This window comes from Urocitellus parryii, chromosome 14, assembly GCF_045843805.1.
Source record: "Urocitellus parryii isolate mUroPar1 chromosome 14, mUroPar1.hap1, whole genome shotgun sequence".
Taxonomy (NCBI): domain Eukaryota; kingdom Metazoa; phylum Chordata; class Mammalia; order Rodentia; family Sciuridae; genus Urocitellus; species Urocitellus parryii.
This window is the reverse complement of record NC_135544.1, coordinates 56,323,795-56,433,013: the sequence shown is the minus strand read 5'-3', so window position 1 is coordinate 56,433,013 and position 109,219 is coordinate 56,323,795. Positions and strand designations below refer to the sequence as shown.

The following is a 109,219-nucleotide window of genomic DNA, read 5'->3' as shown; positions in this document are numbered from 1 at the left end:
AGGTCCCCCACTTCTGAGGAGTTTGAATCCTCGTGCAGAGTGCCAGCGATTAAGTAAACAAGATACTCACAGACAGGGCAGGCACAGATCCCGGGCAACCTTGGAGGGCAGTGATGTCACTGCCAAGCTATTGAGTGCATATTGTATGTTTGAGGCATACAACAGGCACTCAATAGCGTATGAGGATAGGACTCAGATGCAAAGTCAGAAAAGAGGCACAATCGGCCCACCAGAGTGCACAGCCTGGGGTTCTTGTGGGGGTCCCCAGCCGCAGTGCTTCTCTCCCTGGCCAAAGGGTGAGCGCGGTATCTACTTCATGGTCATGGGCCTCAGTGATTGGACCAGGTATGGGCACATGACCCAAACTGGGCCCATCTTCATCCCACCCACTGCACCCCCAGTCACAGCTGATTCTGGAATTTTCCTACTTAAAGTTTCCAGGATTCCCTTCTTTTTGGTTGTGAGGCCGCAAGGATTTCAGGAGGCAGAAGAGCCTGCCGTTGGGATTCTAGTCTAAGAAGGAAGACAGGCACAGAGAAGCCGAGGAGAGGAGAGATGGAGAGATTGCCTCCTTAATCCAGCCACCCTGGAGGCAACCGCACCCTGACATCAGAAGTTTGGTTATCTGAGCCAACCTGCACACACCCATTATTTGACTGAGGTCAGTGAGACAGGAAGGACAAGGAATGCTTCAACCATGACAGATAAAGAAACTGAGGCTCAGACAGGTGGAACTATTGCTCAAGAGCACTTGACTAATTCAGGGTGAAGTCAAGCAGAAGCAACCAAACCTCTGAACCACCTAGATGAGCGCTCTCGACCCATCCACTACCACAGAGAGCCTGGCTCCTGTCCCCAGGTGGGCCATGTCCCCCACAGCCACCCTTCGGTCTGGATTCTGAGGGAGACCATGGTGTCTACTCAGATGAGAACCACTCGGGGCCCAGGGGCAGAATCTCTCCTCTGGGAACTTGCACTCACAAAGTCCAGTGCGGGACTGAAGCAAAATGGAACGAAATTACGTGCCATCATCATTGCTCCTTCCTCTGAAAATGTCCACTCCATCTGCAGCGTCACCACCTCCCCGTCACTCAACGGCCATCTACCATCAAATGCATAAGTCCCGACTCGTGGACCACTAACACCTTACCCTTACAGTCACTCACACCATCACCTGTAAAATATCCTCCAGAGAACCCAGGCAGCTTCCTGTCCATCCTGTCAGATTCTGTAACCAAAAGGGTGAGGTGTGGAGGTGGTTGGCAGCACCCGCATTTTTGAAATGAGAAGCCAGGGAACCTTTGTGTGTGCGTTCTAAGGCCACTTCCTGCTCCCATATGCTAAGAGCATGGCTCACCGCCATGGTTCTCAGGCACCTGGGCCAGACCGAGAACTGGGACGTGGGTTTTCTAAGCCTGACCCAGGCCTCCAATATGATGAAACTATGTTATGCAGGCCCCATCATTCCGGAAGTGTCTCCCAGGAGGTTGTCCTTCCTGTGGGCTTCAGATTTCCAGCAAAATCTGGAAATGCCACTTCCACTGACCCTCAAAGCAGAAGAAGAGACACGGCTGAAGCTGCCCGGAGCCTCTGTGTATGCCACCCTTCCCATTTTCTTCTTCATATACCTCTGGGTTTATCTTGAAATAGGTTTAGGCTAGACAGGTCAACAAAGGCTTTGGAACTTTTGTAGCAAAAGGACAGAGCTGTCAGTGAAAGCCGGGCAGCACCACCCGAGATTCTGCACTAACATAGGCAGCAGCCACAGTCCCCAGGACAACAGGGGCCCCGGGCATCTGCAGAAGGAATGCAGCATTTATAGTTGGCAGGCTCATGGAGTAATCTCTGCACAGGGGCCTGGGCCTGCAAACGCCTGCTGTGTCCCTGTCATCCCACTGTGGGCCATTCCTCGTTCTCAGCCTCTCCCCTGATTCCAGTCAAGGCTACAGAAAACCATGCCACAAGATTCCAGTTCATGCCACACGTATGCAGGCACCTCATCTTAAGCCTGTGCCAAGTGTCCTGTTCTCTGATGTCACACAGTGGGTCTTCAGGACCCACACATGAACACAGAATGCTCTGTGTGTAACCCAGCTAATGGGAGATAGGAGCCGGTGGCCAACTACTTCTCCCATTTATGTCTGGGGGGGAACAATCCTGAGACAGAGCTCCATAGATCCTCTGCAGGACCCAGGTGATCAAGCGCTGGTCACCTACAATGGTGGACAACCTGGTCCCACACCTCAGAGTGGCTTTCCCTTTGGGTCTCGCTCCTGCTCTCTGGGGTCACCTCCGAAAGACACATAGCTCCATCTTTGTTTCCCCACATACTCACACAACAAACTGTCCTAAAATTGAGACATTTCAAACAACTATCCTATTGTGCAGTTGAGGCAGATCATCTAAAACCGAGGGTAGTCTGTCTCTGCTCTATGTAGCAGAGAGTGTCTGCTGACCAGGGCCTTGATTCTCCCCCAGGGGCCTCTGCAGGTGGCTGCTCGGGCTTCCTCACAGCATGGCAGCTGGGTTCCAGCAGGAGACGGAAGGGTCCCTTTACAGGCCTCACTTCAAGTGCTTTCCATTCACAAAGGCAGCGTCAGGCTGCCCCAGAACCAAGGGGGCAGGAGAGTAGGCGTGGCTCTCGGCACAGGAGTGACATCGAGTTTCAGTATCTTTAATCCATCATGATTAACTGAATGAATGAATCAATTAATGAATAGTCAGCTGTTAATTAATCCACAGGAGCCCTCTCCCCACTCAGCTGCTGCCACTAGGCCTGAACTCTGGGAATAAGATATGACTTGGATAATTTGTCTGAGACTAGAAGGTTTTTTGATCTCAGAGTCTTCAAATGTTCAAGCTGAAGGGACCTGAGAGGTGCAGTAATCCCTTTAGTCACCTCATAGTACAGCTGGAGACAAGGAAGGGCAGGAAGGGGCTGTGTCTGAGGGCACCATCCTGGCCGTTGGCAGGGTAGGCACCAGCCCGCGGCTCCCCTCCCGCCGCCCGCCTCCTCCACCCAGGGATGACGAAGGAGCGTGACCCATGGAGACCTGCCGGCCCAGAGCCTTTCCGTCTCCGCTCCTAGGAAGGCTGCTGTCCCGACTCTCAGGAGCTCAGGGGGACCCTGTGAGTGAGCCAAGGGTGTCGGTGAGGGAAGGTGCTCAGACCAGGGACTCACCAGCCCCCGCCATGCAGCCTGACCTGCTCTTCCATGATCCAAAGGTGACCCAGTTGCCACCCATGACCACCCAGCCCTGAGGGTCACGTGGTCCACCCCTACAATGACAGCAGGCTACCTCCACACTTCATGAACACTCAAGAAACCTCTAGAATGTGCAAGGCAGAGAGGGAAATATGAAATAATACGATAAGCCCCATCTCTAGCTAGTATTGAGTACCCACCAAGCCAGGCGCTTCAGAGCACATCCTCATTGTACTCAGTAAGAGGCTCCGGGAATTCAGCTCTGGTTCCCAAGCAAAGTGTCACCTGCTGGGACCAAACACGGGCCCATCATCCACTCCTCTCCCTAAAGCACGAAGGGACTGCCCCTCCAGGAGGGGAGGTCTAGAGGTGAGGCCACGGCACCTTCCATTCCGTCAGCAAGGAGCTAGTCCCAGACACCCAGAGGCTGAAGAGGCAGGACTCAGGGCCACAGCAGGGCACAGCAGGGCTGGCCTTGGCTCAGGAGGCCCAGGAGAGGCTGGGTGGGGAGGCCCCCTGAGGTGGCCGAGCCAGAGGCTGAGCCAGGGCTCCCGGGTGGAGACGTGGCTGGTCGTTGGTGCGTGGTCCTCTGGGGATGGCTGTGGGATCTAGTGGGGGCAGAATTGCTGTGTGGAAGGGCCTGGGGGCACTCCTGCACTCCAGGTTCCTAAAGGGGACCGAGGGGGTCTGTCTTGCTAGCCCTGAGTTTCCTGATGTGGCTGTTTCCCCAGGTGCCATGTGTCCTGCACCAAGCCTGTCCCTTGACCATCACATCCTGCCTAGTCACAGTGCTGCTGCACAGAGGGGACACACAGGACAGTTCCCCCAAAGACCCTGGGGCAGCATCTCTAGCCAGACACCAGGGTCTCTGCCCCTCCTGCTCAGGAAGAGAGACTTCCGCCTGAGCAAGACGGCGCACGTTGGGCCTGGCAGCCCCAGGCCCAGGCCGCTTCCCAGCACTGTGGGGCAGCCGGGCCAAGCTGCTGACTCACCCTGTAGCCCTCAGACGACTCACTTCCCTCCTGGCACCCGGCATGGAATTGAAAGTGGGCATCCCTGTGTCCCTGGCCACCGGATCTGGGGCTGGACTACCAGAAGGGCCTTTCCAAGCAGGGCTGACTGGCTGGTGGTGACAGAGGGGAGGGGGCTGGGGGAGCAGGGAACAAGTGATTTGGAAAATTATACTCAGTGAAAGAATGTTGCACTCAGAAAGTGGGAACCGCCTGCTTCACTTCACAGTCCACACCACTGACAGTCTCCAGGGGACAGAAAGTCACAGCAGTGTCCTGGGGTGGCTATGCCACTGGAGAGGGACACAGCTCAGGATCACAGTGGACCCCGGGCAGGACCACACGAATCACTGTGTGGTAGATGAAGGGTGTCCTCGTTTTGGACACCTGGGGTTTCTCCAGCAAACTGACATCTGGTGACATGGGAAGCTGAAAAGGGCCTGGCAGAAGGACCACAGTGGGAGGTCCAGCCACCACCACAAGGCACACGGTGACACAGAAGGACAGTCAAGCCACATGCTCACTCTTCTAAAACATAAGTTTATGAAACAATTTAATCCCAATATTCTAAAAGAAATTTAAAATGAATGCTGTAGATATCTATGTGTATCTATTTCCCCCAATACATATGTATCATGGAGAAAGTTCTAGAAGCCACACAATGCAACATTAATAGGAGGTGTCCTTGCAAGGATCTCCTCTCCCTCCCTTTCGCTTTCTTTCTCTTGCCGTGTCTCTGTAGGTCCAGGTTTTCCACATGGACTTATATAATACATTTAAAATAAACAATGAAAGAGTTTGTAATTGGGCCCGGAGGAGAACTCAGAACTTAGCACCCGATTGCCAACACCGTAGGGTGGTGGATCCTAACAGTGATCATTGGTGTCCCCCTAGGATCTGTTCCCAGGGTCAACAGACAGCAAGCTTCTGGGCCAAAGGAGGCCCACACTCTCTTCCTCACCGTGCTCTGGCGAGGACAGTGTTACAACTCATTCTCAGCATGGGGGACGGACATAGCCTGGGGAGTGGCAGGGATCCCAGGCAGAATTAAAGTTTTCCAGAATCATGGAGGGGCAACGATATTAGGAATTTATTCTCACCGCTGACCATCTCTCGAGCTATTCCTGCTGCTTCTGATTATGACCATAACCTGAACCCTCTGGCCTAGGGCAGAGGAGCAGCACTGGGCCCAGAGAAAGGAAGCCACTGGTCTAAGATTAGTCCTGAGCAGCAGCGTGCACAGAGTCCATGCTGGAGCCCAGAGCAGCCGGCCAGTCCTCCAGCAGGGTGATCAGACACCCACCATGGCCTGCCACAGGACAGGCCCCATGGAACCAAGATCAATAAGATGCCTTATTCAGATAAACACGTTCCCAGACTAGTGGGAGGAGAGAGACTTAAACCCAGAAAGATTACATCATCATACTAATAAATGCCTTGTGAGAATACTGTGGGACTACACAGAAAATGGGGTCCCAGTCAGACTGGGGCAGGGACTGTGAGAGGGTGAGCTTGAGGGGGGCATGTATGAGCTGGGTCCTGGGACATCATAGGAATCCACCCAGTGAGGATGTGCAAAGGCCCTGGGTCATGGGGAAATGCTCTATTTGCTGTGGAAACCGAGTCACATGAGGAGAGTTTGGCCAAGTTAGTTGGGATTGGATCTAAAGAGCCTCGACAGTGTCTCTGAGGAGTTTGAGTTTCATTTTGTTGACACTATGGGGTAAGCCAAAACTGCCTTTTCTGCTCTGTGGACCTGACTCTCTGGCTGGAGAGGCAGTGGAGAAGCCCGGGTGATGGGTAGCCGGGAGTGACTAGGTGAGGGCTGGGGGGCTGGGGGAGCTGGGGACGGAATCCAGGAACCCCGAGTGCCCGGAGGCCCTACCCACAGGACCCAGGCTCTGGCCACAGCAGGCCCTGCCTGGCAGGGAGTGCGCTCCTGGTGCCAGGGTCATGTGAGGATCCGCAGGCTGGGCTCAGATGACAGAGGCCTCTTGCTCCATCCTGCAGCCCGACTCCCGGGTGGGGAGGTGGATCAGGCGATGTGGGCAAGGTGGGGCAGAGCTCTGGAGGTGGGGCTGGGGCTGCTGACGCATGGGAATGGGGCCAGGCCAGGTGTCCGGGGGCCTCATGTGCAGCCTGGTGACAGAAGGTTGGGCGGCAGCCCAGGGCAGTGGGGGCAGGAGGGGTGCGACCAGGGGAGGTGCGCGGGCACGGAGGCAGCCGCAGCTCCAGCCCAGCCGTGCACGGCTCCTGAGCCTCACCTGGCCGTGGCTCTGCCCTGGTACCCCCAGACTCCACCTCCTAGAGACCACCCCCCTCGCTGAGGCAGAGAGGAGGGATCTCTCCACAACTCCTCGCTCCATTTCCAGGGCTCACTGAACCAGGATTCTGTCTCCTCATTTACCAAGGCCCAGCCGGGGGATGTGACTGGCCCCAGGTCACACAGGGTATCAGTGGCTGAGCCGGCTGGAAGAGCATTTGATGAGAAGGCCTGGCCCTGTTTTTCTTCCTTTGCTGGCTTCTCCGCACTCAGGGGCCCCAGGCAGCTGGGTGGCACTGTGCCACTAGCCCCATCTTGCTGTGGGAATTCCCCACCTTCCTCTCGCCGCCCACCAACTGCTGAGGGCTCAGCCCTGTCAGCAGAGGCTCCACCTCCACCCCCAGAGCAGCCTCGGGGGAGCGCTCCTCAGTGCAGGGCGAGGGCTGGTCGTGTGGTCTGCTGGGGTGTGTGGGTCTGGCCTCCCACCGACCGGCCCGGCCGTGAGGACCAGCAAGGCCGGCCTGTGGACTCTCGGGGATGCTGTCCCCCCAGCCAGTGCCGCGCCCTCTCCTGGCCTCCTACCCGCCACAGCGTCAGCCTGGCCCTGTGGAAGGCACAGCCACACCTGGGCCAGGGGGCCTGCTGGGCACCTGGAGCATCAGACATGGTGATGCTCTCACTGAGGACAGATGGAGTCCCTGAGGCTGGCCCCCGACATGTGCCCTCTGATACCTGCCGATGGGGAAGCCAAAGTGACCCAGCGGCCCGAGCGCATCAGTAAATGGCTCCTGGCAGACCTTTCATGACCCAGGCTGGCGCCCTGTGAGGGCGGGCGGGGGCAGCTCTGAGTGGGGGAGGAGTGGACCCCTGGGTTGGGGGCGCCACCCCAGCCAGCCGGCCCTGGAGAGGGTCCTGCGGGAGGGAACCAGCCGGAAGCCCCATGTCCTGGTGGTACTGGCCTGTGAACAGCCCCTGCCCTCCAGGGGCCTGTCCTTCTTAACAGGAGGGTGTCAGTGGCTCTGAGCAGCACGGCCCCCTCCCTCTGCAGCTGTGCACAGCCACCGTCCTGCCCTGCGGTTGGCCTGGACCCTGGGGGCAGGGGACAGCAGCAAGCCACAAAACCAAAGGAGAATTTTCCCCATGGGAAGCGGAGAGGGGGGCTGAGGGGGTCCGTCCAAGCCGACTCAGCTCCAGCCACTTGCAGGGAGGGAGCTGAGCCGCCCTGGGAACAGCCCCAGCCTGCTGCCCCCCGACAGCACCCAGGCCAGCTCCCTCCCAGAGGGAGGGAGGAGGAGCCCCCAGCTCCCACGTGAAGGAAGCTCAGAGAGGGGCAGCAGCTCCGCCCGCCACAGCTGTCAGAGGAGGTGAGGTGGGATGGGAGCCCGTGGGTGCCCGCCTGCCTCCAAAGCCCACGACCCCATCTCCCAGAATGTCCCTCTGAGAGGCCGGAGAGCACAGGGAGCGGGTGGGAAGAGGCAGATCCATGGACCGACTGGGCACAGGTGACCATTTCCCAGGCCGAATGGCAGCAGGGCTGTGACAAACACAAAGGGTGGCCACCATCGTTGAAGGTGGTGGACGGTGGCGGGGGCTGGCTTCTGCTCCCGGAGACTTGGAGGGCGGGGCCGAGCCAGGCGGGAGCCCCCGGCCTGGAGTGCTCTGGGACCTCTGGGCGTGCAGGCCGCGTTTCCTGTGGCTGCCGCGGGCGGGCGGGGAGGAAGGCGCAGCCTGGGCAGCTAATCTGGAGAAGTGATTTTCCTCCTCGGCCAGCCCTTCCCTGGGCAGGGCTCCGTGGCAGGCGCGAAGGTGGCCCACCAGGGCTCCGCAGGGAGGGGCCGGCTTATCAGGCAGGAAACACTGGGCTCCAGCCACTTCCTCCCGCTCCTGGTCACAGCAGCTCCCAGGGGCAGGAAAAGGCTCAGCAGCAGTCGGCTCCTGGCCCTCCCGGCCCCTCCTGCGCTGGCCCTGCGTTCCACCCTCCCCCGCTGTAGGGGCACCGGTCAGGGCCTGTGCCCCGCTCTGCCCTGCGCTCGGGGCCCTGGCTTCTGGGTGCCTTTCCCAATCCTGCATCCTGGTTACAGCCGGGGGGGGGGGGGCAGATGGATGGCAAAAATACAACCAGGGGTCACTGGTGCCAGGGCGTCAAGGTTGGGAGACACCACTGCTCCCCTGGCCTGCGTCCAAGGTGGACCTGAGGTACCCAACGAGACTCGGCTGCTTGGAGTGCTGCTCCCAACCTTGGTCCTGAGCCACCCACACAAGCTGGACTTCAGGAGGCTCAAGAAGACACTTCCTGGGAAGCACCTAAGACACTGGGGTCCCGTCTCCCTCCATCTGCACCTCCAGGCTCCTTCTTCCCACTCCCCTCCCCGTGCCTGAGCCCAACTCTGCCCACAGCCATCAGGCGAGTCCCCTGAGGCAGCTGAGCTTGCAAAGAGGGCATCCATGGGCACCTCTCTCCACAGCGCTGACCCCAGCCTCAGCCCTGAGGGGACCTGCCCCACACCCACCAACATCCCCACCCACAACCCTGCACAGTGACCCGCGGCTCGCTCTGAGCAGCAGAGCCTTTTGCCATTCTGAACTTCCATTTCCTCTTTCAACAAATCTGAAGGTTGGCAGGGTGATTCCTTCCACCTCCGCCAGTCAGGGCTTCTTTCTTTTCACAGTTATAGAGCTGGGAGGAGAATCACCTGGTTCCAAGCCACACATTCCATTCAATAAAAATGTGACCAGCACACACCATAATCCCAGCAGCTCAGGAGGCTGAGATAGGAGGATGGCGAGTTCAAAGCTAGCCTCAGCAAGTGAGGCCCTAAGCAGCTCAGTGAGACCCTGTCTCTCAATAAAATACAAAATAGGGCTGGGGATGTGGCTCAGTGGTTGAGTGCCCCTGAGTTCAATCCCTGGTACCAAAGACAGAGAGAGAGAGAGAGAGAGAGAGAGAGAGAGAGAGAGAGAGAGGGAGACCATAGCCTGCCCTCCTTCCCTGAGGATTCAACTAGTCACAGATGGATTTTCCACATTCGGTGGAAAAATGGTACAATGTTAGGCCCAGGCCCGGAGTCTGCACTGAACATGCATGGGCTTTGGTCTTGTCATGATTCTTCCAGTGACAGTTTAACAACTATTGACATAGCATTTGTGTTGTATTAGGCATTTTCAGTCATCTGGACACAATTTAAAATACATGGAGGATGTACATAGGTTCTGTGCAGATCCTGGGCCATTTTATAAAAGGGACTTCAGCATCCTGGGATCTGGAGCCACGGGGGTCCTGGAAGCAACCATCCCAGGATGTCACGAGGGGACGCCTCTGGCTGGACTGAGGAGGTGGCGGGCGAGCACCTCCCTCTTGCTGTCTCCTGAGTGTCTTGAGATGGGCACACATTCCCCAACCTGCCAGGCTCGGAGGTGTGGGGTTGGTAGGGAAAGGAAGAAAGGAAGAGAAAGTCCTCCGACTCCCTGGGGTTGGGACGAGGAACCTCAAGATGCTCTGGGCTTCTCCAGGGTGAAGAGACGCCGTCGGGAACCCTCAGACGCCTTGGCCACTTGCCCTCGGCACAGCCTTGAGCCTTGGATGTCCCAGTCTTATCACAGTCTCTTCATGGGCACCTCGAGGACCCAGTGGCCAGGCTCCCCGAGGCCTGGAGGCTGCCAAGACCACTCATGCTCAGGAAGCAGCTCCTTCTAGGAGCAATCTTTCCAGGTGTTAAGGTCCTCCATTTGTCTCAGCCCCGTTGCCGCAGTGCCCTGGGGACGGGTGGAGACGAGTTGACCTAGGGAAGGACAGTTAGCAGGGCTGAGGAAAGCTTAAATCTGACCCAGTATTGTGGACCAATGCCACTCTGGAATGGAAGAGCCCACCCTGGGGAAGCCCTGCCTTGTCCCCCGTGAATCCTTTCCCTCCCTCCTGCTCCCCGTATCCACACAGCGTCCTGAGTCTGGAGGAGACCCCTTCCAGCCCCCAACATGGTCCCCAAAGGGGGAGGAGGGGACCACCAGCTAGGACGGGGCACTTGGTTCTAAGTAGACTGAAAAGGGAAAGATTTAGATGAGGCAGAAGAAAGGAGTTTCTGATGATGGAAATTGTGAGAGCAGCTTGCAGACAGAAAGATCCCTCCTGGGGAATTCAGAAATTGAACAAAAACCCATCTGCCAAGAATGAAGAGGCTGTCCTTCATAGAGGAGGAGAATGGCCTAGAAAGCGACCCCAATGGTCTCTTCCAATCCCAGCTCAGTGCTGAAGAGGGAGAGTAGCACAGACCCTCCACCAAGTCCTTTCCCCTGCAGTCAGCCCCATCCTGAGCCACTGAACAATGCCTCCAGGGTCTCTGCTCTAGTGCAGCCCCAGGCCTAGCAGAACTTGAAGTGGCCTGAAGAAATCCACAATAGACAAGAGCCCTCCAGCAAGTGTGCATGAAGCTTTGCAGTTTTTGAAAGACCCATGAATCACCAACTACCTCCTCAGGGGAGAAATCAGAGGCAGGGATCTATCCAAGCCCCCACCAAACTCCAGTGATAGGTAAGGCCTGTCCCCTGATGTTGTCCCTTCCAGATGCTGTCCCCAAGACAGACAGAGAGCTCCTCGGGGCCTGCAGTGGCTGTCCTGCTGATCGACAGGGTGATCCCTCCCACACGGGGAGTTGGTACCAGGACTCCAGGTCAGAGTCACTTTCACAGGTGTCCTGCTGCAAGTGGCCCTCACAGGCCAGGCACCAAGGCAGGTGCATCCTCCTCGGTGGGATTTGGGAAAAGGTCACCCTGATGGCCCAGGGAAAGGCACACAGAGCAGTGAGTCCTGGAGCAGAAAAGGGCACTGAGAAGGGGAGGCTTTCAGCCCCGGTCCAGCTTAGTCAGAAGCAAATGGCCTTCAGCAACTCGAGTCCTTCCCAGCAAGAGCGAGGTAGTTCGCCCTGGGGACGGGTGGTCCTTTTGTGCCTTGGCCACCAGTTGAGACCCCCTGGGAAAGCTGAGTGCACTGGGAAAAGGCTGTCAACATGCTGATGTGCTTGGGCCCAGGGTTGCCCCATCTGGAACCCAGCCAGGGACACAAACCAGGAAAAGGCCACTGCACGGTGACTTATAATTGCAAGAAAAAAAAAAAAAAAAACATTCAGGTACCCAATGGCCAGAGAGTGGTCAAGTTGAATAAGCTACATCAATTCACCAAAGTACCCTGTGGTCACCACAAAGGGAAAATATAAATAGAGACATTGCCATGGTAAGCTTTCATCCTAGGACATGGAGTGGATCAAGTGTGGCATCAATGTCCACACTCCAGCTGCAGCGCTGTGATTGTGAGCGTGTGGATGTGGGACACGAGCCCAGCATTACAAAAATGAGTGGGTAATTTTTCTTTTTCAAAAAAAAATTCACATTGTTTTTTCAAGTAGAAAGAAAATAATTTTGCAGAAAAATAAAATTTAATGTCATAAATAAAATGTTAATTTATTATTAATGAATAAAAATATCTATCATAAAAGACTCATGCAAATGTATAGATAGTCCAAAAAATTAGATCAACAGACTAGGGGTGCAGCTCAGTGGTAGAGCATGTGCTGAGCATGCACACCGCCTGGTTCTGATCCCTAGCATCAAAAACAAACAAAAAGTCAAGTCAGGATGGGCACGGTGCCATATGCCTATAATCTAAGCGGCTCAGGAGGCTGAGGGAGGAGGATGGCGAGTTCAAAGCCAGCCCCAGCAAAAGCAAGGACCTAAGCAACTCAGTGAGACCCTGTCTCTAAATAAAATATGGCTCAGTGTTTGAGTGCCCCTGAGTTCAATCCCCAGTACCAAAAAGAAAAAAGAAAAAAAAAAAAAAAAGAACAGCAGTGTGTCCAAAATTACCAATAATATCTCTTAAGTTGTGGACAATAGATTACTTATTCTTTGTTTTATGTTATTTTTCCTAAACTTTCTCCAATGACTATGTCTATATTGAGAATTAAAATACAGATACATAGATACAGAGATGGGGGATGGATGGATGGATGGATGAATGGATGGATGGATGGATGTGGGGTACATGAGTGGATGGATGGATGGACAGATCCAGAAAGAAAAAGAGAGAAAAGGAGGGAGGAGGGAAAGAAAAGGAAGGAAAGAAGATGGTTGGACAGATGGATGGAAGGATGGTTGATAGATATGTCTCCTTCCCTCCCTCCCTCCCTTCCTTCCTCTCTCCCTCCCTCCCTTCCTTCCTTCCTTCCTTCCTTCCTTCCTTCCTTCCTTCCTTCCTTCCATCCCTCCCTTCTTCACTGGGATGAAACCAGGAGCACAGCTTCAGCCACCCCAGACCCTGCCCAGAGCCTGTGAAGGACGCAGACAAAGGCCCTGGGGTCTTGGTCTCCAGAGAGATGGGAGGTGAACTGGGGGCCCAGAAAGGTTCAGGTCTTCACCAGCAAGCGGAACCAGAACACCCATGGGACTCTCAGGGGCTCATTCATTGGTTCCTTCATTGACTTGTGGAGCAGCTGTTGGGGCTCCTTGGCTGGGAGGGTGCACACGCTGGACGATCCCAACACTGGACAATCACTGCAGTCACCAAGGAGCACCCAAGTCCTGTGGGAGCTCAGGGAAGAGAGTGGCCAGGCCACCGCCAGGCAGGGTGAGAGATGTCTGAGGCCCACTTGGGCAGTAGGCAGGGTGTCACCAGACAGAATGGGAATAAGGGTCACCGGGTCAGGAAGCAGCATTGGAGCAGATGCTAAAGTAAGGAAAAGAGGCGCATCTCCAGAGCCAGCAGGCTTCCTTGTGGTGAGATGCACTAGGGGGATCTATGCCAAACTTCTGGAAAGAAGAGGGTCAGCCATGGGAGCCAGTCATATGGGGACCAAACCAGGTATTACCATCCTGAAGCCTGTATAGGATTTAAAAGAAAAAACAACAACAAAAAAAAGTATCTTTCTTTTTGCAAAGTTTATAAAAACAAGTTGCACAGGTGAGTCCCCAGAGGGGAGCCTCTTCACCTTGAGGAGAGTCCACCTCTGCACCGTGTGCTGTGGGGAACCTGCAACGGCCGAGGGTCTTAAGGTAAGGAGTGACACGGCGCCATCTGCATTTTAGAAAAATAGCATCACTGTGCATTGCCATCAGATCTCATCAGCCAAAGCAAAACAGTGCTCTGGTCACCAGAGGCACACCCTCCTGGGGTATGCAGCAGGGGCAGCTGAAAGTCTCAGAGACCCTGGCTTCTGGGCACAGCTGTTTCACTGACAGCCGAGAACCCGCTTTCTGCCCACTTCCTGTCCTCTCAAGAGGCAGGGATGACGCCCACCCAACAGTGTGTCCTGGAATGCAATGTGTCATTTGGCAGTGCCAAGCCAGCACTCCAGGCAGCCAATCAACCCAAAGACTGCCACAGTCAGCCAGCTGCAGTGATGGGCCTTCAGTTTCATCTTAGCCCCCAATTTCCTCTTGGTTCTTCCTCTGGGCTGAGATAGGTAGAGACTGGATAGCATATCATCCCACGCCCTGGTGAAGTGCTCAAATAAAGGCACCAAGCCTTCAGCTTGAAGGCTTTTTGGTTAAAATGCTGCCAACTAACATATGCGACAGATGCTGAAAACCTGGGGAGCACAGGGAGCCTCACACCAGCTCCCACTCTGGGCCTCGGTGTCCCTGGCTGTGCCACGGGGTGGGTGGATGACAAGCCCCACCTGGGGCTGTGGATGAGAAATGGCCTATAAAACTTTCTGTAAAGCTCTGTACACCTATAAAGTGCTATTAAAGTAATGACTATAGCTTATGATCAAAACCGAAGGATGAACAGGGGCCCATTGGGCCCTCCCAAGACCCACTCCTTGGCCCAGGGGGCCTGGGAAAGCACAAGGCTACCCTTGACTCAAACAAGTCTCAACTGCTTTGCCATGGAGAGAGGCCAGGCAGAGGTGACCTGCACGGGCTGAGTAATCATCCGTGTTCCCAGGTACTTTTTGGCTGCAAGTGTAGCCCTAACCTCACCAAGTGCCACACCATGTACCTAACGAGCTCCCGGCCTCTCCACAGCGTGCCATGAGTCTCCAAGAGCCCAGGGCGAGTTGCTATGCAGCACCCACAAACACAGAGGCCAGGACAAGTGAGGTGTTCTTCAAGATTATTTCATAAAGAAGAAAATAGTGTGGGAGTCTCAAGTAAGCACATAATTGGAGAAAACTCACTTTCTATCTTCAGGTGGCCCAAAAAGTGCGGAAAGTCCTCACAAGGAGAAAACTCTCCTTCCTGTGGGCTGTGAATCGATATTTGCTGTCAATGTCACTGATAGAGCCACCGTTACCAGTGTGTGAATTAGGATTTCTCCCTCTGGTATGATTTATAAAATAAAATAAACCACTCTGACAAGATACCAATTTTAAAAATAAAACGGTGATGCAGAAAACATTTTGAGACCCAGGCCTCACTCAAAACCTTGATCTTTTTGCAAACCTGTATTTCAAATGACAGAAGGGTCACGGTACAAAAACGTTTATTTAAATTAAATATTTTCAACAAATCAATATTCCAACTGTTGCAAGCATGCATGGTTCTTATAAAAAGTGGAACAGTTGAGCTTCATGTCTGTGGTGCTATTTTACAAGATTATCAATACACATTCTCGACTGGACTCCAGTCAATCATATCACCAATGATTTACTATTTATTACCAAATGGCATATACAGTAACAATGTAAAGATTAACCTTGTTTTATAAGTGATTTTACAAGAAGACGTCTCAGGAGAAACATAGGTCAACAATACAAAATATAAGGTGAAATAATAGAAGAATATAGAAAACACACTTCACACAGGCAATATGCTGCTGTCAGAAGAGAGCACGTGTCTGTCAGCTGACTGTTGGGTTTGTTCCTTCAAAGGAGGTTTGGGGAGGGTGGGGATATTGGGGTGGCCAGGGCTCAGAAACACTTTCAGTCACAGTGAGTTTCTGGTTTGGGACGTGAACCTCAGGAAGGTGCATCAAGGAAGCTGCTCCAGAAATCAGCTGAGGAGGTCCTGACTGGCGAGTGAGGCAAACCAGTCCCTCGTGGCCAGAGGAATCACACCTGGGCTTTTAAGTCAGGGCTCTTTGAGTTAGGAACCAATTCAGGGTGCAGGAAGAAACAGGAAGAGAGAAGGAAAAGCCAGGAAAGAGAAAGAGGGAGCCGAGAGAGTGGGAAGTCATGTCCAGAGGGGAAAGTGTGCTGAAATCCTGCTCAAGAAATCAACACATCAGATGCACTGCATTGTTGCAACACTCTTTTAGGTCCCTGGCTCTCTGGGTCACTCAGAGCCAACAGTGGGCGGAAGTTGCCATTGCTGAGAATGTTGGATTGAGGCTGCACGTGTGTGTCTAGGAGCATGCATGGGTGAGCCTCTCAGACTGTACCCGATCTTGAAGTGTGTGTAATAAAAAAGAAGAATTTATCTAAAACATATATTTTTTAAAAAGTTTGAATTCAGTCTCATTTCCAGTGATGCAGTTAACCATCCTGGTTAATTTCCCAAGTCAGGATGAGTGTCTGTCAAATTGGAAGACCCTTTGGGAATTCTAGGGCGAGGGAGGAAGGGAGCACAGAAAGCAGAAGGCCTGTGTCCTTAGGCTGGGCGCACGAAGCGCTCCCCAGGCTGCGCGTTAATGGGCTCATCAATGAGAAGCTCCCTGCTTTCCTCTTGTAAGCCTGGAGAAAGCCCTGACTCAGAGGGACTCAGCTACTGTGTCCATCCTTCACTCTGCAGGGGGCAGAGCAGAGGGAAGAGAAGCGGGGCAGGCTTGGGTTTCACTTTGCAGCAGATCCAAGACAGGACCTTAGGGCCAGGGTCCAGACCCAGGGCTCTTCTCACCCTCATTTGGAGCATCCAGAGATCAGGCTGTGTCAAAACAGAAGAGGGTCTGATGCCGCCTGAATTCCCATCACTGGTTGTAAAGGTGGGGACAGGAAGAGAGGGCAGGGAAAATCCTACTGGGAGACAGTCTTGGCAACTGGAGGCCATGCTCCTGGGATGTAGCCAAGGACGCTCATTTGAAGGAACAGAAGAGGCACTGGACCAGCAGAGCCTGCCTCCTGGCAGCCGAAGGTCCAGGAGGAAAGCCAGCGGCACTGCGTAGTCTCTGCTCCACTCAGCGCACAGGAAGGACAGGGTGGCCAGGGCTGGCCCAGACTCCTTGCCTCTGACTCTAGGACACACTGTAGCTGTTGTAGTAAGTGGCAGTCGCATCAGCCAGGACGGAGATGAGGCTGGTCTCTGTGGGGCCCGATGGGGTCACCTGGGAGAGTGGGCCATGGCCACTGAGGGCGCCAGGCCCAGCAGCAGAGTCTGGGTGACCAGGAGTGTTCAAATACTGGTCGAACTCATTGCGATCCATGTCCCCTAGAAGTTCCACCTGGCTCAGTTGATCCAGAGCATCGAAGCCAGGGGGCTCGGGAGGTGGGGAGAGCTGGCCCAGGTGGGCCTGGAGGTTGGAGTGGAGAGGGTGGTAGGTGGCAGGAGAGTAATAGGCAGGAGATGGCGGGCAGCCAGATACAGTGGACATCATAGAGACCCCCGGGGTCTGGCCAAGGGTCAGAGATCCCAGGGGGTGGCTGCAGTGGAGGGGGCTGGGAGCCAACTCCGGGGAGTAAGGGGGCCCCGGCAGGTGGGGCAGGTGGTGGGGGTGGGCGTGCTCCTCCTGGCAGGGGGAGGAGAAGAAGGTCTGCTCCGGCTCCAGCACGTCCAGGGGAGACATCTCCGGGGGCGTGGGCAGCCCATACGGATACGTGTCCACGCTGCCAGCGGCGCCGCCACCAGCTGGGCCCTCGTGGTAGCAGCCCCGGAGGCCGGGCAGGGCAGCGCCCGGGGAGTACTCACCCCTGCCCTCCTTCTCCCCCAGCGCCCCGCGGCCGCCGCTCTTCTCCGGCAGCGCGTTCTGGTCTCGCGAGAGCGAGCTCAGGAGGAAGCCGGGGTCCACGCGCTTGCAGAGGCGCTTGGCCTGCTTCTTCCTGCGGGGCCGGTACTTGTAGTTGGGGTAGTCCTGCATGTGCTGCAGCCGCAGCCGCTCCGCCTCGTCCACGTAGGGCCTCTTCTGCGACAGCGTCAGGGCCTTCCACGACTTTCCTGCTCGCACAAGCCAGAGAGGGCCACGCTCAGCGACTGCGCTACTGGCCTGCGGGTGCACCTGCTGCGCCCGCGCCTTCTCGCCCCGCACACGCACCCCGCTCACTCACGCCCTCCTCCCTCACGACACCGCCTTCTCTCGGCCTCACAGCCTCTTCCTAGCCCAGATCCCGCTTAGAGAAGCCCAACGAAGCCCTCCTGCCTGAACCCTGCACAGCCACGTCACGCGAACGAACGCGCACAAAGACCATGCCTCTCCTCCAAGACCAAACAGATGACCTGACAACTAGAAACTGGGATCAGATGTCCGCGACAGGGGGAAAAAACGATCTAACAACCACTATGACATTTATTGGGGGGTATTTTTCCTCCTTAAGAGTCGATTCTAATATTTTTTGCATTTTGATGAAAATTCCGGGTCTCTTATGACATAAATGTCACAGCCGATATGTGAGGGAACCCAGGCTCAGTCAATAGTTTCACAGATGCAGATAAAGTCCAAGGTCTCACTTAGGTGAACACATGGCACTTCTTTACCTCTGAAGGTCCAACAGGACTCTGCTGTATGAAGACCTGAGCATGGCCAGAATGCTAGCATCTGTAGGCAACCCCAGAACACAGAAGACAGCCTCCCAGCCACCCCTAACTCCCCTAGGGCTCTCACTACAGTAAAAATACTATGTGTACCCAACTTAAAACTGTGGTACCCAAGCACTCTGCACTGCCCAACACAGAGCTCTCTCTTTAAGAAACATCCCCCTCACATAACCCACTTATGCTAAAATGCTGCCTGAACTTGTTCCATTTGTTGTTCCTTGTCTGTTGTTTTGCAAGTCACTTTGTGTCTCTTCTCCATTTCTCAATGTACGTTGTACACCCCTCTGCTCCAACCTTTTCTGAGGGTCTCTTCTAGACCCCTTGGATCCATTCCTCTAAGGGTTAGGTCAGAATTCTACAACTTTAACATGTTCCCCCACGACTCTAATGTATTCTAAAGTTTGAGACCCATTAGCTGAGAGGTCAAGGCCTCTGGCTAAGCCCTGTAAGGAAAGGGACCTCATCTTTCACCAGGCACAGTCAGCACAGGGTCAACTGCAGAGTCATGTGCATGGTAATCACCAGTGCCCAGACTGGCTGGCTCTATGGGCCAGGCCCTCAAAGATTTTAGGCTGGGGGCTAAGGGTTCAAGGAGGGCAATTATTAAAGGGGTTCTCCCCCTTGGGTGAAAGTTTATAACTGTTACAGGGAATTGTTAATTGCCATAATTAGCTATCACTTTAAAAAGTGACTTGAAGAGTGTTATGAATTCAAGATTCAGATCTACACATTGGTTTCCAGCCTGCAGCTAAGACCACAAAGCTCTTGCAAGAGGCCCATTGGTCCAGACACAATGTACACTGTATGATCTGAATATAAAATATGACTCTAGTATCTAAATGTACTTGGATGTTGTGATATTAACAAAATACAGATTTGTTTTTAAATGCTACCAAGTATCTAATTGTCTTGATGCACTTTCTCATTCATAATACACTGAAAATACTAGTGTAACCAGGTGATATTTTGAAGTTTGGAAGGCCTATATTGGAAATAGTTGAAACTCACATTCAGGTCAGAAAAGGAAGGGCTGAGAAAGACCATAGTGTGGAAATAGCTCATCCTGCTGCCCCTGGTTAACAGGTGCACAAAGTCCCTATTTTAGAAAGCAACACTGTGTGGGTTTCCCTCACCCAGTTACACAGGCTGTGACGCTAAACAGGAAGGAATTAGTGTCTTTCCTGCAAAATGAACTGTAACCTCTTGGAGTCTAGGTGCCAATCTAGACAGAGATCAGCTCACAGGAGGACTTCACCTCCTGAGTCCCTTTGCTTGACCCTTCCAGGGAGCAGGCTGTCTCAATTTGTAGGGCAGGTCTCCCTAGCCTTTCTTCTCCTTCCATCTCTGCCTGCACCTGCAACAGAAACCTGGGTACAACTAGAGGCTCCTGTTGTGCTTGGTCAATAGGACCCACAGGAGGAAAAAAAAATTTTTTTATTTAAATATTTTTTTATTTAAAAATATTTTAAAATCTGAAGAAAATATAAACTTTTAGGTGGAAGAAAAAAATTATTGTATATAATAGCATATTTTTTATTTATGCTAACAGTACAAAATATACATTTTGCTATCTTGTACAGAGGAAAGTGCACAGGAAGGCACCAGCCCACCAACACAATGTGGGCACATCTATACCACAAGACCAGCGGGTGGGCGAGGGGCTCCTGGAACCCAGCATTCCCCCAGCTGCTTCTCTGGGTCTCTAACTTGCGGAGTGCTGAGTTTTGCTGGCCTGCAGCTTGAGCCAGCATAAATCGGGGAGTCAGTCTTCATCCATGGTTCTGCCAAAGGAAGGAGCCCTGTGCTCATACGGAAAAAGGAAGGGCTGCATTCCCGGTGGGTGGGGTCGGGTGACCACTCATGTCCCTTCTCACAGGGCCTGGCGCACACTGTGAGCACAATGTACTTTGAAACACTTTCATTGGTTAAAATGAATAAAAACCAAGTCAAAGGGCAAAGAGGTCTGAGTAAGGCAGAGTTGGAAAGTGTTCAGCTTTAGGCATAGGAGAGAACATGAACCCCAGCGCCAACTCGGGTTTGTTCTGAAATGCTCACTCCCTCTTGATACCCTCACGTCCTGATATCCCCACTCTCTGCCTCAGGCTTGGCCCGTCCCAGGCCCCAGCCTCTGCCGTGGCAGCATCGCAGCAAGAAAATGTAGGGCTCCAGAACAGACCCTTACTAGCCGCCCTAACCATCTGCATCAAGTTGCCTACACTCCTAAGCCAGAAAGAGTAATGAATCAAGTCTATTTAGGTAGACTATTTTCCCTGCTGTTTAATAATTAAGTTAACTCAAAGATTCGTCCCGCAAGGCCTTCCTTTATATATATTCGTTTTAGCTTTATCTGTGACGATCTCCCTCTGATTGTCCCAGTCGTATAGTGCAGGGAATGATGGATCTTCCCGCTTCAGTCTTCCCATCAAAGGCCAGTTCCACCCAGCCTCGATGTTTCCGTTCTGGCTCTCTCTGTCTATGTGCGCGGGTCCCTGTCGTCAGACTGCCCGGGCTTGGCCACTGCTGTGTCGCTCCCGCCCAATGGGGCCCCTCTCTAGGCTCCAGTCCCGAGGAGGGGCTTCCCCGGAAACCTGGGCTGGTCGCACGGTTTAGCTTTGGACCTCGCTGGCCAAGATGTCCAGGCTTTGATTCCCGGCACTGCACGCACCCACGCTCGCACAGATGCCCAACCTCGCCCTCACAGCTAGCGCTGAGTCCCCACCCGTCGGGTGGTACCCACCCTCCACGAGCCCGCACCGGCTAGACTCAGGTCCGCCGCGCGCCTGGCCCGCTGACCTCCGGGTGCGCCTAGCCCGCCGCGGGGCCGCAGGATCACTCACCCAGCATCTTGCTGAGCTCGGCGTTGTGCAGGTCCGGGTTCTGCACCGCCAGCCGTTTCCTTTCGTCCTTGGCCCACACCATGAAGGCGTTCATGGGCCGCCGGATACGGCTTTCCGAGCCCTTGTCCCCCGGGGGGCGGGGGGCTGCTGGCGGCGACAGACCATCAGACAGCTCAGCTTCCAGGGCGGGACACTCGAGCCCCTCGGGCCACGGGTAGGCTCCCAGCAGAGAGGCCATGGCCGCACGGGGGTTGCTGGACTTCGCCTTGCCGGGCCTGCGCTGACCTGGCCCTCGATCGGGTCGGGGCGTCCAACTTGGCCGGCAGCCTCGGACCGGCCCCTTATTTATCAGCTTCGGTCGGCCGGGTCCTCCAATGACTCTCGAAGGCGGCGTGGCCCCTCCCTCGGTCGCAGCGTAGCCCCCTCCCTGCGTCCCCGGCGGCCGCGGAGTCCCGGCCCCGACCTGCCGCGAGGGGTGTGGAGGAGGGAGGACCTCTCCCGCGCCCGCCCCCGGCCCGCCCCTCGGCTCCTAGGCCCGTCTGGGGATCCTCGCCCCTCCCGCTCCAGGCCGCAGGTGCCGCAGAGCGGCCAGGCGGGCGCAGCAGGCGGTCACCGCGGCTGGGCTCCCGAGAGGTCTGGTCCAGCCCCCAATCCCAACGGACCGCGGCCTCAGAGGGCCGAACTCCACCAACTCCGCCCGCAACGGAAAACCGAACCCAAGCCGCTTTCACTAGGATCGTCCAGGCGCGGGAGACGCTGACCATGAAGCCCCCCGACCCCCAGATCAGCCAGTGAGCGGTTCTTAAGCTTTTCTAAAATGACCGGGCTTTCAGCCACCTCCCCCAGTGAGCTTGGGCCGCCTCAGACGCTGGCCTGGGCTGGGCTGGTGGGTGCACCGGGTCTCGCACTTTGTGCAGTGACCTCGGAAGCCTCCCCACGCTGCCCATGCCCGCTAGCTCTCGGGCGGGCATATCTGTAGCCGGTTCTCTGCCATCTGATTTTTTTCTCTTCTTGTGCCCCACCTCAAACCCCAACCTGGTCTCGGGGTGCGAGTCTCCAGCCCCCTCGCCTCTTCCTTCGCGGAATCCCGTTCTTGTATTTTTTCCGATTGAGTGGAGTTGGTCCCGCATGATGCGTCCCCTACCCTTCGGTGTAACCCGTGAGCTCCCCTGTTCCCCACATCCCTTCCTTCCAGGGTACAAGGGTTGCGCATTGGAGCCCATGGCGGTCTCTCTCTGGCAAGGGCCACTAATCTCATGTCACCCTGCTGGATTTGATAGGGCCATTCCCACACTCTTACACCAGCGCTGGCACACAGTAGGCATTCAAGAACTGCTGGATAGGCGAATGAATAAATGAGTGAGCAAATATGGCTTAGACACACCTTACTGCATAAAAAATCAGGGCAGGCTGAACTAGATCCTGGAATTCAACCCACAAATGTTTACGGAGCACCACCCCTGTGCTGAATCTGCAGAGGTGACCCTGGAACCAGGCAGCATTATGGTGGGAGGGTCGTGGAGTCCGGAGTCAGAACCTGCCTTGGTGTGTGGGTTACTGAATGCCTGACTCCGAGCCAGTGAGGCATCTCCGAGGCCTCCTTTCCTAATATTGAAATGGGCATGATAAGACTGACCTCATGGGACTAGTGATGAGGATTCGCTGAGATAAATATAGTGAAAGCTCACACTCCCTGCATGAGAAGTGATGTCAACACAACTCTGGACTGAAGTCCTTAAGTCCCAGCGTACAGTGACCGAATTCACAGACGCCTTGCATGCAACATGAAACGGTCCCGGATCTAAGACCGCTCAAGGAGGTGGGGCGTTTTTCCGTCCTAATTTTAACCTCTAGAGCACCAGGTCATTCTGATCCTGGAACGCATTTAATAAAATAAAATTAAAAAGATTCCTGGGGCTGCCCCTATCCTGAGCCAGGATCCAGTGGCAGCGCCATAGGCTCTCATGCCCCACCCTCTGCCTGGGCAGCCTAGATAAGGACTTGGGGCCAGGCGCGGCACCGGGCACCGTGTCGCATTGGCCTGGAAAGGGCTGTCCCCAACAGGGAGAGCATCTTAAAGCCTGAATCCCTGCAGCGTGTCAGCCGGCTCCAAGCGGGAAGGCTGTTTGCAGGGGTATCTGCCATGTAAGCCGACTTCCCTATCCCAGGAAGCCTAGGCCTTATCAGCGATGGACCCCCAGGCTGCAAATTCTTCCAAGAAAACAACTTTAGGCCTGAATGCTTCTGGCCAGGGTCGTGGGCTGCGCCCTGCCAAGCAAGTTAGTACTTTGAGAAGCGGGACTACGTGTCCCACAGGAGAACCGGAGCACCTCTCTCTGGCTCTACTGCCATGCTAGGATGCTATCCTGCAGAGTCAGAGAACTCGAGGGAACAGCGCTGCCTTTCCAGCCGCCGGCATCCTCACTCAGGCCCTGGTCCCTGCCGCCCTCCCGGAGCAGCCCCGGAGCGCACGCCCAGGGGTGCGCCCCGACGCCAGGTTAGGAAGACGCGCGCCCAGGGAGCGCAGACATTCAAGCTGGACTCCAGAGACTAATGGCAAAGATAAAGAAAACAACCGGCGAGGAAAAATCCCCACGTGTTGTGAATGTAGTTTCCGGTAGTTTAAGGTTTTGCATTGAGTCTGGAGAGTGCTCCTGAGCCCGGGCTGTCCAGGAGCTGAGCTTTTGCTGCTCCCTCCCTCGTGCACACCCGAACCCCGTTGGTTCGCTCGCTCCATTCCTTCATCTTTTGCATCAATGCATTTATTCATCTGAGCAACTGTGTCCAAGCGCGCCTGGCTGCGGGCGGCGCAGAGGGACTCAGGGTCGCGGTAACCCCGCCGCCTCTCAATCAGCCTTTACAGAGCCTCGCAAAGCCAGGGCTCGGAGGGCAGAGTTAGAGCACCCGAGCTCCTCGCGCCTGCCAAGTCATCCCGATGCCTGTTCTCCTCGTCGGCGCTGGCCCAGGACGTCAGACTCTCCAGTCTGTTCACGCCCGTGGTTCCCCAGTCGAGGTTGTGCTGGAATCTCCAAGAGCGGATCAGGGGAACCAGACGCAGAAAAGTCAAGGCGCAGGGACTGCAGCGCCGGGTCCTGCGGGGTCGGAGAGCGGCGAGATGGGATGAGATGGGATGAGACCCACTGGGCCCAGTGTCCCACCGCGCAGCGATCCTACAATCCTACGAGTAAACTAACCTGATGGCACTTGTCTCTTAAATGGCTTTCTTTTCTTTCCCTTCCCTTCATCCTTGTCCCTCTCTCCCTTGCTTATTCACTCTCCCCTCACTCCCTCTTCTTTTTCTTCCTCCCTCCTTCCTCCACCCTTCTTTGTTTCTTTTTAGCTCCTGGTTCTCTGAACTCTGGTTTACAGGAATGCAGGACCTGAAATCAGAAACTCCCAGGTCCAAGTTGGTTGCAACTTGCAGTGTAAGAATTCAGCCTCTCTTGGTTCACCTCTAAAATGAGCATAATACGGGGTCACCGATAAGCCATCTGTGAAAACTCCTCACAAATGTTAATAAACGGTGGAATATAAAAATTAAGAGTGGGTGAATTTTAAAAGTTAAAAGGGTCAGGCCTCCAAAGCTTGCCCCTCCAGGAGCTTCCCTTATTCTGTTCCAGTCTTTTAGTGAAGCGGGCAAGAAGAAAGGGAGGGGGAGGGGGAATCTGTGGTACACTCCTTGCACTGCCCGATAACCCTGGCATCCACTCCAGATGGCTACAGACTTGACGCTTTCAGCTTGCTTACAGTGTGGCCCTGGTGTGGCTGGGGCACCCCTGGCCAGGCCAAGGGTAGGGCCACAGTGTCTGCTTTGGAGGACTGCCACAGCCCCCACGATGGGCTGGAGCAAGTTGTTTCTTGCCCCTCGACCCAGGCTGGCGGTAGAAATCATGCTCATCACCATCTTTGTTCACACTGATTTGTCTGGACTGGATTGACAGTCTTCACAAAGCAAGTTCCTGCCTCCACACAACCATCTGTGAAGCGGGTGAAGCAGAGACCTCAACTCATATCTCTGACCCTCCAGCCTTTGGAACTGGTTCCTGTGTGCCCAAGGGAAGGGAAGGGACACTCACCAGTCACTGCATTCCTTTGCCCTTTGCCCTGTCCAGTCTGACCTCTGGAAATTCTAGCAGACCTTTTCTCATCCTCATAACTCAAGTTAGAGGCATGTCCTGGACAAAGTAAGTGAAAAGCAAGTATTAACCCAGTTGACCACAGGTGCGGTGCAGCTGGAGAACTGGAGACCTGGCCTCTCTCTTGTCTCCTCCGTGGCTAGTCTAGAATCAGCAGCCCTAATTTCCTTAAGTCACTGCACTTGGAGTTCCTTATTTTAACCTACAGACATCTCTTAAGTCATTTAGGAGAATCCGTCAAAGCTCCTAATTTAGAATGACTTCTGGGGTGAAAATACAGAGCAGGGATTTGATGTGCGCCTGAGGCTTAACTGAACCTACAGAAGCAGGTAGAACCAGGACAGAGTTTCTCAGGCTCTTGGGGTCAATAGCTCTTCCATATGGACCTAGCGGGGAAAGGGGAAAGGAAGAGAGCTTCCATACTAGATTGCTTCTGCACATGGGTAGTGTAGACTCCTTATGACATCAAAATCCTTTTGTAAGAGTTGATTAATAGTAGCAAAATACCAAGTACAGAAACCCATGTTTTCTTGGGGTTCTCCAAATCAAGACATCTGTGTTCCAATAGCACCCCCACCCCACAGGCCTGTCAGTTCTGCCAGACAAATCACGCCTCCCAGGGAGTGTCTGGAGACTCCTTGGTGGGAAGAACCCTGACTGGGAGCTAGAATCCAAGACTGCAGGTTGACCTGCCACTACTGGTGCAAACGCTAGTAAGTCACTTACCTGGTTAATTCCCAGGACCGGAGCCTCACCGAGGCCCTGTGAGGTGAGTGGCCAGTTCTGTGCACTCTCCAGGACAGACAAGCCGATAATGCTTGTTGTATGGCTAGTGTTTGCTTCTCCCTAGCACTGAGGGGCAGGAGAGTTCCAAGTGAGGAACAAATTTTTTCTACCCTAATTTTCTTCCATTGCACCTAGAATGATGATCAGGTTTCCTCGAAGGGGGCATGTGCCCAGATACTGCACACCTATGATCTTTATTTAATTGGCCTGAAGCTAAACTTTCAAATTCAGTGGCAACATCAACAAATGACAAGAAGACACAAAGGCTGGTTCAAAGGAAAATTTTCTTTTTCTTGACCCTACTGCTTCCTTCACAGTGCCTAGAGGAAAAAGAGCAAGCGAGCAGGAAGCACCTATAATAAACCGAGTGGAAAAGAAGGCTTTGCCTCCGCAGTCTGCAGCCATCCAACCTGTGGGTGAGGAGTGTCAGGTGGGTGACAGGCCAGGAGACACCCTGCTGGAGTTTCATCTCCAGAATCCTGTCTCCACTCAACAATTCTCCTGTGAAAGGCGAGGGCACTTCCTGTTTGTGTAGCTCATGAGATTGCTTTGATGTGTAGTACTAGAACACTGGCGTCATGGTAAGGCCTACGGATCGGAAGCCAATGGCCACTGAAAAGACAGTTAGTCCCTCGATGGGAAGGAGGCATGCTCTAGCAAGGGGTCAGGGGGAGGCACTGGGTTCAGGCAGGAGGCCACAGGAGAAGGCCAGTGGTGGGCAGGGGCCTTTGCAGTGAAGGAATGGTCAGGTTCTGTAGAATGACTTTAGCAGGCCCTGGGGCACAGGGGTTGTTCTTGGTGGTCTGACACCTGGCCCTGAGATGGTCAGGACAGGGGCACAGTGACCTGGAGTGGGAGAGCCCAATATAGAAGGTGGCCGAGGTTGGACTTGGGATCAGCTGGTTTGCATAAAAAAGGCATGCTCATAGGTGAGTTCTTTCTTATTTTAGGAGTTGGCCAACTCTGGAGGGACAGTCTCCCAGGGTCTGCAAGTTCCCAGGGGTCAAAGCACCAGGACGAAGAAAATAGCAAAATACGCATTCATCTTTTACCTAAGATAATGAGGAGCACATCAAGGGCACTCTGAGAAAGGGGAAAGAAGGAAGCTACGTGGGTGGCCAGTTGGGCAACAGGAGGGTGGCCTTGGATAGCCTCACTTCCCACATGTGCTGTGGTGAGGTGCCTAGGGCCAATTAAGGAGTCAGAGAAATGGCTTCTTTTGCTTTTGCAGTGCTGTGGGTCACACCTAGGGCCTCCTGCATGCTAGGTAAGTGCTCTACGATGGAGTTGCTATGACCCCAGCCCAGATAAATGGCCTATTGCAGCCCCACTTGCTAGTGTGAAGAGACTGCTCACAGCTCCAGGATTAGGGAAGTTAGCCGTCTCTGCTGTCTTTGATGGATGGAGTTTCATCCAGACTCCACACTGAGAAACATGCCTCTCATGCCCACATCCACCTAGACCACCTACCTAACTTGGTCCTTGAGCTGTGTGCTTCAAAGTCCTTCTGCACCTGACAGTGCTTTGGGAACAGGAATGTCCCAGTTACCTACCGCTGGGCACCCCAGTGCTGCAATCAGCTATTATGTCCACTGGCTCCATGGGTCAGGAATTTGCATAGTGCACATTGAGGGTGCCTCGTGGCTGCTTCCTGACATCAGAGTCTCAGCTGGAAAGACATGAATGACTAGAATCATCTGGAGGCGTCTTCACCTACACATCTTGCACCAGGGCTGGGTGACTCCAAGGCTGAGCTGAGCTGAACTGAACTGCACGCTGCAGTGTCCACCGCCTACACAGTAACCTTCCCCATGGGGTTTGGCTTGTCTTTTAGCATTATGGCTTCAGAGTACCTGGACTTCTTACATGTCACCTTGGGGCTCCAAGAATGTCCCCAAAGACAAGGCAAAAGTTGCATGGCCTTTCATGAGGGCTCAGAAGGTGCATAACAGCACCTAGGGCCAGCATTTCATGGGCCAAAGCAGCCCTAGATGGCTGGATTTAGGGGAGAGAACACAGACCCCAACTCTAAGACAGGGAGTGTCCAGGAGCTGTGGACATGTTTTAAACCCCCCTGTGTTGTGTGTGTGTTGTGTGTGTGTTGTGTGTGTGTGTGTGTGTCAGATGGTGGAAGTGAGAAAACCAGGGGTATTTGCTGCAAAGCATCTCAGGAACCCAAAGTGCTCTTTCCCACCCAAGACCTGTTTGAGACAAAGACGAATGTTGCCCTTCTTTGCCCTCCTTCCACGCACACTGAAAAGAAATGTCCTTTAAAAGGGTTCTCAAAGTTCTTCTAAAACAAAAACCAAACACACAATGGAAAGAGGATACAGTGAGTTCATTTTAAGATGGAGGATGTAAGGCACAAGATGTCTTCAGAGCCAAAAAGCAACTTAAATAACAGGCTGGGTCTGAACACTGTGCTGGGAGAAACACTGAATGAGTTAAGGGTCTAGGCTGAGTGCTGGAATTTATGAGCTTTTTGGAGAGGATGTCGAGGGCATTTTAGAGACAATTTAAGTGCAGGTAGAGGAACTGTTCCTAAGCCTTCCTCAGCTGGCTTCCCAATAGGAGTCACCCAGAAGTACCCAGGGAGCCACGCTAGGCACATGATCACCAAATGTGCCTGAAAAGAAACCGGGAGAAGGAAACATCGAACACAAAGGAACAGAGATGAGAGTCATAGTAGAGCTTGCGCTTGAAACAATGTAATTCAGAAGCCAGTGGAATAAGATTTTTTAAGTCCTGAAAAGGAAAACAAAAAAACCTCTTAACATAGAATTACACCTGCAGTATCTCTGTCTCCTGGACACAGGCATTTCTTCACAGAAGAAATATACACTGACATTTCATCTCACTCCAGTCAGAATGGTGAGGATGTAGGGGGAAAGGCACTCATACATTGCTGGTGGGACTGCAAATTGGTACAACCACTATGGAAAGCAATGTGGAGATTCCTAGAAAACCTGGAATGGAAGCACCATTTGACCCACGTATCCCACTCCTCAGTATACACCCAAAGGACTTAATCAGCTTACTACAGTGACGCATTCACACCAATGTTCATAGCAGCTCAATTCACAATAGCTAAGCTATGAAACCAACCTAGGTGCCCTCCAACAGATGAATGGATAAAGAAAATCTGGTTCATATACCCAACAGAATATTATCATATATACCAACGGAATATAGCCATAAAGAAGAAAGAAATTATGGCATTTGCTGGTAAATGGATGGAACTGAAGACTAGCACACTAAGTGAAATAGGCTAATCCCAAAGAACCAAAGTCTGAATGTTCCCACTGATACATGGATGCTGACTCACAATAAGGGGCATAGGGAAGAACAGAAGTACTTTAGACAAAAGGGAATGAAGGGAAGGGAACAGGAATGGGAACAGGAAAGACAGTAGAATGAATTGGACATCACTTTCCTATGTTCATTATGAATACACAACCAATGTAATTCCACATCATGTACAAGCAGAAGAATGGGAAGCTGTACTGAATGTATGCATAATATGTCAACATACACTCTACTGTCATGTATAACTAAAAAAAGAAAAAAGAAAAGAGGTCTATTTTGGCTCATAGTTTTGAAGGATGATGAGTCCGAGTTCCGGTAGCTACCTCTGGGAGGACCCCATGCTGTGTCCTAACATGGCACATAGCATCACACAGCAGGGGTGTGTGTGAGAGTCATGAGCAGCAGGTACAGAAGATGCCAAGCGCCTGGCACCTAAATCTACACCAGTTAATTCTTGCATGCACTGACCCATTCCCACCGAGGAGCGTGGGTGCCACGATCTGATCACCTCCTGAACGTCCCACCCCCTCTCAATACCTTCACCTGGGGACTGAGCTGCCCGCACATGAACCTTTGGGGACAAACCCTATCTGAACCATAGTACCAGCAAAATGACCCTTTAAAATGGAGCTCAGAGACACGAGAGGGACAGAGGAGGGAGAGGCAGACAGACTTTGAAACCTCGAAGCTGAGTGCATGGGCATATCAGCATTATGTGAAATGCCGAAGGGAGTGTTTCAGAGAAGGCACTGTGATCTGTGGAAGTAGACTTGAAGTAGTTGTGAAACGTATATCACGATCTCTAGGGAAAGCACTCGGTAAAAAAGAAGGAATCCATATGCTAAGAAAGAAGAAAAAACAAAAGTGTTCAACTAAACCCACAGGAGGTAGAAAAAGTGTGGAAGATAGAAACAAAAAAGAAAAAGGCAACAATTAGGAAGTGATGAACATGGTGGAGATAAACCCACCGTGAGGATACCCACCTGCCCACACACACACACACACACACACACACACACACACACACACACACACACGGGGCTGCCCCCGGGCACTGTGAACAGCGCTGCTGCAGACACGGCCTGCGGAACCTGTTCAAGTCGCTGCACTCACGGTTCTCCTCCCCCTTTACACTTAGGAGTGGAACTGGCAGGTCATATGGTAATTCCATGTAATTTATTAGGGAATTTTCTCACAGTTTCACAGTCGCTCTGCCACATTACTGTCCCACCAAAATACACCAGGGAAACAATTTTTTTAAAAAAGCAATAGCCAACCTACTGAGTATGAGATGGTACTTCTTGGCGTGGATTGCATTTCTCCAGTAAGTACTGATTTGAACATATTTCATGTGCTTACTGGCCATCTGTTTAGACTCTTTGGAGAAATGTCTCTTTAGCATTTGTCTATTTTTCAGTTTTCAGTGGTTGTTGTTTAAAAGTTCTTTATATTCTAGATATCATTCCTTTATCAGTAGATGATTTATAAATACTTTCTCCTATTCCATGGTTATTTTTTCAATTTAGTGATCACGCTCTTTGATGCACAAAGGTGCTTTAATTTTGATGAGTCCAATTTATTTTTTCCTTTGTTATCTGTGCTTTTGGTGTCTTATCCAAGAAATCAGTCCCAAGTCCAATGTCAAGAATCTTCCTGTTTTTATCTAAGAACCATATAGTTTTAGAGGTTACATTTAGATATTTCAACCATTTTAATTTTTAATATGGTTTAAGGCCAAAGTCAGACTTTTCTTCCCATGTGGATATCCAGTTTCCCCAGCACTATTAGTCCAGAAGACTGTCCTTTTCTCGTAGTGTGGTATCGGCACCTTGTTGAACTTCACTTGACCACAGGTGTGAAGGTTTTTATTTGTGGACCCTGTCTGATTCCACTGGTCAAGATATCTGTATCTCTTTAAGCGGGCAGCACATTATTTTGATTACCATAGCTTTGCAGTAAGTTTTGAAAAGAGGTATTGTGAGACCTCAAACCTTGTTCTTCTTTTAAGATTGTTTTGGCTATTCAAGGACCCTTGAAATTCCATACAAATTTTAGGGTGGATTTTTCTATTTCTGAAAAAAAAAAAAGTATTGCCATTGGGATTTTTTGGGAGGAGGTACTGTTGGATTGAACTTAGGGGCACTCAACACTGAGCACATCCCCAGTCCTTTGTTTGTATTGTATTTTATTTAGAGACAGGGTCTTGCTGAGTGGCTTAGGGCCTCGCTAAGTTACTGAGGCTGGCTTTGAATTCGCAATCCTCCTGCCTCAGCCTCTCCAGTTGCTGGGATCACAGATGTGCACCACTGCATTTGGCTGTCACTGGGATTTTAATAGGGCTTATACTGCATCTATAGATCACTTTGGATAGTATGGCCATGCTAAAAATATTGTCTTCCAATTCATGAACATGTCTATTTATTTGCCTTTAATTTTTTTTTAGGAATGCTTTGTAGTTTTCAGGATATAATTCCTTCATCTTCTTGGTTAAATCTATCCCTATGTATCTTTTTCTTTTGATGCTACTATAAATGGAATTATTTTCTTAATTTCCTTCTAGGATTGTTCATTGTTAGTGAACAGAAACACAACTGATTTTTGTGTGACTTTGTATCCTGAAACTTTGCTAATTGTGGTTTTCCTATTGTATGTATAAAATTTTTATAGTCTTACATAAGATTATTCACCTGTGACAGAGATAGCTTTTCTTCTTCCTTTCCTATGTGGATGCCTTTTCTTTTTCTGACTTAATTGCTTTGGCTGCAAACTTGCAGTAGTAGTATAGTGACTCGATAGCCTTGTCTTATTTCTCATCTTAGAGGGAAACCTTTCATTCTTTTGCCATTTAATATGATGCTGGCTGTGGGGTTTTCACATATAGCCTATAGTAGTATGCCTACAGAAGGCAGTCTCCTTCTGTTACTATTTACCAAGTGCTTTATCATAACAGGATATTAAATTTTATCAAATGCTTTTCTTTTTTTATTTAGTTTTTAGCTGTAGTTGGACACAATACCTTCATTTATTTTTTTTTAACGTGGTGCTGAGGATCGAACGTGCTAGGTGAGTGCTCTACCACTGAGCCACAACCCCAGTTTAAATGCTTTTCTGTATCAATTCAGATGATGTTTTCCTCCCTTCATTGTGTTTATGTATTACATTGATTTTTACATGCTGATCTTTCCTTGCATTTCAGGAATAAGTTCCATGTGGTCTTGGCATTTAATCCTTTTAACAGTCAATTAAATTCAGTTTTAAATTCAGTAGTTGAGGATTCTGGCATCAGTATTCATGAGAGATACTAGTCTGTGGTTTCCTTTGTCTGCTTTGGTATTGGGGTAGTGTCAAACTCACAGGATGAGTTGGAAATTTCTCTTCCATTTTTTTGATTTTATATATATATATATATATTTTAGTTATAGATGGACACAATATCTTTTACTGATTTATTGATTATTTTTTTGGTGCTGGGGATCGAACCCAGGGCCTGTGCATACAAAACAAGCACTCTACCAACTGAGCTATATCCCAGCCCATATTTATTTTTAGGTGGTGCTGAGGATCGAACCCAGCACTTCACTTGTACTAGGCAAGTGCTCTACCACTGAGCCACAACTCCAGCCTTCTCTTTTCAATTTTTAGAAGAGTTTGAGGAGGGGTGATGTTAATTCTTTAAATGTTTGGTAATTCAATTTTCTTACTAGTAATGGCTTCATTCAGATTTTCTATTTCTTCATGATTAAGTCCTGGTAGGGCATGTGTTTCTAGGAATTTCTTCAGTTCATCTAGGTTATCCAATTTTTTGGTATACAATTATTCACAGTATTGTCTTATATTCTTTTATTTCTGTAAAGTTGGCAGTGATATCCCCTCTTTCATTTCTAATCATCTGAGCTTTTCTTCCTAGTCAATCTAGCTAAAAGGCATATTAATGTTGTTGATCTTTTCTAAGAACCAATAATTAGTTTTTATTTTTCTACTGTTTTCCCTTATTTGTGTTCTGAGGCTTTTATTTCCTTCCCTCTGCTTTCTTTGGGTTCAGTTTGTTCTTTTTCTAAGTTCCTAAGATATAGAATTAGATTACTGATTTGAGATTTTTCTTTTTTTAATGTAACTGTTCACAGCTATTAATTTTCATTTTAAAGCTGTTTTTACTACACCAGATAAGCTTCAGCATGTTTTCATTTTCATTTGTCTCAGGATCTTATAATTTCCCTTGTGATTTCTTCTTTCATCTACCAATTGTTTAAGAAAGTGCTAATTTTCATATATATCTGAATTTTCTAGTCTTCCTTTTGTTGATTCATTCTATGATAATAAAAAGTTTGGCATTTTTTATAAATCATTTATTTATTCAATTTTGTTATAAATGATGGCAGAATGCAATTCATTTCATATTATACATATAGAATTTTTTTCCAAGTCTCTGGTTGTACACAAAGTATTTTCACACTATTTGTGTCTTATACATGTACTTAGGGTAATGATGTCTAACTCATCCCACCATCTTTCCTACCTGCAAGCCCCTTCCCTTCCACTCCCTCCCTCTGCCCTATCTAAAGTTCCTCCATACCTCCCATGGTCCCCCCTCCCCCAGCATTGCCATTATGAGTCAGCATCCTCATATTAAAGAAAACATTTGGCCTTTGGGTTTTTGGAATTGGCTTAGTTCACTTAGCATTATATTCTCCAACTCCGTCCATTTACCTACAAATGCCATGAGTTTATTCTCTTTTAATGCTGAGTAATATTTCATTGAGTATATTTACCAAAGTTGCCCTATCCATTCATCTACTGAAGGGCATCTGGGTTGGTTCCACAATTTAGCTATTGTGAATTGTGCTGCTATAAACAGTGATGTGGCTGTGTCTCTGTAGTATGCTGTTTTTAAGTCCTTTGGGTATAAACCAAGAAGTGGGATAGCTGGGTCAGATGGTGGTTTTATTCCAAGTTTTCCAAGGAATCTCCATAATGCTTTCCAGATTGGCTGCACCAATTTGCAGTCCCACCAGCAATGTATGAGTGTGCCTTTTCCCCCACTTCCTTGCCAACACTTCGTATTCTTTTTTTTTTTTTAAATATATTTTAGTTGTAGATGAACACAATACCTTTATTTCATTTGTTTATTTTTATGTGGTGCCAGGAACCCAGTGCCTCATGCATGCTAGGCAAGCACTCTACCACTGAGCCACAACCCTGGCCCAACTCTTCGTATTCTTGACAGCTGCAATTCTGACTGGAATGTGATGAAATCTTAGAGTATTTTGATTTGCATTTCTCTAACTGCTCAAGATGTTGAACATTTTTTCATATATTTGTTGATTGATTGTATATCCTCTTCTGAAAAGTGTCTGTTCAGTTTCTTGGTCCATTTATTGACTGGATTATTTGGTTTTTTGATGTTAAGGTTTTTGAGTGCTTTATATATCCTAGAGATTAGTCCTCTATCTGGTGCTTATGGGGGAAGGGAGAACTGGGGGGGCTTAGCTGAGATGTTTATGAGGTAGGATGTGAGAATATGGAGACATTAGATTATATGACTAGTGAGAGGGTGATCATAAGAAGCTGGCTGTTAGTAGGAGAAACAAGGCCACCCCACGCAAGACTCCCTGTCACCTCAGCAACAGGGCAACTGTTAGCACCCCTAGTAGAGACACCTCTGGGGCAGCCAGGCCACAGGGACCTCGGTGACATTTACCAGGTCCTTATTATTGTCCCTTGATAGAAGCGCAATATCCCAGTTTCATGGCGGCAGCCTGCATGTACCCTGATGTTGGTCTGTGGAGCCAGGCTTTGGTGAATAAGGAACCCCTACGTGGGCTGCCTCTCCATGTGGGCAGGGGCTGAGCCTCTCTCCAGGTTACCAGGCCACTGGGGTGGGCCTCTCTCTGGGTCGAGGGGAGCTCTTGCCATGATTTTAATTATTTAAGATTTATTAATAATTATCATGTGACCTGAAACGTGGTCTTTCTTGGAGAATGTTCCATGCGAATCTGAGAACAATGCTCACTCTGCTATTGTTGGTTGAATGATCTGTACATGTCTGTTAGGAGCACTTTGTCTAGACTGTTGTTCAAGTTGTTTCCTTATCAATCTTCTGATCTAGTTGTTTCATCCATTATTAAAACTGAGGCACAGAAATCTACTGTCTACAGAGCTGTCTGCTTCTTCCTAATATTCAGTGTTTGGGGGCTCTGACATTTGGTACATATATTATTGTTGTGTCTTCTTGGTGAACCGACCTTTTGTTATTCTATACCGTCCTTCTCTGTCTCCTGTAAGTTTTTCACATAGGTCTATTCCACTGGATATTATTATCACCCCCTACTCTTTTTCTACTATCTGCATCATGGGATATCTTTTTCTAGCCCTCGACTTTCAACTTGTGTGCCCAGATCTAAACCCTGTCTCTTGCGGATAGCATAGAACTGGACTTTTTCTTTTAAAAATCCATTTTGCCATTTTGTCTTTGAATTTACTCCATTTATAAGCATTACTGATAAAGAACACTTACTTCTGCCATTTTATCATTTGTTTTCTGTATGCCCCTCGTTTTTTCATTACTGGTTTCTTTTGTGTGTAGTTGACTTTTTGTAGGGACATGTACTGATTATCTTCCCACTTCCTTTTGTGTATCCTACGGATATTTTCTTTGTAGTTATCCAAGGGAGATTAAATATAACATCCTAAAGCCAAGAAAATCAATCTTAAATTGTCACCTACTGGACTTTAATCATACAAAACAATTCCTTCAGCCCACATTGTTTTTGGTGTCATAACTCACATCTGTATGTACAGCATATCCATAAACATAGATTTATATTTATTTTAATGAATTTCTCTTTTAAATTCTGCTGAAAATTAAAAGCGGAGTTACAAACCAAAATTAAAACAACACTCCTTTACACTGTCCATGAACTTACCTTTAAAAGAGAACTTTATGGGCTGGGGATGTGGCTCAAGCGGTAGCGCGCTCGCTTGGCATGCGTGTTGCCTGGGTTCAATCCTCAGCACCACATACAAACAAAGATGTTGTGTCTGCCAAAAACTTTTAAAATAAATATTAAAAAATTCTCTTTCTCTCTCTCTCTCAAAAAAAGAAAAAAAAAGAGAACTTTATATTACCGGACTGAGGTGACCGCACCTCAAGGTGGATTTGAGGGATCTGGGCTCTTCCAGCTCTCTCCTGGCTCTATTGACATCATTTCTTCAGCTCAGAGGGGCAGTGCTCTGCCTCAGCACAGCAGGGTTTTGCAATCTCTCCAGGCTAAATTGCAACAACTTGCTTGACTTGGGGCTGCCCAGGAGTCCCAGGCAAGGGCAGGATCCTGAAGCCTGTCACCTGAGAAGTCTGAGTCAAAGTAAGCAAGCCCCAGCCCTGCCCCAGGGCCTGCTCACAGGTTACCACCTCCCGTGGCCAGCCCTAAACCTTCCTGGGACTCTGCTGCCTTCAGGATGACCTGGCCACACCTTCCTGTGGCTCATCCTGTGCTTGTCTGTCCTGAGAGTCATTGGCACATGGAAGGCTTGGGAGCCCTGGCAATGGCTCTGCAGCACCCAGGATGGCACTCCAGGCCATCCTTACCTGAGAGGACGATGGAGGCCTCCTGTGTTTGGTTTCTCAGCTTCATGTCAGGACTTTTTTTTTTTTTTTTGCTTTCTTATAAAGACCTCTCTTGGAGAAGTTTTTGTACAGCAAAAACTAGGAAGGCACAGAAATTCACCACATACTGCCTGCACCCACAATACCTGTCTGGATGAAGGTAGAAGGTGCTCACAAAAGCGCCCTGCTGTAGAGCATCCAGATAGCTCACAACTCACTTCTCCAAGATCTGGTGGCTGGAGTGGGCCTTTTAACAAATGTTTTAATACCTGTTTTTGTCCCACCTAGATTCCAGGGGGAATCCCTGGCAGGGGGTGGAGTAAGGCCACTTCCCCACTGCTTCCACGCCCGACCCCTTGTCAGATGCTAGGCAGGAGGCCTGGGAGGAACACTCGCTCAGACTGATTCCCACTCGGGCAAAAGCCACTCCTCTTGCAGTATGTGTGGTGGAAGGCACACGGCACATTCTGCCCATTCGTACCAGTCAGGGATGCTGCTGATATGGGGGATTTTAGTGGAAAGTGCTTCTCAGGTTGAAGTCAAATCAAGAGTTAGCAAAGAATTTCTCCCAGCTCACAGCACAGACTGATGCCAAGGGAGAGGAGGGAGGTCCTGGGTAAGTCATGCTGAGGCTATTTCGGGTGGTTCGTTCTAAATGACGTGAATTATAGGACTTGGATATGGTTAAATTCTGCAAAGGGTGAATCACTCTACCTTGGATTAGCCTATAACCCAAAGTTGACGCTCAATTTTTTTTTTTTTTAGAAGAAACAACCAGTTTCAGTATGCATGTAGCTTTCTCAAAGGAAATCTAATATAGGAAATACAGAAAACTTCAGATTTAATTACAAGATCCTTCCCTCAGCTAAAGAATTCAGTTCAGTCTTCCTGAAAGTTCATTACTAATGCCTACACAAAAATTCAACTGAGGGAGGAAACGGCTGCCAGCCCTCTGCACTGGCCGACACCACTGCAGTGGCCTAGAATCTTTGTCCCCACCCACCCACCTACAAATGCTGTACCTCTCTCTCTCTGGCTTTCCCCACTCTCACTGGTTCCATGAGGCTTTGTGTGCATTCTTTGAGTTTATTAGGTATTTCCTAAACAGAATGTGTATGTTTATGCAAGGGGTTTAGTCACCCTCTTCATTACAACTTGGTACTAATTTGCTCATTAATAATTGAGCACCATAAAATCACACACCAGAGCACCCGATCTGACCTCCGGTCCACACGCCAGCACAACAGGCTCCAAATTGCAGTGGCTGCAGAAGCCATGAGATAACAGGGTGGCGGGTAGTGAGGAGGTTCTTACTCAAATCTAAATACAGCCGCTACATTCTGATCCAAGGGCTGAGATCACTCAGAGACTGTGCTGTAACTCTTCTGTGATGCTGTTTCTTTAGAAAAAAACAGGTCTCAGCCTGCTTCTGCCACTCAGGGAGCAGAGGAGGAGGGGAGAAATAGGGGAATGTCCTGTGCTAGGAAACAAATGCTCACTTGGGTCTTATCTTCCCAGGGCATCAATACTTCCTACAAACCAGAATAGGTTCTTTCTTTCACAGACTAGCAAACAGGTTTTAAGAAGCTGACTTGCCTGATTTCCCGCCAACCACCTGACCACCTTAGAAGGAGAATCCATTGAGAATTTCTAATGTATACAGCATCCAAAAACATTTTCCACCACATATGAATAATACCTGTAACACACATGAAGGACACAGCAACAGGAAAACTTGCCCAGGCGGGAGCAACTGACACGGCAAGAGCAAGACCAAGAGCACAGAGGTGGGGGCTGTGACTGCAAGCAGAGGGGACAGGGTCAGGGTCTAGGGTCTAAGGATAAGCACAAATCTAGTTACAGAAATTGCAAGAGGTGCTTCTGTAAAGGGGATGAAAATAATGATCGCCCACGGGGTTGTCTGGATTAAATGAGTTGATTTACTCAAGTGTCTGGAGTAGGGCCAGGCACGGACGACCTCATCTAATAATTATAATCTATTAAAACAAATAGCAAAGGAAAGAAGTTTGCTGCAAGACAACATGGAAGAACCTTTTTTCCTGGGAACCTACTTTTCCTCTTAAGAGTGAAGGATGACAAGGAAAGCATTGAAGAATATAAAAATAGGTGAAATTTTTACCTAGAGAGATGTTTCAAGGTAAAAAACAGGGTTTATATGCTGACAATTTTTAAAAAGTACTGGGGCTAAGAAATGCAATTCTTTATTTCATTGGTCTAATTCCCACTTAGATCCAGAAAACTAAGTGGCTTGAAAGACACATGGAAAAAACAAAGCTGGGGATTTCTAGGGAACACAGTCTCTGTCTCTGCACATCAAATGGTCACACTGTCCACTCTTTGCTAAGCATGGGCTCATCCTCAGGACACCATCGACTGTTAAGTCATCCAGGAGTACTTTCTGCACCTGTTAAGGTAATAACAACCTGCTTACATCCCCTCTGCAGAGCCACATTTGAGGAAGTAACCTTGACTATATGGACTTCCTGACCCCAAAAAACAGGGCCTGCGCTCCAGCTCCTCCCAGCCCCTGCTGACAGGTGGACCAAGTGCCCCCCACCTGCCTCCTACACACTCCCACACACGATTCCCAGGTTGTATTCTCATTTGTACTGATGAAATTAACACAAGGCAAAATAAATCATTCCTGTGTATTTGTCAGAACAGTGCCTTTGGGTCCCCAATACCTCCACTCCCTCCTGGATCTACAGTTTCATGTACAAGACGGGACAAAGGACAAGCAATTTGTAACTTGTGAAGGAAAGTGGGACTTGGCTGGCCTGGGAGACTCGATCAAACACATGAGTCCTCATGCTGAGTCCTTAGGAATCTGCTCCATGTGGTGGGGCGGGGGTGTCTTTTTAACGGTAGGCGCTGTAAGGTGTTCTTAGAGACCACACCCAAACACTCTCCATGCATTTTGTCGATTTCAGGGACATGCTTCCTATGTAACATTTGACCTTGAGAGTTAAAGTCAAGGGCAAAAGGTCAGAAGAGCATGAGTGTTGGTTCTGCCACCAGCAGTGATCTATAGATCAAGTGGAGAAGAAAGTGAGCCCAGAACTCCCTGCCACACCCCATCAGAAGCAGGGCCAGTAGCACAAGACTGCCCCAGCAGGACAGGAAGCAGGGCATGGGAAGGGACCAGGATGACCAGAACCAAAAACAAGAGAGCAAGAAACAAGAGCTCACGAGGATGAGGAGGAAGAGATGAGTGAGAGTAGCAGGGGAGGACCCGGCTGGGGGGACAGGGCTACCCTACACAGCCCACACCTGTGTTTGTTCTGCAAGCCTGCATAGGCAGGGATGGGCCAGGCACAGGAGGGCAGGCCAGCCCGTGGCAGGAGGAGGTGCAGACATGGCGGGACATCACCACCTGGTTTGAGCAGGGCTGACAGTGTCTGATTACGTACATAATGTTTACACTTTGAAGAACTTCCATTTGGCGGCCCCAGCCTGGAGATGCTGAAGGGACGTCAATTTCATGGTCCTCGCTTCTCAGTTCTCTGAATCTTATGAGGACCTCCTGATCACTACACACGGAGCAGAGCCTACCATGGGTGATTTGTGCTCAAGGACACTGAGACAGACTCATGTCTGACTCTGTAGGAACTGCCAGAGGCCTCTAATGAAAGCTGAAAATCAACTGTCTCCAGAGTCGGTCTGTGGGTGAAAGACCGCAGCACACACGGCTGCCACTGCTCACAAGAGAGGAACCAAAGCACAACACAACAAAAGCCCTCTCGCTCGGGAATGCAGTCATGTAATTCTTCCTTGGCAGGAATGTATGGCTGGCTACAGAACAGAAGGAGCTATCTGACTCTAAACCTCTGCTCTTAATCCCTTAATTAGACCAGGTCCTTCAGAAGGAGCACTGTCGTGGTTGCTGGAGGAAATCAGAGCAAATGCAGACAGGACATCGATGTGCACACACATGCACTCATACACAACTGTGTGTGTGCATATGAATACACACAAACACTCATGTCAAGGGCTCAGAGTTTAAAAAGACATTTATTTGTTTATATAAAGAGCCATGATCTGGAATGCTAAAACTGCTCTCCCGGGACAATGACTTGGGGAAATGTGGCGAGAGGGCGAGACTCGGCAATCCACGGGCACGTTGAAGGATATGCCCGAGCTGCGTGGGGCTCACAGCTCTGACTCCAGGCCAAAGAGTTTGCCCGGCAGCACAACAGCGGAGTGGTCGGAAGGCCCGGGCTGGCGGGAGCTCACCTGGAAGCTGCCGCCGCCTCCTCCTCCTCCTCCTTCTTTTTCTTCTTCTTCTTTTTCCTTTTTTTCACCATGGGACCTTCGTTATCCAGTGTGGCATCTGCAGCCACCTCTGCTGGCCTCTGTGGCTTGTCCTTTGCTCTCCTCTTTTTGGGCTTTAGGGTACAATCCTGGCCACCAGGAGGTTGCACACAGCCCTCAGCAGGGACCTCTGAGTGCTCATCCCCACGGGGCCCTCTGGGCTGCCACTCAGCTGGCCCTCTCTTCTTGGCCACACAACCCTGGCTCTCGTCCTTTTTAGACCGCTTGGCCTTGGGCTGGGAGTAATTTTCGTCATGGTTGTCTGCCGCCTCTTTGTGTTTTTTCTTTCTGCTTTTCCGTTCCACCTGGGTCTCCGAGAGGCCAGGCTGGGGAGCTGGGAGCCGTGGCTTGCTCTGGAGCTGGGCCATCCGGAGGGCAAAGTACTCCTGGATGGTGAAGGCGCTGGTGGTCGTCGTGGAGGGCTCGCTCCCGTCTGCAGTGGAGGGGCTGGGACCGTCCTGCTGGGGAAGAGTTAAGAGGTGGTTAAGCTCAGCTGTTCACTCTGCGCAGCAGCCAGAACCCCGCATGGAGCCAGCACACCTGCACCTGGGGGTGAGGCTGAGCAGGCTGCCGTCCCCATGCTGCCTGGCTGGACAGTGGAGCACAGTGCACGGTGGCCACACTAAGGGCAGGAGTTAGAACAGACACCCGAACATAGGAAGCCAGCTGCACGCTGCTTGGGAGAATCTGTGAGCACACACTTCCCCAGCAACCATGCCATAAATGGTGACTCAGTCCCCAGTCTCCCATAAACTAGGGAAACTGCAATGCTGGAGCTCTGGGTCTTTGTTTGGAGTGGATTTTGGCTCCATCCTGGAATACACAGATCCATGCATGCTGATGCAGCGATCTAGCTGTGCCATGTGCAGATTAACCCCCCTGTGAGGACAGGAGCCAATCTCAACCTGGACCTGGCTTGTTGGGAACACCTTTTTTCTCCAGCCAAATAGAGCATGGCCATGTGGCAGCTGCTCCCGGGGAGACAGCACAGTGTTGACGCTCTTGTGTCATCCTCCTCCCTGAACGAGCAGGTCAGTCTTGGTGGGGATGGGGAGAAGGGAGGCGCCCCGTCCCTCTCTGCCACTCATGGCTGTGGTCACCTTGCTTTTAAACTCAAGGAACTAATCACTTGTAAGTAGCAGCTGAGATGAGGTGAGGTTTGTCTTTTAATTTTAAACAAATCCATTTAGCAGGAAAGCTTGAGAAAGGAGTCAAAATGCCTAGCACAAGAATTTGGGATAAACAATGAACTCCACACCATGTGGCTTGTGGCTGGCTGGCTGCTGGTGGTGGACATGAATGTGTGAAAAAGGTCACTTTCTTCAAGTTGAAGACTTCAAGGAATATGCTTTAAGAAAAGCCAACGTCTAGAAAAATTCTGCCCACAGACACAATTTAAAAAATCAAGTCACTAAACTATGACCTTAAAGTCAGGCTCTCCCACTGACCTGGCCCCTTCCTTCGTACTCATTTAGTCTTAGCAAAAGAGGCTGCTGAGCTACCTTTGCGTGCTGGGGCCTGGGGAGGAATTTCTGAATAAAGGAAGTAACTTCTAAGTCAGGACTCTACTGACTATTCTGACTGGCTGGCAATGCTCTGCTTGTGCAGCTGACTTAATTCTAAACCAACGCACACAAACAGACCCTGTATTTTCTTGTCATAGTGGCTCTCAAAAATCAGCTCAGGGGAATCAAAAGTAATTGTCCTGTTTGACACTCCAGCAGAATCAATATCAAATCAAGGGAAACTGGGGCTCAAGTGGCCGCTGCCCCAAAATGTCCTTACCAAGGGGTACCTTTATTCTCATCACTACTTATCAAATCAACAGTAACCTCATTTGTATTGCCTCTGAGCTAAAAAATTAAAATCATGTATTCAGTTTTAAAATTTCAAAAAAAATGTAGAACAATGGGATAAATATCAAAATTTTGGGAAGAAGTGTCAATGATCTAATCAGCATTCACACTAAGTAATTTTGAGAATAAAAAAATAGCTGCTCCGGGAGACAAAATGAGGTCACCTGGCCTTTTCCATCCCTGCAGTGCTGACTAGGTGCTGAAGTTCCTCGTGGTGACATGGGCACCTTCTCCAGGCTCTCGGTGCTGCCCCATCATGCTGATGGACAAGAAGGACCTCGCTGCCCATGTGAGTGCACCCTTCATGACCATCCGGAGCATGGGTGCTGGCAGGGCTGTCCACCCAGGCAGCAGAGGTCTCAGGATGGTTGCTCTGCCACATCAGACCCTCGTCTCCTCCTCCTGCCTAGCCATCACTGCCTCCTTAATCCCTGCTTTTAATAGTTTAGTTGGGGGAGCTAACTGTTGGTAGCAATCACACCAAGAACATTCTTGAGTCAATTGCTGAATTCAGAGGCTCTTTGTAATCCCAGAAGATAGGTTTGTCCCTAACCAACTCTTTTGGTGACAGAGCTCAGGAACCCCAGGCCACTCACATCAAGCTCAGCAGGTCACAAGACAAGCTACCGAGGTGCCAGCACACAAGTCTTACTTGTCCCCATGTGTAGACAAACAATCTGCCGGGGAGTGCTGGTCAGTGATGGGCCGCACCTGCTCCTCCTGCAGGAGCAGTGCCCAGGACTCACACTACTCACCTGGAGCGGGAAACCCAATTTCACTAGACTTTATACACTACAGTGAACGGGGACTAAGAAAAGCATCAGTCACTTTTTGAGTATTCTGAATTAGACAATTGGCAGCTTCACAAATGTCCAGTAAACACACAACACATCCTCAAAAAACAGTCTACTATTTTAACATGACTTTCACAATTTTGTCAAAGAATGTTCCAGTTTGCTAACGGTGTTCTAAAAACTAGTAAAATACACTTACAAAACTTGAAAACCTCTGGTTCCATATAAAATACCACCAAGGGAGATGCATCTCACCAATCACCTTGCCAAACATTTGACTTCAGCTGAGGGATCCAGGAAATATCTTTTTAAAAATCCCAATTCCTGCTGTCAATTAATGAAAGTCCTTAGACAAATCCCATAACCTCTTTGGGCCTCAAATCCTTCAAGAGGGGTTCAAAATAAGGTTAAATTCGTGACTTCTGCGGTCCCTTGGGTGATCTTGTGGAGCACGGCAGGGAAGGCCTGGAGAGGCAGCACAGGCAGGCAGCAGAGACCCCACCTGGGCCTCAGGCCACGAAGAGGAGCAGGAGCAACTGATGGCTGCACTGACACCTGAACAAATGTGTTCACCACCAGAAAGGGAGTGCTGGTCCACACACCACACCCAGCACTAGTGTTCCCGAGAGCTCAGAGAGCCAGATGCTGCTCAGTACCAAATCCCATGTAAGAATGCATTTGAAAGAACTGACGCGAAGTAGAAGCTTCACTTAAAATATGAATTTATTTTAAACCTAAGTCCCAAGTCACAGACCCCTGACCATTTAAAGCCAGAAGACCCTCATGGGACTTCAAGCTGAGTCATGTGTGGAAACTGCACTGAAGTGACCATCCCCAGGAGCACTGAAGAAGGCAGCCAGGCACTCAGTCATGTGGCTCTTGAACAGCTCACAGCCACCCGGGAGCGGCACTCTCTCCACCTTACAGGGGAGGAAGCAGGATTCAAGGCACATCATTTGCAGGTCTCACGGCCAGGGAGTGACAGGAGGGGGACTAGCCACCAGGCTGCCATGTGCAGTGTGCCTGCTCCTTCCCCACCCTACCCTGACTTCTAGCCCACATTGTCACCTTTCCTCCCTTCAGAAGCCATCCCAACACTGAAACACATGACCCAGGGACCAGAGTCCATGCCCAGATGAGAGGGACAGAAGCTAAGAAAAAAGTCAACAGAGACACCACTTTTGAAGGAGACCAAAAAAAAAAAACAAAAAAACAAAAAACAAAAAAACACCACCTCTGTTTGTAATTCATAAAAATAAAAAATATCCTCAAGTCAAGGTTAAGAGTGTCATAATTTGCTGGGCACAGTGGCGCACGCCTGTAGTTACAGCAGCTTGGGAGTCTAAAGCAGGAGGACAGAGTTCAAAGCCAGTATCTGACAAAGTCTGTTTTAAATCAGGAAGTAAAACCCAAGTCCCGCCTTCTACCTGCAGCAAGAATTTCTCTTGAGCAGACGCTGAGCAACTGCCATTTGGGAACTCCCAATGTAGGGGGCTGGCTATTATGGTCCATTCCAATACTAGCTCTCTCTGACTCAGTATCCTCATTGGAAATAGGCAGATTCAAGTGGTTCATGGGTATACAGTGTGAGCCATGTTGAGAGCAGAAGAATCAGAATGCCTGAGCCCGTCTCTGGCAACCTGGGATTGACAACGACAAAATGAAAGTGAGTGGATGGAAGCAAGGGAAAGATGCCCTGCAGAGTGGGACCACTGAGAGTGAACGTCACACCCTCTCAGGTCCATGGAGGATATGGGAACCATGGATGCCAACTTTTCTCCAACATCTACAGAATTATGAGTTTCTTCTTTGCTTCTTTTAAGTGCCCTATATGGAGGCATGGAAGCTAGAAGCGTTGTCCATAAAGGCTCCTCTGGGCATTGGAGAACTCTGCTCTTGTGACATTCAGACAGGTATGCTGAGATGGATCACCAATAAATGTCCAAATGAAGGGGATTCTTCTTATTCTCAGAAAAATGCTGTCAGTCTCTTCTGGGGCAGGGAAAGGAACCAATTTGCAGTGAGGTGTTTGGAGCAGATGCACCACATGTGTAAAGTCAGACTGTTCACGACAGACACACCTGTCCAGGGACAGGATTTTAGAGGCAAAGCCTTTCAACGCACGGGCCTTCCTCGGATGTTACTACTGATCTGAAGTGGCACGATGATTCAAGCTTTCTGATTTGCACATTGAGACCCAGAGGTCACTGCACAGTCATCCTTTCAATGAACTTTTCTCATTGAAAGAAAAGAGTAGACACCCAGAGCTCAAGGGTACTGGGTTTAGCAACTGGGTCATTAGCTCTGCTGGCTATTGCCTGTGATGAGCACACGCCTGCTCCCACTGCAGCCTGTCATCACCATGTGCTGGATTAGTCTGTGAAAAGTTAAGAAAGCTCGGCAAGGGAGTAATCTGAAAAAATGTTCCGTACATCTTCCAGCAGAACAGTTCTGACAAATTACATCTGGAAGGCAGAAATGGCACCCATCCATTTCAGGCAGATAAATCCAAATCCAGGCATGAGGTGACCTTGTGGCTCACCAGGATGAAGGTAATGCTGAGACCACTGAGCACCCAGTGTGTGCTCTACACTCTCTCTAATTGATGGGGCAGCTGTACTGACTTAACCACTCACTGTGCTGGCCTAAATGTTCTTTTAGGTTCCTCATTTGAACTTCTTGAAGTTAAGTGTAAGACCATTTCCTTCAACAAGTCAGAGCCCTTGTGGAACCATCTCTCATTACTTCCTATGACTGGCAGTTAGTTGCTTCCATCTTCTGTTTTCACATAATTTGCTTTGCAAGCATCTTCCAAAGGAAATAAGTTTCAAGAGCAGGGACCATTTCTATTTCATTTGTATTCTATTTCACTCTCTATGGTGAGATTTAAGGAAAGCACCAAACATCAAACCTGACTGGATCAGGGCTGGAAGAGCTCCTGCCACCACCCACTGAACCATATGCTTTGTATTTGTCATCAGGGATCTGTCTGCACGTTAGGCAGGGCCAATGTCAGGAAGGGGTGGGGAGGGTAGGAAGCAAAGAGGAATCAGCAATTTGTAGTACCGTCTTCTTCTGAATCAGAGAAAACCATTTACTTCTAATTGGATGCAAAATGCTTCTCTCACTTTGCAAGGAATGCACGGGTTCTAGTTGGTATGTCTGCGGCTTACTCCCTGTGGCCCTTAGCCACACACAGGAACTGGGCCAAATATCCCTGTCTCCCTCTGGTCTATTACTCCACAAGATACCATGGTCACCCTCCTGGGAACAAGTTAACCGGGAAACAGTAAGGGGGTACGGGAACTGTCACCCTCCTGTGGGGCGGGCTGAGTACAGCCATTCTTGCCAGACTGGAGAGCAAGAGAGCTCTCGAGTAGATGGCGCAGAAGGTGGCAGCGCCCGTGGAGACGGCCAACAGTGGGGAGGAAGCTCCACGGAAGCCCAGACAGCAATCTGCGAAGGGCACCTACTTTGTGTCTTGGTCTGACAACATGAGCTCCGGCTGTGGGGAGTCATCACAGAAGGTCGGCCGCCGAAAGGCAGGCAGGCAACAGGTCAAAGCTGTTGGTGGAAAGCAGGGACTGTGCCCTGCATGACCACTTCTTTTCCTGCTCTCCGTGTCACCTTCCTGGTTTCATGTATTTCCTTCCTGGTTTCTAAATCAGTGAAAACCGTGTTTTACTGAAAGAGAGCTCCTTTTGTACTCCAGGTGTGAAAGCATGAACTCTTATCAAGACACTCATCACTCACATTTGGAATTAGGTTAAAAATACCAAGTCTTGGTAATAACTACCTCAGGGAATCTGCCTGGGAGACATAATCACTTTTAGCATTAGCAAGCGCACAGAGCCTAAACAAATAAATAAACCCCCAACACTGAAGAGCAGTTTTGACTTAAAGCCATATTAAAATCAAACTCTAACAACAGAATGAGAACTATGCCCCATCTGAACTGGGAAATGCAGGGAGGACTGTGTGTGCCCCACGTGTGCACAGGTACAGGACCACAGCACAGGCCGAAGACCACTCCACAGGAGGTCAGGAAGGCTCTCCCTAGAACATGGACTGACAAACCATGGCTATGGGCTTTTCTCTGTATACCCCAAGAGCTAAGAATCAGAATTATTTTTACATTTCTAAATAGTTTGGGGAGGGATCAAAAGAATATTTCATGACATGTGAAAATAATATAAATTTCAAGTTACCAGGGTCCACAAAATTCTGAATTTCATCAGTAAAAAAATTTGTGAAAATATGTTTTCTAATACAAGTACACATAACAGGTACTAAGTAAATATTTGCTAAATAAATACATGTATTATAAAATGGAACAAATTTGTTCTACAACCAGTTGGCTGAATAGCCACCACACTGAAAAAAAATTCCAAATCATTTTAAAACACAGTCATTTATACACAACCAAAAGGATGTGTATAAAAGAACCGGCTCCCTAATATGCTGAATCCATTTTTTCATAATCAAGTTAATGATATTTCTGTGACTACTTGTATATAATGGGAAATAGGCAAGTTTATTATAAAATATGATCTGCTTTTGTGAGAATTGTTCAGCTGGCTTTGAATAGTGATGCTGGCAATTCAGATATGTCAAAAAGAAGCTGTAAAGTGCTTCCTTTAAGTGAAAAGGTAAAGGTTCTTAACTTAATAAGGAAGGAAAACAAATTAGATGCTGAGGTTACAAAGATCTATAGTAAAAATAAATCTTGTATTGATGAATTGTGCAGAAGGAAAAAGAAATTCATGCTAGTTTAACTACAGCACCTGAAACCGCACAGACACAGTATTCGATAAGTACTTAGGTTAGGAAAGGGTTCAGGCATCCCCTGGGGGTCCTGAGACATTCATGCCCCTGATGAGGGGGCTACAGAGCCACAGGGAACAGAAGGGCTTCAGGCCTGGACCAAATCCTCCATCTGCGCCTCCGGCAGTGATAGAACGCCTCCTTGCTGAATTACGCCTCTCGACAGCAGAGAGGCTGCTGACTGTGCGGGTTTTCAAGAAGCAAGGGACAGGAGTCAAGGAAAGTGTCACACATGAAGTGATCTGACCCCAATCAATGATCTCCTTTTAATAACTGGAATCAGAACTCTGCGAGGAATTCAGACTCCAAGAAAGAAACTGGACATATCTCAGGGAAGAGAATGGGGAACTAGGAAGCTTCTCGCTGGCCCTTGGGAGAGAAATCAACAATGCCAATTCCTCACAGGAATGCCAGTGTTAACAAAGCTGATCATTTATTTCTTCTTTTTCTTTCCCTATTTGCTAGTCAGCTGCTCCAATGACCACTCATGAAGAGAAGCCAACACAGACGTGTTTCACAGGGACGGCTCTGCACGGCAACCCCCTCTCAAGGCGCTGGCCTCAGAACACTGCCTCCCCGAGATCCCTGGATGACATCTCACCAGGCCCTGGCCACCAGAAGACAAATGAGGTCCTCCAGAGCTAGAGAAGATCAATGTCACACAGGCACAACCTCGAGGATGCAGTCTAAAAATACTCCAAATCGACTGCATTTTGTGATTCTAGGTCAGCTGGTTCTCTCTACCAGCTCTCCAGAGGCGGACAACAGCTGCAGGAGGGCCCTCCTCCACCTCACCACCTCACCACAGAAGGCTCAGCAGCTTAAAAGATCCTGGATTCTCTAGAGAGCAAGATCATTTAGATGACAGGAAAAAAATGTATGTTTACGGAATAATTTGTCAAAATTATTTTTAAGAAAAAGGCAAATTAATTTAGACTAATATAGTTGGCAAGAAAAACAGGTCCCCTCTCTTTTTAAAAAATTTTCCTTTTTTCCCCCTCTCTCAGTTCTTACATATTACATGAGGCTATTATTTCTACAGACTCTATAACTTACAAGAAATCAATGTAACAAGTAAAAGTATTTAAAAAATAGTTTTAGAAGTTTTGGTAGAGGAGTTTATTCTTAAAAGGCATTAAAGTTAGAAAGAGTAAATTAATTCTGAATTCAGTGAGTTGAGTTCAATGAGTCATGTTTAAATAGTACAAAAATAATATACCATTTCATGTTAAATGTCCTCATCACAACCAAAAATACACTGGAACAATTCATTTTAGAATAAACAAACAACAACAAAACCAACTATAAAACACTTCTATTAAAGAAAAACCCTAATCCATTAAATCAAGATCACAGTTCAAAGGAGATCAAGAAAAACAAAGTTACTGCTATTAAATATACAATCCCGGAATTACTGCTTCTCTTGATTTTACACAGCTATGATTTTTAAAATTGTATAAGCAGGGAAGACATTAAAACTTGAAAAAGAACAGGAAATACTATCCCCCCACCTGCTCAGAATCCAAAAGGATTCCTTAAAGCCATGAGTGGTCTCTTGGATGTGCGTCTGCCTTCCCTAACGGGCCAGCCCTTGTGGAGTACAGTGTCCTAACCAGAGTCTCTCAAACCGTGGGGGGTGCAGGGCTAATAGATTGTTTTTTTTAAACCTGCCTTTTTCATCTCCAATCCACCATAGGCCAAGACTTTTGTAAAATACAAGGGGAAAAGAATCAGAACAATTGGGAAAATAAACCTTTCCAAACACAAAACACAAATTCCAATTTATAAAAACGCCTATCAGACACCTCACTCTTAACTTCTGCCCTCACCCTGTCCTGGACTGGTCTACACACCTGCTCTGAGTGGGTGCTGCTCCTCACTAGGAAGGCAAGCAGGTGCGCATGTCCACCTGGCCGTCAAAAGACCCAACCCCGGCTAACAGAACGTGTCACCGTGGACAGGTCCCTGGTCTCCCTGGGCCTCAGAAAGAACCACTAGCCACAGCCATGGATGCACAGCTACTCAGACTGTGTCAAAGGCAGATTGAGTGCCATGAGCCCTTCTTCAGAAGAAATCTTACACAGAAGTCCACCTGCACAACGCACTGGGAGCTCTGCTGTGGCCAGGCTGGTGGGATCCAGAGCTCATGTCCTAGCACGCAGACTTCCCTGAGTCCCCTCATGAAGGCGCCTGAGGGGCCTGGAACTGCATGGAACACAATACAGCTGTACTTTTTTTTCATTTGATTTTGGCGGGGCTGGGGATTGGACGTAGGGGCAACTCGACACTCAGCTACATCTCAGTGAAATCTTTTGAGACAGGATCTTGCTACGACACTAAGGCTGGCCTTGAACTTGTGGTCCTCCTACCGCAGCCTCCCAATTGCTGGGATTCCAGAAGCCCACCACCACACCTGGCACAACAGCTATACTTTTTAAGTGGCAAGAGACTAAGAGCCTTTTGAGTAAACTGGGCCTTTAATATTATAAAATACATGTGGTTCTTAAACTTGTCATTAACTTTTGGACTTTGGACAATTTTCTGTCAGAATTCTCCAGTCTATGAATTTCTTCCCAAACTGACAACAAACATCAGCCCTAGGCTCCCCAATACTGTAAGTCTGAAGTTGCAAACCAGGACCTCCTGAGGTGCCCAGTGACCAACAAGGGAGAATCCCAATGCAGGTCTGTGGTGGGGGACAGCGGTGCCCAGACGCTTCACCTGAGCCCCCCCACGCTCCTTCTGATGCAGGCAAAAAGCAAGACTCCTTCACCAGCCCTGCCCACTCTCCACACTCTCCAAGGAAGGTTCCTTTCACCCCATTTTCATGACATCATGGGCTGAAAATCTGGGAGAGAATGTTATTTCCACTTTCCTGGCAGAAGGGAAGGACAGAAGGAAATGAGCTAGTATTTCACTCTTCTGCATGAGGCCATCTGGGTGTCCATTCCTTATTATCACAAAAGCTCTTAAAACCAGTTGCCTGATCTGTCAACAAACAAAAAGCCAAATCTAATCCTTTCAGGCCAAACCTGTGTCTTGGCAAAACTCTAAGCAAACACAGCAGCCTGCCCTGCGCAGCCTGGATGGCCGGCAGCCCTCCCTCGGCCCCGACCCCTGCCGCCTGTCCTCTCCTCTCCTCTCCCTCACCAGGGCCTCCTTGCGAAGCTCATCTAGAGGACGACGTGCACTTTCAGTGGTGCTGCCCAACTTTCCAAACACCAGCGACCCACTTTCTCCTGTTCTGGCTCCTCTGGAAAGTGAGGCGGGCCCAGCCCTGTCTCAAGTCCCTGCTGCCAGGAGGTGGCTCGTTTATGTCTCTGGTCCTGGACAGGAAAAGGATGCACTCTCGGCACTGTGTGCTGGGGAGAGATAAGACCTGAGATTTCTGTCCTCAGCCCCTTATCAGCTCTTCCTGCAACCTTCCAGAGCAGACAGCGCCATGACTGCAATAAACTCAGCCAGCTGGGGGGTGGTGGTGCTGGGAGTGGGAGGGTATAGGATGGGAAGAGAGAGCGTTTTTGCACATCTTAAAATGGTGTGGCCCAGCGAGAACTGCTATTTTCTTTTTCTAAGCACGGAGTGTTCATCTGTTGTTAAAGCTGCTGCAACAGGGATGGAGGTTCTGTGTCTTCTGTCCTGGCTGGAATGAGCTACCACGTTGCTTGCTCTGAACCCTGCCCCAAAGCCCTGCGCTACCCGCTCCTGGGCACACAGCGCAGGTGGTCTGCAGCTCGGTCCTCCAGCAGGTGTCTATAAAGCCCAGCATTGCAGGGCAAACCTTCTACCGGGATGGGGCCTCCATTCAGAGAACCTGTGTTTTCTGGGGCCAGGACACGCTTGCTTGCAGGGACAACTCCAGCCCCATACTGCAAAGGAACAAGTGAGGCTAAGTGCCACTCCTGCAAACACCGACCTGCTGCAGGGCACAGCAGGTCACTCCCTTGGCACCAAGCATCATCCTCTAGAAACCCCGCCTCTCTGGGGGAGGGAGGAGAGGCCGACACAGCTGCTGTAGAAGGATCTACACTAAGCAGGAAATCTGGGTAAACTGAGTAGTTCTCGAGGTCAAACCGAGACACTAAATCTTAGATTTATTCTGGTCTAAGAGGGTAGGCTTTTGCACATCGATGTATCATACATTTTATATAAAAATGGCAGAAGTGGAGTGGGGAAGGACTGGGTGAGCAGCCCACTATCAACAGCTGCTAGGGACTCGGGAGAGGCCACACTTCCCGGGTGTCTCATTATTAAAACGGGAATATCTGTTCCCAGGCTGATATTCTATTCAGGAATTGAAGGTGGCAGAGAAACAGCACGCCAAGTCCGAAGGCCCCCCACAACCTAAGCGATCTTTAGGACCAGTGCAAGCAGCAGGGCTGCTCTGTCTCAGCAGGAAGATGACTACTGTGAAGATGGAAAATCTGGGAGTTGGGTTCCACTTGAAGTCGGCCTCAAGTTCAAGCTAAAGAGCAGCAAATAAATAACAAATATAATCAAGAGGATTAAAATGGAGAACACAATCAGGAGTCAACAGGTATATGATAAAATCAAGTTTTTAAAAAAGCAATTCCTAAAAATAAAATGAAAATGAAACTAACTTGTTTCTATAACCAATTGGTTGAAGAGTCACAAAGGAATCACAGTTTTAAAACAGTTATTTCTACATACCCAAAAGGATATGCCTTAAAAACAAAAACAGCTGTACCCCAATCTTCTCAACCCATTTTCTTTCTTTTGTGTATAATCAATTTATTGGCATTATTTCTGAGACTAGTGTATATATAATGGGAAATACACAAATGAATAATGTGATTATCACAAAATTTGTTATTTTTAGATATACATAGTAGTAGAATGTATTTTGACATGTTATACATACATAGGGTATGACTTGTTCTAATTAGGATCCCACTGCTGTGGTTGTGCATGATGTGGAGTTTCATTCGAAGTGTATTCATATATGAACATAGGAAAGCTGTGTCCAAACATTCTGTTATTCCTATTCCCATCTCCCTCACTTCCCTTCATTCATTCCCCTTTGTCTAATCCACTTAACTTCTATTCTTCATTCCATTCTATTGTGTTAGCATCCCCATATCAGGGAGAACATTTGGACTTTGTTTTTTTGGGATCAGTTTATTTCACTTAGCATGATAGTCTCCAGATCCATCCATCTACTTGCAAGTCAGAAAGCCATTCTTTTTTATGGCTGAGTAATATTCCATTGTGTATATATACCACATTTTCTTTATCCATTCATCTGTTGAAGGGCACCTAGGTTAATTTTATAGCTTGGATATTGGGAATTGAGCTGCTATAAACATTGATGTGGCTGCATCACTACAGTATGCCGATTTTAAGTGCTTTGGGTATATACCAAGGAGTGAGATAACTGGGTCAAAATGGTGGTTCCATTCCAAGTTTTCTGAGGAATCTCCACACTGCTTTCCATAGTGGTTTTACCAATTTGCAGTCTCACCAGCCATATAAGTGTACCTTTCCCCCCACATCCTTGACAACATTGTTACCTTGTATTCTTGATAACTGCTATTCTGACTGGAGTGAGATGAAATCTCAGTGTAGTTTTAATTTGCATTTCTCTGTTAGAGATGTAAACATTTTTCATATATTTGTTGACCATTTGTATTTCTTCTGTGAAGTACCTATTCAGTTCCTTTGAACATTAATTGATTGGGTTATCTATCTATCTATCTATCTATCTATCTATCTATCTATCTATTTTTGAGCTCTTTATATAACCTGGAGGTTAATGCTCTGAGGTGCAGGTGGCAAAGATTTTCTCCCATCCTGTAGGCTCTCCATGTTCTTGGTTTCCTTTGCTGTGAAGAAGCTTTTCAGTTTGATATCATCCCATTTATTGATTCTTGATTTCACTTCCTATGCTTCAGGAGTCTTGCTGAGGACGTCGGTTCATAGGCTGACACGATGAAGATCTGGGTCTACATTTTCTTCTATTAGGCACAGGGTCTCTGGTCTAATGCCCCATTCACTGACCCACTGTGACTCTGAGTTTTGTGCAGGGTGGTATCTCATTCTTAGTGTGGGAAAAGATAAAAGATGAATAAGGTGAAGGCCGTGTGGTTCTGAATTTGAACTGGCATTGTAAGTATAACCCCCCCCCCCCAGTTTCATCTATATAACGAGGTGTTGGAACAAGGATAACTAGAAACAAATGAACAATCCTAATGCCTATATTGTGGTCTCCAAATATAATTCACCACAAAAGAGGAATCAGGGAGAAATGGGTAACTCTAGGTCTGGGCAGCGAATATATGGAGCAGGTCTGGAAACAGACCAGACTGAAAGGAAGTGACCAAATACCACTTGGGGTCATGCCAACAGGATTCGGGTTGTTATTTTCATATAGAAACACCACCAAGTTTTGTATATTGATTTTGTAGCCTGGAATGTTATTGAATTTACTTATAAATCTAACCTCTTTTTTTTTTTTTTTTTTGGTAAAATCTTTGTAGTTTTCTACATATGGGACTATGTCATCTTCTAAAAGAAATAATTTTACTTCTCCTTTCCAATTTGGAGGCCTTCTCTTTCTTTACTGGTCTGAAGGCTCTTGGTAGAACTTTCAGTACTATGTGGAACAGAAGTGGCAAAAGAGGGCATCCTGGCCTTGAACCAGGTCTCAGAAGAAAGCCTCCCAGCCTCTCTCTCCAGCTGTTTGGTTAGCTGTGGGGTTTTCTACAAATGTTTTTATTCTGTGTGCTCACTGTGTGCAATGTGAGAGACAGTGAGGTGATTAACCACAGTGAAACAGATGAGCATCTCTGTTGCCTCCCTTGGCAACGCATTCTCCCCATGGCAGGAGAGCTGTATTGTCATTTAGCAAAAACCCTGAATATGATGCGCTACCCCCAGGTTGCACATTAGATCTTTAAACTTGTTCACCACACTTTGTGTCTTTTGACCTACCTCTCCCAACCTTGCCCTGGGTAACTAGTACTTTACTAGTATTTACTAGTATCACTCCTTTTTATGTTGAGGAACTTGGCTTGATACCTACACCCTATCGAGAGAATGTTAAACTGTTGAATGCCTCTTCTGCACCCACTGAGATAGTCGTGCGGCTTAGTTTCCACTAGGTCCACGTGACACATGGATCATCTGGTTGATGTATATATGCTCAATCAAAGGAGCTGGTAAACTGGACTTCTGCATGCAAAATAATAAAACTAAACCCTTATTTTACTCCATATACAAAAACTAACTCATAATGGAAGACCTGAAACCATAAAATTCTTAGAAGAAAACACAGGGAGAAAGCTCCTTGATTTTGGCTTTGGCAATGATTTCTTGGATATCACACCAAAAGCTAAGACTACAAAAGCAGAAGTAAGTAAATGCAATTATATCAAACTGAAGGCTTCTGCACAGAAAAGGACACAATGAAGAAAATAAAACAGCAACATGTGGATTGGGAGATAATACCTGCAAACCATACATCTTATAAATTAATATTAAAAATGCATAAAGAATGCATACAATAAGAAGAAAACATAACCTGATTAAAAATGGGCAAAGGATGTGAACAGAGATCTCTTAAAAGAAGACACAAATAGTCAACACTTGCATAAAGATGGTTAACATCACTAATCATGAGGGAAATGCAAATCAAAGATCACTTTTTGTAACAGCTATCAGAGATCAGCTCTCACCAGTTAGGAGAGCTAGTACAAAAAGATAACAACGGCTAGCAAAGGTGTAGAAAAATCTGTATCCCCAATGATGAGAGCACAGACTGGCACAGCCAGTATGGAAAACAATATGAAGATTTCCAACAAAATTTAAAATAATTACCATGTGACCCAGCAACCCTCCTTGGGGTACAGAGCAAAGGAGATGAAATCACCACCACATAAAGACATCTGCTTGCTCTTCTTCACGCAGCAGTGTTTACGACAGCCAGGATATAGAAGCAGCCTGAGTGTCCACTGACAGATAAATGGAGAAAGAAACACACACACACACACACACACACACACACACACACACACACACGAATATTATTCATCCAAGAAGAGAACCCGTTATTTGGCACATGGATGAACTTGGAAGAAATTATTCTAAATGAAATAAGACACAGAAAGAAAACCATTGTATCATCTCACTTATTTGTGAATTTTTTTAAAAAAGCCAATAGAGGTAGCAGAATACAACAGTTACTATTATGGCATTATGTAAAAATGTGGATGTGTAACCGATGTGATTCTGCAATCTTTGTAATGTTTTGAATAACCAACAAAAAATAAAAATAAAATAAAATAAAGCCAATAGACAGTAAAATACTGGCTACCAAGGGCAAGGTGGGGAGAGGACGTGGGGAGAGGTAGGTCAAAAGACACAAAGTGGGGGCTGGGGATGTGGCTCAAGCGGTAGCGTGCTCGCCTGGCATGCGTGCGGCCCGGGTTCGATCCTCAGCATCACATACAAATAAAGATGTTGTGTCTGCTGAAAACTAAAAAATAAATATTAAAATTCTCTAAAAAAAAAAAAAAAAGACACAAAGTGTGGTGAACAACCTGGGGGTAGTAGTGCATCATGTTCGGGGTTTTTGCTAAATAAGAATACAGCTCTCCTGCCATGGGGAGAATGTGCTGCCAAGGGAGATGACAGAGATGCTCATCTGTTTCACTGTGGTTAATCACCTCACTGTCTCTACCTTGTAACATCACATTGCACCCAGTAAGCACACAGAATAAAACGTGTTTGAAACAAAAGAAAGTACTCAGGAAATGACTGAAGAGGCTTGCATTGGCCAAAGATGGAAAACTGGTCATCAATACTGACAATGACTGCAATGCACTGAAACAAATCAGATGTATTTCAAACCATGAGTGAGCCAAAAAAGAAGTCCTGGGTCACCTTTGGAGAATGCTAGAGAACTTCCACATCATTTTGAAAATTGTTAAGAAAATGAATAAAATATTTATTCTGTCTTTCCTATATCAACAGTACCTCCAAATTATTTAATAGTAGATATGTGGAAAATTTCTAGTCCAAATTTCATTCCAAAAATGAAAAAGATATGAAGGGAGAACTCAAAAATTGAAAACACACGAATTAGACAACTTTATTAAAATACACTGATTAGACAACAAGCTGTTCTGGCTCACTTGAAATTTCGGCTCACAGGCAGCTGATTTTCTTCATTAATTTTAAGAAAGTGTCCCCAAGGTATCAGGCTGACAGTCATGGATCCTTTAAAGGATTGCTAAAATGGAGTCTAGAATAAAGGGTGGCCAATGATGACAACGTGTCCTGCATCATGAATAATCCAATTCTAAGTTACCAAGATCCACTAAAAAACAAATCGACAGGAAGCCTCAATCTGAGGATGTTAAATTGATGAATGCCTCTTCTGCACTGACTGAGAGTCGTGTGGGAGGGTGGGATGGGACCAGAGTGAGGGTGCTCATCTGAAACTTAATGACTGACTTTTACTTTATAAAGCACATGTAATTTTTTAAAAAGATCACAAAGTAAGCAGGCACACACGTTCCAAGGTGAAACTTTAAATAATTCTGGACTAAGAATCTGATTGCTGTTTTAAAGCTCATACTCTGACTACAAGTTTCAGTGATGCACAGAAATAACACTAATTGATTTCCATAGTCTACAATTTCCTGTGAAAGTTGCCTTTTCAGAAGGGCACTAACAATTTAAATAGGCAAGGTGGCCACCCCAGGGCAGCTCTTCTGCCTATGGAAAAAGAGACCCACAACAACTCCACTGAATACAGGATCCCAGTTCAGGCTCACAAAATGCTTCAAAGCTGGTCCAGGAGAGCCCAGAACCTCCAGGATGCTGAGAGTCCAAATGAGAATGATAAAAGGAGCCCGGGTGCACATCAGGAAGAGGCACTAGCAGGCTGGATGCCACCACCGCTGCTGCTTTGCTTGGAACGACTGTGGGATGCAGGAAAGATGAAAATGTGAAGACCAGATGACCAATCAAAGAAGCCCAGACCTTTTCAGCCTGGGGCTCCGTGGCAGAGACGGGCCGCTGCTCCAAGAAACAAGGACTCTGAGTGAACTTCCTGGAGGCTCAGGCTGCCTCGATAAGCAGGAGGGGGCCGCCCCAAATGGAGAACCCACCAGCACTCTGCCCTAGTAAACAGAGAGGGCTGAGAACTCAAAACAGGAGGGGGGGAAACAAACCTCAAACTCCTCCAAAGTCCTGGGCTAAAGACTGAATTTTAAACAGAGATTCAAGGTTGTTATTAAAATAAGTTTCAATGGAAGCACATAATTATGAAGACTGCTGAGAATCAAAAAATATGAATTCACACTTAAACCTATTAGTAAGATCTTACTAATTTATTGCTCAATTTAAGCTGCTTCTTACATTATATTTTGCAGAAGTACATTAACAAGTCAGAATCCTCTTTATTTTAATACTTTATTTGAGAACCAAAGTGTGTAACAGACTGGATTCTTAGATGCCATCCAATAGTGTCTGGTGATAAATTATCCAAATGACTTAATTACAGTTTGAATCCCAAAGAACTCCTAAGACAGAGGTTTATTTGAATTACTTAAAAGCAATGTTTTCAGGTAGTGTCAAGCAATCTAGTGGCTCACTTATGTACAAACATTTGCTGTACTAATTACAATCAGTTCTTATAATAGCAATCCCTTTGGGACAGGTTAAACAATGAGCTGGGGTTGAAGCTGTTTTTTCCTCTAGAACAAAGGTTTTTAAACCCCAAACCCAAACAAGAAAGAAAACCTTGAATACAAATACTTTTCCTAACAGTGAACTAACTAGTGTTGCAAGATCAATTTCAAGTCCTCAATGTGTGAATGTGGTTGCTTGTGTCTGTGTAGGTGTGTGCACAACACCCTCCCCTGTGTGAGGAAGGAGTCAAACATCAGTGACCCCCTGAGAATAGTTCTTTCCTCCTTAGGCAGGTAACGGTTTAGGCCTGTTGACATCAAAATAAAATTAAAGATTAATTATTTCAGGACTGAAAAGGTTCTGGGCTGGGTGTATTGTCCCCAGACTGAGAGGTTTCCCAAGGCAACAGGGCAGACCCAGGGCATGTGTATGAGCAGCGAGAAGAAGCGTCCATCACTGCTGAAGGTACCAGGCTGCATTGGCACCACTGGTGCCTGTGGCTCACAGTCCTGTCAGTTTTTCACATTTTTATTGTCTTTAACCCTGCAGAACTATCCTAAATCATTTGCCTGTTTCTTTGTCAATATATTTAAAGAGCTGTTGAGTTTTCTGATGGCCAGAGAAATTTACTTATTGCATTAGTTTCCATTTTGGTTTTTCTTTTTGTAGCAACTAATCATTTAAGTCTGTCATAGTCAGGTGGGAGAGGATGAATAAATTAGACACACTTGCCACCAGAAGAGGAGCTTTAACCTTGAGGTAAACTTTTGGACAATTAAGCCTCATAAGTGAGTTTCAAGGCCAAACCCACAAACAGCATGAACATGGTCTGAAGCCAATGGAGATGGGAGAGGCCTTGCCGCTGCTCCTGACTCTCCTGCCGTAGGGAGGTTCTTTGACATTCTTTCTAAAATACTACGCAGCTCAGTCTTCTTGGTACACAGGGAATGGTGCCAATAAGAGGTGGGGAGCTGTGCAGTTCCCACGTGATCTTCCCTAGCAAGTGGGCCTGGGCCAGTAGAAGCAGAATGATAACCCTCAGAAGGCGTGGCTGCTGGCCAGGCAGCCTCCACCAACCTGTCCAGAGAAACTTAAGACTAAGCCCTGCTGGCCTGCTCCCCAGGTGGAATCTCTCAGATGGCACATCTTTTTGGGAGCAGCTACCTGACCTGAGGTTAGTCCCCATTCCTGGGGGCACCAGGGGCATGGACCAAGTGACTGGTCATTGCAGGGGCACAAAGGACCAGCCCTTCCAAAGACCTGGGCAGTTCTGAAGAGCTCCCTGGAGACGATAAGGACCCTCTACTGCATGTCTCCTCTCCCTGCCCAGCAGTGCCAACTTCACCTCCTGCAAGCTTCCTACACACTAGTTTCAGGGAACCAGCTGCAACAGCCCTTGGACCCAGGGCCTCCACAAGGTGCTCTCATTAGTCATGGGTGGCACCTCGGTGCCCCCTGCAGTGGCAAACCCTGACGTGTGGCTCTGTGCCCCACATCTCCACTACGATCTCAGCAACCACAGCTCAGTGTCCCCTTTCTACTGTCTTTGATCATTTTTAAGACCCTCTAAGCCATCTCCCTCATCTGAGTGAATTATCTCAGGAGGGAGCACTTACATGATAAAGCAACATAGATTTTAAGCCAATTTTAGCCAATTTTTCCCACAAGCTCTGTTATTTTTAATATGGAACTTCGAAGAAACAACATTTTAATGAATATATAAATTCTGTTGTAACAGAAACATCTGTATTTGACATATTACATTTATGTCTTCTATATGCCATATTACTTCAGAAGAAATTATGACATTAACTATTACCTTTAGATTACGTTCTAAATTATAAGACAGCAGAAACCATCTACCTGGCAAAGAGACACATGAGGGAAGTCAGTGATAAAAGTAGATCCAACAGAGATGGTAACTGAAGGATCTGGTGTCGGGCTGGGTACACAGTCAGAGGAGAGAGCTGCCCAGCAGGTGTAAGGCCCTGGCTCTGAGCTCCAGCACAGCCATGGCGAGGAGGAGGAAGAGCAAGAGAAAGAGAGAAGGAGGAAGAGGAGGAGAGGAGGATAAAGAGGGGGAGAGGAAGAGGAAGAGCAAGGGGAAGGAGAGGGAAAGGGGACGAGTGAGAGGAGAGGAGGAAGAGGAGGAAGAGGAAGAAGATTCATTGTAGGGTTTCTTTAAAGGATACTATGAAGAGAAAAATCTGTAAAATTCAGAATATGGGAAACTCTGTAGGACCACAAACCCAAAGAATCTTTATCAATTCATTCCAAAGAAAAGAGAGAAGAAATACAAACACACAGGCTCAGTTAACTACAGTGTACAGACCGTGTTAGGATCCTGGTTCTCTACATACACAAACTGAAAAACCATGAGCCAACCTGACTACTTGAACAAACTGGGATGTTATTTGATGACACTGAGGAATTTACTGCTCTAGGCTCTGTGGTTGTGCTTAAGAGTCCTTACCTTTTAGAGATATATAATAAATACAGCTCAAAGGATGTGATGTCTAGGAACTGTTTCCATAATGAGAGAGAGACAAGGAGCTGGAAGAAGACCAGCCACTAGCTAGCTGCCACTGTGAAGCTGGGGAGGCACACGACTCATTATTCCTCCACTCTACACACACTGAAAGCTTCCCATAATAAGAAGTGGCACAAAGTGAATGTCCATCTGCTGGACAGCACGAGGGCAGTTTCTCCTGGAGTGCAGTAGGTAGCCCAAGTGAAAGTGGTCACTCACTGAGTGGCCTACACGAAGCCTGGAAGGTTCCTTTATCATGGAGAAATCAAGAACCGTGAGCTCACAGAAGAAACCAGGCCGGGGGAAACCAGCCCAGCAGAAAGGTGACCCATCTGTGCGCTGACTCAGACAGGAACAGAGAGGCAGCAGATTGCGCTTCCCTTATGAGGTCACACTGGCCACCACGCCACTCTAATGTTAGAACAGGGTTTTTCCCTGAAAGAGTCACAATTCCTCTCCCAGGCAAAACAGGAACTGATTCTAACAGGAATATTATGTAATACCAGGGAACTGAGGAGACTGGGAAAAGCAGGATGGGGGAGAGCAGTGCCGCAGGATGGAGGCGGAGGTGGGGATGGAAAAGCAGAGCCCCTCGGGAGCACTGGGGGCCAGCCCAGCACCCACTTCCTCTCAGCCCCCTCCCACCTGCTCCACCTCGCCCTCTCCACAGACCAGAGCACCTGGGGAAGCCCTGGGCATGAGAGGTCAGAAACAGGCCAACGAGGAGGCTGGCCTGCTGCGTGACCTCCCTTCCTTTCTCCCCAACCTGTTTTGATGAGGAATGTGACAGATAAAACATGCACATTTAAGGTGACAAAAATCTTTTGATACATGTATACATTGTGAAGCAAGTTAGTACACTCACCACCTTATGAAGGAGGTGGGCGTGGTGACACGTAACATCTACTCTCAGCAAATTTTGAGATAATGCATTTTACTAATGACAGGGACAGGCTATACAGTAGGCCTCCAGTAGTTACTTGCCTGGTTGCTACAAGTCTGTATGCCCTGACCACAGGGAAGCTCCTTTCACTGAAGAGGGTGCACTGGGCAAATGAGGAGCGTTTAGGGGTATCCCAAAAGCATGTGACACAAGCAGCACCCGTCACAGGCTCAGTGGCAGAGCTTTGAACAGAATGCGTGCAACACAGCCTGACCGCTCTGACCCTGCTCTTGGACAGACAGGAAGACACCACTGCCCCTCACCCACACCCCTCCACAGGCCAGGCTTCTCCTTGGAAGCACCTCCAGTTGTGCCCAGGATGGGTTTGTTCCTTTTTCCTAATGCATACATACACATAGCTCATGATTTTTCTAGAGAGACTGTTTATGTTTTCATAATAACAAAATTAACTGAATTAAAATAGACCAAAAAAAATCCCCTACAAGCTCAGGGTAGAGCATTCTCTCCCCTAGGGCAGCCATTTAGGAGGTCAGCCTGCTGCCTTGCCCAACTGGCAGGTGCTGGCTGTCCCTGGCCTGGCCACAGGTGGCAGCTCCTACTGTCACACCACGCTCTCCCCTCAACTCTTTCAGTTCCAGAAGGTTCAAGCCCTCCCCTGATATTCCTCCTGGGTTGAGACAGTGTTTGTCTGCAGGAGCCTGGCAAAGTCGAGCCAAAGAGCCTTCCCAGCAAGCACAGCCAAGCACAGGGCAGAGCAGCCCAGTGAGAGAGGAGGCTCCTCAGGAAGATGGGGGACAGGCTTTGGTCGTTGTGGGTGGGTATGCAAGAAAACATAAGGAAGAACCTCAGCATCAGCTGAACTGTGGGAAAAACGAGGTAACGGGAGATGCGATGAAGAGCAGCACAGGCACAGGGAGGCAGTGAGGCCAGGGGTGGCTGCAGGTGGGCCTCTCACAGCCACACCCCTGCCTGGCTTTGCGGGCTCTCCCAGGCCCAGGGCCGCCTACCAGGCGGTGGGGCCTCCACCCAGCATACACCACAGCACCAACACGGCCGTCTGCTCTCCTCTCTACTCTGCACCAAACCCAGGCTCAGACTCCCCTGCCTGGAACCATCCTCTGCTTCCTCACTGGACTGACCACCTTAGTCTTACCTTCTCACTCTCTTTCTTACTTTCCTATCTCCTGCAGTCAAAATGATCTCCCTAAAATGTACAATCTCCCTTCCTGTGCTTCAACCCCTCTGTAGCTCTCAACTACATGCAAAGAACAAGGTTGAACTCCTGGTGTGTGTTTAACGGAGTTCTCTGGGAGAAACCCCCCTTTTGGAGCCTAAGCTCATTTTGCACCACTCACCCCAAAAGTCAAAACTAATTTGTCAAGACTTTCTTTTCCTTGATCACCAAAATGCCCCTGAAGAGCAGAAGCTGGCAGTGGCCGCCTGCCCTCCTCAGTGAAAGCACACAAAGCAGATACTATGTGCAGCCTCCAACGGTAGCTACAGGCAGCTGGTCCCTGTCGGGGTGGGAGGTGACCAGCCAAGGGCATCAGAGGCTCTCAGGCCCAGCCAGTCATCCCAAGGGCTGGGCGCGTCAATTTCCAGCACACTTACAACCCTCTCATGATGCACGAGCTGGTAAACTCGGCCCAGGAAATGCAGGAGACTGGAGAAACGTGCTTGCAAAGCTACAGTCAGAATTTAGGCTTCAGTGAAAGTAGGAAGCCTAACTATGCTCTCTGAAAAGGCCCGGCAGGTGACTGCTGTCTGGGGAGCCCTAGTCTCTACCTCTGCAGCTGCCACTGAAATGTCCACAGGTGTGCTGGCCTCATGTGACTTCATGTGCATCAGTGTCTGCAAGAAAGGTAAACCTGTACAGATTTAACTTAAGATAAACCTAAAACAAATATTAGTGCAATGAATATCTATTAACAGATCCAGACAAGAGGCAAATGAATTCGGCTGCGGATGTAGAGAATAGCTACATCCAAAGATTTAAGAATGGGTTTAAACCTGAACAAACATAAACTTTAAAACAAACTTGCTTTGCTTAGCAGTTGTCTATCATTGGTGTAGTAACTCTTCCCTGATTTTTACCTTCAAAAATGAGAAGGTAGCTGGGCATGGTGGCATATACCTGTAATCCAAGCAGCTCGGGAGGCCCTAAGTAACTTGGTGAGACCCTGTCTCTAAATAAAATACAAACAGGGCTGGGAATGTGGCTCAGCAGTCAAGTGGTCCTGAGTTCAATTCCGGGTACCCCCACCTCCTACTCAACCCCCCAAAGACAGAAGGTTATAGAGTGGCAATGAGAGACATTTTTAGGAATGGGCTGCTAACAACCAAAGTGTAAATGCTCAATTCTTGATAATTTATCATAATTAAAAATTTTAATCACAACTTTATTTTAAAATAAATAGATCCTATAAATATTCCCACAAACATCTCCTTTAACCTAGACAAAAAAATTTCTATTTACAAAAAGTAGCTTTGTGGGCTGGGGTGGCAGCTCAGTGGTAGAGCACTTGGCTAGAATATGTGAGGAACTGGGTTTGACCTCCAGCATCACATAAAAATAAATAAATAAAACACAGGCATTGTGTTTATCTACAACTAAAAGAACATTTTTAAAAAGTAGCTTTGTTAGGTGCTGCCTTATGGCTACCACCGTATTTATTTCAAGGTAGAAAGGGAACAGGTCCTTTGCTTGTCATTAGTTCTAAATGGGAAGATGCCTTCAGAGTGGACTTTTAAGATTTAAAACCAATGACAATATATGAACATTTATAAGATGACATTTTGCTTAAGTGCTCTGAAGTCCTCCCAAGAACAGAAAGACCATTCATCTACTGTATTTATTCAGCACAAGTTTCCTGTTCATGTCAGATTGGAAACTTGAGAAGAGAGATGGTGATAAAGGAAGGAGAGGCTAGTAGGAGTGAGCACATTCTGTGTTTCCAAATACTTAAGAGGGTATATATTATGGCCACCTAGAAAGTGAATAATAGAGAACCAAAAATAAATTCAAAAGCTTTTTGACTTTATAAATGCAAAATTCTAAGATTCATACACTCAATATAAAAGTTTCTTGGGCAGGTGAAAATGCTAATATTGAAACGAGAAAATTCATCAAGTCTGAAGGGCTGAAGGCTATCAAACCTTCACCGCAGCTCATAAGTTCACAGAAATTTCTCTGGCCTGGCTACAAACAGAACTTGGCTCATCCCTGGGCCGTCTTTCTTTTCTTTGATTTTTTGGTACTGGGGATTGAAATCAGGGGCGCTCAACCACTAAGCCACATCCCCAGCCCTTTTATTTTGTATTTTATTTAGAGACAGGTTCTTACTGAGTTGCTTAGGGCCTCACTAAGTTGCTGAGGCTAGCTTTGGACTTGTGATCCTCCTGCCTCAGCCTCCTAAGCCGTTGGGATCACAGGCATGTGCCACTGCGCCTGGCACACCAGGCTGTCTTTCTTAGCTCCCACAATCAATGAAGCAGAAAGGATCCAGCAAAAGGAACCAGGGCTGGGGTTGTGGCTCAGTGGTAACAGCACTTGTCAGCATATGTGAGGCACTGGGTTCAATTCTCAGCACCATATAAAAATTAATAAATGAAATAAAGGTATTGTGTTCATCTACAACTAAAAAAGTATTTTTTAAAAAATCTAAGAAACCAGCAAAAATCCCTAACTCCACCTCATGTCTTTCACTTGTAACTTCATGACTTACTTTTTATACTCAACTGCTTATTAAAAAAAAAAATCTTTTAAGAGTACACTGTCTTGCCTAAATAGGTAGAATTAATAAAATAATCTCACTTTTTAAGTTGAAATCTACTCTGTTAGAGAATTCCATAGGACAACCACCAAAACAACAAAAAGCAAAAGTCCTTATTCACAAATATCACTTGAATTTTTTTCATTATGCCTAAGTTTCTGTCCCATTTACCTAAACAAAGGATTTGTATAGATGGACAAAAAAAAAAGCACCTATTTTAACTGCAGACAGTTTAAGAAGAACTATTACAGTCACAGAGGAGATTACAGGTGTCCATAAGGAGACTGGTATGTGACTCTGATGCCAAGGGGTAGCAGTGCAGAGATTTGGAGAACCAGCAGGTTCAAGTAAGAATGATAGAAGATTTCTAAGGGACAGATACTGAGGTCAGAGCAGCTCGCTCCCTGGCTACAGGACGCATGGAGGTAGCGCAGGGAGAAGAACTTCAAGGTGGAGTCAAAGACCTTAGACACACCTTTAGGAGGCATAGATTCCTTTGGGCCAAATGATGTGTAAAGAAATTTTAATTTGGTCAATTTTAACCAGAGCGGAGATAAGCTGCAAAAATCTTCTAAGAGTTCTGTATTTTCTATCACGTATTCCAGGCTTTATTATAATATACACTTGGCCCTCAGTCCACCTTCCAGAGAACAGAATGAGAAAAGGAATGATAGTAATTCTTTGTTGTACAATGACCTAAATAGGTAGGCATGCCTTCCAGGAGTTGTTCTGAGCTGTTCTAAAACACATTTTCCTTAAAACATCTACAATAGTCCCCTTTTCTGTGGCTTCAGTTTCCATGGTTTCTGGGGTCAACCATGGTCCAAAAATAGCAGATGGAAAATTCCAGAGCTAAACAATTCATGTTTTAAACTGCACACAGTTCTGGGTAGTAGGATGAGATTTTGCACCATCCTGCCTGAAACATGAATCATCCCTTTGTCCAGAGTGTCCACACTGTATATGCCACCTACCTGCTAGTCACTTAGTAGCTATCTCGTTTACCAGATCAGCTGCAGTGCTTACTTTCAAGTAGCCCTCATTTCACTTAATAATGGCCCCAAAGCGCACAAGTAGTGATGCAAAGGAGGAACCAGGGCACAAAACATGGGCAGACAGATTAAATCTAGAATACTGACAACACTGGAGGGCACTTAGGAAACAACAGAGGTCTTGGCACTACCCCTGGTTTTAGGCATCCATCGGAGGTCCTCAGACCTGGGAGGCTACTGAAATGGTAGGACACACAAGTCCTAGAAAACCAACTAGTTCACTCTAGACAGGTTAGGAAATCCCATTATTCTGCCTACCTTTTTAAAACAGGTAGTACATGCAAGTCCTAGGAAACAAACTAGTTCACTCTATAGGCAGGTTTAGGAAAACCCATTATTTTGCCAACATTTTTAATCAATGATTTAGTCCCTTAATAACCCAGAACATCTTTCCCCAATTTATATCTAGGAACCATAAAATGAGGGTTCCATCAAACAAGTAACAGAAGTTTGAAAAGGTGACATGGTTAATACCATAAAAAAGGCTCTAAGAAGGAGACAAAGAAACCTTATTAAGTAATTACATTTTTAATATGGTGTTTCCCAGATAAATTTAACCATGTGACATGACAACTGTCAGTCTCCCAGACCATCTATTAGCAACATCTATTGTTCCAGAGAACACACTTTGGGAAACCCTGACATAGCAACGCTGACAGTAAGAACCAACCAAAAGAAAAGAACCAACCAAAAGAAAAGAACCAACCAAAAGAAAAGAACCATGGCTTGCACTGAAGCTCCTCTGGTCCAGGTCTCCTCTACCCAAGGCAGAGCAGTCTGCAGACTAGTGAAGTGGTGGCAGGACACTGCTGCTGACTGGAGTGAGTTCGAGCATGGCTCTGGGCACTTACTGGTTCGAGTCTTTAATCAAGTTACTTTAACCCACTTTGGTTTCCTCCTATTTAATCCCACCTTTTAGGGTCGCAGTGTCTAATGGACCTGGGAGGAGACAATGTTGGAACTGTATTCTCCAAACAAAAAACTCCATGAGTTACAAGACTTCTCATTACCACTAAGACACTCACTAATGAGGATAGGTAGCCCACTCTCCACTTGTGCTGGGCAGAGCCTGAGTCAGTCAATGCTCTTCTCAACTGATCTCAGTTTTAGGTTTGAACAAATTCAGTGTTAAACCAACCAACTAGCCAACACAACAACTTTCTAAAGACAGTAGTCTATGTCATGTAGATTACTGCAATTTGAGGAGCATTAGTACACTATTATTTTATTCAAAATAAAAAGAGAAAGCCCAAATTACAGATTTAGAAGAAACCTAAACATAGATCACCAGGAGCACTGGCAATCTACTTTCATTTCCAGGGCTTAATAATTATGACCAAAGCTCCCCACACCATCTTTGCACATTTTCAAATAACTTGAAGACAAAGAAGGCTAACAACATATTTTCAGTCACAGAAATATAATTATTATTTCTTTCAACATCTATTAATTGGGGATGATACAAAAGGAACCAATATCTTCTCTGCATCTGATACAGAGACATGTGTACTGACGTCAAGGTCAGAAAATCTAGCCACCCTAAGGCAGCCAAGTGCTAAATTATAAATGGTGAGGCTGGGGATGTGGCTCAAGCAGTAGTGCACTCGCCTGGCATGCTTAGGGCTGGGGTTCGATCCTCAGCACCACATACAAACAAAGATGTTGTGTCCACTGAAAACTAAAAAATAAATATTAAAAATTCTCTCTCTCTCCCTCTTTAAAAATAAATGGTGAGTGTAACAACTACTACTTTAATAGAAACTAAAAGCAAATACTCTTAATATAAGGTATTTCTGGGCATGTTGGCACAAACCTGTAATCCCAGTGGCTCAAGAGGCCGAAATGGGAGGATTGCAAGTTCAAAGCCAGACTTAGCAACTTAGCAAGACCCTGTCTCAAAATAAAAAACAAAAACAGGCTGGTGATGTAGCTCAGTGATTAAGTGTCCTGAGTTCAATCCCTGGTACAAAAAGAAAATATAAGGTATGGAACTGATTTTTTAGAACTAAGAGCTACTCTAGAAGCGAGGAGAAGAGGGCAAGGCAGAGCTGTCCCAGCTGTGCCCTATCAACACATGTGTTTCTGGGCGTGTATGACAGAAGTAGACTTTCTTTGGGTAAACTGGTCAGTCAAAATTTGGGAAAATATAACTGAATTTCTCCTGGAGCACATTTGACCTGGATAAAGTTTGTTCAATGCCAAGTGAAGTGTGTGTGTGTGTGTGTGTGTGTGTGTGTGTGTGTGTGTGAGAGAGAGAGAGAGAGAGAGAGAGAGAGAGAGAGAGAGAGAGAGTCCGTGCATGTTCACTAGACTTCTACCCCAGCCAAATCCATTTTCCCCAAGCATAACTGGAAACACATCAGAATGAGGCACTGTGAGAAGTCACTTTTATCAGTTTTAATCCAGCATCACATTAAAAAAGAAAAAGTCAATATGAAGGCATATTTTCACTCACTACATATACAATGTTATAATGGAAATTATTAAAAAGAAAAAATAGAATTTGGCTAGGACTCCTGAGTAAACAGAGTTACAAGGCAACTCAAAAGCACACTGGTAGGTATCTGGGAGCAGTCCCTTGGCAGTGACCTGGGTGAACCTAAATCCTTCCACTTCCCCATCATCAACTGCTCTTGAAACTTTCTAAAAGGGGAAGTCACCTTTTCTAAATCCAGGAGAGGTGAATTCCTTTGAGTCTAATGGTCTAATCCATGTTTTTGAAATTAGCATCACAGTTACTTGGGAGTTAATTAAAGAAGCCAACTTCTGGAGTCTACAGCCAGAGCCTATAGAAGCAGAAGGAGGAAGGCCACCAGCTGATTCTTCAGCAACTGGGAACTGCAGGCAGAGGCTCCACCCTTGCTCAGTAGCACCTCCTGGTGCCAGCTATTCAGAAGCATTTTCCCCCAAATAGTATTCAGAAGAAACAATCTGAGGATCTACCATCATCACCCAAATCACGGTGAAAATGGTCAGAGGAAAGGCCATCCGCTGTCCTCTGGAGGAAAATCCTTTCCCATTTTATTGCCTATATGGTCATGGATCACTCACGAGCTGAAGTCACCCATTTTGCCAACACACTCCTCTGCTATCTGTAAGGAAAGTTGCCTCTCATCACATGAATTCTAAGAAGGTCTGTGCTAGAATACACTTCTACAGAAAAGAAACTAGAAATGAGGATTCTTTGCTTTCTTAAAAACTGATTATTAAAATTTTATTTCAATAAAACACTTGGAGAAATAATTTCCTACTTTTTTTTTTTAGTTTGAAATCTATTCTGCTATCTTTAGAAGAAATAACTGCAAAAATGGTAGGTAGACTCAGTTAAATGTTTTCTCACGGCCCCCTTATGTTTTATGCTATTCACTCTACAGAATGTGACATCAGTGTGAGTCCTTGAAGACTGACAAGACTTTACGGGTGTTTGTACCTCAAGATTTCTGGTGCTGCCACTTTCATGGTACAAGGACAAGGTCCCCTGGAGGCCCAGAGGCCTGGCAGTTGCAGGGGAGGTGAAGACATATCTGCTCCCATGACCACCTTTTCTCGCCTAGTTGTGCTCTGCACCTTACTCTGCATTCTGTACCTGCCATAAATGACTACAGTTCAACCTTTCCCCCGATACCTAGTTGGCTCTGACAGGTCTGACAGGAAAAAGCATTCAGACCAACCCAAGTAAATGACAATCCACCTCTGGCAGATCCCACCACAGTCTCTCTCAACTGGGATCCAGCAGATAAGACCGTGACCCCCAAGTGTGGCATCTAAGGATGCACACCCAGATCTATCAGACAAGAGTTAGCTGGCAGGATGTCACGGGAGGGGAGTGTGTGTATCTTAGGTATGCCACTGGGCAAAGGAGGTCTCCCAGTCAGGACAACTTCCCATAAGCTGAGCTGGGTTCAATGCTGGTTCTGGATCAGCCACTGCCGGGCTGTCACTATCTGATGATTGAGACTCGAAGGATTAAGGTCATACAATTGGAGGGGCAGAACCAAACACAACCAGGTCTGGATCATGAGCCTCTGCTTTCCCACTACATGGCACCATTTCTGTATGTGTCACTTTGGTCTATAGAGTCCTCTTCCCTTCTCAGATCTGATTTAAATCTCATTGTTCTACCTCCACTGTCACTTCCATAGTACCTAGCAAGGTCTGATGTACAGAGTCTGGGGCTCTTCCTAGGTGTTAGTGAATGCAAACACTGCAACAAATGAGTAAGCCGGTCCGACGTAAAAGCCACCCTGCTGCTACACCACACTGATGAGATCAGAAGTCACCACAGGGTTGATACAATGTCAGTGATAATGATTCTGAGAGTTAACATGGTTCACTAAAACATCAGAAAGGAATTAATCTACATGATCTGAGACTAAAGCACAAGTTCTCATGCCATGCCAGCCTCAAGAGAAAGAGCACCACACTCTTCTCCTTCCTTTCCTGAAGCCTCAAGACGTGGCACTAGAGCAAGGCGCTCAGCTCTGCAAGGCCCTCAGAATCAAGTGTGGGGGAAACTGGCCCAAGCTGAGGTCAGCGTAAGATGGCGGCTCCTGGCGGAGTCCCTGGCATGGTCTCTCCCACTCCAGGTTTTACCATCACAAGCTCAGCAAGACTGAGATGAACAGATTCTATGCATACACTGCGGCTAGACGATGGCATCCTAGAACACACTTTGGCCACTTCTTCCTAGTATCGTGGATGAGTCAAGCCTTGCCCTGCAGAAGGCAGTCAGGTGGGAATAAGCCAAGGAACAGGACGGTCTCCGGGGAGGGCTTCATCAGTCAGACCTCAAACTCTAGTCCTCATCTTCTAAAGGAGAAGGCTGTGAACACGACCATGTATGTGCTTACACTGGCTTCCTCAAAGGTAAAGTGACTCTTTACTTTGACATTATGCCTTCAAGTATCACAAAGTCCTTTCATACATTTCAGCAAAAATGACCTCAGCTTGGGTCTTCATCCTTCTTTTACCAAGTGAAAAACAAGTTCAGAGAAGGTAAGTGCCTTGTAAGTACCCTCACCCAGAAGCTAGCCTGGGATTCTCTGGGCCCAGGGGCACTTTACCATTGAGCCACAGCCACCACCCTTTTTATGTTTTTCACCTTGAGACAAGGTCTTGCTAAGCTGCTGAGGCTGGTCTAGAACTTGCCACCCTCCTGAGTCACGCACGGGTTAAAGGCATACACTGCTGTGCCTGGAAACAATCAGTCCTCATAGAAATGGCCAAACCACTTCCAGTGAAAAAGAAATTCTGGTGTCAGTGTAACTTGACTCCTGGAAGTTTTGAACTTGTGATTAACAGCTCAAGATTCCTGACTGCCGGAGGAACAAGTCTGTCTAATGATAAGCCTCCTCTGTCACTGGCCATGGATATGCTGGTCACAGACAGTGACAAAGAAAAAGTCGCAGACACAAGAGCACCAAGATGTGACAAACTGAGCGCACTGTATTGTTCCTTCGACATGAAAGGGAAGTAAAAGACATATAGACTCACAACTACATCCTATGGACAAACTGAAAAATGTACCCAAAAGCAAAGAGCACAAGTCTTCAAAGAAACGAACAAACAAAAAGGCACCAGGGGACAGAGGTGCCGAGAGACCCCCTGGAGCAGTCAAGGCCTGCGGCACACATCTCCAGGAACCCCCTCCTCGGGAGCAGGCCAAGGAGTCCAGGATGAGGCTCACAGGGCTGGCCATACATGGGTCACACAGGCCCAGCAGACAAGTTCTGTGAGCGACACATACACTAAAGACTCTAGGGCAACCCCCTCCATCCCCTGAAACTTGTTCCCAATTGAGACTTCTGTCTCTGCCATAACTCAATGATGACAAAACTCCCTTAGATACCCTGCAGTCCTGAGCCTTCCGAGCTGCTGATGCTCCCCAGCCTTACCTTCCTGAGTAGCCATGAGAAGAGAGACCATAGCAGGACCAGGTGCCAGGAAGGCCAGTTCCCACACCTACCTCTGTCCCATGTGGCCCAGGGATGATGGTACGGCCAGGCTGTGCACACCTCTAGGATGGGAGGTGCTCAAGGAACCAGGGCCCGAGGCTCCACCAAAGAACCCAAATGGCCCCCTCTCCGCCACCCCTACTCTCTGCTGGCTTCCACCCTGAAGTTCTCTTAATGTCATCACACATGACAAGAAGACGTACTGCGGAGTAAACCAGGACAAAAACTAGCTGGGCACTAGTAACTCTGCACCTGAAGAACGATCATGACATTCTGAGCTTATCTCACAAAATAATTAAACCATCCTCTGGTGGAGCTAAATAAGTGTTAAATAATATGTCATTCATTAGTAGATACTTTTAAAAGAAACTCACTGTGAAAAATTGCAAATAAAAAAATTTGTGAACTCCAAAATTCCTAACAACAACTATTAAAGTTCTGCCACAGTGTTATGTCCTTTCCTGGTTCTATGCTTTAATATTTTAAACCCACGCCAGACTTAAAAATCCCCACTCCTTCCCTATATGTCATTTTTTAAAAAGCATGGAAATGTACTTACTTAATCACAATGCCATTAGCATACCTAACAAAATTCCTTGGTATCATCTGATACACGCCATCAGATTTCAGCAGTCTCTGGTTCAAACAGGTCCCAAACAATGCCCCACGACGTGTCTGGCTGCTCACATCATGTAGGTCTAGCATAGCATTCCCTCTGCCCCACTACTCCTTCACGCCACTAACTTCCTGTAGAAACGGGGTCAGCTGTCTCCCCCCATGCCCCACATGTTGGACTTGTTTGCTTCTTTGTGCGTTTGTTAAGCTCTGAGTCCACACCATGTCTTCTGGGACTGAAGACCATTTTGAGAGATTTGATTGGATTTAGGTTCAACTTTCTGGCAAGAACACTTCATGAATTTATTTATACTGCACACGAGGCCTGAGCGCTCCACGGCACTAAAGCTGATCTGCAAGATAGGAGGTTCTTCTCTAGTATTGAAGAATCCTTTCTTCTTTTTCTGATGAAAACAGATTTACTATGGAAGTGAATTTTGAATAACTCACTATAATAGATAATATACATGGCTTTTAGCAGTAAGTAGAAAACTCTTTTATAGGATTATCAATTAAAGAGCAGAGTAATGAATACACTTCATTCCCATGAGTATTAAAGAAACTAAATCTTTCAATTTAATTTTACCACCTATCTTCCAGTTACCTGGTCGCCTAGTGAGCACCTACAGTGAGGACCCATAAGGACCTATGAGCCCAATATTGCCTGGGTGCTACAGTAAGCCATGTGTTATTAAAAGGTCAATGAGAAGTAAGGAATAGTTTCACCTGCAGGAATGGAGGAAGGCAGAGGTTGGCAGTCAACTGGATACAACAGTCAGAAGAAAAAAAAAAGATCATATTCAAAAACTAAAGATCATACTCAAGTTTACTGTCTATCCATTCTAGGTAAATAAGACAGCCAATGACAAAAGTGTGATGTACTGGTCTGCATTTGCTGATGGCTGTGTGTTGCCTCGGTTCCAGCATGACCGGTGTGGCCAGCCCCCAGGAACAGTGAGCAGGAAAGGGAGGTAGAGGGTGGAGGTCTTCCAGGGTAGCCGGTCCAGACCCCAACACTGATACTGTGGACACCCTGCCTGGTGTCACAGTAAGGGACTACTGGCAGGTGTGTGAAAAGGCACATGGGTTCTTAGAAGCCTTTTCGTCTTACCAGAAAACAACCCAAAAATGTAAAGGAAATAGCCTCACAGCACACCATTAGGCTTAGCGGAGAACAATATTTTTGTAGTTATAAAAATATAAGTGCCAAGTAACAAATTAATAAATAATTAAGTACATCAATAGTTTGGTACTCTTTACCCAAAATCCTAAACTAGGAAAACAGAAGTCCAGATGTTAACAATTAACACATCAAGAAATGTTAACGTAAAGCTGGGTGCAGTGACACACACCTGTAATCCCAGAGGCTTGGGAGCCTGAAACAGGAGGATCCATGATCAAAGTCAGCCTCAGCAAAAGAAGGTGCCAAGCAACTCAGTGAGACCCTGTCTCTAAATAAAATACAAAATAGGGCTGGGGATGGTGGCTCAGTGGTCAAATGCCCTGAGTTCAATCCTTGGTACCCACCTTTAAAAAAAGAAATGTTAATGTGAAATATTATATTAAAATATCAAGGCAAATATCACAAAATATCATGATTTTAAAAAAACTGCCAGAGCCTGGGAGGTGAAGCAGTGAAGGGCAGCAGCTTAATGCAGCACTATTCTCACATCTGTGCATATATTTCTTTGATTACAAAAGAACAGCAAGCATTTGGGGTCCTACCCCGTGTGCAGTCACTGCTGAATACTTTAGATGATCCCCTGTTCCTCCCACGATCCTGGCAGGTGACAATCTCATCGTCGCTCCCCCTAGTTTAAAGACCAGGCAGTGAAAGCACAGAGAGAGGCTGAGCGCTCACCCAGCAGCTCACTGACGCAGCTGCTGGAACTGGCATTCCAACTCAGCCAGCGTGACCAGAACCCGGAGGCCTTTAACTCCGACAGAAGCCAGGAAAGGAGAATTTCATAAATTATTCTGGAGAAGGACCTGATTTTCTCTTACTGATAAGCCCAGACAGTCAAAACCAACCTGTCTAACAGACATGGATAAGTAGAAAGCATTTATTTTCTCATATCTAAAATCCTATATTTTTCTATCAACAACACAAAAATGCAGCCTAAACAGCAAGAGCAGCAGAAAAGAAAAAGTTAGAAAAAAAATTGCAGTCACACAAACTGTAGTTAAAAAATGACTAAGTTTCCTTGATATATGAATTTGTTGGAAAACCATTTATCAACAGCCTGTTTCTCTCTAGCAGAGTCCCTCAAGCCGAGAGCCATGTCATTCCCCTTTGACTGATTAATTAGCCAATCAGAGGACATTTTTCATTGTGAGGCATGATGGTTTATTTCAGCTAATGTTTGGTCTCTAATGGCGACATATTAAAGCCAACTCGGCTATTTTAGCCCTGTGGAGTGACCAAAAGGAAAGGATAGAAGATAAATCAAAAGAGCTCCCTTCAGTTTCCCTTCAGTACTTAACAAAACCCCTAAGGAGCAAGTGGTTGGAGGAAAGATCTCTCCTGATAAAAGAGGAAGAGCAAACAGAAGAAAGGTAGAATGCCTTCAAGTCAAAGGGTGTCCTCTCCTGTTTCTGAAGAGCAATAATTTATCCTGTTGATTAGCAGAGCACTGATAGAACAGGCCCTGGAAAGTCAATATCTTGCCCTTCTTCCTTTTATCAAGTGCGTGCTCACTAGGAAACCAGCTCCGTGACACTTCTAACTCAGGGGAGCGGCTTTGCCTACATGGGTAACTGGACGAGGCCGGCAAGCACCCTGCTTCCCCGCGCCCCACACACCATATCACTCTAGTCAAGCTCCCGAGGCTCCAACTGAAATGGGGAGGAGGACAGATGTGGACGCTCACATGCCCAGGACACTTACGGCTCTCCTAGCACATGCGACAGATGGATCTGGTTGGCTGTACTTCGCTGTGCAGTTCTGGCCCCACTGAATCAGTTGGCTTACTCACCTCCGAATAAGCCAGGGTGTCAGAATAGACCACAGGCACATTCTGCTGCCCTGAGGAATACTTACTACCATCATCACAATCACTGATGTCACTTCATGAGTCCTGGAAGCCTTCGGATAGGACACCACTGTCTCCTCTCCCCACTGGCTCTCACGTTCACAGTCACTCGCAGGGACCCGCTGACATCTGAGTCGCAGACCAGGATGCGTCCTATTCAAGTTGCTTCTCTCCCCCAGCCCTCCAGCCCAGCTCAGCTTCTCCTTGCCAGTGCTCCCACACTGTTTACAGCACATTCCAAGGCCTGGACTCAATTTAGCAAAACCAGGCCAGGCGTGGTCCCAGAAGCTGGCAAGTACAAAGCTCCTGCCCTCAGAGGAGCTGCAGTCCACCAGGGCAGAGTGAGGAGTAAATGAGCCCATCTGAGGGCTGCAGCTGCCACGGAGAAAACAAGCCAGGACAGGGTGCCCCAGCATCAGGGGTATGACGTTTGTTTTTCAATTACAAATAGGGTAACTAAGGAAGGCTGACAAGGATGACATTTGATCAAAACCGTGAAGGAGGCAAAGGAAGCCATTCCAAGTGGAATCAAGAAGGCAGTGACAGTGACGGGCCGGGCAGAGGCAGAGCAGTAACTGTGGGCTGGGAAGAGGCTGGGATCATTAGGGCTTTAGGCCATTTCAGGAGGTGGCTTTTACCGAGTGTGATAGGGAGACTCAGGAGGGTTTGGGGCAAAGTAATGACACGTCCCAATCACATTCTCAAGAGATCACTCAAGCTGCTGTGGGGAACATACACAAGAAGATCCTGTCAGACTCCAGTGGAGACGCCCTGCAGCTCCCGCCTCCTGTAGCAGAGGACCATGGGGCCCTTGGGGGCCGACTCTCCCTGTCTTTGCTTCAGAGTAGTTATAACTGGCACACACAGGGCACTCAATCACACTGCCTTCAGATGAACAGAAAACAGGGAAATTTCCTGTGACCTCTCTGGGTCATTTGAAGTGGGCTCGCTCTATAAATAAGAATAATTTTATATAACCTACTCTCAGAAATGTACGTTAAAGGTGTGTTTTCTCTGTCTATTGTCAACGGACAGACAACGCACTTCTTTCCAGCGTGATGACAGAAGTACTTCTTGGTACAGGGCACACACTCCAGGAGACTGTCCTTGGGATCCTGCTACTTTACACAAACAAACCCTAAGGACACTAAGACATTGTACCTCGTTGGGGGCGAGGGGCCTCTGATCACCTTGAAAACTGCAGTCAATGTTGTCCCCTCTAGGACACTCAGTGAAAATGTTTAACAAGCTCCACAACACTTAATAAACGCTGCTGATGATAAAGAACTTCTGCTTCAGTTTTCTTTCACTTTTAAAGCAGTAAGTCTAAATGTCTATCCTGCCTCAAGTTGAGGAGCGCATCCTATTAGAAGGCAGGCTGGCCTTGGGCATTACTTATCTTAAATGTTAACTGGAACAAAGAACGTGTCTTCCCTGCTGTAATGGACATGTGGCACCCAGAAGCCAGTTTGCCAGGGGACTAAGAATGGAGGACCTGCCAGCCACGAGCACGCTCCCTCGCTGCTCGGCATGCGACCACACAACCGAGCGTGGACTAGTTGTCTCATTTCTAAACCGTGTTTCAGTGGGAGTCACCACCCACCACCTGGAATGTGGGTGTGAGCAGTAGCTTACAAAGACAGAGACCAAGACGAACTGGGCACTGAGTGCGTGGGGGCCCCCTGCAGAGAGCTTCCTGTGGCACATCACTCATCACCACTTACTGCCCCATAAACAAGAAGCCGAGGCTCAGAGGCTGACTGCTTTCTCCAGATCAGTATTGAAACCACTCAAGGGCTCAAGTGCAGCCATGTAAGACTCTGCAGTGCTACTCACAATCCCCCTGTCCACAGAATGGAACAGAAGAGAAGACCTCATTAGGGGACATGCTTTCTTCAATGTACTCATTAAGATGGTTCTGCAAGGCTCACCATCAATGCACAGTCACAAAACCATGGGATGATGAATCCTGGGAGAGCCATTAGAGCTGTCCATGTAAGAACTCCCCCAAGAGCCAGGCACAGTGACACATGCCTGTGAGGTCAGCCACTCAGGAGGCTGAGGCAGAAGGATCACAAGTTGGAGGCCAGCCTCAGCAACTTAGGAGAATCTGTCTCAAAATAAAAGATAAAAAGGACTGAGGATGTATGTAGCTCAGTGGTAAAGCACTCCTGGGTTCAATCTGAGCACCAAAAAAAAAAACCCAACAACAGAAACAAAACAGCATCCCAAAACTCAAAAGGTCACATTGATTTCACCTTCTTACCCCATTTCTGAGGAAAGCTTGGCCATCTAGGTCTCATGGAGGTCTTGTTTAAAGGTGGTCACAGCTGACAGAGGAGAGGCTGGCCTGGAACCCCTCTCTCAATGGGGCCTCTGGGCACCTGCATACCCCACACAATTATGGTCTCTCCTGTAGGTTAGTCTGGGTGTTGAGCTTTCTCACAGCCTGGGGGTGCAGGCAGCTCGACTACCCACCTTGAGGCCTCATAAGTCCCACAGTGTCCCCATGGCCAGATTCTAGCAGGCACAAGCAGGTAGAGAGGAGAGGCATGGGGATGGGAGGTGTCGCCAAGGTCATCTGTGAGAACAGAATCTGCTACCAGAACACACAATTCAGCACTCTGCACAGGAAAGGAAAGTGAGCTGACAGATCACACAGGAATAACCAAGAGGTACCTTCCTCTCCACCTTCCCATAACTCACTTGAGGCTTAAACCTGCTAAGACAGATGGCTCGATCTTATACCCCAGCATCACTCAGTACCGGGTTGAACACACCAAAGACCTTGCACACTCATTTCCTGGATAAACAACATAAGTAGAAAAAGCCAAAATTGACCTGGAGTGGAGAATCAAGAAGAATCCAAGTAATGTTCTCTCCCTGCAGTCAGGGAGAACATGGTTCTTCAAGGTGGAGCCGGGTCACCAGCAGCCGTCACCAGGGCCTTCTCTTACTCTGGAATCCTACAGGCAGCGCCAGAGGGGCTCAGAGGCCTACCTGTCCACAGGCGTCCACGAGTGGGCCCTCTAGCTGACCGCTTGACCAACCCGGGCTGCTTTCTTTCCAGAGAGGACATCCTTCTGTGAGTTTCATCTGTCAGTATCGGTCTTCCTTTTTCCTAACCACTCGTCTGCTAGACACACTGAACTCCTTTATCTGTTCCAGTGCATGACATGCTTTCCAGAAACCTTTGTTCCTGAACGTGTCTCTGAACACACTCCTTTAAAAAAGGGTGACCGGGCCTGAACAGAACAGGTCAAACCCTGTTCCAGCCCAGAACAGGTGAAAAGCCTGCTGCTTTCACGTAGGCGCCACCTGTCCAGGGCGGCCCAGCCTGTATTCAGGCAGGTGCCACACTACATGCTTCGGCTTCAGTTAAATCTGTGGTCAGGTTACTAGTCCTACACCCAACTTAATCTTCATTTAACAGGTACCAAATTAGACATTTCCAGGATTAAACAAAACATCACACAACTTCATAAAATTTCACTTCAAAGAGATACACGAGTTTTGGCCAAATGTCCCAGCTTATAAAGATATATTAAAAAAAAAATCTCGATTCTGTCTTCAATGGTCAAATGATGACAATAATTACAGAAGTCAACACTGCTGGAAAAAAATATTTTAGAACTCAGGTGCACCACGTGGCATGCTTAAAGCTAAGTTTAAATTGGTCACTACCTAAAAGGCTTTTCACAAGAAGGTCACTTGAACAATGACTGGGCTGGGAAAGCCACCTGTCCTTGGAATGCTGGTGCCCAGCCCTGCAGTGGGGACAGAAGGGCAGTGACAAGCTTCAGGAAGGGAAAACACCTATGAAGCTTCACTGAGCCCACTGATGCAGGCGATGAGCATGAAAATCCAGAACAACAGGAAAAACAGCCTTCAATTCAAAGACAATTCAGGTAAAAATTAATTTTAAAAAGGGACTCTTCTTTATACAATGACCTTCCCTAAGAGGTACTTACGACATTGAATCCAACCAGAAGGAAGAATGGTCCAAAATACCCCTGAATCCAACCAAACAGAAGATCAGGCTCTGCTTGAAGGTAGTTTTCAGATCAAATAATCAGTCAGAAACAGGAAAAAGGGGACTCGGAATAAAAGATGAGAAAGGAACACAGACTGCAAAGAAGCCACGCTCTGGTGAGAAAAGCAACAACCACCAGAAGAATGCACGGAAGGTGATCAGTAATTGGGCACCCTGGAGGAGAATATGAAGCACTCAAAGTTCCTGCCTCCACCGGGTCACAGAGGTGAAGAAGTGGACAATTACTCTGCCAGCAGCCTAGGCCAGAGGCCCACTGTTCAGAGAAACAAAGTGAGATGGTTGGTAAACACATCCTCAATCCTCGATGTGGCGTACGGGTATTTTCTCTAGTGATAACACCGTATCAGGAAACAAAGTGGATAGAGGAAGGAAACTGGAAGGTGGGGGAGAGAAAAAATGAGAGAGGGAAAAAAATAGGAGTATCAGGAAGTTCAACCAGATAGGATCTACTGGAATTTGTTTTTCTGTGTCTCTAACTTCAACTTGTAAACCAAGTGAGACACACACACACACACACACACACACACACACACACACACACTATACACAACTCCTGGAAGGTATTAGCTAGCACAAGAACCTGCTGCAGGTCTTGGGGGGTCTAAATAATTTCAATTCAATATATTGGATCACGTCTTTCTCTCACAGAAAGTGCAGACAGCTCCAATTTATGGGCCCTCCACTCCAAAGCACTGTCTTCCAATTAACACAGCAAAAAGATGGTGGGGAAAGGAAGGACTTGGAAACAGACATGCGCAGCACGTTTATTAGTTTCCTGAGTAAGTGCCAATTTGCAATGACCCTCTGCTCTTTAAGCAAGGAAGTCTGAACAGCCAGGCTTCACTAAGAACCAGTGTCTCCCAACAGTTCGTGGCTGCAGGAAGCTCTAAGCACCAATAAAGTTAGAGCAGAGCCCTGAGTGTGTTCAAGGGCCTTCATTCCTATAGCAGCGACAAACGGTCTAATCTGTGAAAGACTATTCTGGCCTGAGAAACAACGCATGGAGTCAACTTCAGGCCAGTTGGATTAGTGCTTTAAAACATAAAACAGCACGAGCCCACACGCAGGATCCTCCGGAAAGAACCTACTGTCGGCACTGTGATCTAGAGTGGGAAGTAGACTGACCAATGTTTCCTGCTCTTGGAGTAAAGCTGTTTATGCATATTGATCAAAACCTTTCAAAAGGAAAAGATTTTGAATACTAACTCTGAAGCTATATAAGCCATGATTTTTAAAATACTAATCAATGAAGTCCATTTTTTAATTTTTTTTTTTTTTTTGAAAAAAAGAAGCACAATAAGGTTTTGATTTGCTGAGTCCCTGTATGTGCCACACACTGGGTCAAGCAATGCCTGGGATCCAGCACTGGGAGCACACCAGGGCTCTCTTGAAGCTGTGTGCTGCCCAGCGTACATGACTGAAGAACAGTCCACATGTAAAACATAGCGGGTCCATTTCTCAATTAGAGCACAAAGTCACAAACAGGATGGAAGGCGTGATTTAAACTCCACCAACCTGTCCTACACATCCTGTTTTAGCTTAAACTGTTGTTTTGATGTCACTTTCTTTTATTTCTACATATTATATTCAAAATAATTAAGATCAGATTCTTGGCCTGGCCTAGTTTATAAATTCTCATGCAGAGAATTTATGTTTGAAGTGGTTTCATTCAGGTGCAGGAATGCATAAGTGACATTTTTATGCAGTCCTAGATTTGAAGCTTCATTTGGGATCAAGGATTCCTTTAAAAACCCAGTGAAAGCTCCAAACCCTATATACCCATACAAACTTGTTTGTTTGCCCACAAACCAACCAATCCTGCATGACATTTAAAGGTCTCCTTGCTCCCTGTGATAAAGGTACCCTGAGACACAGCCCAGAGAAGTCTCCCACATCAACACAGTGCAGACGACCAGTGTGCATCCTGGATATGCACATCACTTTATAGTGTGGAATGCTCCTGGACTTATTAAAGTAAACAGCTTAATTGACATGCCCAGACTTGAACAATGTCACATGATCTGAGTTCTACAACAAGTTCTCTAGAGACCCAAAAGACAGAAGGCAGAAGATGATGTAGGAATGGACAGGCAGAGGAGGCAGGTCACTGAGAGCACAATCACTCTTGACCCCTTCACTAACCACAGCCAACTGAGCATATTCAGGTCCAAGCTGTGAGAGCAGAGGTTGATGCATGTGAAGCTCTATTTCTGATTAGTCAATTCTGCTGGCAGCAATGGGTACCTGAGGTTAGGGTAGGTGATGGAGGGGCGCATGACTACAATCAGAGGTAGTGAGAGGGAGACGTCTTGGGGTGAGGACAGTTCAGAACCCTGGCTGAGACAGTAGATACAGTCCCCACTCAGTCTCCAGAGGGCTATACACTCAGGCTGCACCAATGCCCACTGCCTGGTTCTAGCCTACCACCATTATTTTAATGGTTAATTGGAATGGTCAAGTTGATTGGATGGAGACATGCAGAAGGTTGATGCTTCTGGGTGTGTCAGTGAGGGTGTCTAGAAATGACTGGCATGTGGGATAGCAAATTGAAGTGGGCAGCCCCATCCAATATGATGCTGGCTTGTATGGAATAAAAGTTGGAAGAACAAGGAAGCAGCAAGCTGATTCTTCCTGAACAGGCTCTTGATTGCTGCTGCGAATCATTGCTTCTGCAATCTCCTAAGGATATCAGACTCTCGCTCCTTCACTCTTCCAAAGTAAACTCTGCCAGTGATTCTCCAAGAAGTTTCCAGAAGCCTTCCGTCTCAGACTTGGATAGCACTGTTGATTTCCCTCTTGTTCTGAGGTATCAGCATCTTGGATGCACAGCTACTAGTTCTTCCAGCTCTCCAGCCTGCAGACGACCACTGTGAACTATCCAGCTTTTGGTTGTGTAAGCCAACCTAATAAGTTCCCTTTTTATAATCATACCTCCTTAAGATTCTGATCCTCTAGAGAACCCTAATAAAATTATACAAGGTGCAGCAACTAGGGACATGGGGAAAGGGCGCCTAAGGCCCCTCTATACTGGATTTGCAATGTCCTGTGAAGCGGTACCGCTTCAAAATGAAAACTATCAAAAAGCAAACCCCTTATGACCACTAGTCAAGGTTTTGTTTGTTTGTTTGTGTTTTTTTGCTGCTTTTTTTGGATATAAATATAACCAGACCCATCAACCTATTTGAGAGACCAGAAAAGACACCAGTGACCCAGCACATGTGCTCCAGAAACTCGAGTCAGCTCTTTCCTCAGTCAGTCTCCAGCTTCCAAGGCCAGGCATTCGGTCACGTGCTTCTGAACTCTTAGAGTTCACCACTGAACTTCGCAGCCAGCAAAGTTCTGAAATTTAAACCATTGTTTTTCACAAAATGGGAACAGCCAACCATTTTCCCTCAAAGTTATGATATAGTAACTAGTGGTCTCTCTGATAAAAATCTTAAAGAAAACTGCTAAAACATATCTTAATAAGTTAAAGGTGAATTTTTTTTTTTAATGCAAAAATGTTCATTAACAGTGGCAGCAGTGTGACAGGAGAACACTGAGTGTGGAGTTGGAGGGACCAGTATTAAAATCCCACTTGTGTCACTCTGGAGCATTGTGACATTTCTGAGTCCCAGTTTCCTCATTGCTAAAAACAGGGTGCAAATGCTTACTTCATAAGATTGTTGTGAGGACTAAACAAGATAGCATTAAGGTGTCTAGCACAGTGTTTGCACACAGATGCTAAATAAAATTATAATTTCTATGAGACTCGGGGGTGGAAATTAACAATAGGCTGGCCAGCTGTGAGAGATGACGTGCCCAGGCTGGAACTGCTCCTGCCAAGGTCTTGCACGTCTAGGTGTCGAAGACAGATCAGGGCTGGCCCTTTCCCAGAGGGCCTTGACCCTTCACATTCCGCATGACCACAGGATCCCAGGCTATTGAGGTGTCTGACCTCTGGCAGCACCACGGCCTTCACGATGCCAAATATACATTCCAGCTAATGAGTCAGGGAGGAAAAATGGCAGTATTCCTTCCAACAGCAAACAGAAGCCAAGAGGCTGTATTTTCAAATAAATCTCATCAAAAGCTTCTTGCCCTTGTCTGTCAGGGCTGCTGTAACTAACATGGTAGGGTTTCCCAGCAACAATTTACCCAAAAAAAAGACACAGTGTACCTCAATAAAAGCAAACTTAACATATGAAAACCCACCGTATTTAAAGATAAACTTAAACTGACCCTCCTTTATGGACTTTTTACTTATTGCCTTAAAAGCGATCACATTCAACTAGACTCTGTTTTCAGTATCCATGCAGGTAGGTGCCAACTCCTCGGCACGCTGCACAGGCCAGCAGCACCTGTGGCACCAGAGGGCAGGCTCTCAGGCCCCAGCCAGACCTGCAACCAGGATCCTCCGCTCAGTAAGCCCCTCTGCAGCCACACTGGTGACACCAGAGGCCGAGGCGGTACACCTGCACTTCAGGCCGGCATTCTCAACCCTCTCCTCTACCACACACTGGTCCTCACCAAAATTAGCAGGGAACACTTTAAAATTCTTTCCTTTAAAAATACTGATGCCTGGCCCCTAACCCATAGCTTGGACTTAACTGGTCTGGAGGGAGAAGCTGGCACCAGCATTTGTTCAAAGCTCCCTGTGAGAACCAGGAACACACTAACTGCTGCACTGGACAGAAGACCAGGCAGTCAGCAGCCACACACACATCAGCAGGGAACACAGCCCAGAGTGCCAGGGACAGCACTGCACAGAAACCCTGCTCAAAACACAGCCAAACACCAAGGATGACCACATTTCACCAATTGGAAAAAAGTGACTTTTCTCTGGCCAGCGCTAGAGAACACTGAAGACCTCCAAGGGAACTTCTTGCTTTGTCCTGACTACAAGACCACCACCACTAAGTCCAGTAACACCAGGGAGTGTGGACAAACCTTCTGGCACCTGATACCAGCAAGTCCTCCAACTGGAGCCCGACAGAGGACGAGGGAGCTCTGCTCTCCTGCAGAGAAGCTTCTGCACTTAGCACATGAGCTATAGGCTACCAATGCCACAGCAACACGTCCTTTCCTGATCAGCTAAGCTGGAGACTGCAAAGGCTGCCAGAGAAGGTGAGGGTTAGGTGACAGGGAGAGAGAGAGAGGAGCAAGGCAGGGAGGACATGGGGCTGCTGCAAAGCTGCCCGTGACCGTGGGGGCGGGGAGGGGGGGCGCCTGTGGGGGTAGAGTGGTGACAGGGCATGAGAGCACAGGGCCAGGATCTCCAAAAGATACGGACACTGCTGAGGACAGCCATAGAGACTCAGAGAAGGGGAGGCAAGGCAGATGCAAAGTCCTCAGTGAACGAGGGAGCGCAGCCTGACCCAGCCCTCACGACAACCACAGACAGGCAGAGATGACAATGAGCCTGTAAGATGGCCACTGCGCTTCCCAGCAGTCCTTGTGAGGGAACATCCAGTGTGGTTGGATGTCAGAGCACCTCGTACCTGAGGAGCAGCTGCCTTCCCTGAACCTGGCACAGACCCTGCAGCCCCGGCCGCAGCAGGCCACCAGGAGCCAGGTCTCCCCTCTGCTGAAGGTAGGGGGTGGGGGTGCAAAAAGATGCTGAAAGACCTAGGCATTCAATACCAGCCCTAGAAGGAGTCTCCTAACAAAATGCTGGTCATGGGTAATCCAAGAGTTTCTAAGAATCTTAAGTAACTAATCTATTACCCTTGGAAAGACATCTGTGAGTCTGGGAAAATGTGAGGAATAAATCAAACAAGACTTCTTTCTCTTCCTACAGGAACCAATCAGGACACAGATCAGCTGATCAATAGCTGCAGCAACCAAATATTCCAGGCTTTCTTAGACAAAAAAATATAAAATAAAAAAAATTTATTTTATCCCAGTATCTCTAGAATAATCTATAGTTCAAAAATTTATTTTGAACTGAAAACTACATACAGAGCTGGCTCTTCTACTGGGAAGAGGTGCAACAAATGTGTGCCTATACAGCCCAGTTTCATCATTAGGACAATGGACCATGTGGGTAGTGAGGTCACCCATCCTCACGTTCCAGTTTTGAAACAAGTAGTAATGTACGAGGGAGGCCACACCCATGGATCCTCCAGATGATGCCCTGTCCACATGCTCTCCAGATGGAAAGGCAGTAGTAGAGCACCTGAGGGACGCTCTTCCTCCCCACGGCAAACTCCAAATACAAGGTGCAGTCTGGACAGAGCGGCAAACCTCTCAGCACACGCCTCCCTGCTCTTGGTGGCAGGAGGTACCTTCCCCTTTGACTACATCAGCAATAGGCATTCTTCCCGACTTTAACCTAGTCCTCACCCCTCAGAATAAAAAAACAAAAGCAAAGACCAGAGAGCACATATCCTCTTAGGAGATTCCTTACAAAACTTGGCAATCAGCTACTATCATTAAAAGGATCACACTGAACTTTTGTATGAAGTTGCTAAAAGTGGTTCCTGTTTTTGTTTTTTTGCAGGGGGACTGTGTCTAAAAAGTACTACTAGTAACAGACACAGAATAGCCCCACACCCACTTGAAAACCAAGCTGCATGGAAACACGCCATCTCCACTGGGCTACTCAGTACCTCAGCAGTCTTCTTGCTTTGCCTTTTCCCAAAAATGCAGTCAAGATCCGTGCTGCTCCTCGACGACAGATCCTTCCCTAGGAAAATAACACGCGGCTATTTAGTAAGGCCATTCGCTCTAACATGAGGAGCACAAGCACAAATTATGCAAATCCTGAAAGGAAAACAGTTTTTGGAAAAGACACAATTTTGTTAACTATGAAATTCTGTCCCACTTCACAGATCACAACTCTTCAATAATATTAATTAAATTTAAAGCCAGGTAAACGTCTTGGAACCAGGACCCTTACAGGAACAACCTGGAGCACACGGCCATGAGACCCAAGTTCCAAGGCTGGCCCCACAATCTGTATGCCTTCAAGGTGCCACTTCTGGGTCACTTTACAAAGACACTGCTACTTATACAGGATTATGGAATGCATAACTAAATATTGTTCCATATATAGCTTCAAACATTTTAGATTTACACTGTTCAGTTAATAATTGACACAGGATCTCAAGCTATTAACTGAATGAATGAAAATTTTCAAGATTAAATTCAAATTTTTAAAAATGTTCTTAACCATAATAGTTATTATCATCTTTAAATACAAGATTATTTAACAAGAGCAGAAATTAAATGGCTCTGGTAAAAATAGTGCCCTAAAGATCTATGATTCTTATTTGTTTTTTAATTTTTTCAATTAGTTATGCATGACAGTAGAATGCATTTATGCACTTTGACCTATCATGCATAGATGGGATATAATTTCTCATTTTCTGAGGGTACATGTTGCAGAATCACATTGGTCATGCAGTCACATATATACATACAGTAATAATGTCTGTTTCCTTCTACTGTCTTTCCTATGTCCACATCCCCTCCCCTCCCTCCCATCACTTCCCTCTATCTAATCTAAGGTAACGCTATTCTTCCCTAGTGAACCCCGCCTTATTGCGAATTAATATCTACATATTAGAGAAAACATTTGGCCTTTGGTTTTGTGGGATTGACTTATTTCACTTCCACTCCAATCATTAACTGGCAAATGCCATACTTTCACTCTTCTTTAAAGCTGAGTAATATTCTATTGAGTATATATACCACATTTTCTTTATCCATTCATCTATTGAGGGACATCTAGATTGGTTCCATTGTCTAGCTATTGTGAATTGAGCTGCTATAAACATTGATGTGGCTGTTATCACTATAGTATGCTGATTTTAAGTCTTTGGGTATAGACCAAGGAGTGGGATAGCTGGGTCAAATGGTGGTTCCATTCCCAATTTTCTGAGGAATCTCCATACTGCTTTTCCACAGTGGTTGCACCAATATACAGTCCCACCAGCAGTGTATGATTCTTATTTTCAAAACTAAACTTGAACTTAATTTTAAACCTACAAGCCAACTAACTTAAAACTCATTACTTTGGCGTTTCCACTCCTAATCAATAACACCCTGTGAGCAGCGGGCCAATCCGTTCCCATGTGTCAACTTCATGGCAAGTGCACTTTAAAACACACTACACTGTCAAGTCTGGTGGCTGTGGGGAGGGGGTGGCCCAGGACAGCCGCAGGTCTGCATTTCAAGTGGGAAGCCAAGTTCAGCTGTCAGGGATGCACTAATCTCTTGGCTTCCTGTAGCAAACCAATTTGGCAAAGTAATGACATGACCTGGAAGGTTCTGGTTCACTGACCATGGCGGGGGCTATGGTCACTCAGTGACTCCCTGAAACAAACAAAACTCCTTTCCAGAACCACTTTCAGAGACAGCAGCACCCGACGAAAGGGTGCACGCAGCCAGTACAATCTGCTCTTGTCAGGAGACCCCCGTCCCCCGCCAAGGCTCTGAGCACTGCTCTCCTCCCACCTGAGCTAACTAGCACTCCTGGTTCTGACAGTTAAAAAGACCCCAAGGAAAGCCCAACCCAAAACAGAATGAAACCTCTCACAGCAGGAACTCAGGAAACAAACCAGCAAAGTGGGGAAGACAACTGGCCGTGGGGCCTCAAGGTGGACAAACTCTGAGGAGGCGCAGAGATCTACCTCAGCTGTCACCAGCAAGACCCATTTTCCACTGCAAAGCACAGAGTGGCTGTTTCTACTTCAGAAAAGGGAGCCCGCACTTGGTTCAAAACACATTGTTCCCCTATCCTAACCTCTCTCCCTGAATGGAAGAGATACCCTAAAAGGAAATGCAAATTAAGATCTCTTTCACAAAGAAAAGCTGGAGGGAGCCAAGAAGGGAGGGCACATGGGAAAGCATAAGCCTAACACAAGGTGTCAAGATAGGAACACAAAGAGAATGAAAACAAACCTAAACCTCAGAGGGACACTGCCAAGACAGTGGGCAGTGCCAAGGCAGGTGCAGGTGTTCCTAAAGTTCTGGTCACCGGTTCTCCCATCAGAGCCTTCTACCCTCTAGCAAAGTTCACAAAGTTCAAAGTTCAAAGTAAACGCAGAAACCAGGACTAGGACTACTACAGGCTTTGCTCTGAATCTGATCTGGAAACCAAGAACACAGAGAAGAAATAAGTGTCAGAAACGACTGGAAGAAACCTAAGGTGGGTGAAAATGGATGTGATTGAGATCATTATTAATTAATGGTCCTGGTTGAATATTTTGTAAGCATTATAAAATCATGATCACTTGTGAATAAAATATGCACATTAAAAGTGAATTTTGAAAGCTTATTAGCCTCAGTTCTGAACTATGGTGAAGTCACAGCAAATAGTGTTGACAAACTTAGATCTTAGAGAAAACAGTAACTACAAACAAACTGAATAGGCTAGGAAACACATGCTGTCCATCTGGGTTTGGTTCATCTATTGGTTAGCCTTCAACCAGCCACAACACTTTGCGAACTGGGAAGAAAGGTTTCTTAAGAATGTATAAACTGAATAACAACATCCATGCATGCATGGTCAGCGCGACAGAGGAGCACTGCACCTAGGCTCACTTCAGCTGTCTGCCTAATAATCATAGTCATTAGGCTGTCCAAACACGCAGTATGGTGAACGGAAGGAGGGACATTACTACATAGCCAAACACGAGTGCCCTATCAAGATGTCCGAGGGAAGCAAAGGCAGCTCCAACAGAAAACAGGACGGAGGCGTCATGATGACTGGGAACCACTTAGTTTAAGAGCAAAAGCAATAACTCAGTAGCTGTGGACAAAAGTGAATTATAACCGAGGCTCAAAAAACGTTTAGAAAAGTAGAGTTTGTTCAGAGTAAAAAGGCACAAGGGCAAACAAACATAGGTTTCAGAAATGTATTTATTTTAAATAAAAAAAAATATAAGGCTTCTGTAGTAGCTTAAATTATTTAAAAACTCATTTGCATTCTGAAACCAAGAATACATTAACACTATACTTGATTTTCTTTCTGATGCAACATAGGGGACTGACAGCCCAGGGCAAAAAACAAGGGCAACTTCCCCAAAGGAAACGTGAGGAAGCCAGGGGTCTGAAAGAATAGTGTGGGGTGGACACCAAGCCCTAACAAGCCATCAGGAGACAGCGCCTTCCTGACAAGGTCCAAGTGGGGCTGCTCGGTATTCAAACTCTGAAGAGTAGGAGGAGAGAACCGGGGCCTCGCTATCAGCACCCGCCTTAGCAAGAGTCTGCCAGCTTGCATCTGCCAACCACCTGGAATGCGTGTCCACAGAGAGAGGTGTCTAGAGCGGGTGAGAAGGTCGCCCAGGTTGTAGTGCTGAGTGCACCTCTCCAGCTAATGCAGCCCCTCACACGCCGTGTTGACCCGAGGGGGAGAGCAATGCTCTCCTGACAGCTTCCCACCACACAGAGAAAAAGCCTTCAAAATAGTTTTACATAAATTGATATTTTCCCTTTGGCAGATGTGGCCTCACTAAATATTTTTCACTGGAATTGGGTTTTAAACAAATATGGATGAAAGTAACTTAAAATTATATAACAAATTTTTTCAAGTCAAAATTATATATTTGGAGCTTGAAAAAGAATTATGTAAAAGAACTTAAATGATATCATTGATGTTTAGGCAGTAGCAAAATTTCCAACCCACCTGCTATGGCAAAATGTTTATGTCCAGTATTCAGCAAGCTATATAAAATGCCTGTCACCCCAGCTATGTAAGAGGCTGAGTTCAAGGCCTGAGACTCTAAAAAAATAAAAAAGTCATCTTCCTGGTCCATACATGGAATCACGATGTGAGCACTCCAACTCAGTGAGTCAGTCACTTTCATCATGAGCACAGCTGTGGGTATTTTATTCCCTCTTACTCACGATGTAAAGAGCACAAGTTCCATAAAAGAGGTCTTCACCCACAAATCATAAAACACAACCTAGGCGAGAGACTCATAAGTGCTTATGGACGTTTCCTTGCTTTGCAAGAAGAAAATGAGTCTGCAAGAAGGAAAACGGTCAATGATGTGTCTGAGAGAGTAACGGACAAAGGAGGCCTGAAGCTTATCGCTCACACCAGTGACAACAGGACTCTTGAGGGAGATCCAAAGACCTTTAAAATAAGCTTTCACTGTGGATGGTGCAGACGGAGGGTAAATAATCACTTTCTTCGCTACCTGGATTTCTGCTTCCTTCTCATCTTTTCTACTTATTCCCAGATTGCATGACCTCCATTTCTCAACTCAATCTCTTCTTCTACCTCTCTAACATTTCTTGAACTCTTTTCTTCTCTGCATACTAATGTCTCCCTTCTCCTCAAATGAGGCCAATGAATATGCAAGCCTCATTTTAAAAGAGAAAATGAAGGCACGATGCAACGAGCCCTTTGACAGGATCACCAGCACGGGAGTAGCTTAGCTACAAATAGAAGGCAGGTACTCCCGGCACTGAGCAGACTAAAGCAGACTAGAGGCACACCCTCTCCTGGGCAGTTGTTCCAGATGAAGTCGGGCATGTGGCCAGGCAGTAGAGGACAAAGGAAGACTCCACCTGCAGGGTGGCACCTTAAAAGGCTGCCATGCCACAGAGCAGCTGCGGGGTGCTCTCCGTGTCATTCTCGTGCTGTGCAACAGCTTGTGCTCAACAGCCGTTCCGCTGCATCTCTATTTTTTTCTATTGGATCTGATGAAAAAAAGAGGGCTATTTAAGGGGTTGGGTGTGAAAGGACCATTACTGTCTCCTGAAAATGACAGAGGGGCCAACAAAGTCTATCTTCTGCCTGCAATAGGCTGAAGAGGTGACAGAACCTGCTCAGAAGTCACAACCTCAAGTTAAGAACTAAGTTTTTGTCTGAGAGGAAAATGGGATGACACAAAAGTAACTCAAAATAGACCTACTGGGAGAGAGGGAGAGGAAGTTTCAGTTTCTCCTGTTCACAGCTCTGAAGTTGTTCAGCTCCAAATCCCCTCAGCTCTGCCACAGCCTCTCAGTTAAACCAAACACAGTTGTATCCTTTGGGGTCCTCATCCCAAACAAGAAACACCATCAACAGTTTAGAGGAGTGGGAATTCCATATCCCACTGCTATTCAGGGTGGGTTCTGGGGGCAAACCCTCCCCAGTCCAGCCACCAAGTCTGAAGCAAGAAATGCTTTTCCTGGCATATCAAGATAGACACACACATCCAGTCTCACAGGGAAGAACAAGCCAATGGTGCCTGGATCAGGGCACGATCTGCATCATTTTTGGTACATTTTAAGTATATTACATAAAAATAAGTGTTGTGGCTGTTCTAGGAGTAACACCTAGTTGATTAGCTCAAGGTAAGTGGTTTCTCACCAGTACAAGATCACCACCTGGTGGCTACATGGCGCAACTTCACCCAAGGAGCTGCGAGGGGTGGGTGTATGGTGATGGCAAGGTAGGAATCACTGCCCTGTTCTCCAACACCATCTCCACGCAGGTCCTGGATGCCTATATCAACACTCCATGGGATGGAGAGACTGGAGTGTTGAAAGGGTCAACGTGGGCATGCAAATTTTCTTAGTCAAAATCTCCATGTGGAGCAGGATTCTCTGAACAGGCCCGTTAGGAAGCGTTTAGCACCAACATTCAGCTCTGCAAACACTAAGATGTAGTTAAAAATGTTGAATGATAACATTATTTTCTGACCTAGCCACATAATGTCCCCTTTCTCCTCAAAGCAGCATGCTGACTTCAGTTTTCAGCTTTGTCACAGGACCTGCCCAGTGTGGAGCCTCAACTGGGCCTTTTGCTCCACAAGCCCAGTCTGCATTTTAACGGGTCCAGACTTCCCCACTTGGCACACGTAGCAAGTCACCTCTGCTGGCGAAACACTGAGAATGCTTCCGGAAACTCAACTTCCACACAGACTACAACAGATAAAGAAAGGGTGCAGCTTACCTTTCGTGAATTTCATGTAATGGACCCGGTTTTTAGAGATTTTGGACTTTTCCTCAAGATTAAAAGATTTCTTTTCCTTATTGTCTGAGGAGTCTTTAAAAAAGAAGAAAAACATTACATTAAAATCTGTGTAATCCATCCTCATATAATCAATGGTCATGTTTAAATATTAGTAGGAGCCCCATAATTTATTTTTGAGCTCTAATCAAATGATTTGGATTATTTTTTTCAACTGTGCACTATGGATCAGGCAAGGTTACACTCCAGAAATGTACAAAGTTCTGGGGATAAGAAATCAACACATAAAGATCTATACATGAGTGTTCATATTAACCTTATAAACACTGGCTATAACCCAAAAGTTCTTCAACAGGTTAACAAACAACTGAGCCAACTCTGGCACATCCTCACAGGGGAATGTTACTCTACAACAGACAGGGCTGAGCTGTCAATGCACACATCAACCTAGATGAACCTCAGGGCACCTGCTCAGTGAGGAAGGTCGATCTAAAAAGGGTACCTACTGTATTACATAACATTCTCAAATTGCAAAACTATACAGATGCAGAATAGATGATTCTGCATCTTGATCATGGTGGGGCTGCCTGGGTCTACACTTGGGATAAAACTGCACATGCAAATGGATGAAGCCTGAAAATATGGAAAGAAATGAAAAGGGTCTATGGTCTAGATAACAGAAACACCAAGTGTCAATTCTCTGGTGGCAAAACACTAAAGCAATGTAAGATGCCATCTAGAGGAGGAAGAAAATCTGAAAGAATTTTTAGAAATGAAACTTTAAAGAATAAGAGGACAGAACAAAATGTCTGCTTAGTAAAAAGGCAAATGGTATGAATTTGTGGTGATCTTAAGGGAATAAAAATATTATTATTGCAGAAAAACATATTATGAGATTACTGTCATTTATAACTTTAATATATGTAGTATGTGACTGTGACCAGAAAAATCACTGGGATGAAGACACTGTATTTACTGAAGACAACATGGCAGGAAAATATAACATGTCAGTTTTCCAGGTCAGCTCCTTGGGACAGGTTTCTCTGAAAGGAATATTGTAAAGGATCTTGTCAGTCCAGGGATGGTCAATAGGAAGGCCTGGTCTGGACTGTACTGAGCTAGAGAGAGAGGGAAGCACCTCTGCTAACCGCAGGATCACTGCCATAAGGATACAGCCCCCTCTAGTGGTCTGGAAGTGGAACTTACCTACGGATTAATAACTCAGCAGCTTTCAGATTATATCAAATACTTTCAGGTTTCAGACTGAAAGGGAAAATAAACCCTATACAGATGAACCTGTGAAGGAGGCTGTGAGAGGACAAGGCACCACTCTTGAAATCTGTGAGACACTCACAGCCTTCCTGACAATAACAAGGGGCTCCAGTGGGTCCCTTGAAACAGTCCCCTATCTGCACTTCCTGGGACATGCCAGGAAGGGCCACTACAGTCATCATGCTGAGCCCCAACCATCAGTGCAGCATAAGGAACACCTAAGTCAGGGTTCCCAGAACTACTTCAATGGCATCCCTCTCTGAGAATGTAGTAATCTTGAAACCATCAGTAGAAAAACTCACTCACCAGCTATCACCATAAAAGTTCAAAAGCAAACTGCTGAAAAATCTGCTTTCTCTGCCCCCTCCCCATAAAACTGAACCTCACTGATCCTTTCTTTATGGGATCTTAGATGAGATAATTTCTTGGATTCCTTTGGCCTAAAAAGTTAGAGTATTCTCAAGTACTAAGTAAAAAAGTTACAATACTAAAGTTCAAATGTGACTCTTTCCCTGTTGAAGGATAGCATGTGGATGCCTCTGAGAAAAGAATCCCAGGCACAGAGGTCTTCACTTCTGTGGGTACGGTGATGGCAAGGACACTTCAAGTCTGACACCCAGGTCATAACACCAAACTTGTTTAGGAAAAGTGACTCTCATTTATACATAACTGGATATTCATTAAGGTAGAAGTTGATCCCTGGTATTTAAACTGCTGAGCCTGTTAACTCTGGGTAACTCTCATTATAGCCTTGTAACATCAACTACACAGGCTACATCTCACCTGAAGTCTACCAAAAAGAGATCCAGAAATTTTATCATGGGTCTCAAGGTAACCAGATAACACACAATAAAATGTAGATATACTTACCTGTATAGTCAAATAAAGCAAACCCTTTTGCAACTACTCAGCACTAGAAAGTATCCAGAAGCATCCAGCACCCATGTGCCTTCTCATTTTCTGCTGCTTTTTCCTGGTTCAGAGTTTCAACTTCTGCACTACTGACATCTGAGCACAGGAATTAATTGTCTGTCTATGGTAGGAAGGGACAGCTGTCTTATGCTCTGTAAGATGTTTAGCTACAGCTACAGCCTTTTTCTAGGAGATGCCAATAACATCTTGTTGGTTGGGACATTAAAAAATGTCTCTTTGAGAACACAGATACAACAAACATATCGAAATCTCTGGGACACTATGAAAGCAGTTCTAAAAGGAAAGTTCATTAAATGGAGTTCATTCCTTAAAAGAAGAAAAAGTCAACAAATAAATGACCTCACACTACATCTCAAAAAAAAAAAAAAGTCTCTAGACCCCACCAGATGTCCTGTGGGTGGCTATATTGCTCCCAGGTGAGAAGCACCATCTAAGGGTAATCACTATCCCATTTTTTTGTGTTAATCCTTGCTCCCACCCCTTTGCCATTTTTGTTTTAACCATCTTTTTTTAGAGGGGCTGCCAAAGGAGCGTGATATTCCCAAGTATCTGTAACTTCCAGCTAGGTCAAGCAGCAAGACACTGACCCTATTCCAGAAGGCAATGCCGCAGGAGCCCCTTCCCAGGGACATCATATTATGACCTCCACAGTGCAGTACTTATTCTGGTTTTTAAAATAATTTTCCACCACGTATGGCACCTTAATGTCAGAGTTTTGCCTGCTATTTGTGGTTATAGAAGTAGAATCACACTGGATAAACCTCTGTTCATCTTCTTTTGGTCAACATTAAGTGGATGAGTCTTCAACACCAGAGGGCAAAACTATAGCTTGTGGGCCAAACCCAGCCAGCCACCTGTTTCTGTAAGTAAAGTTTTGTGGGAAAGCCACTTTCATTTACATATTATCTACTGTGCCTTTCACATTCCAATATCCTTGTGGACTAATTTTGACAGAGCAATTTTTGTGGTCTGTAAAATTTCTCTGGCCCTGAAAATGTTTGCCAACCCCTATTCAACATGTTTGCATAAAACTCTAATAACTCTAATGTATTTCTTTGAATTTACAAAAGTGGCAATGCACTTATCCATTCTACTACTGGTGAGCATTTGAGCTATTACGAGTTTCAGGATCCTTCAAATAACGTCATCAGAATTCTTGTGCATGTTTCCTAGGACAAGTGCACAGGAATCTGCTAGGCAGGCGTGAAGAGGTCATGCATATCTTCAACTTTTATAAATAATTCCCAACTGATCCGAATGCTCACAGCCGCCTACACACCATGGGAATCCCCCTACTCCACATTTTCAGTGACTTGCCATTGTCTTACTAGTTCTAGTGGGTATGCAATGGCATCACACTGTGGCTTTATTGTGCATTTTCCCAATGGCTATCATGGCAGCATGCCCTGTGGTGTATTTACTGGCTATTGAAGATGCCTGATGCTGACTCAAGCTCGGCCAGGCAGGTAGTGCATGCCTGCAGACCCAGCTACCCGAAAGAATGAGGTGAGGGGACTGCTTGAGCCTAGGAATTTGGTGGAAGAAGTTACTTACCTGAGCAATCGAACCTCTAACGTGAATTACAAGGTAAAACAAATGACTAAGGGCAGAACCAACATAGAAAAGGCTTTTCTATTAAGCCTCTGTCGGCTGCTGTTTATGGTCTCATTTGGTATTTTCTGCTTGTATTTTAAAAACATCTTTTCTTTGTATTCAAGCGTCTCCTTAAGCTGACTTTACTATTTGAGATGTAAAATGAATGGATTAATCTTGCGGTTCTCACACTCTGAAGGGGGAAAAAGTGTTTGTGGATGGCTACAGGATCATTCAGGGAAAGCGCCAGAACAACATAAGCAGAACTTCACACAACTGACTTTGAGATGTATAATGCTTACATTAAAGAACTGACAAGAACCTTTCACACTGAGATTGACACCTCCTATAAATCTGGAGGTCAATGACCCTAAAGTTCCCTACCTGCTATTTCCTGCCCGTGGCAAGTGTTCAGTTCAGCCAGAAGCTGGTTAAAATCATCCTGATGAGCAATCCAGTTGTCCTGAAAATACCAAAAAGTTGTATGAGAGGCAAATAAGAAATAGTTTAGAAGCAAGGGAATCTGGCAATTAATACGAAATTTTAAATGTTTCATCAAAATATCATTTGACAAATTTCAATGGGTTCAAGAAATATATAAACTTGAAATGCTATTCATCTAGATCAATATTAAGAAATTTCTGGAAACTCAAGTCCTGATTTCCATGTGAATGATTTATCAAGTTGAATTATATCAAATACTTAATAGGCAACTTGTGTACTTAATACTAAAATAAAGCAAAATAAAATTACCATTTTTCCCCTAGTAGGGGAAATTACGTAGTTTAAAGGACAAGAGCAGTGAGGAAAACAGAAGTCCTCCTCTTGACCCAACAGAGCCTATAATATTTTGCCCAATTCTGATTACTTGTACATGCAGACTTTGATTTTATAAAACTCTGGGAAAAGAGAAAGGAAGGACTTCAAGTCCCCTGAATCAATGAGTACCCATTTGTAATAAGAGAATGAAGAGCTCCAAAAGAATATAAGCCACTGGGAAGCAGGGTTCCAATGTAGGATTTGCCTCCCATGCCTTCCTAAGCATTCCTTTCTAAGAATGCTTCAAGTTAAGGCATATTGACTGGGGTTACTGGGCAATGCTTCTCCTGAGAAAATAAGTAGACCATGTTATCTGTCTCTCAAGACTACATTCAGAATCAACCTTACAACCAGGCGCGTGGCGCACGCCTATAAGCCCAGCAGCTTAGGAGGCTGAGACAGGAGGGCTATGAGCCACAATGAGTCCTAAGCAACTCAGTGAGACCCTGTCCTAAATAAAATACAAAACAGGGCTGGGGATGTGCCTCAGTGCAGGAATGCCCGAGTTCAATCCCTGGTACTTCTCCCCCTACCAAAAAACAAAAACAAACAAAACACAACCTTACACAGACTCACTCCTAAGTGGCTGAAAATTTTAGCTGTTCCAATCTACTACTCAGAGCTACTGAAGTAATCAAAATAATTGTTTACCTAATTAAAGTCATTCTCCTAATTTTCTCCCAGATTCTGTTGGCCACAAGAATTTAGGAAGAAAGTTTCCTTAAGATATTTTCTAAAGGAAACAAAGACACTGAGGTGAAAGGCATGGCAGCTGCTGGTTTTCGTCACAGTGCCAACGTAGGAAAAATGTGAGTCCACTTAGCTGCTGAGCACCAGCAGTCAGAAGACTGAGAAAGAAAAAGAACATGACTTTCTAGCACAACTTCCTAAACTGAATGCCAACTTTTAACAATATAAACTAATATTAGAACACAAGGACAGACAGAAAATCCTCTCTCTCCTAAAAAGAAGATTTCTATAAAATGAAGACTTTCTACAAAGTTGATCAATACAACTCATTTGGATCTCTTAGCATAAGCAAGTAAATGACCCCACGAGGAGGAGGAAGCATGGTGGTGGAGGGCATGGCCCAGGATGGAAGGCCAGGCCAGCCAGGGGCCCTTCCCTTGCCCAAAACAGAGAGACTACACGCAAACAGCTGGAAGTGTTCAACCAACTGGACTGGATTAGAAGTTTCATGTTTAAAAAACTAAAGTCCATTATGCAAAGAGAACCCCAAAGGCACACCCCTGCTCACTTCATTATTGATGGTAGCTCCAAGTCCCAGGTGGTTATTTTTAACTTTAACTTTAATATGATCTGTGGCTCCTTGCTCCTGAGCCCCCAAACCCTGTGGAGATTAAACACAAGAGTTAGCACTTTTTTTTTATGTAGAGAGGTTGTCTCTTTCTTCCTGCACCAATTGTTCAATTAATGTGTCAACTCTAGGGTGAGACACTATCCTTGCCCTCAAAGACAACACAGCCCAGTGGACTCTCAGGAGACAATGTCTGCTACACCAAGGATTCCCTCATAATAATGAATATCAATTCTTTTACCTGAGCCCAAATATAAAACCCACACAGACACTGGGTAACACTCCCCTTGCTGCTGCTCAAAAGCAGAGGGCTGCTACAAACAGAAGACCACAGGAGGCATTGGGAGTCTATGGCTCTATCATATAGCATTGCAAAATGACACCAGGAAAGGAGTGGGAGGTATACTCCAGGTCCTGCATCAATACGCTCGTGAGATTCAGGTGAGGAGAGCAAATGCAAAAACCTTTAGGTAGGCATGGCCTGGCTCTAGAGGACCTGAACAACACCCAAGTCAAGTAAGCCAAGAGAATGCAATGACAGCAAGGGGCTAGACCTTGCAGGATCTTCCAAGTCACAGTAGAAATTTGATTTTTAAAAACCCTTGGAAACCACTGAAATATCGAACAAGGGAATAACATGCTCTAAGGTGTACATCTTAAAAGATCACTCCGGCTGCTGTAGGTCAAAATGGATCCCAAGAGGAAAAGGGAGGTGGGGAGGCATGGGAAGGGTGTTGAGGGGATCGGGATAGGCGATGACAGTGGCTGGACCAGGACGGTGGGCTGTAAACACAGATATTTCCAGACGACGTGGGAATTGAAGGTTTTAGGCTCAAGTGCAAGGGGAGATGGTACCATTTTCAAAAACCAAGACAACTTGGAAAGGAAAAGACAGAGTGAAGGGGTCAAGAGGTTTACAATAAAAATAACACCCTTGAGGTGCTCACTCAAGCAGAAAAGCCAGTACACAAATGAATTTGCGAACCTAGAGCAGAGGACAGCCCTGGATTAGAAACAGCACAGGCACTAGTTGTGGACTTTATGTAACTCAGAGTATGGCATGTCAATGACTGATATCACCCTAGAAGTACAGAAAAAGGGCCTGGAGCTGGTCCAGAGGAGCTCCAAAGTTCAAGTCTAGAGGAAGAAAAAGAGCAACAAATTTAGATGTGGCTGGTGAGGCAAAAAAAAAAAAAAAAAGGCGGGGAGGGGAGTTGTACTGTGGATACCAAAATACGAGTGTTTCAAGGAGGGAACAGCTGTGCCCAATGCTGCTACAGGGCTACATAATGAGAACAAAATGGAGCCCACTGGATTTGACAAGATTACCACAGATTTTGACAAGAACCAATAAGTGTGGAGATACACAGGAGCCCTACCGGAGTCAGGAATAAATGGAATGTGAGAAAACGTGTGTGTTCGAGCTACAGAGGGGAATTCAAAATGACTCAACAGTATGAAGCTGTGAAGGTTAAGTATGATTCCAATGTAACTAATTAAAAGGTGATGTCTAAAAAAGATGCTTATCAAAGCAGTTTAAATGAAAAAAAGAGCTAATCTATTTATGTTCTAATTTTATCAACATCTAGAAACACAATTTATCTCAAAAATCACTTATCTATCCAAAACATAAATTTCTCTCAGACTCCTAGTAGAAGGATGTTTTCTCTTCATTCATAATCTTTTGGCATGGCTCACGGTTTGGTTTGGTTTGCTTTTCTCCAAAATACCTTTCCTTTAGACCACCCCATCTTCTCTAGCATCCTCTGGCCAAACTTGGAATCATCATTACTCCACGCAGTGTTTCTTGGATCCACAGCCCACTTCTGCTTCCGCCGACCTATAAATTAAAAAGTCTCATCAACAACTTAAGGTTCAAACCAGAGATACAAGGATACACACACCTGCACACAGGACCTGCATGGGCTTCAGTGAATACAGAGTAGATCCAACACCCAGTGGAATGCCAACAACTGGCTCAACTGGCTCAAGTCCCCTCGTCTGTATTAACATACAAATTGACCTCTAAGAGTAAGCTGTTCCCTCTAAATGTGACACACTACAAACAACACTTGATGTGTCATCAGCCGGGCCTTCACATTTACCTGTGGGCAGCGACTAAAAACACCTGTCAAGGCCAGCATTATTACCACAGCAACAGAGGCCCTCGTCACAGCTCTCACTGCCACTCAGTATGTGCCAAATGCTATAATGTATTAGATCCTGTTTTCATGGTAATCCTGTGAAGGGGGATATTCTCATCTGTACCATTCAGATGATAAAATCTGAGACAGAGAGAAAGAAATTGCCTAATGTCCCCAAGCAAAAACCAAATCCCTTATAAAACGTTAACATCCTACTGACTTCAAAGCTTTTCTTAATCCACAATTTACCATTGATGTTAAGATCTTAGGGACTGACAGCTGTACCTTCACATACATGACCTTAAGATAGTTACCATACTCTTCCTTCTCATTCTGAACATCTGAAAGAAATTATGTTTCTCTTTTGGCACTGCATTGATATTCTACTGCATTATAGTTATTTATATCAGTCTTTTATGTTTCTTATTGCACCATAACCTTCTTAAGAGTGATATTCATTTTTGTCTTTCTTATTTTCTCATTGCAAGAAATAAAAATAGAAAAAAAAACCACTTTGCCCATATTGGGCACTCAATAAATATGTAAATAAATGCATGAATAAATAAAAAAGAAAGAAAAGGAGGAAGGAAAAGGAAAAAGGAAAAAGTAACATAACTGAATCAAGGGACCTGCTTTGAGTCTCATTAAAGTATTTTTTTAGAAGCAAATAAATAACCAACCACCAGAAATTGTTCACTGCCTGCATCAATCCAACACATTGACTCTCAACAGCCTCCTCTGACCTTAGCAGTTTAATAACATGATTTAAAACAACATCCAGTCAAAGGGGTACATCGTGCTGCACAAAAAAAATCAATTGAGACCTTTAACTACGGGCACCCTGGCAAAAGAAACCCATTAAAGCATGTAAGCAGAAAAAGTTTACTTACAAAGCAAAATATGTTGGACTCAAATTTATAGTGTTCTACAAGAAAAAGATGACTCAAAAAAATGTTCCATGTGGCTAAGTTACCACTTGACTTACCTAGGTAAATATTCAGCATAGCACTGTCTCTGCTAATGAACAGCATACCAGAGATAAGCCTTATTAACCAGTATCCGTTATGCATGCTGGTTAGTGGTGTGTTGGAGTCCATATTTCTACACTGTGCTTGCCAGGGGTCTTGACTGAGGCCTGGACGAGGAGTCAGTTCTGAGAAGATTAGCCCACTCTCTGTAGAGAAATGCCTCTAGTCCCCGTTGCCTGTTTATGATATGTTCCCTATTTCCCTGCAACATTTCCTCATTCTAGTGTTGTACAAGTTTTCAAGTTTGAGAAATCCTATCAAGAAGACTATCTCTGTGCACAGTATGTGCACAAGACCCTAGATTACATCCAGCACAACAAAAGATAGCAACGGTGGGGAGGGAGGACTGTCTCTGGCCAGATCTGACTGACTCACCCCATCTGCTCTGTGCTCAGATGTCAGCCTTGTTAAGACTGTGTGCAAAAAAGAGCTAAGAGCAGGGTGAATGCTACCCTCTGAAAGTCTTGCTAACAAGGTCAGCCTCTGGATGGAACCTAGATTTCAGGAGGGTTCCCAACAGTCAGAACTTGTACAAGCGGCTCACGTTGAACACCACTTTCCTTCTGAGAGACTTCCTTGTTTGAAGAATTAAGCTTGTGAAAGCTTGTGCCTAGCCTCTCTCTCAAGTGTCTTTTCCCTTTCCTTCTTGGTTTAGTATCCTTTAGCTCTAATAAACCTGAATCATGTGACTATGTGCTGAGTCATCTACCTGAATTCCAGTGAATACTAATCCGTAGGTGGGCTTGAGGACCCTGAGACAACCTAGAACAGCAGTATAAGGGACAGCACTAGGCCTCAGGTAGAGTTGACTGAATCTGCTAAATCATTATTTGGGATAATGTGTTCAATCATTCTCTAGCAGGGGCTCCTCCTATTTGGAGATCTAATTGTAAATGGCTCCACCACGATATGTTTCAGGTCACCCCAATAAACAACCCTCTCTACAAGAAATGCAATGGACTTCACTTTCAGTCACTCATGCCTGATAGCACACAGCTCTGCCAGCACGAAGCTTACTGTGAAGAGTGCACTGAGTCCCAACAGCCAGGATCAGAAGTTCTACCTTTTTCTATTTTTCAAAAAACACTTTAAGATATTCAAGAGCTCAAAATACACTGCCCATGTATTTTTATTAAAAAGTTATTCAAGGGGCTGAGGTTGTGGCTCAGAAGTAGAGCGCTTGCCTAGCATGTATGAGCCACTGGGTTCAATCCTCAGCACCACATAAAAATAAATAAATATAAAAGTATTTTGTCCATCTACAACTAAAAAAAAATTTTTAAAAAGTTATGACATATTCAAGATTGAGAAAATTGCATATAAAATTTTAATGCAATGAACATTAAAAGCCATTAACTATAGTATTATAATTATAAAATGTAATGACTACAGGTCAAAATTTGTCTTAGCCAGGCACAGTGACACATGCATGTAAACCCAGCAGCTTGGGAGGCTAAGATAGGAAGATTCTAAGTTCGAAGTTAGTCTCAGCAACTTAACAGGGTCCTATGTAATTTAACAAGACCCTGTCCCAAATTAAAATATAAAAAAAGGGCTGGGGATGTGGCTAGTGGTTAAGCACTCCTGGGTTCGAACTCAGGTACCATAAATAAATAAATAGATAGATAGATAGATAGATAGGTCTTGGAAAGGAAACATCATGAAAAAAGTAATATCTTGATTAAAAAAAGCAAAAAAAAAAGCCTGGTCCTAAAACTGCAAACTATATAAGACTGAGAAGTGAGACTAATAAAATATTTGTCTTAGGAACATGATGAAGACTAACAGAATAGTATCTGATAATTAAACACAGGCTGAAGATTTTTTTCTTTTTTGGCAGTACTGGGGAATGAGCACCAGGAATTGAACCCAGAGGGAGTTAACCACATCCCTAGCCCTTTTATTTATTATTATTATTACTACCATTATTATTTTGAGACAGTTGCTTAGGGTCTCACTAAGACTGGCTTTGATTCACAATCCTCCTGCCTCTGCCTCCTGAGCCACTGGGATTACAGGCATGTGCCACTGCACCCAGCTGAAGAATGTTTTTGAGAAATAAAAAGAAAACCATTAGTAAATTTAAAAAGCAGAATAAATGAAATGTTGAAAAAAGCCTAAATATAGACCATTCAGCAAGAATAAAGGAAACATCATTTTATTGAAGTAAAAATATTCACTACCTTATGTTAAGTAGGGGTAAAAAGTAGTATACAAAACTGAACCTATAGGATGATCCCATTTTTATAAACTATTGGAAAAAAATCATTAGGTAGTCAAATTATGGGATTGGGACTTTTCTATGCTTCTACTTTCCAATTTCTAAAATGAAAACTCTAATCCTAAGTATCTGACCACAGGGAATGACATAAATATTAACTCAGCAAATTGTGAAAAAAGATAACAAATGTTATATATATTATCATGACAAACATTTGAAAATTTGTAATCCTGGGAGAGAACTGAAAACATTCTCTCGAAATCATGCAGTTTGAATTACTGATACCTCCAGATAGCACTTTACACCTATATACCATATAACACTCCAAACTGTTGTCAGATAACCATCTCATGAGTTTTTAAGCCAACATAGTGAGAAGAAATTTTTAAGACTCAGAACCTAATCAAGGAAATAGGCATAAACAAATAGCAGAACCAGGGCCAGTGTTCCGGAGTGCATGCTGAATTAAGCATTCATCAAAGACTGAGAACCAGAAAAGATCTTAGCAGTCTAGGTTCCAATTTCCAGGTCATCTTTACAGGCTCATAAGAAAGAAATTTCTTTCTATGAATTTCTATTTAAAAATAATGGAAAATTCCTGCTCTTACTGGCAAAAATGTAAAGATGTAGAGATCACCGCATCAAATCAGAAGATTTGTAAAACAGGAACGGTGTAAAATAGGGATGTCAAATAGGGATTGTGAGATCCCTGTAAAACAGGGATGGTGCCTGACCCATTTCCTTTGGTGCTCCTAATCCTTCAATGGTCTCTTAGATAATAGGAAGTTGAGAGCATTTATTGTGCAAAATCCCTGCAAAGCTGCTGTCGGTCTGTAAATAAGCTGCTTCTTTCTGCTCATTGCTCAGCCAGCACACAACTTCCAAGTTAAGGGCCGGCTGTTCATGACTGTGGCACGACTGCCATCTGGTGGCAAGCAACCTTAGCTACATGTCCCATCCAGAAGTCGGTTTCTCCAGGAAAGAGGAATTAGTGGACTTCACAGAAGGTAAATGTCTAAAGCAGGGTAGGGCGCTGGGGCCAAGACTCCAGAAAAGAGTAACTCCAACTAACAAGCTCTTGGACACACACCTCGCACCCCTTAGCCTCGCACCCCCACCCCAAGGCTGACTGCCCGTGTTTGACGTTCTAACCCTTTGCTTTTCTTTTTCTGGGTCCAGTTCATCTTCGACAGTTGGATTTCACAGCCTGAAGAGACCCTGGGGCCCACTTCCTCTCTTTAACCTGGGGAAACTGAGGGCCTGGGAAGTGAAGGAACCAGCCGGAGTCCCGGGACGTCCTGCCTCCCTCTCCAACGCACTGCGTGAGTCCAGGTCAGAGGGTGAGGACCCGCCTCTCTCTAGCCGTCCGGCCGCTAACTTTCGGCACAGCCAGGGCTGAACCATCTCTGCGGCCGACCGGGCGAGCTGAGCCCTGCTTCCCGGCCCGGACCCCGACCTCGGTCGCCCCCGCCCCACTGAGCGCCGGCCGGCACCTTCCCCCTGGCGCCGGGCTCGGGCCTCCACGTCTGACACTCACGCTCCGCCAGCATCGACATGTTGGGTGCAGCGCGAGGGCCTCCGGACTTGGACGACTGCTGAACCAGGCCGCCGCGAGTCCCCTGGCTGGAAGCGCGGGACCAGCACGCCAGCAGATGGCAGCGGCGGGGCGCGTGCTGGTGACGTCAACAGCGCGCGACTCTCCCCGACCCAGGGCGGCGGGGCGGGGGCGGGGCCACCAGTACGGGGCGGGGCCATCGCGGAAGGGTGGGGCCCCAGGGCGGCGGGGCGGGGCGAGAGGCGCGGCCGCCCGCGGGCTGGAGCGCGCGGAGTCGTGGACCCGCTGTCTCCCCGCGCGCGGCGCGGTCTCGGGAGAGGGAGCTCTGCGAACACCGCCCTTAGGGTCGTGGTCTGTGAACGCTGAGCACCAGGAGTTGAGGGAAGACGCGGCCCCGCAGAGCCCGCCCCTCCACGTCCCACCGGGGCTCCCCGGGGGAGGTAGCCGGGAAGACGAGGCGGGGCCGGGTGGGAGCGAGCGGGCGTCTCCACCGTCTGCCCGTGGCTCCCAAGTTGAGCAGATTACTACCTCGGGAAAACGTTCGTGTCCCGTAAAGTGACACCTCAACAGGGCCAAGGTTTTAGTCTCTTTTCTCCACTACAACACACGCCCTGGAGCTTCGCCTTTGTCCCATCCGCGTCTGCATCCATACCAGCGCCGAGCAGAACAATTCGAATATTGGCAGGGGCTTCGTGGATGGTCACAAAAGTGGATTCGTGTCTGTGTCCAGGAGTAAGCGATTAGAACTTCGGGCGGACAGTCAGGAAGTGGTTTTGGACAGGTGACTCTTCTGGGGACTTCAGGACAGTGTGGAAGGAAGCCTTCCCCAGGTGCCAGGAGACCCTGTGTGAAGCTTGTCTAAATGAAACTCAGCTTTTAACTAGGATTCTAGACACTCAAAGTGAACTTCTCTAGCTTCACAAATGTTAGAAGAAATGCCAAAGAATATTTACAGCTTCACTGAGTACCCAGGAAGTGAGGGAGAAGACAGGGTGCATGGATTTTCACAACCAAGTGAGGAGACAGCTATCTTGTGAGGTGGAGGACAAGGTGCAAGTCGGCATTGAGACTTAGGAAGACAGGATCACGAAAGCCTTAGGATAATTAAGAGATTGTTTTAATTATAGGAAAGTACTTCTCCCCTCTGTGCTGCTATTCGTCATCTGTAAAATATGAAAAATAATGCCCACCATGTGCACTTGCTGCAGTCATGAAGTGCTGCGTCTCAAGTGCTAGCAATGGCATCTCCCACCTAGTAAGCACCCGACAGGTATAATATTAAGTAAAATGGAAATTAGGGTGATTATTTCAACAAATATTTATTGTTTCAGACATATGCTAGGAGCTAGAGTTACAAAGACAGACAGAAACAAACATTCCTGGCCACTATCCTCATTGAGTTTGCTTTTGAGCAGGGAAGGTGGACGTGAATCAAATAACTACATACATGGGAGTAGAACTGTAACTTTAATAAATGATCCAAAGGAGAGTCACAGGCTAGAAAAGAATATAAGATAAAGACAAAAATTAGGACTCATATGAATCAGAGCCATGGCCCGTGTTGATGGGTGCATACAGAAAGAGAGCATGTTACAGAAGCTCAGAGTGGGAAGGCACTCCCCAGCCAAGACCAGTGTGAAGAGAAAGCTCTGTGTGCATCCTGGTCCAGGGATGCCTTCTGGCTTCCTAGCAGCAATTCTTGCCTGAGGTTCCTCCTCTGTTCCTGTCAAAATTTTATGACATTAAGCTGTAAGCCATCACTAAAGGGCCCTGAAAATCCTCAAAGCTCAACCATCATGACTCATGCCCAGAGATCCATATTAACATTATGATGTCAACAGAGAAATCCAGTTTCCTTATTGTCTTAAAGCTTTTGTTTATTGTCCTAACTTAGCCTCCCTTAACCTTTCATGGGATAGTGGCAATTTAGTTTCTTATATCCTAAGGTATATTCAGGGGCAGCTGGTGGGAGAGGGGAAGATGGTGGGGATGGGGACAGAGATGCTGCAAAGGAAAAGAGCAGAAGCAGGTGAAGGGCAATGAGGACAGTAGAAATGGGTGGTAACTGATTGAGTTACACACTTTAAGTTTCAAGGCCTGTGCTGCTGGCAGAACCCCTGACCTGAGTGAGAAGGCATCATGTCAGGCAGGGCCTCCACCAGGCAGGGAGGAGTGGACACTGGAGTCGCCTGAGGAAGTTCCCGGGCCTCACTGTGGACTCCCCTGAGCCCCTCTGTTAGCCTTCTCTCCTG

At 46.8% G+C, this 109,219-nt stretch overlaps 2 protein-coding genes across 4 annotated transcripts; both read right to left on the bottom strand.

The window, feature by feature from the left end:
* Positions 1–14,992: 14,992 nt before the first annotated feature.
* Positions 14,993–21,310, bottom strand: Sox7 (SRY-box transcription factor 7). Its single transcript, XM_026398875.2, has 2 exons — positions 20,986–21,310; positions 14,993–17,551 (listed from the first exon to the last, which is right to left on the bottom strand). Exons 1-2 carry the CDS (start codon positions 21,221–21,223, stop codon positions 16,635–16,637), a joined length of 1,155 nt encoding a protein of 384 aa, XP_026254660.2. The 5' UTR covers positions 21,224–21,310; the 3' UTR covers positions 14,993–16,634.
* Positions 21,311–40,835: 19,525 nt separating this feature from the next.
* Positions 40,836–107,079, bottom strand: Pinx1 (PIN2 (TERF1) interacting telomerase inhibitor 1). 3 transcript variants are annotated; one of them, XM_026398877.2, is made up of 7 exons: positions 106,950–107,079; positions 101,750–101,859; positions 99,960–100,052; positions 98,267–98,345; positions 94,067–94,159; positions 87,783–87,859; positions 40,836–41,609 (listed from the first exon to the last, which is right to left on the bottom strand). In XM_026398877.2, exons 1-7 carry the CDS (start codon positions 106,966–106,968, stop codon positions 41,067–41,069), a joined length of 1,014 nt encoding a protein of 337 aa, XP_026254662.2. In that variant the 5' UTR covers positions 106,969–107,079; the 3' UTR covers positions 40,836–41,066. The 3 variants fall into 3 exon arrangements, with proteins under 3 accessions (XP_026254662.2, XP_026254663.2, XP_026254664.2); XM_026398878.2 differs by having other exon boundaries at positions 40,836–41,606; XM_026398879.2 differs by lacking the exon at positions 99,960–100,052.
* Between the last annotated feature and the right edge of the window lie 2,140 nt (positions 107,080–109,219).

Bases quoted from the DNA above. Each gene is read 5' to 3' on its own strand.
- Sox7 (XM_026398875.2), bottom strand. From the start codon at position 21,223: ATGGCCTCTCTGCTGGGAGCCTACCCGTGGCCCGAGGGGCTCGAGTGT. The intron at 17,552-20,985 runs GTGAGTGATCCT...TTGTGCGAGCAG, and splicing joins CGAGCTCAGCAAGATGCTGG to GAAAGTCGTGGAAGGCCCTG.
- Pinx1 (XM_026398877.2), bottom strand. The intron at 100,053-101,749 runs GTATTTTGGAGA...TAATCTCCACAG, and splicing joins TGGGGTGGTCTAAAGGAAAG to GGTTTGGGGGCTCAGGAGCA. The intron at 98,346-99,959 runs GTGAGCAGGGGT...TGGTATTTTCAG, and splicing joins GAGCTACCATCAATAATGAA to GACAACTGGATTGCTCATCA.